We start from the raw sequence: 144179 nt of genomic DNA on the forward strand, positions 1-144179 counted from the left end.
AACACTTAAAGATAAGTCCTTGTATAATTAAATAACCCAAAATAAATAGAAGATTAACATGAATAAAACACCTTTAAACTGAAACTCTTTTGTGGGTCCATATCTTGTGTGTTTGAGCCCTTCTTCCAATTTTCTTAGGTATGTGGGCCTTCCTTGGTCGTGTGGGCTTAATCCCATCTTCTGTGGATCTATATCTTATGGGCTTGGGCCCATCTTCCTACACTCTTAGATATGTGGGTCTTCCTTGGTTGTGTGGGCTTGGGCCGATCTTCCAACACTCCCCCTCAAGTTGGGGGTGAGAGAACATCATGAACTCCCAATGCTGCAAATGATGTATAAAGTCTTTTTTATATAAAATGGCAGTCCTTCATATCTTCCAACACCCCCCCTCATGCTGGTGCTCTCGTTCATGAGGCCCAGCTGGCATAAGACAAGTCAGAGTAAAATCATTGTCGTATGACATTGCTCCATAATCTAGTCAAATAACTCATGCTGGATGTTCGACACACTCCTATTTTTTGTAGGTAGTGTCACTCCTATTAATGTAGGTAGTGGATCTATACACTTTTCTTAAGTGTAATAAAAAAAAATTCCTCCATCACCGTGTCCCTCCACGGGACAACGACTCTCAAGTAGTAGGAGTAATAAATGCCAATTCATGGGGGTATAACATAGAGTTAGTAATAAACTCTTTCATCATAGTGAAATAACATAGATGTTCTTACAGGTAGTGGATGTAGTAATAAGCCCCTCCGTCATGGTGATGTAACATATACTGAGGCCACCTCTTCTTTAATAATAATGTCTTATTCAAAGAGACAATAGTTGCAGCTGAAATGGGTTTGGGCCCATATAACACAACCATCTTCCTGCACATATAACATGAATTAGAATAATAAACCTTGTAAAATGACCCATGAAATACTCCAATACAAGTATTTGTACCAAATAATATACTGAACAAGAAATAAGCTGCCAATACTTCAAAAAATAACAATCTAGCCACAGAAAAAATACCGAGTCGTGGAAGAAATATGTATAAAACTTGGGCACATACACCGAAGTAGAATGTGAGTCTTAGGGGGGGTTAGTCAACAAAATGAAAATTTCATCTTCATCTTCATCTTCATCTTATATATCTACATGATCTTCATCTTCGAAATGGGTGTTAGTGTGGACAACTTCATCTTCGAAATCTTTGAAATAGGGTGTTAGTGTGGACAACTTCATCTTCATCTTCATATTCATCTTACAAATTTAAAATCATTGATTTTAATAATTAAAAATGAACTAATTAAACCAAAGTGTTTGAGTTAACAATATTTTAATTACCACTATTAAATCACTAATACAATAGAGTAAATAAAAAAATTTATGATTAATGAATAAAAAATATTATATTAATAACATAAGATAGATTTGTATTGTATTAATTAATAATATATTTTGACATAATTAATGATGATATATTAATCAAATGCATACTTTAATTATATTTTATTTACCAGAGACTTAAATATGAAGTTTAATATAGTTATAAAATAAAATAAAATAATAAATAAATACATATACAACTTTTAAAATAACCTAAAAAAAATTATTCAAATAACGAGTTCGTGCCTTTAATATTCTTACCAGAATATTCATCAGAATCCTTCACAACTGCTTCTATCCCCTTCACACTACGTGGAAGACTTTGAATTTCATGTGTCTAAGCAATGCCCTCACCTTTATCTTGAATCGAGTCTCCGATGTACTCACTCTCTGGAAAGCACGAAGACGATTCATTTCCCCGCACTGATTCAACCTCTTCAATCGCAGTTTCTTCCATGACTTCAAATGTGGTCTCAACTTGCATAGTTGGCCTACAGTGATTCTGAATTTCGGGTTCGACAACGTCAAATTCTTCAGGATGGCTAAGTTGTTCATCCTCGTTATTGATTTTTGGACCGCTATGGCTCTTTGCAGTCATAGAATCGACCGATTCAATCGGAACGATAAGATCCTCAATGGGTCAGTGTTCAGAACGAGGAGAGAGGATAATGAAAGATGGATCCTCTCTACAACTTAATTGAATCGAAAATCCATTATCCTCACCTGACTCCCAAACAGTGGTACCTTCCAAATGCATAGATGGATGATCATCCACAAGATCTTGCTCCGGTTGCTTAAGGGCACCTTTTTCATCTGTTTCCTCTGCCATTTTTTCTGTTCCCTCAGGAACTTTGTCTTCGGAAAAATCAGAAAGTAGTCAATTTTCTGCCATTTCAATTCTTTTCCTGATTTCATCGTCATCGACGTCTCTCAGGGAATCCGGTTTGGATGGATCCAAGTACTTTACATCATTAAAATCATCAGAATTATCAGCCTCTGTACTTTTTTCCTTGACCAAATTTCCTTTAGGCGCATAATCTAAAACATCCCAGGAAGGCTTCAACAGCAAATACGGCGAGTATAGTCCTTCATCTACGGTCGCACCACAACACGAACACTTTGCATCCTCGGTACCCAGTTGGCTGTTAGACGCCCCGTCTCCAGAAAGCAAAGAGAAAAATGTGATTCGTCGCTCCGCCCCACCCATTGAAGGCCACGAGGATGAGTAGTCGAAGACGAAGGACGAGATCAACGTCGGGGGCGCAGGGAGACGAAGGATGATATCAACGTCGGGGGCTCAGGGAGACGAAGGACGAGATCAACAACGGGGGCGCAGGGAGATGAGAGAGGGAAGGGAGTGCAGAAGAGAGGAAGAAAAAAGAAAAAATAAAAATGACGACGCGCGATGGGGGGTGCGAGGAGAAGAAGATCAAAAAGGGCCTTCTTCCACATGATTGAAATTAAACCGTGGAGATGCAGGACCCCTTCATCCCCTGCATCGAGATGAAGCTTCATCTACGCTCCACTAACAACTTCAAGTGTTGAAGGGCGTTATGTGGTTGAAGATCATCTCATCCTTCAAGTTGACTAACCCTCCCTTAGTTGACTCACTGAGTTGACCCGGACTGGGTCGACTCATTCCAAGTTGGTCCTACCCACTGGGTTAACCCGACAAACAAAAACCAGTCGCTCGGTAGAACCAGTGAGTCAATTAAATGTTTCCTAACTTAGGGAAACTTTAATTTTTCAATAGTACCATCATCCTCCTCTCGGCGCCGAACAAAGAAGCAATTCAAACTTGGTTTTTCTAGGATTCTGGACTCGCTATCTTGGCGGATTATACTCCAAAAACATTCCTCCATATTTACTACTTGCTTTCGAACAGCGCGGGACAACAAAAATTTGAGATAAACTCAGATTTATTAGCCAAATTAGCTCGGACTGTAATTTTGTGATACCAGATGTATCGGCAACTATTTCTATCCAACACTCTTAGATATGTGAACCTTCCTTGGTCGTGTGGGCTTGGGCCCATCTTCCAACAGGATTTATCCTTCATTAATTAAAGTAAGGTTATAGTAGAATAATCATCCACAAAACCACAAAAACTGTGAAATATTTGATACATTAGGTGGTCCCCAAATATCTGAATAAATTAAAGAAAACAAAGTAGAACCTACGTTATTTTGATGCTTCCCAAGCTAAAAAAAAACTCAAAATTTAACTAAGAAAGGGATTTAAGTGATGGAACCAATTTTTGTAAATTAGCTAATGAGAGATGACCAAGCCTATTATGCTATTCTTTTGCATGTGGATTAATTGTTGCTACAGTTGTCAGAATAGAAGAGTCCAAGAAGTAGAGATCTCCTTTCTCAAGACTGCCACCAATCACCCGTTGCATCTTGAAATCCTGGAATAACACAATGAGAAAGAAAAATATAACAAAACAATTAGTTTTTTTGGTAATTGACTGACTAATAGGAGGCTTAATGGAAATAGAAGAATAAACAAAAAAGTATTGACTGATAGAGAGAAGGATATATGAGAGGTACTATTACCTTGAACTTTAGTCTGCAACCCATCTGGAATAGATAGAAATTAGTATGTAAGACAAGGGGATAAGGAGGTCAAATTACCAACTTTGCTAGTGAGATATTTAGAGTCACTGGACTTAATACTCCAAGGTGTTGAACTAGAACATGAACCAAGAGAATAGATACTTGTGGTAGAAACTATCGTTGTATGTGGACTTGATGGAGAAACCATCAATATTTTGAGTTTCTTTAAGAAATCATAGTCATCTTCTATGAAAATCACTTGCTCTTTGGAGACGTCTAAAGTGACCTCTTTGCCAGTTTCTATGGCTAGTGATGATGCATGATTAGCTTTGTAAAAATCTGGTTTCCCATGTAAATCTTAACACTTATCAACTACAAGATTTTTTAGGCCACAAAAGGTACATTTCCTATTTTGAGAAGAATTTGGGATGGAATTACCACCTCTTCCTTGGCATCTACCACTAAAATTACCTCCTCTTCCTCTTCCTCTTCCTTGATTATAGTTTCCACTACCTCTACCATGGGAAAACATGACTGAATGGTCTAATTGCTCTGCCTGAGATGTAGGCTCTTCGCGTGGGATCCTAAGCATTGAAGCACAAATATCATCAAAAGAAGGTGTAGCAGAAGAGCTGAGTACCTGAGTTTTTGCCATCTTCAAGATGAGGCTTTAAGTTGGTAAGGCATATGGCATAAACTAGGGCTTCTATTTGTCTTTTTTGAGTTGTAACGTCAGTAGATTATGGTTGTGCAACTTCCCATTCTTGTAAGAGACCTCGAAATGTAGCAAAGTGCTCATGGAGATTATCACTTTGCTTTTGTTGAATTTATGGATAAGTGAAATATTTCATTGACATCAATAACTTGTTGTCATCAGAGTTTTATAATAGAGGAAGGTAATAGAGTCCAATTATAATAAAACTATCCTTGTTCCAATTACACCCAAACTCTAACACTTAAGGTAAGTCCTAATATAATTAGGTAACTTAATATTGAGAAAAGACAAATATAACTTAAACTAAAACTCTTCTTGGTCGTGACCCTAAGATAAAGATACTTTTGTGAGTCATTCTTGATCTTCCAACTGATGTGATAAGGATGTCAGCTCATGGTAATCATTGTGGGTCCTACTTCTTAAGGGCTTGGGCCCATCTTGTGGCTCTTCCTTGGTGATGTGGCCCATCTTATAATAATCTTAGATATGTGGGCCTTCCTTGGTCTTGTGGGCTTGAGCTTATCTTCCAACACTCCCCCTCAAGTTGGGGGTGAGAGAACAACATGAACTCCCAGCTTGTTGCAAATGATGTATAGAATATTTTTGCATAAAATGACACACCTTCCAATATGCCTTCATCATCCAATATTCCCCCTCATGTTGTTGTGTCCTTCCATGAGGCCCTGCGGCAATAGATAAGTGAGAGTAAAAATCACTCCTAGCCGGAAAGCCATTCCTTCATAATCTAGTCCTAATGCTGGATGTAGGGCACACTCCACTACTATCGGTAGTGTGTCTATCGGCATTGCTCTGAAGTATCCACCATTGTGCCCTCCGTAGGACAACGACTCTCAAGTGGTAGGAGACATAAAAGCCTTTGCTGAGAGATCCTAAATATGTTGCTCTGATACCATATTGAATTTATGGAAAAGTGAAATACTTCATTGACATCAATAATTTGTTGTAATCAGAGTACATGAACCTCTATTTATAATAGAGGAAGGTAGTAGAGTCCAATTACAATAAAACTACCCTTGTCCCAATTACACCCAAATTTTAACACTTAATGTAAGTCCTAACATAATTAGGTAACTCAATATTGATAAAAGACAAATATAACTTAAACTAAAACTCTGCTTGGTCGTGACCCTAAGATAAAGATACTTTTGTGAGTCCTTCTTAATCTTCCTACTAATGTGATAAGGATGTCAGCTCATGATAATCATTGTGGGTCCTACTTCTTATGGGTTTGGCCCATCTTGTGGGTCTTCCTTGGTGATGTGGCCCATCTTATAATAATCTTAGATATGTGGGTCTTCCTTGGTCGTGTGGGCTTGAGCTTATCTTCCAACAGCTTTTGTCATATAATCTCTTGGAAAATAACTTATCTTGTGAAGACTGTCATGTTTGAAATATAACTTAAAACAAGTCCGTCAAACATCTCTGGTTGTATCTCAATGACCAAAATTGTTAGCAATAGATTCATCCATGCTATTTATCAACCAATTGTTGACTATAGAATCTTCCTTCAACCACTTATGATAGGAAGAATCATCTTCTTCGAGAGGAGGTTGTGTCAAGTGTCTAGAAAGATCTATTGTTATAAGAAACCTTTTGACATATTGGGACAACGATGATTAATTACTTAACCCTTTAGTGGAATGGTAGTGCTTCTTAAAAAAGTCATGTTTGTTGAATTCAGCATAGGAAGACCTATAATTTTGTGAACCTTCAGCCATTAGACCAGCCACAAAAATTCTTTAATTACTCAGGAGGAAGAAGAATAACCCAATTGAGTGATAAAAAAAAAGGCAACTAAGGAAAGTATAAGTGCTGAAATCAACTAGATGAATGAAATTCCAGCACTTTAATGAAAGATCATGTGCACAAAAAAACACCATAGATGAGTTATATGATGAAAAACACAAGGAATGAAGCAAAAAACTTACTTCAATTACACCTTTGATGCCCAAAAATATTTTAGGACATGAGGTTTTGTTTAAACACTTGGAATAGAGCAACTTCTAGTTCAGCCATTAGCTTGAAACCCTAATTTAGGTTTTAATGACTTTGAGATTGTGAAACTCCTTCTAATTCTACCAACTTGTGATTAAAATTCATAGAAGAGTTTTTGAATTTTATAGAATGATTTTATGGCATCAATAACACTAATTTTTGAAGCCAAATAATCACAAAACAAAAAAAAACTTACTTCCTGTCCTCTTATAGCTATCAAAAATGATTTTTTTAGGGATTTCAACTCTTGATTTGAGAGATCAACAAGACTAAGATTAATGATTGGTACAATGTGGACCCACCATGGTGCTTGAGCTGGTGGGATCCACCATGAGGACATGGGAAACCAAGAAGAGTCCTCACCCAAGCAAGCACGAGTTAAGTAATTAAGAAGCACAAGCTGAATTGAATTAGAAGAGTAGAAAATCAAGTGGGACCCATAGATATCTCACGAGTTGTCAACCTTATCAAGATGAGCTGGAAGATCATGATGGACCCACAAGGATAAGGCCACGATCTGGCCTTCTCCCTTTTATTCACGTGAATGAAGAAAGAGTCCTAGTTCAACTCATATTAGTCTTCTAGTAGATTGGTTTGGATAGACTTATCTTATAGAGTTAGAGTTGGAATGTGATTAGGATTGAAAGACTAATTGTATAAGGACTCTACCTCCTCCTCTACTCTAAATAGAGGAGTTATAATTCTGAATTGATCAAGTTACACATCTCATTCTCGATTTACTTTCTCCCTCAATTTCTTTGCTTGGTGCAACCACTTTTTTCTCTTTTATTTTTTCTTCTCTCTACCCGAGAGCTCTTCTTCTCTTTTCTTCTTTTTATTTGTTCTTTCTCTTGCTCATAATTATGGAAAAAGGGTCCAAATTTTAACATGGTATCAGAGCATTATATTTAGGATCCCTCGTCAAAGGAATGCTCTAGAGAAGTGATGATCAACACCACTCAAAGAATGTTCTTTTATGAAGGAAGAACACAAGACGAGAGATAAGTATTCAAAATTATTTTTCTATTTTCATGTTATTGGTTTCCAAATTTAGAAGATGATTCAAGGATGAATATGTGAATGCTTTCATCTTATTATATTATGGATATGCATGCTTCTTTATCTAGAAGGAGCTATCAAAACAGTTTTGTTGGTTTGGAAATTATGTTTATCGAGACCAGTCCATGATCAGATTATTGGAATTTTTTTTCGTAGGATAAGTGTTCCCTGATATAGAAGATTATTATTGAGTCTCTTATGAGTGGTATTAGAAAAAAAATTAGAATAAAAATTTAGCATCAATGTTAAAATTCCCCATACATCGAGTTGATTGAAGAAGTACTACTTGGAGTTATTATTAGAATATTTTTTTGAAGAATGGCCTATCATGGCTGAAGAAAATATGAATATCAAAGGTGATATATTGAGAATCACCATCATACCCTTACATGGGGTATCAAATTTTATGAGTTGGTCCACATCGGTTCGGAGGTTCCTTATAACAAAAGACCTACTTGGTCACCTCACCACCCGAGGACCACCTATTGATGAAGATGATATTTTTTATATGAAATGGCTGAAAAAGATACTTTGGTAATTAGTTGGCTAATCGATAACTTGGAAGAACATGTCTCCAATAATGTTATTCATCTTGACACTGCTAAACAAATTTGGGAGACATGTGCTATATTGTACTCACGCCCGGATACTCTACATAGACCCTATGATATTCTCCAAATAATGTGGAATACTAAAGAAGGAGAAATTATCCATGAGTACTTGGCCCGCTTTATAGGCTTTCTTCAAGAGTGGAAGTTAGCTCAACCTTCAACCACTGATATTTCTATCCTAGACAAACAGAAGGAAGCCGTAATTACTATTATTTGTCTTGCAAATGTTAAACCTCATCTTGAGATTGCCAAGAGTCAACTTTTGAGTGCTTCTGTTGTCCCAAAGTTTGATGATGTGTGAGCAACACTACTTCGTACTCCAGACACCTCTTCCTCCACTACTGATGTATCATTCGCTATGTATACCGATCATAGAGGATCATCATCTGACTGCAGCCAAGGCCGAGGTAGAGAATATATAGGAGGCAGAGGAAGAGGTGGAAAGACTAGTGCTGGCTGAACAGATGAGAAAAATGTACTCATTGTAAAACATTTGGCCACACTATAGATCAGTACCGTTACAGGACATGCATTTACTGTGGACAATATGGCCATTACAAAGAAATATGCTATAAAGCCAATGGACAGTCATAATTGACAAGGGCAAATCAAGCCTTTCTAAGTGAAACAAAAGAAGAACATCCCACAAAATCAGCAGCACAGAAAAATATTACTGATGAAGAGTATGAGCAATTTAAGAAAATGAAGACACTGATAGGTTCTTCTCCTAGTTCCTCCACAACTACTACTACCACTACCACTTCAGGTATGCTATCTGCCTCATCTTCATCCTGGATAGTTGACTCAGGATCCTCCGAGCATCTTACAGGTAACAAAAAATTATTACATTCTCTATGTCCGAATCTTTCACACAAGTTTGTTACCATAGCTGATGGTTCTCAAACCAAAGTCCAAGGGAAAGGTTCCACTTCTGTCACCCCATCACTTCTGCTCACTGATATTCTTTTCGTTCCTACTTTCCCTTTGAATCTATTATCTGTTAGTCAGCTGAAAAAATATTTTAATTGCTCGATTACCTTCTCACCCACTTCGTGTGTCTTTCAGAATCTTATAATGAAGCAGGTGATTGGTGGCCACGAACAAGGGGAGTTTTACTACTTGAACGTGCAAAAAATAAATAAGGTTTCTACTATTGAAAATGAGACACGGTTATAGCACAATCGGTTGGGACATCCATTTGCACAGTCTCTTCATTATATGTTTCCATCACTTAAAGTAAGGTCAGAATTTCATTGTGAGTTTGTCAATTAAGTAAACATCAAAGGAGTACATACTCTCCTCGTCCAAAAGTCAAAAGTGTCACTCCATTTTCGTTAATTCATACTAATGTTTGAGGCCCCTTGAGTGTTTCCAATATTTCACAACCAAAATATTTTATTATATTTATTAATGATTATCTCGCACAACTTGGTTGTTTATCTTTAAGGAGCATTCTGAGATACCATTCATTTTTAAGTCATTTCATGCTATGGTACTTACACAATTTGGTCAGAAAATAAAAATTCTCCGGTTTGATAATGCCAAAGAATATGTTTCCAAAGACCATGACTCTTTTTATCAAGAAAATATCATTATACATTAAACATCATGCACCTACACTCCTCAATAAAATGGTGTAGCCGAACGAAAAATTCAACATATTCTTGAGGTAGCTCGAGGTTAATTACATGCCATGAAAATTCTATACTTTTATTGGCCTCATGCCGTCCTTACGGCTTGTTTTCTTATAAATCATCTACCTTCTACCGTTTTTTGTAATAAATCTCCTGACTCTAGATTATTACCGAATGATGATCCATTTTCATTACCTTTGAAAGTCTTCAAATGTCATTGTTTTGTTCATAATTCATTACCTAGACACAACAAACTTGATCCTAAATCCATCAAGTGTATCTTTTTGGGATACTCTCGCACACCAAAGGGTTATGTTTGTTATAGTCCTACTCTTCAACGTTCATTTGTGTCCAAGGATGTAACATTTTTTGAAGACTTCTCATTATATTCTAATAGCACTCCTCCTGGTTTGTCCTCAGTACCAGGTTCCCCTCGACTGGTGGTGCCTCGTTATAAGAAGATTATTCAACCCCAGAGCAAGTGGCCGACACCACACCTGCTGAGTTAACAAATCCACTAGTGGTAAGTCCTTTATCACCAGTTATTTTTGTTCCTCAATATGATACTCGTCCTATTACTATAAGGAAAGAACCTCGATCATGCACAAGACCTACTTCTCATCCCATTTCAAATTTTGTGTCTCATCATCGCCTCTCACCTTTATGTTGTCAGTTTCTTTCTTCTATTTACTCCATATCAGTTCCACAGTCATATCAGGAGGCTCTACTACATCCAGGGTGAAAGGCAGCAATGGATGAAGAAATGAAGGCTCTTAATGTCAATCATACATTATCACTGGTTTCTCTTCCCACAGGTAAAAACCCGTTGGTTGCAAGTGGGTTTATACTATCAAACATAATTCGGATGGGTCAATTGCACGACTAAAGGCTCGACTGGTAGCCAAAGGTTATACTCAGTGTTATGGAATTGATTATGAAGAAACCTTCTCTCCAATGGCAAAAATGAACTCAGTACGTATATTATTATCTCTGGCGGCCAATTCATCATGGCCAATATATCAACTTGATGTGAAAATGCATTTCTTAATGGTGATATTAAAGAAGAAATTTACATGCACAAACTACCTGGGTATGTGGTTGAGGGGGAGTCCGTATGCTGCCTTCAAAAATCTCTATATGGTCTAAAGCAGTCCCCTCGGGTATGGTTTGAGAAATTTAGTCAAGCCATCATACGGGCCGACTTTCACAAATGCTCTGCAGATCACTCAGTATTTATTGAAAATACATCGAGAGGTAAGGTGATTTTGGCTGTATATGTTGATGATATTATTTTAACTGGGAGTGATTCCAAGGGCATTCAGAAAACAAAGGAGAAAATATGTGTTGAATTCAAGACGAAGGATCTTGGACTAATCAAATATTTTTTGGGTATTGAAGTATTACAATCCAGACATGGGATTGTGTTATCCCAAAGGAAGTATGCCCTTGATTTACTATAAGAGACATGAATGATGGGATGCAAAACAGTAGACACTCCTATGGACTCAAATACAAAATTATGTGGAGGCACTGGAGAAGATGTAGATATTAGGAAATATCAAAGACTAGTGGGACAACTTATTTACCTGTTTGTAACAAGGTCGGATATTTCATACGCAATAAGTGTGGTAAGTCAATACATGCACAAGCCACCACTTAGTCATTGGCAAGCACTTGAAAGAATACTACGATATATAAAAGCAGCTTTAAGAAGGGGGATTCTCTATAAAAACCATGGTCACTTCAACATCAAAGGATTCTTAGATGTAGACTAGGCCGGATCCCCGGATGACAGAAAATCTACTTCGGGATTTTGTACGATGGTTGAAGGGAATTTGGTTACATGGAAAACCTAAAGGTAAAATGTAGTAGCACGATCGAGTGCAGAAGCAGAATACAGAGCCATGACACACACTGTTAGTGAACTCATATGGATAAGATCTCTTCTCACTGAATTGGGATTCTACAAAGAAGCTCCAATAGATCTATATTGTGACAATCAAGCAACAATACACATTACATCGAAGCTAGTCTTCTATGAAGGACAAAGCATATTGAAGTGGATTACCATTTTATACGAGAAAAGTTCCAAGTTGGTTTCTTATCTCTGAAGCATATATCATCACTAAGTCAAGTTCCAGATAATCTCACCAAGCTGGTCACTCACAAGATTATGTTTATCATATACAGCAAGTTGGGCATTTATGATGTCTTCTCACCCCCAACTTGAGGGGGAGTGTTACAATGTGGGACCCACCATGGTGCTCGAGCTAGTGGGACCCACCATGAGGAAGTGGGAAACCAAGAAGAGTCATCACCCAAGCAAGCATGAGTTAAGGAATTAAGAAGCACAAACTGAATTGAGTCAGAGGACTTGAAGATCAAGTGGGACCCACAAATATCTCACGAGTTGTCAACCTTATCAAGATGAGTTGGAAGATCATGAGGAACCCACAAGGATAAGTCCATGAGCTGGCCTTCTCCCTTATTTTCACATGAATGAAGAAAGAGACCTCGTTCAACTCATATTAGTCTCCTAGTAGATTGGTTTGGATAGACTTATCTTAAAGAGTTAGAGTTGGAATGTAATTAGGATTGAAAGACTAATTGTATAAGGACTCTACCTCCTCCTCTACTATAAATAGAGTTGTAATTCGAAAAAGTTACACATCTCATTCTCATGTTACTTTCTCCCTCTCTCTCTATGCTTGGCGCAACCTCTCTTTACTCTTTTATTTTTTCTTCTCTCTACCCGAGAGCTCTTCTTCCATTTTCTTCTTTTTCTTTCTTCTTTCTCTTGCTCGGAATTATGGAAAAGGGATCCTAAATTTAACAATGATTTTGAGAATAAAAAACATACAAGAGAAATATCTTAATAATTAAGCACATAGTTGCTTCAAAACTTGATGGAGGACAACCCCTTTCCTTACTCTTTTGCATAACTTTAGAGCAGCTTAACAAAACCCTAGAATCTCATTTTAGATTCTAGGATTTCATGATTAAAAAGTATTGGTTGAGGTGAAGAAGAGGATAGAAGAAGAAGAATAATAAGTAAAAAAAAAAAAAAAAAGAGAAAGAAGAGTTTAGAGGGAAAGCAATGAGAGAGCTCAAGTACGGTTTTGAACCACACAAATGGAGCTCAATTATGAGGTCCTCCTCCCCATTATGTCATATTTATGATGAAGAGCACTTCACCATTACCCAAAGGGTGGTTCCTCTTAATGGCGAACTGCCCTGGCGAGAAGCCACTCAACCTCGTAAGTACAAGATATGTCATTAAGTGTTTCTTCAACACAATTGTTGTCTTCCTCTTAATGGAAAACTGCCCATTGGGTAATGGAAAATTGCCCATTAAATATGGGCGGCCTAATGGTGAATTTTCCTTTGAGTAGGAGTTTCTTTCTCTTGAGAAGCCATAGAGTAATTTGAATTAGAATATATAAGATTTTAACTCTAATCGTTGCTCAAGAAACCTTGTTTGCAAAAATTCTCTAATATGCACTATTACTCAAGATTACAACAAAGATTGTAGCTCTTTTTAAGCCAAGTGTAATACCCAATTACACTTCCCAATCTCTTCCAAAGAGATTCTCATATAGCTAGATTCTAGTTCTAGTGGGTTTAGAGATTAAAGTCTCTAGAAATCCTTTTGAAGAAAGTTAAAAATACAAAAGGGAAACAAAAACATACACCTTATTTGGAGATGTAGACAATCCTAAAGTTTTTCCAAGCTTCCATCACTTTAAGAATGAATATGAATGTATTTGGACCCTTGAAGGAACTAGGAATTCCATGAAATGCAATAGATTTTGAATGAATTTGGCTAGAATTAGAGTTTTCTCTCAAAAAAATGGTAGGATTAGAAGTTTTCCCTTAAAAATACTTCTTAGATGCTTAGGTTTGCCAATAAAGATTCAATGAGTGCTTAAGGATGAGTTTGGATCCATATTTATAAGATTTTTTTATGAGACTGGTCGTTTTAGACCATTGTACAAAAAAGTACACATAAGGGTTGATTAATCATACCATTATTCGATTAATCGCCCTCCAATGACTATATATTAGAGTTCCTATTGCCTTAGGATAGAACATAGCATCGAGTAATGTGTTTTCTAAACATTCTTTAGCAGATAAATCATTCATGTTGCTATGGGTTGATAGATCATGTTTTATACATCATCCTGATAGGATTTTGGTTAATCGATCATGTCCACATAGATTGGTCAATCATGTGTATAACTTATGCCTGCAATATTCTATGTGATCAATCAAGGGGGTTGATGGATCATGTGTTATAAACCTCGCCATCAGCATGTGTTCTTGCTTTCAATATGATTGCTCATGCAGCTAAGTATACGATGGATCATGCTATTTTGTAGTATATACATTTAACCCCCAAGCATGATAATGGTCAAATTTACATGAATGAAGGATTCCAAAAAATTGAAGGAGCTTTGAACATATGGTTTTGGTAAGAGTTGAATGTCCTATGCTCCGAAACAAACTCATATCTAAGGTTTGGAATTTTGATGGTTGTCTTTTTTTACAATGCTAAAGTTCTTTAGATTTTATTTTTGACACTTCAAATCTAGGCCTTCGATCTTCTTTCTTGTTGAATGTGCTTCTTCAATATAACTTGATTCTTCATTTTGACACGAGGTCTTATGTTGGATTTGTTGATTCTTCCTCTTAGACCTTGTAAATGAGTCACTCGAAGGAAATGCATTTAAGATGAAATAAATTGACAATTATCGGTTACTTGCCTTAAGTTTGTTATCATCAAATTTTTGACATAAGTCAACCGAGGTCAATAGCAAAGAAAAATTAGACGTTTCAAATGCAGAAGTCAAATAATTTTGACGCATGACAAATCAATACATGGGCCAAAACAAAATAAACCCAAATCTATGTAGAATCCTAAAAGCACAAGGAAACAAGCATAAATAAATTGGAAAATGAACACCACTAAACCATCTCTGATCACTTCAAAAAATTAAACCAGCGGTTCCAGGAAATAAGCAAAGAAAATTAATTCAGCAACATGTAATCTCATGGTAGAAACTTAGTTTCATACCAATATTTGAATATTTTGATTTGATAATTGCCAAATAGTACCTTTTTACTAAATTTTAGACTCTCTGTCAAGAAAAGGGCATTATCCATAAATCTTCGTGTATCTACACCCCACAACAGCATGATGTGTTTAAAAAAAATAGATATCTATTTAAGGTTTCCGATAGAAAAATGGACATCTAGTTAAGGTTGGTAGGACAATCATGCTCTATATAAATGTCCCTTAGGTTTATTGGTTATATGTTGTTCTTACAACTTGTTTGTTAATTAATTGTAAGTCATCTAATGTCATACGTGATCAAAAACCTTTTTCAAAATTGTCTCCTGGTACAACACCATTTCCATTGCCACCACATGTGTTTGGATGCACCGTCTCCGTTCATTATATGGAGCCCCATCAAAACAGATTTTCTCCCTAGGCAATTAAGTATATCCTTTTGAGATACTCAAAAACTCAAAATGGATATACGTATTACTCTCTTGTTCTTAAGAAGACATTTGTTTCAGTTGATGTTACTTTTTATGAGGACCGGCTATACTTCTTGCGTAGTTTTCCCCTTGGTTTTTCACCCACTACAGGTATGCCCAAGCCAAATGTGCCTAATGATCATCACATTCATCATGAGGAGCAAACACATGAGATTCTTCTCTCCTCTTGTTGACCACTTGCCTATGCAGTCTCTGGATGCTCCTAAGGTAAGTTCTCCTTCATCTTCTCTAGTTGTGTTTGGCCCACCTTATGGTACTGGTCTTATCGCCCTTCATAAATAATTATGTACCACTACTCATCCACCATCCACTTTACATCCCACCTCTCATTTCGTTTCTACACATTGTTTGTCCTCCAACTATGTTACCTTTTTTTCTTCCATATCTTCTCAGGTTCCTAGATCCAAGATGGAAAGCTACCATGGATGAAGAGATTCATGTCATGTATCAAAATTCTACCTAAGAATTGGTTCCTCTTCCTGCCAGTAAGAAACCAGTCGGTTGCAAGTGGGGTTTTACACTTTAATATAATTTGGATGGGACTATTGCCAGATATAATGTACATTTGGTGGCTAAAAGTTATACTCAATCATATGGTGTTGATTATGATAAGATATTCTCACGAGTGGCCAAAATGAATTCTGCTTGGGTTCTTATTTCTCACGCGACCACTTTTAAGTGGGAACTACGTCAATTGGATGTCAAAAATGTTTTCTTAAATGGCGATCTTTCAGAGGAGGTATATATGGCTTAGCACCATGGGTATGTGGTTGAGAAGGAGCAGGTATATCAATTAAAAAAGCAATTTATGGGCTCAAACAAACCCCACGAGGCTAGTTTGATAAGTTTACCATGGTTGTCACTAAGTTGGGTTTAAGAGATATGAGAGCGATCACTCAATATTTCTCAAAAATACCACTCAAGGGAAGATTTTCATGGCAGTATATGTTGATGATATTGTTATCACTAGGAGTGACTACAATGGAATTTTGCAAGTCAAAGAAGACTTAAAAAGAATTTTTCAAACCAAAGACTTGGGGCTTCTTAATACTTCTTGGGCATAGAAGTTCTACAATCGAAATAGGACATAATTATGTCATAAAGAAAGTATGTTTTTGATCTATTACAATAAACCAAAATGCTCAAGTGCAATCCGACCGATACACCTATGGAGCCCAATGTTAAATTATGTGCTGAAGGTGGTAGTGATGTTGATATTGGACGGTTCCAACGATTGGTTGGGAAATTAATCTATCTCTCGGTTACAAAACCTGATATATCTTATTTAACCAGTTTATGCATTGTCCTCAACAAACTTATTGAGAAGCATTAGAAAGGATTCTTCGATACTCAAAGAAATATCCTGGTCAACGGTTATTATTCAAGAGTTGTGGACCTACATACATGGCAATCTTTATAGATGTAGACTAGACAGGTTCACCAAATGATAGAAAATTCACCTCTGCTTATTTTTTATGTACGCAATAACATTATTATTTTAATTTTTTTCTTTAATTTACTTTATTTTATTTTAGTTTTAGGCCATAGGGGTATTTTGGAATATTTCATTTATAGGGGTATTTTTGGAATATTTTATCTTAAACCCTATAAGGGTGAACCCTATTTAAGGGGTAAGAGTAATGAGAAAGGGAAGCATTGATTTTAGGTTAATTTTAGGTTAAATAGGCTTGGAGCTCTCCTTGACGAGTTCTAGGGTTTTCAAGCTTCCTTTTGGCTTGATCTTCGTCTTTCTCTTCTTCCTCCCTACGAATCCATGTGTCAGATCCAGTACCGTAACAACTGGTATCAGAGTGGGAACACAATAAATGATTCTTCATTCCAAGAATTATGACACAACGAATTGGAAGCCCTACTTGCATTGTATAGAGCATCTGACGAAAGATGGCGTGCATCTTCCATTGAACGTTCTACAATGGAGAAACTCACTGCAGCAAGGGAGAAACACGATGCTGCAGGAAAGAACACAATGAATGATTCTTCGTTCCAAGGATTATGTATTGCTATGCACAACGAATTGGAAGCCCTACTTGCATGGTATAGAGCATCTGACAAAAGATGGCGTGCATCTTCCATTGAACGCTCTTCAAGGGAGAAACTCGTTGTCGTAGAAAAGAAGGTCATACGACCTCAAATCTCCAAGCACGACATATGCACAGAAGCGGCAGCAGAAGCTATCTCGGACAGGTAGAAAGGCCAAGGGCCAGGAAATTTCAATATGTCTGAGCAGGGAACTCCAGCGATGGGACAAAATTGATTTTTGGATCATGGAAATCAGATGAGAGGGACCCTGCACATCAGAAATCGAAGTAGACATCAAATCCAAAATCGGCCTCGAAACTTCTGAAATCATACGACGGGAACTCAAATTTTGGGAAATCGGAAGGGTATTCTACCAAAACCTCGTCGGTAATGGCTGTTGTGGGTTCGACCTCAAAAAACACCTCCTCACGGCCAGCAGAATGTCTCCCAGAACAGGAGAAGGTAATATTTTCGACGATTCTTCCGGAAAGGATGTGTTTTCGAGAGCCCTCTGTCTCAGAAAATCCCCAAGCGGCGAAGCCCAAAAGGGCTACTCTTCGCCATCAGACACTGAGGAGGCTCCGTCGGTGCCATTGGTAACAAGTCCGGTGGGATTTGACTTCTGGCCACCATCTCTCAGTCTCAATCTAGCTCTCAGTAGTCCAGCAAGGAACCCACTTCAACGTATTTTGGGGTAAGCTTCTAAAATGCCATCGAATTTTATGTCTAAACGATTTTTCCATGGGAGTGAAGGGGCTCCAAGGGGCTGAGCGACGTTGCTCAAATTTTTGGCCTAGAGGTTCTCTGTTCCGTGACACAGAGAAACAATACCCAATTGAAGGTATTCGGGCTTGGGTGTATGAATTTCGAGATGAACTTTTTTCTGGGGATGTTGGGATTCATAGAAATAAGTTTATGGGGACTGCTGAAATTTTTTTTTTGGGGGGCTATGTTTTGTTGTTGATGAGCACAGTCACTGTGCGTGGGTTCGTTGATCAATTGACTCGGTGAGGCTGTTTAATCTTTCTAGTAACGAGACCACCAGCAGTGTAAATGTCCCGTCTTTGTTTGTGCTTAATGGGATGCTCCTGCATGATAAGCAGCAGATGTTGCTCAAGCTGTTGAGGGGCTTAATTTTTTGGGTCCCATGTCTGTAGTAATGAGAGACGGAGAGGGGAAATTCCAATATTTTGGATTTGTTAATTTTGAGAATGCAGCAGATGATGCTCTTACCGTTGAAGGGCTTCATGATATAAAAATTGAGGACAAGGAGTGGTATATTGGGAAGGCTCTAAAGAAATCAGAAAGGGAGATGGGATTGAAGGGATGGTTTGAACAGATTTATAAGGCGAATGTAGACAAGTTCCAATGGGTGAACCTGATTGACAGCATAGATGATGAGCAGGTGAACAAATTGTTTTTGAGTTTGGTCTAATTACTTCACGCAAGGTTTTTGTAGTGAACTTGATAAATGTGTTGAGTGGTATATATGCTATCATAACAGGTAGTTCTAAGGGGCTTGCTGTGATAGGAGATTCACAGGATAGTAAGTTAAATTTACCATTTCTTGGTTCTGCAAAGTATGGAGATAGATTTCTTCGTTCTGCACAGAAAGCTATTGCCAGTGGGGAAATGGTTTATGTGAACCTTGAGTGGACAAAAGTAGTGCCCCTCCCAGACGACCGGGTGGAGTATGAGTTGTGGACCAATAGCAATGATGAGCGTGGGCCTACGTGTGACATGCTGATGCAATTTAAGAAGAATGCAGCAATATGCATTAGTGCTGTATCTAATGGTAAGAATGCATTTATGCTGAATGATTATGCTATTCGTGCTGAAACTACTAATGAGTTTGCTGAGAAAGATGAATCAGTGTTGTATGTTTCTGCTATTAGCAGTGACTTAGTTGAGATTGAAGAAATAAAGTTTAGTTCTATTGAAGATGTCAAACCTGCAGTAGAACCTACAATTGAATTTGGCAATCTTTGTGTTGAGTTAGAATGCAAAGATGACGTTGCAAATGGTGAAAGTTTGTCGGTTCATTCTATTATTAAGGTGAAATCAAGGGTTGAAGTTTTGACAACAAAGCAGGCATGAAAATTTTCTACAGCAACAAAAGGAGAAACACTTGAAGCTACCATACGAAATGTCAAAGGAACTTTGACAGTGGTGCTGCCAGAAGAGCTGCATCAACAGCAGGTATTCCTGTTATTGATGCTGGGGATGGTCCAGGCCAGCACCCTCTATGGGTTTTGTTGGATGGGGATAGGATCAGAAGAGAGACAGGCAAATTGGATGGCATTCGTGTTGCCTTAGGATGGAAACCCAACGAGTTTGACAATGAATCTTCCTACACCATCATGTTGGGACCTGATAAATATGGGTCCAATAACAAGGTGCATTTCATCCTCAAGCATAAGAATCCCAAGTCTGGGGAGTTTGTGGAACATCACCTTAAATTTCCTTCTTCTGTTCCATCTGATAAGCTAGCCCATGTTTACAATGCAATATGGAAACCTGACAATAAATTGTGGTTTCTTGTGGATGGGGAGGGAAAGAAAAAGATCAATTTTCTATCTGCTACTGATTTTGAGCATTCACTTATCCCAACTACAACAATACAAGATCCAGATGAGAAGAAACCTGAGGATGGGGATGAGAGAGCTAAGATTCTAGATCCTGATGCTATAAAGCCTGGCGTTTGGGATGAAGTTGCCCCAATTGAAATTGAAGATGCGGAAGCAGCGCAACCAAATGGATGGTTGGATGGTGAACTACAGGAGATTGACAACACTGAAGCTAAGAAGCCCGAAGATTGGGATGCTGATGAGGATGGTGCATGGGAGGCACCGAAGATTGATAATCCTAAGTGTGAATCTGCTTCTGGCTGTGGTGAGTGGAAAAGACGTATGAAGAGAAACCCAGTTTATATGGAATGCCCCATTGATTGATAACCCTAACAATAAGGGTGTCTGGAAGCCCAAGCAGATTCCTAACCCTGAGTACTTTGAGCTTGGTAAACCTGACTTTGAGCCCATTGCAGCTATTGGAATTGAGATATGGACAATGCAGGATGGGGTACTTTTTGACAATATTTTGCTAGCTGGGGATGAGGAGACTGCAGAATCTGTCAGGGTGACTGCATGGAAGCCTAAGTTTGAATTGGAAAAGGAAATGCTGATTGTAGATATTCTTTTCTTAGCAGCATATAAGTTCAAGATTATTGTTGTCATTGAGATGGGAGGGAGTTAGCCTAACCTTACTATTGGCATTCTGGTTTCTGTGGTTGTTGTCATTGTAATAGTCATTTTTAGGGCTATCTTTGGTGGAAAGAAACGAGCTCTTGTTCGAGTACCGCTCAAGGAAAAGAAAAGCTCTGAAGCTAAAGGTGACAAACAAGGAACTAGTGGTGACAAGGAAGATAAAAATGAGAAGGAAGATATTGCTGCCCCACGACCAAGGAGGTCTAGAAGGAACACATAAAACTACAATGGGAGATCCAAAATTTTGAGGAGAGTTGGTTATGTAGTATTGATGTTAAAAAAAAAAAATTGCTGCTTTGGTTGGATGCTCTAGTTTTGTAGCTAGAGAGCTGACACAGATACCGCGGATGACACTTGAGAATGGATGGAGACATCGGCACGGGCAAGCAGACCTACCTTCGAGCTTGAGGACAATCTCGTCTTCCAGGGGGTGTAACGTTATGCACGCAATAATATTATTATTTTAATTATTTGTCTTTAATTTACTTTTATTTTATTTCTGTTTTAGGCCATAGGGGTATTTTTGTAATATTTCATTTATAGGGGGTATTTTTGTAATATTTTATCTTAAACCCACCCTGTAAGGATGAACCCTATTTAAGGGGTAAGAGTAATAAGAAAGGGAAGCATTGATTTTAGGTTAATTTTAGGTTAAACAGGCTTGGAGCTCTCCTCGACGAGTTCTAGTGTTTTCAAGCTTCCATTTGGCTTGATCTTCGTCTTTCTCTTCTTCCTCCCTACGAATCCCTACGAATCCATGTGTCGGATCCAGGATCGTGACATTATTGTACAACAGTTGGAGGTAATCTAGTTATCTAGAGAAGTAAAAAATAAAATGTGGTAGCAGGGTCGAGAGCAAAAGCCGAGTTTAGATCAATGACACATATAGTAAGTGAACTATATGGCTCAAATCCTTCATGACTGAGTTGGGGTTCCTAGTAAATAAACCAATGCAACTTCATTGTAATAATCAAGCAGCCATTCACATTACAACTAACTTAGTGTTTCATGAAAGAGCAAAACAAATCGAGAAAGACTATCATTTTGTTCGTGAAAAGCTGCAAGTTGGTGTTATATCTATGTAATATATTCGATCCAAGAATCAACTAGCATATATCTTCACAAAAGTCATTGTTGCAAAACCATTCTTAGGGACATGTTCCAAGTTAGGAATTCATGATGTTTTCTCACCAGCTTGAGGGAGGATGCTAAAGAAGATAGTGACACTTTATGTAATTTAGAGAGTGAGTGGCATGAGATGTAATTATATTAAACTCTTAGCTCTTTACTTTACTCATGTACTAGGGTTTTATGCCCTCAAGTCTATAAATAAAAGAGTAGGAGGAAAACAAACATAACATGGCCTCAACCCTAATTTCTTTCTTGCTCTCTCTTACTCGATCTCATTTCCTTTCTCTCTTTTTCTCTCTTCCCTTCTTCTCCCACGTTCTCTTTACAAACCATAAATTCTCTAAACATACAAACCTAGAATCTAACAATTTAGACCTCCTAATACTCTCATTTTGTGCTAGAGACTTGATTTGAATGCTTGCACACATAAATAGAATAAAATTTGAATAAAAATATTGAAGACAAAATTAAAATAAAAAATCTAATTTAAGCTTGATACAGACTTTATAGTAATGATACTCTAGAGTACATTGGATTGTTTCTTGGGAATGACCTTCGATGTAGTGACAACTAAACTATTAAGCGAACCACCAAAAAACATCTTACACTATTTTTAGCCATTTTTTGTAACTTGAATTTGTTGAACTATTGCTTGAATTCCATATACATGGTTTTCAATTATGCTTTACTCCAACCAAACCATTAAATTGTTTTGTATCTATCCAATTGTTTGATTACTAAAAAAATAAAAAAACTATAAATTTCAAGTAAAAAAAATTCATTTCAACATAAAACCAATTGTCTATGCAAGTACATTAAACTAAACTAAACAAAAGCCCAACCTAACAAAAAAATAAGTGTCTTTGAAAAAAAAATATTAGTGGCTATTGACCATTTAAATATAGAGGTGTTGCATTGTTGCATTCACCTTGAGTCAAGGATGAACTTGAAAGCAAAAAGAAAAGATATAACAATAATGTTTGATGAAGAGCTCTCAAGTCAGGAACTTAGTTAATAAATTTTTTCTCACCAAATGATGAAATTATGAGAGAAAAGAAAAGAAATAGAAACTTCAACGAAAATTAAATTATAAAATTTTCAAAATATTAATATTTTTTTTCATGTTCTACGTATATCAAAACAAGGAAAAACTATATTTCTCTTCTATTTTCTCTTTCATTTTCAATGGGCATCCAAATAAAAAAAATCTCTTTTATTTTATTTTATTTTTTCTTTTTCTTTCTCTTCTCTTTGTTTTATTCTCTTCACTTTTTTTCCAAACACAGTCGAAAAAGTTTGAATGGTACGAATTTAATGCTCCCAATGTATAGGGTAATGGGGGAGCTCTTACAAAAGTCTTGACATTGGAAACTCAAAAAATTGATATTTGAGGGGAATAAGTCATACTTTGACTATACGAATTGTTTTCCTCGATTCATTCAATTCATGTTGTGACATGCACCTAACAAGAGACAGGTGGATGCGTACACACTTGAAATCGAAGGTTAAAATGGTAACGCAAACCGATTCAACGTAAAATGGTAACGCAAACCGATTCAACGCATGCGTCAGTGGCCCCCAGGAAGCGCACCATGCACTCAATTAGGTGTTCTAAAGTGCCGGGCATCAGAATTCCCTCTTCGAGGAATGAATCATAATGCTGATGTTATTTTATTTGCGTGACGGTTTTGGGACCACCACGTAAACGTTAGTGGATTTGCACTTGTTGTCCAAACGTCGCAGATTGTGGGCCGATGTCTTCGAGTGTCTGAATAAAGCGGAATCGCATGATACTTGTCTAGAGGTGAGTGTTCCCTTTTCCTTCCTTGTCTGATTAATTATCAATCCATGTGATCTACCTTCCTCTTCCGACAGTAATTGGTTAACGCTACCGAACGAAACTTGAAATTGTGACTTTGGTTACACCGTTAGCCATTCGACACAAGCAAAGGGCCTTTTCCTTGTATGTTTTCAATTACTTTAATGAAAATATTGTATACTTGGCGCAATGGATGTCCTTTTAGTCGAGACAAACGAGGTGAAGGGGTCAGACCGGGACCTAACGAGTTTAATGTGAGCAAAACCTGACCCGATGAGGTGATCAGGTCTGATCACTTAATCATATTTAACAGTCACTTGAACAAGAATGACTTCAGTACTTTTTTAAGTAATAAAATCGATTACGCCTGCGCCAAATCTTGTCTCCACTAGATGACATGGCTAACCAGGTGGGGTCGGCCGGTCCGGTATTAAGACACTAGCAACAAACGAAATAGGGTGGTCCACCATTAAGCAATCGATGACATGGCGAGAGTAAGAACTCCCCTGTCAAAGAAATTCTCGCTCAAACAATAAAACTCACTCTTTTACCTCTCGTTTTTCTCGCTCCTCCTACCGCTCCGGGGACTCCGCTGGCCGGAACATTTACGGGGCTCTATTTCCTACCTCGGTAACCGATGCTTTTCGGTTCCTCTTGTAATTTGTTTTCCTTGTGGAGCTGCCTTTTCTTTATTTACACCTGCGATTAATAACTGTAGTACTCGACGTGTCTTATCCTTCCTACTTCTCTATTATCATTTGTCATTTGATGATGTGTGAGCGATCACCGACGTTTTCGTTTGTAAGTTTCTTCTGCGGAAGTATTAGCTTTTTGAGTGCTGCTTAATCCATCCATTTTTGACCGATAATCTGCCATTTTTCGCAGCTTTGTTGAGTTCTGGTGCTGCTTTGACGTTTCTATTATTCTTCTTTTTCTATTTTTTTGTATTCGTTTCCTTCATGATTTTCATGGATTAAAGCGCTTGAGTTACTTATTATTGCTTTTCGGTTTTCTGCTTGAACTCTATTGACTTTTTGAAACAAATACGGGTGATCATGTATTTTCAGTTATCTTCTCTCCATAAAAATTTTCTTATTGCTTGTTCTTTACCTTAATATATTGTCTGATTGCCAAAGGCATGTAGTTTAGAGAGCTCTACTTAATCTGCTTTGGTCAAAGTGTGTGTGCGTAATCGCAATTTCACTTGGTTACTTGTCTTTGCTGCAGGTGTAATCTTTGAGAGCTGTTGATAAGGTCAGGTGACTTGGGGGGTGATGAGTAGATAGGAAGCGAATCGGAGGAGACAGTTTCACAACATAAACCATCAGTTACGTTTGAAGGTAGGTAATGAAATGGTGTTATTGGCTCTTTAAATATGGAAATAACTTTTAGTAAAGCAAAATATTTTGGTTCATGATTGTTGGCTAGTATATCTAAACTGATTGATATGAACCACAAAAAAATCTCCTAATACATAAGAATAAATTACCCCACCACTTTGAGTGTGTGATTCTTCCTCCTACTACTGTTCTCGTCCAACAAGGGTGTATACTGGATGTCATTCCACCAAGATAGCTACACAATGCTTCTCTTATATCTTTAATACATTGTATTGGGCTTGGAATTATATCAGCAGTGAAGGCTTCTGTGTTGCTTTTCCATGTCGTTCTAAATACCGTGCTTCTTGAGCTTTTTTTTTTTTTGTTGGAACAATTGTTGAACACTTATATTGGATAGTTTTTGTTATGTAAGGAATATAACTGTGAGTCAAATAAATGAGTACTGGCTTGTAGGAAATATTATTGAGTTATGGAAAACTAAGTACCTTCTGAACATGAGGTTAGGATCTAAGTTGTTTGTTTAATTGATTGTAGTGATATCTGTTATTTTCAACACTAGAGCTGATGGCGTTGCATGCTTTTTCTTTGGTCTACCCTAGTACCTTAATTACACCAAAGTCAGAGTATTATTTACTCGAGTAGTCCATTTACGTGGTTTTTCTTAGCCTTGTTACTGTGCGTCACTGTGTAACATCAATTTGGATCTTATCATTCGTACAACTGTATTCTTTATTTCATCTGGTTGATGCCTCTGGTTCAATCTTCCTATAGTTGGGATAGTGCTCTTGGCTCATAACTGAGAGAAGAGGTTTTAGATGATGACTGAAAGTAGATAGAAAACTAAGTCAACATGATTCAAAAGCTCCATCTATAGAAATTGGATGATCGTGTTTGATTGTGAGAGAGAAAGGGCAAATTTGGAACTTTTTCTGATTTTGTTTTGACTAGCTTTGTGATGTCTGGTTTACCTCCATCTTGTATGACTTTAATTATCCTGGAGTGTGTACATGGTGTTGGAACCTGTGGTTCCTAGCTTCGAACACCATGCTAAGCTTTTTATTGTACAGCTGGTCCATGGAGAGAGGAACTTCTCATTAGGTCACCCTTTTGTACGAATGATTGCTAATGCTTGGACTTCTTGGTCATACAGATGGTCCACAGAGAGATGAACTTCTCATCAGGTCACCCTATATAAGAATGATTGCCAATGCTTGGACTTCATGACCTCTCCTGAACATTTTGAGCCTGTATAGGAAATGCCAAGAAAGTGGTGCTTTGCATTAGTTGCAAGTGCCTGTCTTTTGTCTGATTTTCTTGTGACCCTCCTGAGCAGTCAATATATGAATTATCTTGAAATGTCAAGTTACACATTTAGTGATAATTTCTTTCGTTGGTTATTGGCTTCTTTGTTATACCTGCTTTTTCAAACTACTTTGTTCTATTTGTTTCTGAGTCAGTAATATTTTATAAGATCTGCATTTCCTTCTTTTATGAATGATGGAATGAGATTTTATTGAAGGGGAGAAAAAGATCTCAATTCTTTTCTCTGTTTTGATTTCTTTTTAACTTGATTTTCTGCTATATACCAGATATTGAAGGTTTTTGAAACATTAATATTTTAGTTCTATGAAGATGTCCAAGCCTGAAGGCTCAGGAAGTCCTGGATGGTCTTCCTCCTACTGGATGCAAACAACCGAGGATGTTGCAAGAGCTGTTGCAGCTGCAGCTGCAGCTGCCACTACTCGCTCCCCACGTCCTTCTGTGGTCTTTTCATCCAAAGATGATAATGGTGATAGTCAACTTCAGAAGCTTCAGAGACATGTTGCTAGAGTATTGAAAGGGTTCTCACCTCCTCCAGAAGTGAAGAAAAAAGGAACATACAATCCAGAAGTTCTGACCACTCAAAAACGTCAATGGGCAAACTTCCAGTTGCAGTCTTTGGTAAGTTTTTCTGCTTAATCTATGTTAATCTCTGTGGACCATGAACCTGTGGTTCATTGGCCTTTTAGTGTCTGTGGTCCATCCTTTACTTTTTTAAAGGTATAAAGTGTTCAGTCACATCTTATACTATTTTTGAAGGGTTTCATTTCTATGTGTAGCAGCATGAACTGGTCATTGGCATTAAATCTTTACTACGAATCTCAGCAATAAAAAAATAGTAGTGTTGTTCATATGGAGTCTCACTAATACCTTTTTGTGGGCCTCCTTCCCCTTATTCTCACTTCTTGCCCTTCTTACTCTTCTCTTATATGTGCTTGAAGTTTTTGCCCCCATCTCTTATAGGTGTTTGTATTTTTGTTTAATAGAATCTCCTGTCATTCCAAAGGAAAGAATGGCGACCATAATCTATTCTGTTAATGCATATTTTGAATTGGTGGTGACAATTTTACTAATGAATAAAAATACATTAGTGAGGAAGAGGTCTCAATCCTCAAGGCAATGAGGAAGAGAACAGCTCAAAACATTAGGATGCAAAAAGGTATTGCTTACAATGACATGAAGGTCAGATACACCTTCCTTTGCTAGAGAATCTGAGGTACTGAATGGATCACACGCTGGCTTGTGATAGTTGATGATGAGTGAATGTCTACATTCTCATCAAATGGCCTAATCTCCAAGGGGACACCAATTGCTACGGCATGAAAGCATGGCCATAGGTGAATCTCCCATACATAACTAACTATCTGATGGGAGAATCATTGTGGAAAAATCTGAAACCAGTTAGGATGATGCAGATTCCACTTCTTTTGAAACATATGCACCTACTGGACCTGAGGAAACCAGTATGATGAAATACTCATGATCTCAATTATGTCTACCATCAAAGTTCAATTTTAGACTTCCCAAAGAGGGTGGTTTCCAAGGGACAGGGGGAGAATAATGCTCCATACAATTTTCAATTAATTATCGATGTATTCCCTTAGCCAGGATCTGCTTCTAGTGATTATTTTTTAGAATTATTGGGCAGCATAACAAAGTTGTGCATCCAGATTTTCTGTTGAGATCTAGGGAAGGTGAAAACCCCTGGAAGTAGTGAAGTACTTAGAGATGCGAAAAGGAAAATCACCAAATCAATCAAGTTAACCTAAATTGAAATGCATATGGTAACAAGTCGGGTTCTCGAGTAGAGGATGAGAAGGAGGAAAGGAAGAAGAAGAGGAGAATCAAGGAGAGGAAGAAAGAAGAAAAGACAGAAAGAGAGAGACGACTAGAGAGAGATGGAGCTCGAGAGAGTTTGAGAGAAGAGAGAAAGGCTAGGGACGAATTTGAGAGAAGAGGGGAGACTTATCTTTATCAAAATAAAATAAAATTATCTTCTCCTTACCTTGAGCCTCTATTTATAGTTTATAAAGGAAAGTTACAATGACTACAATGCCCTTAGGGCTATAAGTTTTCAAAAGGAAAAGACATAAGTAGACATACATCATTTTACTTAATTACACCATCTTTATGAGAATAGCACTTAATTACCCTTTGTGCCACCTCCTTGACTTGGGTAAGGTTATTAACTTAATGCCACTTAAGGTGTCTTCCAACAATCATGTAGGTTATGTCTAACTTTCATTGGTGTATCTACTAGTCTAGCTCCCAATAAGCCATAGTCATGTAACATATTTGTTATGTAACATATGTGTTATATACTTCCTTTGAGATAACACCAATCCTTCTTTTCTTCTTGCCACTTCGATCACCAAGAAATATTTCAAGGCCCCAACTCTTTAGTTTGAAAGAGAGTATCAAGTAGACTTTTAACTTCTTCAATTCTAAAGATATCACTACCAGATAATACAATGTCGTCCACATATACAAGTAGGACTATAAGCCCAGAGGACATCTTCATTGCAAATAACAAATGATTGCAGTGGCTTCTAGAGAAGCCCATAGAGATCACTACTTGGTTAAAATTTTCAAGCTAGGCACAAAGGCTTTGTTTCAGGCCATAGAATTTTTTTTTGAGCCTAGATACCTTGTACATCTCCCCTTGAGCAACATACCCTGGAGGTTGCTCCATGTATACTGCCTCTTCAAGGTCACCATACAATAAAACATTCTTGATGTCTAATTGGCATTAGGACCACTCCTGATTAACAACAATAGATACTAGAATACGTACTAAGGACAACGGAGCAACTGGGGAAAGTTTTAAAAACATCAACTCCATAAGTTTGCATGTATCCTCTTGCCACCAGACGAGGTTTATATCTCTCAACCGAGCCATCAGCTTGGTTGACTGTATACACCCATCTACATCTAACAACTATAGCAACTGAAGGTAAATCACATAACTGCTACCATTCGACATCCCTAGCTTGCTTCCACTGTGGGGAGGACATAGCATCCTGCACTGAAGAATGACCAGTGCACGCAGAAATAGACAATGCAAACTTTCTGTAGTTGTTGGACAAATGGTCATATGAAACAAAGTGACACAATGGATGACGAGTACCTTTTTGGACACCCTTAAAGCAATAGGTAGGTGTAGTTCACTTACCTCAGGATCCTGAGACAAAGTGGAGTCATGGCCTGGCATGAGAGAAGAAGCCGTAGGTTGAGAGGAAGACACTTGTCGACGTTGACACACATGCTCTGGTTTCTCAATAGTGGTACTTAGTGTAGGTCTAATACAATCATTGATTGGGAGTAGAATAACTGACTCGGGGTTTCTAGGAGATGGTACATCAATATAAATAGTAAACTCGAAGAAGGGAGTATCCTAAAAAAATGTATATCTGCAGATACAAATGCCCCTTTTGTGTGATAGAATACCCAAGGAAAACACACTTAATTGCTCGAGGAGACAACTTATCTTTGGATGATCCTAGAACATGAGTGAAACATACACATCCAAAGACACAAGGGAAAATAGAAAACAATGGAACAAAATGCAACAAAATCTGAATAGGAATTTTACCTTCAAGAACTGACGAAAGCATCCTATTGATCAAGAAACACATAGTAAGCACTGCATCACCCCAACATCAAAGTACACATGTGAAATGACCAAAATACCCCTGATTTCATACTCTCTGACAAACTTAATTGCACATGAATCATTGAATTGAACATCATCAATAAACAGCACACTCTTCCACACTGAAAGGAGAACAACGACCAATCTTTGAATCTGTCTCTTCCTCTTCCTTGACTACTCCCTCCTTCAGCAACTTTGTCCAGCCTTAACCTTACCTGATGATGACCTCAAACCTGACTTTGGCGGTGGCTCTCTGAATGTCTGCCTACTCTGAATTCATCACTCTGAAAATTCCAGTGATAGGGAAGATGGTTGAAATCCCTCACACTGTCACTTATCACTCCCTAGCACATGGCTTGAATTGATACTGAATTCACACTTCTTTTCTAATGAGCTTTGCCTATCTTTCTAGTGTAGTTTTCATCACCTTTAAAAGTGTGTATCAGTTTCTTAGTCTTATTTCTAGTGTATTGTTTCATCAACTTAAAAATTAAGTTTCAGTTTCCTGGTTTATTTCTTATATGTTGCAACTATATTCCTTCTTTCCCACTGCTAACCGTGAAAACATAATACTTAAGCTCAACTCATATCTCACTGTGCTTTGTCATCATCATTGTCATTATAGTCGTGTTCTTCTTGATCAACTTGATTATTATTTTCTTCCAAGTGGCAAAATTTTGAAGAGGAGGGAAAAGTGGGCGACCACCATCACCTTAGACTTGTCTGAATTTTGTTGGCTTTGCCTATATGAATCCTTTTCCTCCATTTTGATCTGTCACAACTTGCGTCACGGGTTAGCCAATTCATGACTACAGGCAGAAAGCCTCTTATTCTTCTTAGCCAAGATGTCTGCACATCATGATGTGCTTGAGAAGGAAATTGTTTCCCAGTCGAGTTAGTATACTTCTATGTTACCTCTATGTAGTGTATATTTAAGATACTCAAATTTCTGCCAGCTTGATAGTTTAGATAAACCAGCACTTGCTAGTTCAAATATGATATGTTGTTCCTGGACCAATGTAATTGGTCCAACAGTATTCTTTTTTCTGCTGTGTTTTGGGTTCATATATTGTGGAGGATAACTTTCCTGAATGCTTTTCTGGGTAATACGTCTCCAAATATTTTTAAAATCTGCAGGATCAAAGGTCAGTGAAAGAGCCATCCAGGCTTTATGAAAGCATAGTTGTTGTAGGTCTTCACCCAAACTGTGACATCAAGGTCCTTCAGAAGCAGATGTTTGAGAAAAACCTTGAAGGCTCAAAGACCTTACAAATTGCATCCAGTTTTCAGAATCAAGCAAATGGGAAACCAAATATTGAACCTCAGGTGCTGATACCTGAAACCTTCTTAGTGAAATACTTGTATTGGTTCAATAGTTTTCATTGCTTAGTGTTTACTAATGCTCATACCTATCATGTTATTAATGCAGTGCTATGTCTATGGATCCCGATTTCTGGTTTGCTTGTTTGATTATGTTTTTCACATGCCATTTCATGCAAAATATTTTTTATTTTTGTTTTTACAGGTTTTATTTGTCTATCCTCCTGAAAAGCAACTTCCACTCAAGTACAAGGATCTTTTGTCCTTCTGTTTTCCTGGTGGTTTGGAGGTTTGTGTCAACTTCCAAATTAATATAATTTAAAGTGCTTTTATGCAAATTAATGAAAATTTTATGTTATTTTATATGCCGCCAATAGTTCTTACGTTCAGTGAGTTAGTGCCAGGTTCATGCGGTGGAAAGAACTCCTTCAATGAGTGCATTGAATGAAATACTTCTTGGACAGGTATTGGCCTGTTTCCTGTACTTGGGCTTCCTTCCACAAGTCTCATATTAGAAGACAAAACCACGTGTGATGGTTTATTTGACTGGTTTATATGAGATATAGATGGTGACAGAAATTTTTTTATCATTTTATATTTTGCAGGAACACCTCAATCAGAGTGATTTATCTTTTGTATTTCGTTTACAGGTAACTTGTAAGTTACACTTTTCATTGTTTCCCCTTCTCTTCTTTTTATTACACAATTCTTTGGCTGATAAATTGGCAAAATTTGGAACCTCTCAGCAATCTCTCATTGTTTGGGAAGACTTCCCCTCGTGTAATCAGCTCGTTTGAGCTCTCATAATAAAATTTAGCATAATTTAAAAAAAAAAAGTGTGCTTCATATTGATTTTCTTCTTTTTCCCATTTAAAAAAATGATTTTCTTTTTAATGATTCTTTAGATTGAATTCTGCCAAAATTTGTTTTTTTTTATGTTTTTTTTTTTTTTTGAGAAAAGGTGCATTTTCATTAAGTCAAAAGGCAAACAGCAACTAACAAACAAAATCAAGGAGGGGACCCTTTACAATGAGGAATTGGAGGGAACCCCCTCTTTAGCTTGAGAATCATCAACAAAATTTACTAATCTAGGAATAGGAGATCAATTTACTAACAACTTTTTTTTTTTTTTTTTGGCAAATCTTGAATTTCTGAAAAACAGAATTAATGACTCCTAGGAGGGTTTTTGTTGCCCGAACCCCAAGAGATAACTGAGCGAGAATTGCCTTCAACATGGAAGGTCCCTTGAAAAATCTCATGGAAAATTTTCTGTCCATCCCTCAAAGCTGGAAGTTCAGTTGTTGTTGAATCAGGTTGGCTGTCTTGAGTCAATATTGTTGGAGTTAAAGACTCTTGATTGTAAAAGTTTAGTTTGCAGGTAAAGATATCTCTTGAAATAGATACTAAGAAGTAACCAAAGTTGTACAAGCCACCGGTCTTTTGAAAATGGAGCATGCCTAGTTTTAGTTCAGCCTTGTTTTACTGGGTTTGCCACTTGGTTGAACCAGAGTGACGTTCATAACTGATGTATATACTCTTGAATTTCATGGAGTAGGGGAGAGGACACTGCCTTCTGATACAAAGATTTATCAGTGCTTTAGGTGTAATTCTATCTAATTACTTATTCTTTACAAATTGAATCCTAAATACAAAGTGATTTTTATTTTTATTGTTTTTTTAGTTCTCTTTTGATAATACTGCTGACATGCTGGTGAGACAAGTGTCTATGGTGTCTGCTATTGGATTTTCCTAGCAGAAAGTATAAAGGGTTTGTTGTTGCTTTCCCTAGGTGGCTGATGACTCTACTCTATATGGATGCTGTGTGTTAGTTGAAGAAATTGTTCAGAAGGGTTCCGGGTTGATATCAATGATTTCTGAGGAAGAACCTCCCTGCTCATCTCTGGGTCGTCTTCTGATGACAACACCACGGTGTTACTGTATTCTCTCAAGGCTTCCTTTCTTTGATTTGCACTTTGGCGTGCTGAAAAGGTGCATAGTTTGATTTCTTTCTTGTTCAATTTTGTCATGTCACTTTGGATTATTTTGAAGAGGTGCATATTTTGATATTGGACGATTTTTTTCTTTCTGTTTTGTGGTTTCAGGTTTTCTTTTTAATCTTCCTTTTATTTTGGCCTTTTTGTTAGAGGCCTTCTTGGAATTTTTATTTTCTCTTCTTTCTTCTTTTAATGAAATCTCTTTATTCTAAAAAAACAAAAGGAGAAACAATTGGGATCATTTTTTTAATTTTTTATGTGAATCTGATGAGCTTTATTGATAGAATTAAAGAGAGAGACATTCCCGTTACAATAGGAGATTGCAGAGAAGCTCAATTTTTAGCAAGAGAGTCAGCTAAGGAATTGGCTGATTTCGGAACAAGAGACCACTGCGGGTAGGCTTACATTACTGAAATTCTGCTTGGCTGGCCTACCCAACTACCTCGTATCCTATATGTGCTGTCCGACCTCCGTATGCTCTATGATCGATGCCATCTAACAACGCTTTCTTTGGAAAGGTTCCGAGGACACTTTCAAATATCATCTTGTTAGTTGGAAAGAGGTTTCTCTCTAGGCCCCGAGGTGGGTTGGGTATTCGCCCCACAAAAGATATGAATTGCACCCTCCTCAAATGGATATGGAATTTCAATACAAAACACTGCTGCTTGTGGAGGAACATGGTGGGTTTCATGCTTCACATTCTGGCCATTGGTGGTAGGAGGGAGGCGCTCATCGCTGTCTATCCTCGATCTGAAAATCTATATATAAATTGCTCCCCATCTTCAAAACGCGACGTCCTTCTATGCCGGGAATGGGCGAACCCTCCTTTTCTGGAATGATGAGTGGTGCGGTCCATGTCCTTTCATTGAGGTGTTTCTGGGCTCTCTAGGATCTTCTCGTGGTTAACTAGCTTGGTGGCTGAAGCGTGGAGCAACCAATCTTGCAATTTGCACATTCGTCGGGGTTTAAATGACGAGGAAGCCGATGCCCTATGCTCGCTCTTATCCAACCTCAACAACATTATCTTGTGTGATTAGATCCATGATAAGTTGATTTGGAAGCTTAATGCAAATGGTATCTTCTCGGTTGCCTCCGCTTATTGCCACATTAGTGGAGGGGATTCACCACTCCCAATAGTACCTACGTCTCTGCGGCACTTGTGAGGATTCAATTCAACATGTTCTCCTCCACTGCAACTACTCTTAGGGTTTGGATGGCCATGTTTCAGAAAATTGGCATCCAATTGGGCCTGCACCAGAATCTCTTTGGCACCATTCAGAGGGTGCTAGGGACTAGTTTGCCTAAAATTGGCAAATTGCTTTTCTTTGCTTGCCTAGCTCACGTCCTTTAGTGTCTTTGGCTGGAGCGCAATAACCGATGCTTCAATTTGAAGTTCAGCAATATCGATAGCACCATATCTTCCATTGTGGGTCTTATCTCTAGTTGGCTGCACACCAGGAAGGAATTTCCCCCCATGCGAGAATTTCCCTTTTGATGGAATTGGCATCCTCTTGGCACATATGTCGGGTCCTCAAAAATCTCCTGCCATGGCTGAATGGACTCCTCCCAGTGATTGCATCAAGCTGAACTTTGAGGGCAGTGCCTTGGGGTGCTCGGGTCTGACAGGTGCCGAGGGTGTATTTAGAAATCACAGAGGCGAAGTCATCCTTTCCTATGCTGGTCCGGTCGGTATTGTGGATTCTAACACCGCTGAGGTGACTGCCCTTCATTATGGTGTTAAAGTTTTCAAGGATCTACTTCATGGAATGCTCCTTATTGAAAGGGATTTCCAGAGTTGTCATGAGTTGGTGCTTGAGTTCCCCTTCCCCTCCATGCCTTCATTGGCCCCCCTATCCTCTATCTCATACATTGTATCTACCATTTATTGTTCATGACATCAAGTATCTAGATCGGCCAATTCCTCAGCTGACAAATTAGCTAAGCTTGGGACCTCTCTGCAATCTCTCATTGTTGGGATGATCCCCCTAATGTGTAATTCAGCTATTTTAATATAATCAGCACAATTTAAAAAAAAAAAAACCGAGCCAAGGGCGTAAGACCAGGTAAGAATTGAGTGCGTAACTCTCACTAACACTCCCTACCGCACATTGAGCCCTCCTAAGGGTTTAAGTATTCCTCTACTTCCATATGATGCAAAAAAACACCAGAAATAGACATTTGCCATAATATCCTCCCTCTATAGAGAATGGACCAGAAATAAACTGAGAGATAAACTCAGCAATCACAAACGGGAAACAACTGTTCATTTTAAATCTTCTAAAAATAGAATGCCATACACTCCAGCTAAAAGGACAATGCAGCAGAAAATGAGCTACCGTTTCCTCCACATCGCCACACAATTTGCACAAACTAGCCAACACTGCTTGACCTCTTTGAACAAGTTTATCCCTGGTTAAAATTTTGCCTTGATCAGCATGCCGGATAAAATGAAGAACCTTTGGAGGAGCTTTGTACTTCTAGACTGCAGAGACCTTGGAATAGTTATTAGTGGCCGGGTAAGTCTTGTTGTTAAGGAATAGTCTCACCTGGATTAGTGAGATCAAAGATCTTGAGTTTATTAATTGGAAAAAAGGTTTTCTAAGTTGGCTAGTCATTTTGGGATGGGCCTTGGACCCAATTTAACATGGTATCAGAGCAAATACTCATATGTAGGCCTCCACCCAAATTATCCACGTGCCTACACGTGAGGGGCTCTACCCAAACTATCCACGTGCCTACACGTGAGGGGGAGTGTTAAAGAATTGTCCCACATGGATTAGTGAGATCAAAGATCTTGAGTTTATTAGTTGAAAAAGAGGTTTCCTAAGTTGGTTAGTCATTTTGGGATGGGCCTTGGACCCAATTTAACACTTGTAATAAGAAGTAGCAGTAAAGAAGCCTGCTGATTCTAGACACCAACTAGGTAAGACCTTGCCATGATCCTGAGTAAAAACCAAGTCTAGTTGTGGAAGCAATGGGCAGAACTCTTGGATTTCAGCATCAAGGAGAGCACGGTGAAAATTGAGGCACCAACCTCTTGATGCTGTATGTGCCACCAGTGAATGATAAAGAGAAATAACTGACCTTCCGTCATGAATTTAGTACGAGATGTGACACTAAAAAATCTCCTTGAGACGACAAACCGCCTTCCACTTTTTTTTTTTTTTGAAATGGTGCTGAATTTTATTAGAGAAGAAAAATATACATCAAGGGGGGGGATACCAAACAATGAGGGATCGGAGGGAGTTTTAGCAAGTTTATTGGCAAAAGGGTTCACCGATCGGTTTACATGAGTCCAAGAGAAAGATATTATGGAAACAATATCATAAATGGAGTGAAGAACATGCCAATGGCGCAAGGGGGGAGTGGCTGAGCCCGAACACCAACCAATGACAACACTGGAATCCCCTTCAATGAGTAGATGATCTGAGAGGTGATCCTTGAAAGTGATCAGCTCATGCAAAAGGGCCGGAAACTTTAGCAGAGGTTGAGTTAGCAACACCTAGAGGACCATCATAAGAGAGAATAATCTCCCCTGAGGAATTTCAAAAAACACCACCGAAACCAGCTGGCCTCGGACAACCGATGGCACTGCCATCGAAACTTAACCTGATGCTGCCATATGGGGGGGGGGGGGTTCTCTCTGCTTTGGCAGGAGGCTTGGAGGGACTGGACATAATGCACTAGGATGTTCCAGTGCATTTGAAGAGACATGCCTGTAAGGGAAGAGAATTCTTTTCTGGAGTGTAGCCAGCTGGAAATGAGGCCCACGACGGAGTTGATAGTGTTGTCCATGCTATTGAATTTTTGGTTGAATCGCCAGTTGTTGCACTCCGGCCAAATGCACTAAGGCACATGGGCAAGGCAGGCAGAAAGGAGGGTCTTACCAAGCTTTGGAAGGGGGGTTCCCATGACCATGGGGATGGTCCCATTGAGGTCGTGCTGAAGGCCGAGCTGGAGACCGATCTGTTGGAACATAGCCATCCAGATCCTCCACGAGAAATTGTAGTGAAGGAGCACGTGCTGGACAGACTCGTCACAGGAGCTGTAGAGGGGACAGATAATGTCCGGACTGGTGTGGCTGCATTTGTGAAGGTTGTCAACAGTAAGGATCTCGTCCCGGATGGCGGTCCAAATGAAATTTGATTTTGTTTGGGGCGGAGATTTTCCAGACAGTGGCTGCACTGTGCTCGGGAATATTGGGGGTTCATCCTCTGACATGGTTGTGTGCAGAAGCAACCAAGAAGAGACCACTGGCGTTGGGCTTCCAGATCATCTTGGATCTGCTCTCGAAGGACTATGCTACCAAGGGTGGACAAAAGAGTGCAGAGAGCATCAGTTTCATCCTCTCTCAAGCCGCACCTAAAGTGGAAATTCCATGATTGGTTTCCCCAAGCATCGGCCATAGTGATGTTCTGACGCATAGATATCCCGAATAAGGAGCTGAAATTGTCCACGAGAGGGCGACTGCCACACTAGGTGTCATGCCAGAAAAGGAGCTTCTGGCCATAGCTGGTGAAGAATGACATTGCTGATTTGAGTAAGGGAAGTAGAGGGCAGAGTGATTTCCAGATCAGGGACATGCGATGCTGGTTTCCTCTCTCCGTCCACCACAGACCCGGCCACTGTAGCTTGAAGGCAACCATATTTCTCCAAATAGTTCTGTGCTAGATGTTGAAATTCCAGACCTATTTGAGGAGAAAGGTGCGGTTCATCTCATTTGTGGAATGGATACCAAGGCCCCCCACCAGGCGTGGAAGACAAACATCCTTCCAATTCACAAGGTGCTATCTGAAAGCGTCGTCGGATCCACGCCATAGAAAGCGCTTTCTAATGGCATCGATTCTCTTGCAAACAAATGTTGGACAGCGCATAAAAGAGAGGTAATAGTTGGGTAGGCCAGCGTGGCTGGATTTCAAAAGAGTTAGTCTGCCTGCAGCGGAGAGAAGCTTGGAGTAGTCTAGGGAGCAGCCCAGGAAGTCCGCCATGTTTTGCAGGGTGTCATCATCAATGTGATAGTCAATGATAGTTTTATGCCAATTGATCTGGTGCCCTGAGGAATGTTCTAATAAACCAAGAAGTGCTCGGAATTTCCGGACATGGTCCATTGTACCCACACCAAAACAGATGGTATTGTCGGTGAATTGAAGGATTGGGATGTCAAAAGTGGCATTATCCGCAATGGGTAGAATCCTTCCCGAAGCTTTGGCTGAGTTAACCAAGGAGGAAAGGTACTCGACTATAATGTTGAACAAAAGTGGGGATAGGGGGTCTCCTTGTCTGATACCACGGGAACCCTTAAAGAACCCACAAATAGTGCAGTTGATGAAAATAGAGTAAGTAGCAAAGGAAACACATCTTTTGATCCAAAAGCGCCATTTCTGTCCAAACCCCATTTTGCCTAGAAGGATGTTAAGGAGCTTCCAATTGACCCTATCAAAGGCCTTTTCAAAATCTAGTTTGAGAGCGAATCGGAATTGTTTCAAAGTCCTGAAGTAATGAAAGAGTTCATGACCGGTCATTGTTGAATCAAGAATGTTGCACCCCTTGATGAAGGCACACTACCCATGGTGAATGACAAGGGGCAGCACAACTTTAAGCCTATTGGCTAGTAGGCGAGCAAGGATTTTGTAGGTGCTGGTGGTGAGGCTAATTGGACGGAAGTCTGAGGGTTGTTCCACATTGGACTTCTTTGGTATGAAGGGAATAAAAGAGGCTCCCAAGCTTCTGCATGTTATACCACGGTGGAAGAAATCCTGGACCATGGCGATGACATCTTCACTGATAATGGACCAGCAATGACGGTAAAATTCCCCATTATAATCGTCTGATCCGGGCTCACGGTCATGTGGCAGACCAAGGGTGGCCATTTCAATCTCATGAGTGGAGAATGGAAGCTTGATTAAATCGGCAGCAGCAGGCGGGATTTTAGAGAGATTAACATTCTGAATGTATGGGTGGGATGGGCAGCTTTCTATATACAGACATGAAAGAAAACCCACCAAGGGGTTAGTAGTGGAGGGCCGGTCCGATGTTACTTCGCCATCAACACATAGCGCAATAATTCGATTGGCCCAACACATAGCAAAGGCTACAACGTGATTTTTTTTGAATTGGTGTCACCCTCAAAGAGCTATTTAAAGCGGGCGCTTTGTTTCCAACGGACGAGCTCATTGTGAGCGAAAGTTTGGACTTGGTTTTGAATGGAAAAAAACGCTGAGAAATTTCATTGGGAGAGAGACACCTGAGTTCTTCCGCAACATCCAGGATAGAAAGCTGATTGAGGAGAGAATTCTTCTCAACAGATTGCATGGACTGACACCCCAAGGACCAAGTTTTGAGGTGCGTTTGAGCAATTTCAACTTCTGAGGGAGAGACCATTCTCTCAAGCCATTAAGAGCAAGGCCCTTCCAGACATGCATGAGAGCAGAATCGAAGGTGTTGTCATTGAGCCAGTAGTTGTCAAACCAAAAGGGTAAAGGGCCCCATCTTCCAAAATGGGTGTCGAGCAGGATTGGCCAGTGGTCAGAAACTGTGCACACAAGAACTTTGCCATTACATTGTCATAGAGACGCTTTCACTCATCATGCGCTAAGAAGCGATCCAGTTTAGATAGGATAGGGGGCTGGCGACCGTTGGACTAGGTGAAGGATTTTCTAGATAGTGCGATCTTCTCCAATTCACAGTAGCCGATGAAATAAACAAAGTGGTGCATGGAGGTAGAAATTCTAAGGGCTGGAGGGGTTTTCTCGTGGCAGAAACGAATGACGTTGAAGTCACCAACAAGGAGGGGAGTGGCGAATGTTGGTAAATAGTGAGGAGGTCATCCCAAAAGAGTTGCCTATCTCGATATTTAGTGCGGCCATAAACGCAGATGAGGCACCAGATATTGCCAGTGTTCTTGTCTTGTAGTTTGACGCCAATTGACTATGTTCCCAATATATTATGAATGACCTCAATGACTCCCGGGTCCCAAATGAGAAGGATGCCGCTAGACAGGCCAACTGCATCAACATTCAACCAGCCAAAATCCCGAGAAGGCTAGGGGTCCTTAACAGTTGCATTGGAGAGGGAAGAGACTTTTGTTTCTTCAAGAATGGCAATGCTGGCTTTAGTGGAAGAGAGAAGACTTCGAATGGTTGCCCAGTGCTAGGTAGAACCAACTCCGCGAGTATTCTAGGATACCCCTATCATTTATCATGCTTTTCCTGGACTTTGGACGAGTGCTGATCACCAGGTAGGGGCCAGAGTAGACTACCCCCATCAATTTAGCTAGTTCCATCATCTACAAGTTTTAGGATTGAACTTGTGCTTCTCATATTGAAGAGCTTCCACAAAGCACTGAGAGCATTCATCGGGTTTTGGAAAAATGAAGCCCCTTGTTTTTGGATTTCTAGGGTATCAATTTTGGACACTAGGCGCACTTTGTAGAATCTGTCTGGGTTGAGCTCGATTATGATGTTGGTAAGTGGCAATGATTGGGGGGGGGGGGGGGGGGTACTCTTCGGTGTTTGATTCGGAGTTGGAGTGGTATTGGAAGTTTGTAAGTTGGTGAGGGAGAGAAAGAGGAGGGGTGCCCATAATAGGAAGGAAAGCCGTTGGGGTAATTTCGTTGGAGTGATCGGAAGATATAGGGGGGCTGGATTTGCATTTGGGCGGCGTGTCAGGTGTGCTTGTGAATGGGGTTCACTTGCCAAGGGGGGATCCAAGTTGGCATTTGAACTCAGTGAGTTGGTGACTGGGCGAGGTGTTTGATGAGTTAACTCATCAGAGTCGCGGTTTGGCTTGTTGTTTTGCCGGAAATCTGCCATATCGTCAAAGGATACATTGATCTAGAACCTGGCATTATTGACAACAATGCAGAGGAATTGGTGACCGCTTTGAAGACAATGGGGGTTGATCAGGAGGCCTGCCTCGTCCAGACGATGTCATTGTTTGGTGTCTCGATCTAGGGATATGAGCATTCCAAAGATGGCAGTGATGCTCATGAAAACTTTGGATTACCATAGCTCGGCTGGGAGGCCATGTATGTTTATCCATTGACTGAAGGGGCTGTGGGGAGCCTTTAATTGATTCCGTGATGCTCGAGCCGAGGCAAGGGCTAAGGATTTATCTGAACTTGTGTAGAGGTGGACCAACCAATCTTGGGTGGCGAGGTGTGAGATGCGTGGAGTATAACTGAGTTGAAGTTGGTAGTGGTGATAATGATAGATTGACCAAGTGCAGAGCGGCCATCACACAGGATACTGGAAGGGAAAGAGATGGTAGCATTGGGTCGTGATTAGGGGTGGCTTCGAACCGAGCTGGCTTGCTAGTGGCTCGAGTTCGGCTCGGTTTGTTTCGTTATCTCTCGAGCTCGAGCCGAACTCGAGCTTCAAAATAAAAAAAACGAGCCGAGCTTGACCGAAGCCAGGTTTGGTTCGTGAGCCGGCTCAAGGTGAGTCAGGATCGGTATTAGGATCAGGATCGGGATCTGGAGTAGGGGAGCGGGAGCGTGAGCAAGAGCGGGGGGGGGGGGGGGGGGGGGGGGGAATTTTTTCCTCCCCTCATCACCATCGAGCCCCTCCTGTTGCCTATTGTCGCCGCCTCTAACGCCGTCGACAACTGCTTGCCGGCCGCCTCTGTGGTCGTCCGTTCGATTTCTTCCTCTCCTTGCCGTCGCCTCTGTTTTCGTCACTGCCACTTTCGTCACCGCCGCTGTTGTCGCCGTCGATGCCGCCGCTTTCGTCACCGCCGCTTCTTTCGTCACTGCCGCTTCCGTCGTTGCCGCCATCGCCGTCTTCCCCGACGACAGGTCCTCCCTGGCGCCGTAACCCCCTTCCCTCCGCTTCGTCTCGGCGGAAAACCAGAACTAGTAAGTTCAGGGGAGAAATTAGGGGAAAAATAATCTCCCCCCCTCCCACCCGCGAAGATGATTTCACACGTGCGAGATCATAAAGTAAAAATAAAAAAAAAACTTTTTCCTTAAACTCTCCTTCCTCATAGCTTTTGAACAAATTAAAAATACATTTTATAGAAATAAGTTTCGATGAACTATTAGTATCTCATGTTTTTTTTAAACATTTTTCTAATTGAAAATTCTTATTAAAAAATCATATAATTTTCTAAGTAAGATTTTCCTGCCAAGATGGGGTAGAAAATTGTATAGAAAATTTTTGAAAAAGTATTTAACAGTTGATGCTGTAATACTTTTAGCATGAAACAATTTTCATTGCAATTTTGTGTTTGACAATTTATTTGATTAAAAATTTATCGATAAGTATAATAATATATTAGATTGATTATTAATTTTTATTTATTTCCCTAGAAGAGGCAATAAGAGGTATATTTAACTTTCCTAAGAAAAATTTAAAATATTTCTTGTAATTTTCTAATAAGTCACTAATAGTAATAGGATTTTATTTAAAGGATTTATAGTTCTTACTTAGGTGATTGTAAATTGATATTGATATTTCATTTAATTTTGTTGTGTTTGATTATTGTATGGAGTTTATTCATAATGTTATGCAGGGTATGGAGTGTTTAGACTATTTTATGGAGTGTATAAACAACTTCATGGAGTGTTTATGGAATGTATAGACAATTTTATGGAGTGTTTATGAAGTGTTTACGGAGTATTTATGCAGGTATTATGTATATAGATTATACCCAATTTTAAGTAGAGGTCATGCCGAATTTTATATAGGTATTATATACATAGATTATGCTCAATTTTAAGTAGAGATCATGCCCAATATTATACATGTATTATATATATATGTTATGCCCAATTTTATGTAGAGGTCATGCCCAATTTTATGTAAAATGTATACATAATTTTATATACAATTTATTTTATATATATTTTTGGAAAAGTTTTATGTTGAAGCTCGAGTTCAGCTCGAACTCAGTTAAAATTTTTGGGCTTGAGCTCGATAACAATTTTAGGCTCGAGACGAGGTTCGGCTCGAAGCTTGGTTTGAAATATTTAAATCAAGCTCGGCTCGAACATAGGCAGGTTCGGGCTCGGCTCGATACCACCCCTAGTCGTGACAGTCCAAATTCAGGGGCTGGTAACTGTGCTGGAGGAACATGGGGCGTTGCTTGTTGTCTCAGAGTGGGTAGTGATTGTGAGTTCAAAGGGGATGGAAGTGGCTGGAAAATCAATGGAGGCAAAAAAGGATTTTGTGTATGGTTATGGGGGAGCGGGAGTGGTGGGGAAAGCAATGGTGGGTTTACCGGTGGTTATTTCTCTTGGAGTAGAGTCGAGGTTGGTGAAAGGCTAACCAGGCAGTCGTGAAGTGCTCTCTAGCTGAAGTTTGTGTTGGTTAGGTCCGCAACATAAATGCCATAATGAGGTTGTCACGGTGTTGGGCAATCTTACATTCTCTCTGACCACGAAAACTGATGACGGAAATGTAAAAGACGAAACAACTAATCCATAGTTCTAGAGTCTTGTTCGAGTAGTTCACTCCATGGTCATCCTCATTAGTTGCCAGCAGTGTACGGCTGTCGCAACGATTGAGATGTAGATGAAAGAGCGCTTGGTTCCATTAGCAATGGTAATGCGGACGACAATTCCAGAGGCACGATTAATCTTCTCCACCGTAGCAGTAGTATTTCTGTAAGCAAAATGGACAAAATCAGGCTTGTGCTGTGATTGTCTTCGCTTGGAAACAGTAATCCTGTCGTTGTGGTTGTCACCTTAGTCTTTTGTCCTTGGTGCATCGGTTGAGGTAGCACCGTGTCTTGTCTTCAGGATGCTATCTTGGTTACTGCAGGTTGAACTCGGGAGTTGTGGCTTCGCAACAGCCATAGGGTCGTCATGCTGGAGGCCAGCGCTTGCACTGACGACAAGTGAGGGGAGATTGTCGTCAGAATTGGCCACCATAGTGGTCGTGGTCGTTGCAGATGGAATCACCTCAGTCGCAAGGGCCATTGGGATGCCAATTATTCTTGTCAGCATCAAGCAACACAAGCCTTCCACAAATCTGAATAACGAGAAACACAAGAGTTTGAAGACAACCATGAAGAAGCATCATAGTTGTACTTTTTGCAGTAATCATCATCCACAGGGAATCTTTTCACACATAAAACACTATGACCACTTGCATAGAAATGACTTGTTAGTGAGTTCAACCTTTTGATCCCTAGGCTTCCATGCAAACTCTTCCCAACGTACTAAGGAATACTTTTTTTTTGAAATGTTGATAACTTTATTTTAAAGAGGAGGAGGATACATCAAGGGAGACCTCCCCTAACAACAAGAGATTGAAAGAAGGGGGTGGGGGGCAGTTTAGCACACAAATCAGTAGCCGAATTGGCTGATCTAAGTACATGAGACCAAGTACAAGAAATGGTGGAAACAATGTCCAAAATATCAAGAGAAATCTGCTAGTGATGCCATGGGTGAAGGATGAGGTGAAACACCATCTGATGTTGACTTTGGAGTCTCCCTGCACGATAAGAACACTGAAGCGGTCTTGAAAAATATCGCAAGCCGTGAAGGAGATGAGAGAGCTCAGCAGTGCTCGAGTCAGTAATACTGAGAGGGCCAAAGCAAGAGAGTATGTCAGTGCCTCCCGGATAAAAAATCACCCCTCCAAAACCAGCCAAACCCAGGTTCCTAAAGGCGCTGCCATCAAAGTTCATCTTATAATATCTGGTGGGAGGAGGTGCCCAAACAACAACTCGGTGGGAGGTAGAGGGGATGTCAAAGCATCTCTGATCAGAGACGGCCTGTAGCCGACCAATGCTGCAAGCAAAGTAGAACATAGAAGATAAGTACTCAACAATTATGTTGAAGAGGAACGGGGAGAGGGGGTCTCCCTGACAGATGAAGCCATAGACTGTGCCATTGAGGAACAAGGAGTACAAGGTCGAAGAGACACAACTGTGGATCCAAAACCTCCATTTGTCTCCGAACCCCATTCGCTACATAATGTTATCCAAGAGGGACCAACTAACCCGGTCGAATGCTTTCTCGAGGTCCAACTTGAGAACAAACCGTGGCTGACCCATCTTGGCAAAATGATCCACAATCTCATGCGTGGCCATAACTGAGTCTAGTATGTCACGGCCTCTGATAAAATCGCTCTGGTTTCAATGGATGATGGAAGGAAGAACAACTTTGAGACGATGAGCCAGAATGCGGGCGATGATCTTGTACGGACTTAAAATGAGACTGATCGGCCGGTAGTCCTGAGGGCGTTCCACACTAGCTTTCTTGAGGACTAGAGCAATAAGGGAAGCACCCACGCTCTTAAATATGATTCCACGATCATAGAAACTTCGGACCATGGAAATGATATCCTATCTCAAAAGAATACTTGAAATTATCTTCAGTCTCCCCACCTTAAAAATCTTCATTGGATTGTTTCTAACAATGCAACAAGCTTTGAGGACAAAGAAATAGGGACAAAAAATTACTAGGAGTTCCCTAGAGAATAGACCTTATCATTGTTGAATGGGAAAAAGTCTCAGCCAAAAAGTTTTAAGAAAAGTATTGGGTTATAAGATTGGGCAATAAGCCTCCAAAGTGGCTAGTCAAGGATGGAACTGGGCTTAGTCTAGTAGTGGTATCAGAGTAAGATGTGCACATGGGCCAAGGCTCAATTTGTGCTTACCAAGTTTTTTAAGTATTGTGTGCTCTGTAGGATTGGAGTTTCTATGGTGTGGGCTTTGTTGGAAGTTGTGTCCTCATCTCGAGCCATTATATGTAAGCCTCAACATGGGGTGGGGGGTGGGGGTGTTGATTCTTAAAAAGTCCCCTCGTTGAAAAGTATTAAGAAAATAACATCAGCTTATAGGTTGGGCAATAAGCTTCTTTAATGGCTAGTCATTTTGTGATGGAACTGGACTTAAAATAATAATAACAACTGCACAACTTGCCATGGAAAGGAACTTTCCTTTCCAGGAAGACAGCCTACGCTCCTCATACTCAATAATCCTGTTCTAGATACTAGTAGGAGGCTTGCCAAAAAAATAATGGGAGCCCATAATATGTCTTAGGAAGGGGAAGAGGGCTACATCTCAAAACAGACGCATAGCCAGAGACACTTTCTTCATCTGGATTCATACCAAATATACTGGTTTTACTCCAGTTCGCTGCTTGGCATGATAACACTGATTATATCAACAGTAAGTCCTTGACATTTCGTAAGTGGTTCAAGGACCCTTCACAGAAACAAATGACATTATCCACAAACTGAAGCAAATGGAGTACAAGTATTTGAACTCTCTATAGGAAAGCCCATCATTTGCCAACAGCCACAACATATTTTAAGATAGCCAAAAGACCTTCCCCAACTATATTAACAAGGAGAGGAGACAAGGGTTCTCCTTGACAAGCTCTCTGAGATCCCTCAAAATAACCTTTCACTGAGGCAGTCAATAATATTGAGTAAGAGACAGAAGAAAGATTACTATGTATCCAGGCTTCCCACTTAGAAGGGAATCCCATCTTAGACATAATGTTATCCAAAAAATTCCAGTTGACATGGTTAAATGCCATCTCCATGTCAAGCTTGATAAGGGGGACCTGCTTTACTCTCTTTCTTGCAATCGTGACAAGTAAGTTCATGAGCAATGGGAACAGAATCTAAAATTTTCCTACCCTTAATAAAATAGGTTTTGTGAAGGATTCTGTGGGTGTCATCAAAGCTTCTTTCTCTGGTCCAATTGGTATGTGTAATGCGATGGAAGCTTCTTTCTCTACACTCATTTCTTGGTGTTCTGGTGATTCCACTCCTGCTTGAACACGATGATGAGATAATGCATGTGTGTTCTGGTTTAACTGTTTCTTGTCATCATGTTTTAAAACAGCAACCGTGTTGCTGATTCTTTAGCTAAATCAGGTTTAACAAGGACTAGTTTATTAGTCAGAGAATCCTTCTGCGATGGGGTTTGAGGTTTTTCCTCTCCCCCTCCTTTGTAATTTCCTTGTCATGAATCACCTTGTTATTTAATGTGCTGTAAGCATCACTGATAACATGAGGGAGGACTTTGCAAGTCTTATAGAAAGTTACCAGGGCAATGATATTATAATTACTAGTAATGAGACTAATCGGCCTATAGTCAGCAGGCTTATTAGCCCCCTCTTTCTTCAGCACTAGCACTATAAAAAAAGCTGCCATATTGGATGAGATGACCCCATTATGATAAAAATCATGAAAAGTGGCCTGGACATCTTCCTTAATAAAGTGCCAACTGTCCTTATAGTATTCAGTGGTGAAACCGTTTGGTCCAATGACTTTGCTGTTCAACATCAGTTGGAAGGTTGCTTCAATTTCCTTCAACATGGAAGGGTGAATTAAAACATCAGCCATAGAACTGATGACAGTTGAGAAAAACAAATTAGCAGGAAAAGGCCTGTCCAGAAACATTAGTATAAAGATTCTGAGAGAAATTTAGTGAAGTGCTCATGATCACATCCCTATCAGTCTATCTATAGTCAAACAGGAAATGGTATTAACCCTCCTATGCGATGATGCTATCACATGAAACATCTCGTACTAGCGTCACTCTCTTTTATCCTTTTACACTAGGCTCTTTCCTTCTAGTATTACTTTTTTTTTTTTTTTTTGAAAAGATGCTGATTTTAATTAAGAGAGCTCAAATGAGCAGGTTACAAAGGGGCAAGCCTTCCTAAACAATGAGAGATTGCTGGGAGGTTCCAAATTTTGCCCATTTATCAGCCAAAGAATTGGCTGATCGAGGAATGAGGTTCCAATTACAATGAATAGATGACACAATGGTAGCAATACAATCGGTGATAGGCCACTGGCGCCAGGGGGGGGGGGGGAAGCTATCTTTGAGCACCAACTGATGACAGTCTTAAAATCTCCTTCAGTAAACAACTTGCCATGGAGATGCTCTTTGAGGATTTGAAGGTCGAATAGAAGAGCAATCACTTCAGCAATATTTGAACAGCAATGCCCACCGACCCTGCATAAGATAGAATAGGGTCTCAACAGTTGTCTCTGAAAACATCACCAGCTCCAGCCGGCCCAGGACAAACTAAATCACTGCAATCAAAATTGAGTTTGATGCAGTTGCAAGGGGGAGGATCCCAGGTGGCCATAATCGGAGTACTACACGGGCTTGCCATATGCGTTATCAAACCCCAATTTTCCAGAAGGGAAACACTCGATAGAGAGGCAAACTCCTTCCCGGGTTGTAACCAACTCGAGATAAGGCACATTGCATGAGAAGTCGTGTTTTCCGAGGTGCTAGTCTTGGAGTTGAATCTCCGGTTATTGCGCTTGAGCCATAGGCACCATGGGACATGCGCAAGGCATGCCAAGATAATTAGCTTTCCAACCTAGGAAGGTGGATCCCCATAACTATCTCATAGGTTCCAAAGAGGTCCTGATGTAGCCCCATTTGGAGTCCAATCTTCTGGAAGATCTTCATCCAGACATGCCAAGAGAAATCACAATGTAATAGAACATGCTGGATTGTTTCATCGTTCGTACCACAGAGGGGACAAGTACGATCGGGGGCTGTGTAGCCTCTGCTATGGAGGTTGTCAGAGGTGAGGATCTGTTCCCTTATGGCCGTCCACACGAAAAATTTGATTTTACTAAGCGCCGAGAGCTTCCATGCCAAGTTTGCCTTGTGCTTCTGCATACTGTAATCTTGCTTTCTGATATGAGAGTAGGCGGATGCAATTGTGAATCAACAATTAATACTGGGTTTCTATGTCAATTTATCAATTGCATGTTAATGGATAGTAATGCTGTTGAGTCTGGAGAGGAGAGAGCAAAATGTTAATCCCCGATGAAATGTTAGACTCCATGAGCGGTCTCTTCAAGAATTTTCCACTGAGCAGGAGAGTTCCCTCGCTACCCTAGAGAGCCCTGGGAAATCCTCAGAGAGGGGGTGGGGGCCGCACCATTCATCCAACCAAAAGAGGAGGGTCCTTCCATTGCCTGGGTGAAAAGAAGTTGTATATCTGAATATTGGGATGACTTTTGAATTGATTTCCATATCAGGGATAGGAGGCGAGTAACACCATCCTCCCTCCACTAGGCACCCAAAGGTTGAAGATAGAACCTGACCATATCTCTCCATAGGCTGTTATGCTTGATGTTGAAGTTCCAGATCCATTTGAGCATAAGGGCAGTGTTCATCTCCTTCGTAGGCCGGATGCCTAAACCACCCCGATTGCGGGGCATGCAAATATCCTTCCAACTCACCAAATGATATATGAAGGTGTCCCTCTGATCCTCTCCAGAGAAAACGCCGATGGATGACATCAATCCTGTAGTAAACGGAGGCCAGATAGTGTACGAAAGATAATAAATAGTTTGGTTGTCTTGCCAAACAAGACTTGAGGAGAGTGAGTCGCCTTACAGTAGATAAAAACTTGCCCCTCCAAGTAGCTAGTTTCTTTTCAAATTTCTCAATAAGGGGGGACCAAAGCGTCATCCTAGGCCGAGAATCCAAGAGAGGGAGTCCTAGATATGTATTTGGCAAATTTCCCAATGAGCACCCCAAATAGTCAGCCATACCTTGAAGCATAGATGAGTCGATGTGATAGCCTAAGAGAGTGGTTTTCTTCCAGTTAATGTTCTAACCAAAAACCAATTCAAATAGTCCCAATATAGGACACAGTTTTCGGATCTGATCCATAGTACCAATCCCAAAAAAATGGTATCGTCTTCAAATTGAAGGATTGACACATCAAAGGCTACAGAGATCGTCGTGGGGAGGTGCCATCCCAAGTTCTTGGCTGAATAGATCAATGAGGATAGATATTCCGCTACCACATTGAAGAGCATGATTCCCATGGATCCCTTAAAATATCCACAGACCATTCCGTTGAGAAGAACGGAGTAGCTTGCAGAGGAAATGCAACTTTGAATCCAGAAACACCATTTTTCCCCGAATCCCATCTTCCCTAGGAGAGTGTCCAGAAGCTTCCAATTAACTTTGTCAAAGGTTTTCTCGAAATCAAGCTTGAGGATGAATCTGGGGAGCTTTAAAGCCTTAAAATGGTGGATGAGCTCATGACATTCCTTGGTCGAATCTAATATATTCCTTCCCTTGATAAAAGCACTCTAGCCATGATGAATGGCAAAAGGGAGAGCCCCTCTGAGGCGATTGGCAAAGAGGCGTGCAAGCACCTTGTAGGCACTGGTGGTGAGACTGATCGGCCGGAAGTCAGATGGAAATTATGGCCCTTCCTTTTTAGGATGAGGGCAATAAATGAAGCTCTGATGCTTCTAAATCTGATGCCATGCTGATAAAATGAGTGAACTATGCAGGCAATGTCATCTCTAATAAAGGGCCAACATCGGCGATAGAATTCCCCGTTGAAACCATCCGGGCCCGGAGCGCGATCCGGAGGAAGATCCAGTGCTGCTTTTTCAATTTCCCTACTGGAGAAAGGGAGTTTGATGAGACTAGCTACAACCGAAGGAATAGCCTGGAAATGAACCCTTTCGAAGAAAGGGTGGACTGGCTGGCAATCAGAATATAAATATGCAAAAAAGTTCACCAGTGAGTCTGAAATAAGGGATCAATCCGAGGTAATCTCACCATTGATGCTGAGCGTGGTGATGCAGTTGGCTCTTCTCCGTGCAGAGGCGACTACATGGAAGAATTTAGTATTGACATCCCCATCGACGAGCTACTTAAATCTTCCACGTTGCTTCCAGTGCATGAGCTTAGTATGAGTGAAGGACTGCATTTGCCCTTGGAGGGCATATCTTTGGGTTATTTCCGAGGAAGAGAAGCTTCTAGATTCCTCCTCAGAGTCAAGAGTGGCAATCTGAGAAAGGACGGCAACAATGGTTTTAACATCTTGAGTTTGGCTAGGAAAGTACAACCGCTTGGGCCAACAATGGCCATCTTCTCCCAGAAGGACTGGATAGAGGGGATCGCCATCCAAGCATTGTTGAATATGACAGAGGAGGGGGGTGGGCGGGCAACTGTTGAAGTGGGAATCTACCATAATCAGCCAATGATCGAAAAACAACCCTATTGAGAACTTTGCCTGTGGCATTGCTATACAACTGGAGCCAGTCATTGTTGGCTAAGAAGCAATCAAGCTTGGAGAGGACGAGGGGCTTTTTGCCATTTGACCAAGTGAAGGTCTTCCCAGATAGAGTAATCTCATCAAGGTCCCAACTGCCAATAAAGTCTGCAAATAGCCTCATGGAGGTAGTGATTCTCTGGGAGGGTGGGGATTTCTCATGGCCGAAGCACCCGTAAGCATAAGAGGAATGGGCCACCTCTGACAAGTCCTCAAAAGGTCATCCTAGAAGAGATGTCTCTCACGGATAAGGCACCAAATATTCCCTGATCCTTTGTCTCTCAGCTTGATTCCAAGGGAGTGAGTGCCACAATAACGATTGAGCACCACAATGGTATTGGTGTCCCACACCATCAGAATGCCGCCAACCGATCCAATCACATCCATAGAAATCAATCCAAGTTCTTTAAGGGTCACAACTCGCGGATATATCCAAGGGGGTAGAGAAGTTGCCTTGGTTTCTTGAAGAATAGCAATTTTTGCCTTGGTTGAGACAAGGAGGTCCTGAACTGAAGCGTGACAATGCACAGATCCAATTCCACGAACTTTCCAACAGAGAATGATCATTGATCACTTGTCTTCTTCTTGGACTTCTCAGACAAGTGTTTATCTCCTCGGAGGGGTTCCGTGTAGATGATGCCCATCACCTTGGCAAGTTCCACTATCCGGGCCTAGGTTTTTGGGTAGAATTTTTGCTGTTCTGTCTGGAGAGCAGCCACATGATTTTGATCTCTTTCGCCCGGCTCTGAAAAGATGAAGTCCCCTATCTCTGGGTTGCAGGGGTATCTAGTAGTAACACTGGGACCTCCATGGGGAAGCTGTCTTGGTTGGCCTCTATTCCGGCACAGGTAGGTGACAAGGGGAGGAGGAGAAGGAATTTTGGGGTGAGGATTTCTCGGAGGTGAGGGAGGGGGAGAGTTCATTATCTGAGTGGTGGTGGCTTGAGGGGTGTGAGGACTGTGGGGGTGATTTATAGGAGGGTTTGCGGGGCTTTTGATTGGGGGGGAGATGGGGGTGTGGTTATTTCGGGGGATAAGACAGGAGGGTGTGGATGGTAGCAGTAGGTATCTGGGGGGGGGGGGGGGGGGGGGGGTATGGCAGGCCGTAGGAGGGAGGGACTATTGAGGAGGTAGCTGGAATAGCGTCAGTGCCAACTGTAAGATTGGCTGGGTGACGCATCTGCTGGAGAGAAGAGACCAGGGTTGCTACTCTCAATGTGTGGACAGGCTGTGAAGAATCTCTAGATTCAGCTGCAGGGCTCGAGGTCACACTTCTAAAGTCTTCCATATTTGCCAACTCAATGCGGATCCAGAATCGGGCATTATTCACCATAATGCATCGGAAGTAATGTCCTTCGCAAGGACGTATAGGATTGAAGAGGATCCGGGCCTCATCAAGGCGATGCCAGTGTTTAGTAAGAGGGTCCAGAGCAATTATGGAGCCAAACTCCGAGATGATGCCCATGAAGACTTTGTTGTGCCATAATTCCGCAGGGAGGTCGGTGACTGTAGCCCATTGCCCAAATTGACTAGAAGGAGTCGAGGGGAGCCATTCTGATATCCCAATGATGCCCAAGGGGGTGTGGGAGTGAGAGCAAGGGCCGCAGAAGACTCTAGTTGGGTTTCAAAATGAACAAGCTAGGATTGGGGGTTGAGGTAGGAAATTCTGGGTGTGTAGGGGAGGTGAAGCTCATCGATTAACCATTGAAGGATGCTGCATTTGACGATACTGGGGGAGGTGTGGAGTAGGATAGAGCGGGCCAAAGATTTTTGCCCTTTATGGAGCAAGTTGGGAGGGTTTTGGATGTTTCTAAGTGAATAAGGTGTGTTGGGACATGGTGGCCTGAAAAGAGGTTATGGATGGTTGGGTTAGGGGGTTTCGAAGGAAGGAGAGGTCGGCTCAGGGGGGTGTTTTGTGTCTGGTAGGGCTCGAAAATAAGGGGTGGTGGTGGTGGTGTCGCTAGAGCTGGATGCTCCCCTTGCCGGAGTCGGAGTCAGAGAGAGGCTTTGGATGGCTTTTGCGAATTCCTTCTAGCCGAATCCTGAGTTGGTGGCCTTGGGAATATAGATCCTGGCGAGCACTGTTGAGCCACGACGATGGACGACACGACACTCTCTTCGTTCCCGTAAGGAGCTCACCAACCGGAAGAAAATCGAATCCTGTGTCCAAAGTTCACAGGTTCGATTGGCTTCATTTGTGACTCTTTGGAATTGAAGAACAAAGCTTGAGATGACTTCCATCGGAACGCAAATGAAGGACATCTTCGATCCGACGGCAGAGGAGATGCGAATCACCAGTCCGGAGCTCTGGGCGACTATCTCCATTGTAACTCTGTTCTTTCCGTAGCTGAAACGGAAAGGATGGTTCCTCTTCTTTCGCCGGGAGATCCTCTTCCAGCTAGTGTCAAAACCTTTTGTCGGAGGTTCAGGAGTCTCGTCGGAGGGAAGCTCCGAGAAATCCGAGCGTTTGGAGTGATTTTTTGCTGGATCGGTGATTGTGTACCTTCTGTGTCTTCTCGGCGAGACGCCATCATTCCATCAATCGGTGTCAGAGAAGGTGGCTGAGTCCTTGCCGAAAGTCGGGCGTTGTGGGTTCTAGTCACCGGCCGTGGGGATGGTGACCGGTGAAGGGTCCCAACTCATTTCAAATAACGGCACACGTTAGCGCATACGAAATCGCCATGCTCTCGGCGCATGTTCTGTACCTCTTTGTTAAAGTTCTAGTATTACTTTTCTTGAGTACAACATTTGGGAAGTCCTCCTGAAGGAAACCTCTTGTCAATATTTCAACATTTGATAGAACTATATTTGTTTCTATTGTCAATATCCTGAATGCTTAGAAGAAGAAAATTCTTTTTGTCCATGAAACTAGATTTATATGTTTGCCTCCCACTCTTTGAATTTGCATTGGATGTCTTTCAATTTTCGGGAGAACCTTATAGCAGCTGAATCCTGAACACAACAACTCTTCCACCATTATTCCAGCACATGGCAGAAAGGACTTGTCTTTTAGCCACATCACCTCGAATCTAAATTGGAGGGGACCCCATGATTGAACATGAGATTCATATAGAATTAGGCAGTGATTTGATGCGGGTCGTGGAAGCACATGAGCTGCACCTAGGGGAAACTGATTAAGCCACTCCTGAGAGGTCAGAAAAGATCCAATTTAGACTGTGTATGTGAATTGTTGAGTCGAAAAAATCCCACATTGAAAAATGGGAAGATAATGTAATGGGTTATAAGGTTGAGCAATAGGCTTCCTAAGTGGCTACAAATTTTAGGATAGAACCGTGTTCAACCTAACACCCAACAGTGGTATAGAAGCTACTTGTTTGTATGGACCAAGGCCCAATTTGTGCTCCCTAGGTTATTTGTGTGTTGTGGGTTCCATGAGGTAAGGAGTTTGTGTTCTGGGCTCCATAAAGTAGGAGTTTGTATGCACTGTTGAGTGTTTGTCCCTACGTCTCAGGCCCGTTATGAGTTAGCCTGTGTTGAAGAGCAAATATGGAAGAGTCTTACATGACTCTCATAATAAGAAGTTTTATAGAGCCACAATTATTATGGAAGGAGGTCTCACAAAAGAGTTTTAGTTTCAAGGTGTTTTAGTTATGTGTCTTCTATTTATGTTGAGTTATTTAATTATGCTAGGACTTATCTTTAAGTGTTAGAGTTTGGGTGTAATTGGGACAAAGGTAGTTTAATTGTAATTGGACTCTACTACTTTCCTCTATTATAAATAGGGGTTCTTGTACTCTGATTACAACAAGTCAATGAAGTATTTATCTTTTCCATAAATTCAACATGGTATCAAAGCAGGTACTGTGAGTTGAATCGGTCAACCCATAGAGATAATGGGATCCTTTTCTGATCTATTATCTCTAGTAGTTTAGGTTCGTATTTATCTTTTTTTTCTCTTTTTAGTCCCTATACTTATTGTTTGCTTTGCGTTTTCACCTCTATACTGAGCGTTTTCATATTGCATATTATATTTTGATGGAAAGATATTTGAGTCTACTTTCCAACGAAAAACGAATTTTGGCAATCAGAGTTTTCTACAAAGAGAAATCAACATTTGAAGCAGCAAAGGTCAAATTGCAAAAGAAGTTCGAGCAGCAGCAGAAAACTTCAACTTCTGAGTTATTTTATGCTATTAAGAATGGGACTTTATATGGAGAATTATATATCAAAAGAAAGATTTGTAAGTCTGTTTTCTTACCTATTCAACCAATTCTTGATCTAAGTTTTTTATATGGAGATATTGATCTTGGAAGAGTCAATGGTTATGCTTGCAAAAGGAGAAATAGTACTTAGTTCTACCAGATTACAGAGACTAAAATCTATCAGATTATTTATCTCAAAAGAAGTATATTTTATGAAGCGAAGTTATACTTGGATGAAAGGTATTTAAGTCTAGTTTTAGAAGGAGAATATTTCATGTTAATCTGATATATATTTAAGAATATATTCGCATTGGATGAATCAAAGGTCGTGCTGGTATCCTGTTGCATTGAAAAATCCGAATTTAAGCCAATTTTTTGCATCACTTTTTGAGTTGCTGTTATCGATCAACAATATCAGGAAAATATCTCACTTATGCTTTCCTTGGTTATACGTGTTCGGGTCTCGAGTTCTATACATATTTCTTCTGCGACTTAGCTATATTGGTATGATATCTTACTCGGTTCTCTATCTCCGACTGGATTATTATTTTGGATTATTACTCGGTTCCAACATACTATTTGGTGCAACTTCCTTATTTACTGATGGACTCGTTGTGGACTATTTCATGTGTCCTTATTACTCTTAAGGACGTTCATTACTTACTAGTTATTTACTGCTATACTACTGCAAATTTGCTACATTTTATTTGGGTATTGACCCATTTCCGCTACTGCTATTGTGTCTCTTTGATTGAGATATTATTTCTGAAGAAGAACTCCTCAGTTGCTTGCCTTGGGTTCATTATTTGTTGACTATCGTTGGCATTGGTTTGTCTGATGCGAAATTTGAATTTTTTAGAAAAATAAAGCACATGAAGGCCTTAGCATCTTATCTCCCTCTTTACCCATTACCCATTGGTTGTTTGGCAGCCTTTTATCGCCATCTTGTGAATGACAGATATTACCCATTTATCACCCATTTCTACCTTTGAGAGTCGGTGCCGGGGGTGGGACATCGTGATTGAGGAGTTTATTACTTCATATATATTATTTGGTTCAAGCTGGGATCACTGCCATTATCTCCCAGCTTGAGGGGGAGAAGTAGAAGAAGAAGTACAAGAAAGAGGTATTTTATTCCATATGTTTTGGTAAGTTTTATGTAGCCAAAATATTCAAGACAGGGGGAGCACAAAAGATGAAGTTTTTGCATCTATGAAGAAAGTTTTGCAATAAAGAAAATTGAAGACCAAAAATCATTTTCATTGTAAGCTGAACTATAAACTCCACCTTGAGAGGGAGTGTTGGAGAGAAAATATGGAAGAGTCTTGCATGACTCTCACAATAAGAAGTTTTACAGGGCCACAATTATTATGGAAAGAGGTATCTCAGAAGAGTTTCAGTTTAAAGGTGTTTTGTTATGTTAGTCTTTTATTTATGTTGAGTTATTTAATTATGTTAGGACTTATCTTTAAGTGTTAGAGTTTGGGTATAATTGGAACAAGGGTAGTTTAATTGTAATTGGACTTTATTACTTTCCTCTATTATAAATAGAAGTTCATGTACATTGATTACAATAAGTCAATGAAGTATTTTTTTTTTCCATAAATTCAACAACCTGGATGTGAGGGAGAGTTTTGTGTGGGAAAAAATCCCATTGAGAAGTCAGAAGAAAAGTTAATCGGTTATAAGGTTGAGGCAATGTCTTTTAAGTGACTAGTTATTTTGGGATGGAAATGTAACACCCAACTTTTCAATGTAGGCCTTTTTTCCACTCAACATGAATGAACACTTATGCCTTTAAATTCAACATTAAAATATTTTTTGTTTTACTTAAGTTACTCTACTTTTTCAAATTCAGTTGTTATTTTGCTATTACTATAGTTCTTTTAGTGTTTCAATTCTTGACAACTGCACCCATTTTCTGTAGCATCTTCACTGAAGAAAGGTTGCAGAGATTGACCAAAGGTATTGATGTGTTGGCTTTGGCATCATCCGAGGAGCAGAATCTGGGGGAAGAGATGCGTGGATGCAATGAAACAATTTCGCCAAAACAGAGCTCTATGGACACTAGTAATGATACAATGGAAAGTTCCGAAAAGACTGTTGAAAATTCTTTCTGCAGGTGTGTCACTGATAACAATTATGAGCCCTATCATCAAACAAATGATGAGGAGGCTCTAGAGAAGAAGATTGCATTTCAAGATCAGTCTGAGACAGAAGAGGCGGAGGGTAAAAGGAAACCTGGAGTTGTCATGCAAAATTCTAATTGCTCCATGAAACGATCTAATGAAAAACGCTTACCTGAAGCTGTTTTACCTCTCTTGTGGCATTACCAGACTGAGAGCTCTGATTCTTCTGCCAGGTGATTCAGTATATGTTGAAGCCTGCCCCTCTATAACCTACCAAAAGAAAAAGAAGGCTCGCCAGGGCACTACTCTATGATATATAATATTGCATTGAGGAATGATTTTGGTTTGTTCTCTCATTTGTCCTGTAATCAGGGATGGACATATTCATCATTGCTCATTTTTTTCTTTTTTCCCTCTTTTACAGTATCCAGGGATCTCCCAGGGAGGACAGATATATTTGGAGTAATATGGAGGAAGGTGAGCAGGAGGAACCATCATCATCCGGTCACGAAGATTTCAACGACCATAATGACATTCTTGAATGGGCTAAGGTAGGCAATATTTTAATTTGAGTCTGCTTTGATAAAAATAGGTTACAGTTTGTTTTACGAGAAAAAATAAAGAAAAATTAGAAGAGAAATATGGATAGAGAAGGAGGCTTAAAATTGGAAATCAGATCTGCTCAAAATCAACCTTTTCAAAAGATGCTCCTACTTTCTGATGACTATGATTCTTTCTCAATATTGAATAAAATAATCTCTCAAGAATGTTTCTGAATTTAAACTCCAATACATAATACACTATTTGGACTTTTGTCCTTCTCACTCACAATTTATGTCTTGGACTTACAGCAGTATATATCTTAAACCGTTGCTTCCTCATATATGCTCTTTCTGGTGTTTAATTCTTGAACACTATTTGTCTTTTCTTTTTTTTTAAAAAAATCTGTTATTTATTTTTCAGGCAAACAATCATGGATCTTTGCAAATACTATGCGAATACTACCAGTTACGTTGCCCTGCTCGAGGTTCAACCTTAGTATTTTACCCCCTCGAACACCTTCATCCCTTGGAATTTCATAGAGCTGCAGAAACAGTGCTTCACACTGCAGGTTCAACCATTGACTTAAGATCGTGCTCTACAAGTTTGGAAGTGGCCGAGGTATTATCTTGCCATGATTCACCTCTTAGGGTTTTTTATTTTTATGTTTATGTTTATTTATTTTATGTATTTTATTTTTAAATGTTGATTTACATAAGCATACTATAGATATGAGACTTGAATGCAAAAGCTTACACTAGAAATTCAACTCTTACTAAAGCAGCTTTGTCAGGAATTCCAAATTATTATCTTTCTTTTTTGCCTTCTTGTACTAATTTTGCTAATAAAACGGAGGAGATCGTATGTTGTTTCCTTAATGGAAGAAGAGTGTCTCTTGTGCGCCCCTCTCCACACTAATTGGAAGGCGATTGTTCATATGTCCACTCCCTCTCCACCCCCCTGGGTGGCTATTTGGGCTCCCCCCTGCCTGTCATTTCTAACTCAACTTTGATTGCAGGGGTCTCGGGAATCCTGGGATGGCCGGTTTTGGCTGGGTGATATTTGACCCCTGCGGCACAGCTCTTATCTCCTACTCCGGGCCCCTTGGCATCACTGACTCGATCATGACGGAGCTCTCGGGTCTTCTCCGTGGCCTTTGTATTTTTCAGAATTATTTTAGTGGCCCATTCATTGTGGAGGGTGACTCCCAAGTGGTTATTGGATGATGCTCCTTCTCTACATTCCCTCTATGGCATCATTGGCAGTTATTTCTTGATATTATGGATCTCATCTCCTCTATCCCTTGTTCCTAATCTCATGTACTTAGATCAACCAATTCGGCTGTAGATTGTTGTGCTAAATTGGGTCCCTCCCTTCAATCCCTTGTTGTAAGGGGAGGCCTCATTTGATGTACTTTTTGCTTCTTCTTGAAATAAAATCATCACTGTATAAAAAAAAAAGAACTTTTGATCAGTTTCTTTACCATTTGGTGAACTGGCCAAAAGTTTGTCTTCCAAAGGATAAAAGTGGCTTTGGTAATCCCATTTACTTGATGAATCAAGCACTTTTGGTGTTATGCTGATGACAGAACTTCCCTTTGAGGTAGTTTCTTGACATGCTTCTGCCTTGTGGAAGGCCATCCTCAGGCTGAAGAATATGTTTCGGCAAGGAATTAGTATCATATCAGGTGGGGTAATAGGGTTAGATTGAATTTATGTAGCTTGGTCAATGACAAGTAAGTTTTGGTTGTGGATTCTTTTTGTCATGGTGCTTGTTGTTTGTATTTTAGAAGAAACTATAGGCAGACCAAATGTCTGGGGTGTCAACATTGCTGTTCACATTGGAGTCATGTTGGAGGGGGAAGGGGATGAAATAGTGTGGAAGTTGGGTTTGGAAGTGTCTAGTACTTGCTAAGGTTAAATGGTGAGTTCTCAAGGGTAAAACTTTTACAACATACGGATTGTAGCATTGAGCCAAGTGGTTCAAGGCAGTCAGGGCAAATCTGTCTTTGAGAAAATGAGTTTGTAGGAAGGACTCCTGAGGAATAGCTGGACCATGACTGCCTCGCTTTCAAATCCAAAACAGCTTCTTTTGGTGTTTGGAAGCCCCTTAAAGATGTGTGTTGAATTATATGTATGGGTATTTTGATTCTTTTACGTCACTCAATGTATTCCTCTAGACTAGGAAAGTGTTCTATTTCATGTAGTGGGTATAAGTTTCAATTTTCAGCTTTTTATTATATGTAATTAGGGAGATGTAAGGAGTTTAGTGTAAAGATGAATTTTTTATCCATGTGCCTTATTATTCACCTAAGTGATGTTTAACAGAAGAAAGGTCGACTTTTGACCTCCTAACAAGTGTTGGAAACTTCTGTACTCTTCATCCATCACTTGTGCTCTCCTTACTCTCTCCTTTTCTCTTTCTTTCTTCTTAATTTAATAGAAGAAAGGTGTCAAAGCATTAAGATCTACTTCCATAGAGTTTCCATCATTATTCTCTCCACTTTTTAAGCCTGCGACTTCTCCAGGAAAGGGGATTTTTTGATTTCTCTACTGATTGAAGTTCAAGTTTAGATATTTCCTATAACTTTTCTGCCATAGCCCAGGGGTTGATAGCTTGTGCTACTAATTGAGTAGTTTTATAAAGTTTTTGTTCTCCTAGAGCCATTTCTACCCTTTGTAGGTCTTCATACCTATTAATAGGAGAAAATTCGAATTTAAAACTTCCTCCATTGAAATCTTGTCTGATAACACTACGGGCCAAGTTTCTATCTGGCTCTTGACCCGAAAAGAATTCAGAAACCTCAGTAGCTCTAACCTCAAAGAAAATTGGCAGCTAGTCGCTGGGTTGTCTCAGCCTTCCTGCCCACCGATCATGGCTACCTGGGCCCCTCTACCAACGGGCCATTTCAAGCTAAACTTTGATGAAAGTGCTCTTGGTTGCCCGGGCCATACTAGTTATGGAGGGGTCATTCACGATGCAAATGGTTATCATCTTTTCTCCTTTGCGGGCTCTCTTGGCATCTCCGACTCCACAACTACAGAACTCTCTGGATTGCTAAACGGAATTAAAGTATTCACTAGCCGGCTCGCGGGCCCCCTCTGCATCGAAGGGGACTCAAAGACTGCCATTAACTGGTGTGCAAAATTTATTAGATCTCCGTGGCGTCATTGGGATATGTATTCAGAAATCTGTAATTTAATTTCTTCATTAAACTGTAATTGGAAGTACATTCCTTGCTCTGCCAATCATTTGGCAAACATTCAGGCTAAGACAGGTATTTCACTCCAACACCTTGTGGAGGAAGGCCCTCCTAGCTAGGTTTGTTTGTTGTTTTCCCTCTCTTTTATAGTATATACACCTCATTTAAAAAAAAAGGTCTCCCTACCTATGATTTTACTTCTCAACTTATCTATATGCTGACATCATCATTGCTATCAACTAATTTGGTTATTTTTGCATGGAATTTCAGCTATTAAGGAGTAAATTGAGTAGTGGGTTAGGTTTGAAGTTCTAGTTTCTGCCTCTATCCTACACAAGCCCCACCTTATCTATGTAGGCAAATTATTGTGTGATTATGTGCCGGTTGGTGTGTGAACTCATCTAAGTTGATTTATGTGTGGATTGGTTTTTTTGTGGTATGTCATGGTTGATTGAGGTGAAGTTATTACTCTTGTCAAGGATTCTGTAAATTTTGAAGGCAATACCATTCAATCACTACAAAAAAGTGGAATGGACAATTATTTGAGCTGGTTCAAATTTGTCCGCATGTATTTTAAAGATAAAGAAAGCCATGTATTTTAGGGAGCTGAGATAGTTGTGATTCGCATTGAGTTGTTTAGAGGCAATCTGTGGACATAGAAGGGATAGAGGAAGTATCAATCGAGAAACTTGTGGCTGTGGTGATGGTAGAAGTGATAGGAGATGTGTCCATTGTGCCACATTAATCACTTCTCAGATAAGTGTCGGGACAAGTTTGAAAAACACCCTTGGGCCAATTTTAGTGTTTGAGAAGGTGATGAAACTTCAGGAGGCTATTAGTATGTATTATTCTTGGTGCTCCAAATAACTTTAATAATCAACAAAGAGGATGTCAGACTTGACCTTGTCCACGACATTCATGATCCATAGTCATAACCACCTTGGCTATTTTTGGTATGTCTGCTTTTCACGCATCTCCTGCCATGTTGAGGGTGATTGATTCCTATTCATCTTCTCACATGTTAGGTATGTCTTCCATATTTACTTCTCTTAGTCAGTCATCCATTTTTAGACATGTTACCCTTGTTGATGGTTCCTCCTCACCTGTTAGTGGAATGGGCAAAGTTCAGCCTACTTCATCCTTACTTTATGAGTCAATTTTGTTTTTTCCTAAATTCCTTGTTAAGTTGTTTTTTTGCCAGATTATAAGATTTGATTGTTTGGTAACCTTCTTTCCTACTTATTATGTATTTCAGGACCTCGACGATTCCTTCAAGGCGTGAGAGAGGTCTCTACCACTTGGAAGGTTCACCAGTGCAGTCTTCTTTAACGCTTAAAGTAGATGCATCACTCTTCCAGTAGCACTTGCGATTAGGACATCTTTCTCTAATCGAGTTACTTCAGATGTTTCTAGCTTTGCCTTCTAGTTTGTCCATTCAGTGTGAATATTATCAACTTGGGAAGAGCCGTCACACATCTTTTCCGTCTAGTTAGAGTCATAACAATACTAGTTCACTTGAAATAGTCCATTCAGATGTATGGGCTATTAGGTACCTAGCATCTTTGTTTTTAGTATTTTGTTTCCTTCATTGGTGACTTTAGTAGGTTCACATGGGTGTATCTCTTATCAGAGAAATCTGAAGTGTTTGATAAATTTCACAATTTTTATAGTGAAATAAAAAACATTTTGGTGCATCTCTTAGTGTATTTTGTTTAGATAATGGGTTCGAGTTTTTTTTTTTTTTTTTTTTTTTTTTTTTTTAAGAAAGTGAAGTTTTATTCAGCAAACAAAGAAACGGCAAACAAGCTAGGGGAGTACTCCCTTTACAATAAGGGATTGGAGGGAAGCTCCTTGTTTAGCAAGCAAATGAACAACATAATTAGCAAACCTGGGAATGTGAGACCAATTACAAACAATATGGGGAACAATATCCATAATTTATTGAAGACATCCCAATGTTACCAAGGTGGTGTGTAGGAGGAGTCACACCAACCAATCACCACTTTGGAGTCACTCTCAGTATGAAGTGGGCTGCTAAGATGGTCATGAAAGACATTGAGGCCGTGATGGAGAGCCTGAAGCTTGATGGTGGTGGAGTCAACAATTCCCAAGGGTTCGAGTAAGTAATGAGTTGGATGCCTGCTGAATCACAAAGACTCCACCGTAGGCAGCCTTGCCAAGGTTATCAAGGGATCTTCCGTCAAAGTTAGGCTTGAGGAGGCCCGACTGAGGAGGTTGCCATTCCTGAATGATGGAAGGCCTGGAGGAGATGCTCATATGGGCCAAAGCTCTCTAGTTGTCTCGAAGATAGGAACCCGAAAAGGATACAAATTCTTTCCTTGTGTGAAGACAAGAAGAAATCTGACCAATGATGATGGAAGTAACCCTCTTAGGAGATTCGAGCTTTCTGTTGAACCTTTTGTTATTACTTTCCTTCAAAGTCCCCATGGAATAAAAACAGCGGAGGCTGAAATAAGCAGCTTGCCCATGTTGGGAATAGAGGTCCTTATGAGCGATCTGTTGTGCGTTTGACAAATAATGGTCTCAAGGTGGTAACTCCTTATGTAAAGTCTTCATACCAGTTGGGAGATATATTTACCAAGCCTTTGGAAGATGTGAACATGTATCCTTTAATGACAAGCTGGGATTGTTTGATATCTACTCTTCAGCTTGAGGGGGAGTGTTAAAATACATGTCCGGGGGTATTTTGGTCATTTTCATATTTTTCACATTACTTTTTTCTCTTATAGTATGACTATTAGATAGAGAAGGTCTTATTTTATCTCTAGTTAATTTTTCATTCAATTTAGATTTGTATTTTAGGAGATATGTAATTTTGAGTATTGAGTGGCATTTTTGTCCTTTAGTAAATTTTCACTTAAACCCTGATTATAAGAAGCTGGAAGAGCCTTTTTGGCTCGGATTCCAAGGCAAAAAAGTTGCCCCTCTTCTAGAACTCTTTTTTCCTCTTCTATTTTCTACAGATATTTTGGGCCCTCATTGAGCAAATGAGATACCCACTATTCACGTGGCTTCTTTAAATGTGTATGTGATCTTATTTTGGGATGCAACAAATGGGTTTAGTGATAATGGTCACATACTTTGGGGATTGCCTACCTGTTATTTAGGATTTTAAAGGCTCAATAAGAACAATTATCGTAAGTTTAACTATCATTTTTCCTAGTTTTAACTTGATTTAGAGAGATTCATGATTCTTAAATTCATCAGCTAGTGGATGCTTTATAGTATGACTTATGTCTTTTTTACAGGCACACAATGCACTCTTGGCAGAAGAGGAGGCAACTGCTTTATCTGTTTGGGCTGTTGCATGCATATGTGGCAACTTGCGCCTTGAAAATGTAAGTGGTAGTTGCACGATACATGGTTAAGAGAGTTGAGCTTTCATTACCCAAAAGGAGATTTATACTTCCCAAAGACCAATATAGATTCCAGAATTTTAGCTAAAAATGATCCATGTTTTTACCACCAAGCTACGTGTATAAATTTCAAATCAAACTATACAACAACTATGCCTGGTATGGAATACTAAAATTAGCAAAAAGTACAAACAAGAATGGATTTCTTTAAGGTTAGAGCTGTAGGCAACTGACGCTTCTTTTATTTAAATAATATTTGATTAAAAATAAAGCACAAAGATGTCCTTTGCAGAAGAACAAAATAGTAGCAAAAATATCTTAGATCTATTCCTTACGATAATATCTTAGATGAGTTTACATTTAAGTGCCCATTTTATATGGGATTTACTAAAACAAGCCTCTATGGGACTTCGACACTCTCATTCAAGCAGGAGAATAAATGTTAGTGTTCCCAGTTTGGAGCAAATTTTCTGTCTTAGATCATGACCAAGTGGCTGTATAAAAGTCGATAGATATTATTAAAGGGGCAATGTCCTAATTATATCTGTTTTAGAGAGTTCTTGATATAAAGATATTGACTGAAATACCCTTACTAAAAGAACTCTCCAAAACTGAAAATCACAAAGGGGTTGGAGCAGAAGAGTTTCAGGGGCAGAGAATTGCAAAGATAAATGAATTATTTGAATGTAAGCTAGCCAAATTTTGTGGAAGTCAACTCAGGACAGGTGGAAAGAAAAACCGGAGAACAGCATGAACAAAAATGAAAATAAAAGTAATCGGATGTCTTTTTTTATAATAAAACAGACTATTGTCTCGCCTTTATAAAAAATTGTATTCAAGGCTTCTTTTAAGATAAAAATGATTTAGCTTCATGATTCTGTTCACTCTTCCACCTAGTTGTGAAAAAAATATTGTATACGTATGTCTTCCTTTCTTTTTTCAGTAAATGTCTCCTTCCTTTTGTTGATTGGGACATTTAACATAAAGATCCTCTGGAATTTTCAGGTTTTAATGATGTTTGCAGGTGCACTTTTGGAGAAGCAAATCATGGTGGTTTGCTCTAATTTGGTACGAAGAAAAATGCTCTTAGGGAACTTCACCTGACTTTCAGAATATACTTTTATTTTTACAGAAGAAAAAAATTTGTATGTTTAACAATTTTGTTGTTGATTTGAATTTTTTTTTTTTTTTTGTTCTCCATAACCTATTGATTTCTAGTTTTTATCTAGAAAAGTTAGAAATTTGAATATGTGTGTCAGTTGCCTAGCTTTTAATAAATTCTTTTGCCTAGTTGTGATTGTTTTTAGGTTTATGGTATTTTTGGCCTTTTGGAAATACCTTTGGATTCAAGTGCAAGTCCTTGAATTTTTTTGTTTCTGCTGTCCATGTTTGCGGTTGCTTCCCTTTATGTCCTTTTTCCTCTTTTTTTTTGCTCTTTTTTTGAGAAAGAGATGATTTTATTAAAACACGTGACAACATGCTAAGGGAGCAAACCATTTACAACAAGGGATTGAAGGGAAGCTTCTTGCTTAGCAACTAAATCTACTACAGAATAAGCATATCTTGGAGTATGAGACCAAATACAATCAACGTGGGTAACAAAATCCGTAAACTCATGAAAGTCATCCCAACGACGCCAAGGAAGGGCGGAGACGGAGGCATACCAATCAATCACCACCTTGGAATCTCCCTCAAATGAAGAGAGCCGCTAAAGTGGTCACGAAAAATAATGAGCCCGTGGAGGAGAGCATGGAGCTTGACAATCGTGGAATTAGCAATCCCCAAGGGGCCGACGAAGGAAATGATTTGGGAGCTAGTAGAATCATGCAAGAGACAACCAAAGCCGGCCTTGCCAAGATTACCAAGAGAGCTTCCATCGAAGTTGAGCTTGAGGAGACACCGAGTTGAGGAGGCTGCTATTCCTGGATGATGGCCTAGCAGAAATGTGCATCTAGGCAGAGCTCACCAATTGTCACAGAGGGAGGGGCTCAAAAAAGGGGAAAGCTCCTTTTTGGTATGAAGCCAAGAGGAAATTTGGTCGGTGATAGTGCTAGAGACCCTCTCAATAGACTCAAAACTTTCCGTTGAAACATCTGCAGTTCCTTTCCTTCCAAAGGCCCCAGGGAATGAATGCAGTGCAAACAAAGATTGGCAACTTGCCCATCTTGGGAAAATGGAACTGCAGAGTTATCTGGGTTGTTCAATGGCCTGAAGCCGTTTCATCAGAGAATGGAAGGACCTTTATTTGTCGAAGGCGATTCACAAGTTGTTATCAGTTGGTGTAAGAAGACATGCAAACCCCCATGGCGGCATAGGAATCTTTTTGATGATATATGTACTTTAATTTCCCAAATACAATGCAAGTGGAATTATATTCCTAGATCTACAAATCACTTGGCGGATAGTCAGACTAAAACAGGTGTTTTTCTCCAACAGCTTGTTGTGAAGGAAGGTCCTGTTTAGTACGGTTTGTATTATTCTCTCTCAGTAATATATTCACACCTTTTTTAAAAAAAAAAAAAAAAAAAAAAAAAAAAAAAAGACTTGCCCATCTTGGGAAAGTAGTCCCATGGAGCATCCGGCTGGCCGAGGTGAAGTTATCAAGCATGTAGAGTTGAAGGCCAATGCGGCTGACGATGGACGTCCAAGCCTGCCAAGAGAAGGGGCATAGAAGGAGAAGGTGATTGCCCGTTTCATCCATAGTGCCTCAAAGAGGCAAGGAATGTCCACGGTGAGATTGCCTCGCCTTCTAAGATTGTCAGCCGTGAGAATTTTGTTGAAGTATCCACTCCAAAGGAAGAATTCGACCTTAGGAGGGGTGCTGAGGCACCAAATGAAGGCCACATCATGCTCTAAACTGGGGGGCTTCCAGCCTCTGAGGAAATAATAGGTGAAGGAGACTGAGAATGAGCCGCTTTTGTCTGCCTACCAAATCCATTTGTCACTTGACTGGGCACGAACCCTGGTCTGCTGAATGATCTCCAATAGGCGGGAGGCGTCGAAGGCCTTAGAAGCATCAAGACCTCTTCGGTGATGCAGATTCCAAGACCCATCATGCCAAGCCTCAGCCACAGTAAGTGCTGGCTGGCTGGAGACAAGAAAGAGGCTGTTGAAAGAATTCTTTGGCGACCTGCTGTCAGTCCACCAATCTGTCCAAAACCAGATAGTCTGATCATTACCCATGTGATACCCAATGGCCGAGCAAAAAGCCAGGAGGAGAAGAAATAAACCTCTAGATCGGGGATAAGCATCTCCTACGCCTTCCTGCAGTAAATTTGGTATGGCTGAGGGAGGGGGTTCTTCATGGCAACTGGATTGGGGTGGTTGGGAGTTAGTGTAAAGTGGTGGGTGAGATTCCTGGTTGTCAGCACGTGAGAACAGAGGAGTGGGGTCAACGAGGGAGGATGTTGAGGTTGGGAAGCAAAGGAGGGAGTCAACGGTTGGGGAGTGAATGATTTCACCTGAAGAGCTGAGTTGGGGTGATAGGTCTGACATGGGGCAGAGGGTGTTGGCAGCTTTGGTGGCAGCACTGGTAGCACCTTTGGCAGTTTTGGCAGAGGGGCAGCAGGTTTTTCTGAGTGGTTTAGAGATAGGGAATTTGAATTTGAGTCAGAGGTTGGTAGTGAGGTTGAAGAGTTCGAGGCAGCGAGTGGGGTGCCAACTTGAGGGCGAAGGCTCAGGCGAGCTTTAACTCGGCCATGGTACAGTAGGTAACTCAGTGGACATGAGCTTCCTTCCTGTCAGTGAGGCAATGGCCGAGAGTCAGCAGGAGCCATGACATAAAAGACGATTTTGGTCCAGAAGAAGTCATCACCCATTGTGATCTTGACGAGGGAATGGCTAGTCCGGTGCTTCGTCGGGGCGATGAAGAACTTGGCAACGTCGAGTCTGGTTCTCCGGGCGGTATCCTCAGCCATTTTTAGTGGTTGACCAAAGTAACAATCAATCAATGTGAGGGTGTTGTCATCCAAAGTTTCACCGGCAGACCCCAAATCAAAATCCATTGACCAAAGGGGTTGGTTGGGAGAGAAGGCCTCCATTCCAAAATCGATGACAGTGAGGGGTGTCCTTGCAGAGGGAGGTTCAACGCAGAAGTTGTCTTCAGGCGATTGGAAGAGGAGCCACTGGAGGGAGCACAGGTAAGATACCCTCGGCCAGCAATCAAGCTGGAGGTGAATGCTGAATCAGGAAGCGAGACTAGAGCAATCCCATTGGGGTGAGGACAATGTGACAACTACCAGCAAGGCGAGAGACTGTCGTCCCACCAGAAGGGAATTAGCAGGTAGGAGGATGGTGTGGTGGGGGTATCCTCCGTGAAAGTGGGTAGTGTGGAAGAGGGAACTGAGTTCGGCAGTGATTTGGAGTTTGGTAAAGGGGGAAGTGGGTCACCTAGTTGCCAAGAAAGTTTGGGTTTGGGGCGGGTGAAGGGTCGGCGGGGGGGGGGGGGGGGACGGGCATGCTGCTTGAGCTTGCAGAAATAATCCAGGAAAGAGATCCATCTGAAGGAAACACCAGTGTGTTCAGGGATATAAATCCTAGCCATGACAAGGTGACTGCAACACTGAATAATCTTGCATTCCTGAGTGTTCCTGTCTCTGAATACTAAGAAACAGAAGGTGACTGCCCCAACATTCAGCTCCTTCAGTCTGGGCGCCGAGACGTTCTCATTGGTGACAGCGTCAAATTGTTGAATGAAGGAGGTGCAGGCGGTCACAGGTGAAGCGAATGAAGGCTCCTGTCTGATCCTCCATCGGTTTCATTGTGAACTCAACACCACCATAGGTGTAACGATACTCCTGATGTGTCCCTTAATTCTGACGCCTATGCTTCTTAGTTCGAACCATTTCCCCTCCATGTTTGTCGATGTCCATCTGTTGATTGGTTCTCCCACTGTCGTCATGCTGCTGATGTGCAGAGAAGCTCCTCCCAGTAATCCATTGCTCGAGTGCAGACATCAGGGCAAGGTAAACCATTGCTCCCCACCTCCCGCTCATCCCTGATTTTCTTCCCCCGGGCTAGGTCCAATCTGTTTGAATCATCCCTGTCCCTATCCATTGTTTTCCTGCAGTTATCTTCTCCGACTCTCGACGTACACAGAGACCATCGCCATCCTTCTCCTTCTCCTTGGTTTCTGTCAGCTCTTGTCACCGACCAGTGACGCGGTCACCGATTACGAACTCCGTCGCCAACTTCGTCTCTCATTGACCCTCAGTTTTTTTTCCTCAACCTGTTTGGCGTTAATCTCTGCTTTCCAGCCTCTTTTTCTGGTCTGCTCTGTCACTTGCTTGGAATCCACCTTCCCAAGCTTATGCAATATGACACTCTTTTGGCTCTTGCTAATAGAATAATGCAAGGAGTCTATTGAAAGAGAGCATAGAGTTTGTTCTATATTTTATTGTTAGATATCAAGTTTTTTTCCTTTATTTATGAAATGAATTTTTGCCTTTCTTTTCCTGGTAGTTTGAAATGTTCTTTTTGAACTATTTTGTGTCATTTTAGAGAAGACTACTGCCCATCTTACATAGCCATTCATTTCAGAAACTATAATTGATTTTCATGTGGTTTTCCTTCCTTGCTAGTATATATGGTTCTAGTAATGCGATTTCTGTTTTTCAGGGAGTCTTATCTGCTTCAGTATTATCAATTATTCCACTAATCCGTCCCTACCAGTGGCAGAGTCTTTTAATGCCAGTATGTATATATACCTGTAACTTTTTGTGATTCATTGTTAACTTTTCCATAAAATTTGTCTCTACTTTATAGCAGGTCTAATAAATTGTACTTTTTTTTTGAAATACTAATAAATTGTATGTGTACATAGCAGAATGTGAGTTTATAGTTTAATTTGTTGTTTACTAGAGTTGTTTTTTTTTGTTTTATTGTTTTTAAGTTTTTTGTCATGTTGTCAATATCCTATGTCTTGTTCAGGTTTTGCCAAATGACATGCTGGACTTCTTGGATGCTCCTGTACCATATGTTGTGAGTTTTCTTAGCTGCTTATTTGCTTTTCTAGCCTTTATGCTAGTAGTGTTGCCCTAATTAGTGCATCTCTTGTTTTCCGTAGCTGCTTTCCATATTCTTTTTGTTATTCATGGATTAACATAACATAGTTTTTTTTTTTAAAGTCGAGTATAGACCATTCTAAAATGTCTAAACCAAATTAGAAGGTCATCTCCCAATTGATAACCATGAGATTTTTCTTAATACTTGTCTATGTAGGAATATTCCCGCTAACACCTTCTCACATCCATGCTTACACAAATGGACAACAGGTCTGAGACGTGGACAGTACAAATAGGTTTGGTTTCCTTCAACCATCAGAGGTTTAGTAAACCTTTGGGAATAATTTTGAACTCCCTCCAAAAGATCACAAATGTCAGCTTCCAAGGCATCTGCCTTACTAATAGGGCTTCAAAAAGCAAAATTCGCGGCACCATGATGGTCATGTAAGACGGCACCAATACCTGCGGAAGAATGAGCAAAACGCTCCTCAGTACATGCATCACTTAATACTGACTTTTAGACTCAATAGCTCTCTAACTTCTGACTTGAATTAACTATATCTAAACCAGAGTCACTTCTAGACTTATAAGTTACCTATTAATCACTTAAAAAAATAATTACACAAGAATGGCTAAAATTCACCTCATCAATGTGTCACTTAATGCTGAGTCTAGATTTAATAAATTTCTAACTTCTGACTTGAATTAACTACCAGAGACGAATAAGGGATGAATGAATTGATATGAAAGTACATAAATACCCCCACATCATATTTTTTAAGACTCCTCAAGTTGGAGCATATATAAGAGGTCTCAACTTACAAAATTTCACAAATTTATGTTCCCTAAGAGCCTATGTAAACACATCTTCAACCTGATACATTGACCCCATTTTAAGGGTAGCGATCTTTACTCTCATTACAACGTCTCAAAGAAAAGACTGTCCACTTCAATATAATTATTGTTTTCATGGAACACTAGATTAGTTGCTATGATTGTGTGATCGTCACACTTCATAACCATAGGATTATTATTTTCAAATCCAAACTCTTCAGGAATTCCTCTGGGATGAGTTTATGTATCCCAGCATTTATTTCTGAATTCCTTTCGCTATGTTCAGGGATGTGTCTTCCTGTGTGGGAAAGTTATGATGCAAGCTTGTTTAGTCTTCATACCTTGGCTGATCTAGTCTCAGTCTTCATACCTTGGCTGATCTAGTCTCAGAGGAATTATAGACATTTTCAGCAAGAATCTTCTTCATGGGAGTCTTTGGCTATGAAGTCTTTATCTCAGATTGTTGTTTGGGTGAAGTCTTTGGAGTGATTTAATGCCATTTCTAGGGACACGTTGAGAAATAGTTGGCTCAGATTGCTTTACATCATTTGATTTCTCTTCCTAGGGTGGTTGAATGGTCTCCGCTGATCTTTGGGGAACCCTAGACCTTCGAGTGTTGAAGGTATATTTAGGGATTTTTTTTCGGTCGAATCTTGACCTCTTTTTCGGTGCCTATTTGTATCTCTGACTCCTCTTCAGCAGAGCTGGGGTAGCTTCATGTTGAAGGAGATTCTAAAAGTGTGATGGCAAGAAATCTCCTCCTAGGCGGTATTGGCATACTCATGAGATTCAAGACTTAGCTAGTCTCTTTGTTTGTAAATGGAGTTTGATTCCTACATAACTAATAGCTTAGCTGATTCTATAGCTAAGGAGTGGGTCTCCCTTCAACGTCTCATTGTAAGAGATTCCCCTTCTTTATGTTTGTTTTCCTTCGTTGCCTTTTGGCTTTTTAATATAATTGCACCTATTCTAAAAAAAATCCAAATTCTTTATGTATTGAATTTACCCACATAAGTTCGCTGGTTGTGTGCATCATAACTCTATATGGAGCCTCTATACTAGACCAAGCTATAATATTTTGTTTTTTATATTTCCAACTCATCAAATTACCACACAACAACAATTACTTGTGGCCATCTTCCTGTCTGATTTTGATTCTGCATTATCAACATTCGAGTATCCCATGGTTTTCTCTGTCATAATTATTCAGAAAAAGGAAAAGCGGAGTGAAGAGAGCAATTTAGGAGATTTTTTTTGGTAAACGTGCGCTGATTGCGATTTCCCGTAACGTGCGCCATTAATGATTGTATCGTGTGCCGTTAGCGATCGTATCATGCGCCGATCATTTCAAAATTGCTAACGTGCGCCAAAACCCCAAAATGAGAGAGAGAGAGAGCTCCCTAGACGGTCATCGTCCCTACGGCTGGCGACCAGACCACTCTTGACGACCACCACCACTCAGGCAAGGCTACCGCAAGCATTTCCGACGCCGGTAGAAGACGGGATGCTACTGCAACGAGAAGAAACGAAAGAAATGTCTCTCCACGGCGAAGAAGAAAAACCCACAGAAGGTCGGATCCGTCCTACCACCGTTCCAGCGAGCTTTCTGAGGCTCCGATAGAGAACTATGAAGCTTGTTGGATGATGGTCTCTCGTCGAAAGAAGCGAAATAATCTTTTCCGCTTTAGCTACGGAAAATGCAGTGTTACTGTTGAGAGAGTCATCTGAAATTTGGTCCGGTGATCCGTATCTCCTCAACTGACGGATCAAAACTTTCATCATCTGCGTCCCAGTAGAAGCATTCCACAACTTCAGGCTTCAGTTCCAGAGAGCTACCACAGAAACTTAGAAATCCCGTGAACTCTGGTCACGGGACTCAATTTTCCTCTTCTCGGTGACTACCTTTCGTGGCCACCGGGAATGTCGGGTCACCCACAGAAGATGAACCTCTGTTTTGGCCAGATTGTTCATACCCGAGGCCACAAACTCGGGTTTTGGCTGAAATGAGCTAGCCGCTGCACTCCAAAGCCTCTCCTCGGTGCTAGACCCAGTAGAAGAGCCAATCCTTCCCGGTGATGCCAGAGTAAGATTCCCACCTCTCCTCTCCGCAACCCAATGCCATCAAATCACCCCACCCCCCGACATCCCCTCCTCGAAAATTCCTGATTTGCCCCAAGTACCTCAGTCCCCCCCTGCTCCCACAGAAACATAAAAAATCATCCAAATCCCACCAAACCTTCTCCATGATGGGCGCAGAATTTTGACTCGCTCCATTCTCGTCCAAACATCACCCGACGTCATGAAATCCAGCATTCTTCACTGGCTGATTGACGAACTTCACCTCCCTTATACTCTCCAGAATTTCCTATCTCAGTCCCCAAACTTGGCTTGTTCATTTCGGAACCCAGTCAGAGTCTTTTGCGGCTCTTGCCCTCATACACCTCTAGTTCAGGCATCATCGGGGTCTCAGAGTGGCTCCCCTCGACACCCTCCAGCCAGTACGGCTAATGGGTCACTATTACAAGGCTTCCTGTCGAGCTATGGCAGAATGCGGCTCGAGAGTCGTGTTTGAGTTTGGCTCTATCATTACTTTGGACCCACTCACGGAGCACTGGCACCGTCTAGATGAGGCCCGGATCCTCATCAATCCTCTTCACCCATGTGAAGGGCAATATTTCAGATGTGTTATGGTGGATAAAGCGCGGAACTGGATCCATATCAGCATCGTTGTGGTGGATGATTTTAGAGATGTGGTCCCCGAAAGCACAATCAAACCTCGAGAAATCACAGAGCCAGTCAATGCTCTGGGAATTGCACCTCTCGACTCTGCCCCCTTCTAGCTGATGCGATCCCTCCCAGGCAGCTTTATAGCTGGCACGGGACCTATTCTCGTTGACCCCCTGGCTTTCCCCCCCACTTATCCGACACATCACTCACCCACCCACTCACCCCAGTCCCCCACAAAAAATCCAGATGTTGTCCACCCCCTCCCCCCCCCCCCCCCCCCCCCCCCCCAAATGGAAACCCCTCATGCCCTCCTATAAATCGTCCCCATAGCCAGCCCCCACACTCCACAAACTTCCCCTCGGATATTGGAATCCCCCCTTCCTCACCCCCGAGAAATCTCCACCCTAAAAATTACCTCTATGACACAGAGTCCGGAAGTAGTGAGCGCGCTCCCCATGCTCACAAGCAAAACAATTCTCCTCCTCCCGTTGTCACCTACCAGCGCTGAGCTAGAGGTTAGCAGAGACAACTTCTACAAGGAGGACCCAGTGCCACCACTCGATACCCCTGCAACCCAGAGACAGGAGATTTCATCATTCCAGAGCTGGGTGAACGAGTCAAGTGTTTGTGGCAGCTCTCCAGTTAGAACAACACAAATACGACTCAAAAACCTAGGCTTTGATGGTGGAATTTGCCAAGGTGATGGGCACCGTCTTCACGGAGCCTCTCCCGAGAGATAACCACCCATTTGAGAAGTCAAAGAAGATGAATAATGATCAATGGTTATTCTGTCCTGGAATGTCCGTGGAATTGGGTCCTTGCATTGCTGCGCCTCCATTTGGGACCTTCTTGCCTCTACCAAGGCAAATGTTGTTGTTCTCCAAGAAACCAAGGCGACTTCTTTTTCCCTTGGATACATCTGCTAGTTGTGGCACCCGGCTGGGCTTCAATGGATGCAATGGGATCGGCTGGCGGTATCCTACTAATGTGGGACTCCAGTACTATTGAGGTGCTTGATCGTTGTTGTGGCTCTTGGTCCCTTGGCATCAAGCTGCGAGACAAAGGTTTGGGGAACATTGGTGCCTAGTTGGTGTCCACGGCTCTACCAGACATCATGAGCGCCACCTATTTTGGGAGGATCTATTGAGGACTTGTCAGATGTGGCCTATTCCTCTGATGCTTATGGGCGACTTCAATGTCACTTGCTTTTGCCATGAGAAATCCCCGCCGCTCGAAAAATCACAACCTTCATGAGGCTATTTTCTGACTTTATTGGCAGCTGGGACCAGGATGAGATTACCCTATCTGGGAAGACCTTCACTTGGTCAAATGGTAGGCATCCCGCCTGTCCTCTCAAAGCTAGACCGATTCTTAGCCAGCAATGATTGGCTTCTGCTCTATAGCAGTGTCTCCGGCAAAGTGCTCAATCGAGTCATCTCTGATCATTGCCTAATTATGCTTGATACCCATTTTAGCAGTAGCCACCCCCCCCTCTTTTAGATTCAACAATAATTGGATTGCGGACCCCTCTTTTGATCTCTCTCTCCAATCCTTCTGGGAGAATATGACTGTTGCTGGCCCGAGCGGGTGGACCTTCCCAATCAAGCTCAAGATGTTGAAACCGCTGTTGCGGTCCTGGCCCTTTGAAAAGAAGGCCTCTTCCTCGGCCTTGGGTTTGAGAGTCAATGCCCTTGCTCAAATAGCTGCTCTCGACTCTGAAGAGGAAGTCAAAGGTTTCTCTTCTCCGGAAGTCTCTCAGAGGTATGCCCTTCAAGGGCAATTGCAGTCTTTCGCCCATAGTGAGTTAGTGTACTAGAATCAACGTGCAAGATTCTAATGACTCCCCATCAGAACTCCGAGTATGGCCATCTGGGACCTCCCCCTTGCGACTACATTAAGCTGAATTTTGATGGTAGTACTATTGGATGTCCTGGGCCGGCTGGAGTAGGTGGTGTGTACAGAGGTCACAATGGAGACCCTATTCTTTCTTATGCTGGTCCGGTGGGCATTGCCGATTCTAATATTGCTGAAGTTAGTGCTCTACTGTTCGACGTCCAAATCTTCAGGGATTGTCTCCAGGGCAAGTTAATCATTGAAGGCGACTCGAAGATAGTTATTAGTTGGTGTTCCAAAGACAGCTTCCCCCCTTGGCGCCACTTCACTGATAGTATTACTGATATTGTATCTTCTATTCATTGTAATTGAAATCTCATTCCTAGATCAACCAACTATTTGGCTGATAAATTGGCAAAATTCGGAACTTCCCAACAATCTCTCATTGTTTGGGAAGACTTCCCAACAATCTCTCATTGTTTGGGAAGACTTCCCTCCTTTTTAAATTGCTCTTTTGAGCTTTTGTCTTAATAAAAATCAGCATCATTTAAAAAAAAAAAAAAAAATTTGAGTATCCCATAACATTCAGGTTACCATAAGTTTATACAACTCCTTTTCAGGTGTTTGTGTTCTTTTTTAGTATCTCAAAATTATCTATGTTACCTAAACGTGTACTTTCTGTGGGTTCTTCATAAATCGATTCACAATTCCTACTGCAAATGATTATCAGGACTCCTTACAATAGATGAACTTTCCAAGTAACCATGTACATTGAGTTCTGTCTTTAAGCTGAAAGCTCTTGTCATCATGAATATGCGGAGTCACCTCAATTGCTATCTCAGTTGGTTTTGCACCCAACAACCCATACTTTGTCACATACTTCCTTTGAGATTACACATCTTTTGTCTTACTTTTTTTTTTGAAATGATGCTGATTTTTATTAAGACAAAAGCTCAAAAGAGCAATTTAAAAAGGAGGGAAGCCTTCCCAAACAATGAGAGATTGCTGAGAAGTTCCGAATTTTGCCAATTTATTAGCAAAAGAGTTGGCTGATCTAGGAACTTTTGTCTTATTTTTAGTCACCTCAATACCAAGAAAGTATTTTACGCCAAATCTTTTTTTTGAAATTGACTTTTGAAATACACCTTTACCACCTAAGGCCGTGTGGTCTGATGGTATTCTCTTTACAACCAGGAGCGTTAGGTCGCGACTTCAAATCGCGCCACGCTCTCTAAAAAAAAATACACCTTTACCTCTTCAGTTCCTTTTGCACTCCTAGAAAGCACTATGTCATCCAAACAAAGTACCAAATAACCCCTATTAGCCTCTTTCGTACAATTATGGAATGGTTACAATGACTCCTGAGAAAAAGAAAATCATATTACCACTTTGTTGAACTTATAAAACTATGCGCTAGGACTTTGTTTTAACTAATAAATAGCCTTTTTCAACTTGCATATTTTCCTTGTGTTGGAAGATGGGCTCAAACCCTCATGACCAAGGCAGACTCACATATCCAAGTGTGTTGGAAGAAGGGCCCAAGCCTATAAGACCAAGGAAGAACCACATATCCAAGAGATGTAGAAGATGGGCGCAAGGCACATAGACCAAGGAGAAGGCCCACAAGCCCATACAATGATGGCAAGATGGTAAATAAAGAGTCATCTCATAGAGATTGCATTGATATAATTAGGTTAAAGTTTCAAGGGCATTATTGTAATATTATAGGATCATTAATCTATAAATTGAGCTTTAGGGGAAGGGTTAGGATATCAAGTCCATAACCTCTTCTTTTTCTTGTTTTCTCCCAATGGGTGTCCCTCTTTTTCTCCATGAGCTAAATCTATGGAGTCCTGAAAATCAACATGGTATCAGAGCATTGATTTTCAGGACTCGTAGCTATGGTTTTCAGGATTCCAAAAACTCATTTTGGTTCCTTTTTTCATAGTTATTAGAACTTCATTTTTATATTATTGCTCGTTTTCTTCTGCTGCCTGGCGATGTGGACGGCAGTAACCAGTGGGTCATTCTGATGATTCGAGGAAGACGGTTTTTCTGATGGCGCCTCATCTATATCTCTGACTGTTGCAGCAACCAAACCGTGCAACTTGAAGCCCTTTGAATGGCCTATGATGAAATCAAGAATGGCCTATGATGAATCATAGTGTTCTGATTTGAAGCTGTTTTTTTCCAGCCCCGAGACTTCTCATCGGTGCAGTTGCATCATTTTCCTCGCCTGAAGTGACGATTCATCACCGACAACTCGACTCTACCACTGGAATCTGGTCCAGCTCAAGGGCTGGTGCACTGAACAAGGAAAAGTGCTCGTCAGCTTGATGTAGTCATGCAAAGAAAAAAAACCACGAGAAGAGTTTTGGATATTATTCTGGGAAGTAAATCCTTATTGCTGCAAACTCGCCGTCCCCTGTTCAAGTTGCTGTATTGTAGTTCTTTTTCTGGAACCAGCACTTCACCATCTCTCTGGCATCTTCTACCGAGAAGAGGACAATGGCGTTAATACGAAGATAATCTACTTGAAGAATATTGCTGGAAAACGTATCCGAGCAAGTTTCCAAAACGGGTGCTCCATTGCCATTTACAGAGAGCTGTTTTTTGGGGAAACTCTTCTGCTGCTGCTGCTTATCCGGAATCTTTGATTCAGAGGCTGCTGATTTCCCATAATTCAGAGACTGGATTGATTAATTTGTCAGCAAGATTATCTTCGGAGATTTATCTAGAGATCCATACAATCTGCAACTGCTTCCAATATCTTAGGTTGATCTTAGTTTCCAAAAATATTTGATCTTCCTTTGTTTGGAAAGATCACGAATCTGTTCGGAAGCCAGCATCACACTAGAAGGCAACGACATTGTTTTTGTTCATCGACAGCTCCGTTGCTGTTGTTGGGGACGACAACACTAGATTCCGCCTAGTCATCTTGCCGTCACTACCTCTTTGCTGGTTAATAGTAGATTTCAAAGAATTCTTTTTTCCGGACTGGAAAGTTGCCTATTAATCTCCTTGTTCTAGACCGCCGGCTGGTTTATTTTGGGAAGTCTTTGACTAGCTGGAACTTGCTCTGTATTCCGTAATTTCCAACCAGCGTTTAAGTTATCGACGTCGTCAAAATCTTACCTTCGACGTTGTTGGGTTATCATGTTCATGATATCACGTTCTGCTTGATTCCCAGTGATGTTTCTTATTTCAAAAAGTTCTTTGGCTCCTCGGATATATTTTCCAATCTCTCTGCTTGGTTGCCGCCGGAGGACGAAGATGTCGTGATTGTCGTCGAAGACGATGACATTGTTGCCGAATTAAATTTTCCTAAGTCAGGACACTTTGTTTAATTAGGCGGCGATTCAGCTCAATCTAGACCGGGCCGAGTTAATCCAGCAACTCGAGGCTACTTACTGGTTCTGTTCATGACCGAGTCAACTTGACTCGGTCCGCTTGTTTTTTTTGCCTCGGTATATGGGTCTGGGTCCGGGTCCCAAGTTCTATGCCGATTCCTCCCGGGACTCGGCAATGTTGGTTGGATATTTGAGTCGGCTTGACTCGGTCCTCTGTCTTCGATTGGATTATTACTTTGAACTATTGGCAGCACATTCCTTGCTTAGCATATTATTTGGTGCTGATACTCGGATCAGATTATTTCATGGGTCCTTTTACAAGGATTTTTATTATTTGGTACGTGTTATTGGGTCCAGGCCCATTTTAGTTGCTGCTATTAAGTCTCTTTGGATGAGACATTATTATTGAAGGACTTCTCAATTGTTGATTTTTATCAGCATTGGCTATTCTGATGATGAAGAAAGGCAAGGTGGCCCCATAATATTATCTTGTAGGTAATTACCCGTTACCACCCTTAATTGGTATTTATTACTCCTAACATTTGAGAGTCGGTGTCTCGTGGAGGGACACGGTGATGGAGGAGTTTTATTACATTTCTGAACATTGTGTATAGACCCACTACCTACAGAAGATAGGAGTGTGCCCTACATCCAGCATGAGTTATTACTGGAGTATGGAGCGATGTCATACGACTTGGAGTGATATTACTCTCACTTATCTTATGCCAGTTGGGCCTCATGGAAGAGACCACCAGCGTGAAGGGGAGTGTTGGAAGATATGGAGGATTGCATTTTATACGAGAATATCATATACACCATTTGCAGCAAGCTCGGAGTTCATGATATTCTCTCACCCCCAGCTTGAGGGGGAGTGTTGGAGGATGGGCCCAAGCCTAACGACCAAGGTAGACCCACATATCCAAGTGTGTTGGAAGAAGGGCCCAAACCTGTAAGACCAAGGAAGGTCCACACATCCAAGAGATGTAGAAGATGGGCTCAAGGCCCATAGACCAAGGAGAAGGCTGACATGCCCATACGATGATGGCAGGACAGTTAATAAATAGTCATCTCATAGGGATGACATTGATGTAATTAAGTTAAAGTTTTAGGGGCATTATTGTAATATTTTAGGATCATTAATCTATAATTGAGCTTTAGGGGAAGGGTTAGGACATCAAACCTATAACTTCTTCTTCTTCCTATTTTCTCCCAATGGGTGTCCCTTTTTTTTTCTCCATGAGCTAAATCCATAGAGTCCTGAAAATCAACACCGTGTTTCTAGGGGTGTAAATGTTATATGGAAGAAACGAAATAACTTATTCCATATATTGTTTCATTTACCAACCATTGTTCCATTCCTTTTCAATTGATTATGAAATAAATGTGTAAAAAAAAAATTAAAATTAATAAAAAATTAATAAAAAAATTATAAAATTTGTTATAAATGAAAAATGTTTGCTTCCACAATTTCCCCCCTTTTGGAAGTGCCTTCTCTCTCCATCATTTATCGCTGAAAACCTTTTCTGCTTCTCCTTGTTGCGCTCCCAATATCTCTGCATTCATTGCTTTCCATCCTTCTCTCAACCTTGCTCTCTTTCCCGATCACGCCCTCGCTCGACCTCCTTCCATTGATTGTGCTCCCGCTCTCTCTTCTCACTGTCTCTCCTAGTCTCCAAAAAATTGATAGCCAGATCTCGATTATTTCATGTAGTTCTATCCATTCAATTTCAATGAGGTAATTTGAGTGGAATCAAAGTCCTTAGTACCCAAACTCTTTTGAGGACTTGGATTAATTACTTCTTTGAATCAGCTATAACCAGCAATCAGCAGCCCATACAAAAGCACCAAAAAAGGCAAATACTACTATAACAGTCAATTAACTTGCACTTACCACCTTTTGGCCCCACAACGCTACACCACCTAAGGTGTAAAAATCCAGATTTGGGTGAAGAGGAGAAAAGAGAAGAAGAAATTTCTAAAGAACTTGAAAGGCTTTGTTGGGAATTGTGCACGAATTCTCAGACTTCTTAAATAGGTGTTTTGAGTTACAAATTACAAAAATGCCCCTATATACTTTTTTTTTTTTTTAAAATGATGCTGAATTTTATTATGAAAGCTCAAACGAGCAGATTACACGAGGGGAAGCCTTCCCAAACAATGAGAGATTACTAGGAGGTTCCGGAATTTGCCAATTTATCAGCCAAAGAATTGGCTGATCTAGGAACGAGGTTCCAATTACAATAAACGAGGGATGGCACAATGTCAACAATACAATCAGTGATTGGCCAGTGGCACCAAGGAGGGGAACTTTCTTTTGAACACCAGCTGATGACAGTTTTTGAATCGCTTTCAATAATCAGCTTGCCATGGAGCCACTCTTTAAAGATTTGGAGGCTGAACAAAAGAACACTTACTTTAGCAGTATTTGAATCAGCAATACCCACCGGCCCTACATAGGATAGAATAGGGTCTCCACTGCTGTCTCTGAAAACACCACCAGCTCCAGCTGGCCCAGGACAGCCTAAAGTATTGCCATCAAAATTGAGTTTGATGCAGTCGTAAGGGGGAGGATCCCAGGTGGCCTTAACCGGATTCCTACGGGGGCCCGCCATGTGCGCTATCAAACCCCAATTTTCTCGAAGGGAGATGCCCGATAGAGAAGCAAACTCCTTCCTAGAATGTAGCCAGCTTGAGATAAGGCCCATTGCATGAGAAGCTATATTATCTGGGTTGCTAGCCTTGGAGTTGAATATCCGGTTGTTTCGCTCTAGCCATATACACCATGGGACTTGCGCAAGGCATGCCAAGAGAATTATCTTGCCCAGCTTAGGAAGGCGTATCCTCATAACCATCTCAAAGGTGCCAAAAAGGTCCTGATGTAGCCCCATTTGGAGACCAATCTTCTAAAATATCTTCATCCAGACCTGCCATTAAAAGCCCCTATATACTTTATAAACCTTAATCTCCTTTAAACACTGATATAATTTAATATGCAGAACAAAATTACATAAAAAACCACTGAAATGGTAAAATGACCAAAATACCCCTAGAGGGTAAAATGAAGAATATACCCCTGGATGTATTTTCTAACACTGCCCCCTCAAGATGGATTATATATATCCAGGAGTTCCAACTTATTGCAGAATGATATAAATTCTCACTTGCCAAGGGCATTGGTGAAGACATCTCCCAATTGATCTCCAGATCGAACAAATAGAGTCACTACCTCCTTTTTCATCACTGCATCTCAAATGAAGTGGCAATCCACTTCTATATGTTTAGTCCTCACATGGAAAACTGGGTTACTTGCAATAAAGATCACATCCTAATTATCACAAAACATGTTCATCGGCTCATCCTGGTTGAAACTCAATTCTCCTAAGATTGACCAAACCGACATTAACTCCCTCACTATGTGAGCCATTGTCCTATATTCAACTTCCACACTAGACCGGGCTACACCATTCTATTTTTTATTTCGCCAACAAACCAAATTCCCTCCTAGGACGACACAATATCCAAAGGTTGATTTTCTATCCAGTTTGGACCTTGCATAATCTGCATCAGAGAATGCCTCTATCTTCATATGATTGTTAGGTCTAAAGAAAAGACCTTTTCCTGGTGCTCCAAATTTCTCAAAATTCTTTGTGTAGCTTCTGAGTGTAATTTCTAAGGACGTTCCATAAATTGGCCCACTACACTTACTGCATAAAAAATGTCAAGTCTAGTAACTGTTTCATAAATTAACTTTCCCACTAACTTCCGATATTGTGTTTTGTTATTTAACTCATCACTTTGCTCATCATGGAGATCATGTCCCACTTTCATTGGGGTATCAACTAGCTTGGCTCCCCACAAACCATACTCTTGAAGCATATCTGTGACATACTTACGTTGTGTCATCACATCGCCCTCTTTACTTTTCGCCACTTCAATGCCCAAAAAGTATTTCAACGAGCCCGATTCTTTTGTTTGAAAATGTGCAGACAAATGAGACTTGGTATCCTCTATACCAGAAATATCACTCCTAGATAATATAATGTATCTACATAAACCAAAAGCACCACAATTCCAGGGAACCTCTTCATCACGAGCAAAGAGTGATCACAATGACTCCTCGAGAACCCCATAGATACCAAAACCTGGCTGAATATTTCAAACCAAGCATGTGGACTTTGCTTCAGCCATAAATCGTCTTTTTAAGTTTGCATACTTTATGTCTCTCCCTGAGCAACATATCCTGGAGGTTGCTCCATATATACTTCTTCTTCCAAATTACCATATAAGAAGGCTTTTTAATGTCCAGTTGATGAAGGGACCACCCCTGATTCACTGCAACTGAGAGCAAAATACAGACATACGACAAACAAGCAACAAACGAAAAGGTTTTAAATACATCAATACCAAAGGTTTGCGTTGTTAAGTTGTGGAGCCTAATTAACGCCTTAAGCTGAGTCAGTACGTGAATCACCCGGATATATTGACTACTGTTTCTTTAAGGGTAGTTTGGGGATTTCCCATTTGTAATTCGGTTGCCCTAATTTTTTCTTTATATTTGAGGACGCCGTTGTTAGGGTTTTATCACTTGGAGTATTATCATCACAGAGTAGGGTTATCAGTTGTAGCTGAGAGTGGTTAGAGAAACGATTTTTCTTGTAAACTATTTCATCTTTATAGTGGATTACTATAGCGGCAAAAGATAGGATGTAGTCTCATCTTGAGGTGAGCCTATATAAATCTTGTTGTATTTTCGTGCTTGCTTTTTTCTTCTTTCATGATTATTATTATTGCTCTCATTAGTTTGGAATTGGGACGTCTAATTCCTAACATGCGTATACCCCTTCGCAACCAACCGAGCTTTATACCGCTCAATAGAACCGTTTGCATTATATTTGATAGTATAAACCTAGCGGCAACCAACAACTTTTGCCTCAGATGGTAGATCACACAGTTGCCAAGTGTCCTTACCTATCAAAGCATCCATTTCAACATCCATAGCTTGCTTCCAATGAGGAGACGAGAAAACATCCTACACTAAAGAAGGGATAGTGTAGGTAGAAATAGACAAAGCAAAATTTTTATAGGAGTTAGATAAGGAACAAAAGACAAATACTGAGATAACAGGTACTGCATACCTTTACCTTTCCTAACACCCTTCCTGAGTGCAATAGGAAGATGTAGATCATTATTTCCAGGATCTTGAGACGAAGTAGAGTCATGGTCTGGTGAGAGAGTTAGTGGTGATACTTCTTTCTGGCGTTTATATACCTATAACGGTTTCTCGACAGTGACAACTTGTGATGGTCCAACGGGCTCCTCATCAATTGGTAAAGGGATAACTGGTGCCGGTTCAGGTGAGAAAACGAGATCAGAAGTTAAAGACACAGATGAAAAGAACAGTGCATCCTCAAAGAAAGTAATATCAGTAGATACAAATGTTTTTCTAGTGGATGGGCAAAAACATTTGTACCCCTTTTGCGTGCGTGAGTACCCCAAAAATACAAACTTAACTACTTGGGGAGACAACTTATCCCTAGAAGTCCCAAATACATGAGCAAAGTAGACACATCCAAACACGCAGGGAGAAATAGCAAATAATGCCACGGACGATAAAAGAACCTGCATAAGAATTTTTCCTTTTAACACAGACGAATGCATTCTATTAACCAAGAAACAGGTTGTAAGAATAGCATTACCCCAATAAGGCTTGGGCACATGCATATATATCATCATTGTACTAGCTACCTCCAGTAAATGGTGATTCTTACGTTCAGCTACGCCATTTTGCTAAGGTGTAAAAACACACAATGTCTGATGAATAATTCCTTGTTCTTGACAAAAGACTTGGAATTTATGAATGAACTTGAGGCCATTATCAGTACACAAGATATGAAACGAAATAGCAAACTGATTTTTTATTTCATGGAAGAAAATTTTGATTACATCAAAAACCTCAGATTTTTCCTTAAGAAGGTAAATCCAAGTATACCTACTAAAATCATCGATAAAAGAAATAAAATACCTGTGATCAAATTGACTAGTCACAGAACAAGGACCCCAAATGTTTGAGAGTACAATCTAAAATTGATGGATGGTTTTATGAGACAAGACTGGAAACGAACTCTGTGATGCTTGCCCAGTTGACACAACTTGCACTTAAAAGAAGAACTAGATAGAAAGTCTGGAAAGACTTGAGTCAGTTTTGTTGCAGACGGACCATTGTAAAGGAGAACATGCTATATGTAACGCCTGAATACTATTCTGTCGATGGTTCTCTGATGTATAATTTTAGTTACATCGGCTTTAATACCTCGCAAGCGTATGAATCGTTCATGTAATCTAGCAGTAAGCGAGGGTCATATCCACAGGGAGGATTGAATTTTGTGTATTCTTCAGTCAACTAGCCTAACCAAATATGATGAATTAATCTGAACTAAACACTAATTATATCCTACATTATCAAGCAATAATCTAATTAACTACTTGCACAACAGGAAATGTCAACTCTGGATTTTACCGTGATTCGTGCCTCTCTCGAGCGCTACTAAACCACGAATCCGGATTCTCAATCCTTGCGTCTAGCCCCTCTCGGGCGCCTAGAGTTAATGACAAAGAGCGGATTACAATAGAATGCAGAGAATCAATTTCCTATTGTGATGATGCTAAAATTATCAACTCTGGATTTTACCGTGATTCGTGCCTCTCTTGAGCGCCACGTAATCACGAATCCGATTTCTCAATCCTTGCATCTAGCCCCTCTCGGGCGCCTAGAGTTAATGACAAAGAGCGGATTACAATAGAATGCAGAGAATCAATTTCCTATTGTGATGATGCTAAAATTATCAACTCTGGATTTTACCGTGATTCGTGCCTCTCTCGAGCGCCACTAATCACGAATCCGATTTCTCAATCCTTGCGTCTAGCCCCTTTCAGGCGCATAGAGTGAAAGACAGAAATCGGATTAAAATACCAAAATCCAACCTCAATTATAATCCTACCCTAATTAGCTAATTTAGTCAAATATCCAGAAAACAAATATTCAATAAACATTAATTATCAAATCAGATTCAATTAACATTCAAAACCTAAGTTCAAAGTATATAAAAACTAAATTCAATAATGACGAATTACTCCCCTTCTTCCTCCTCTCGCTCGGGCAGCAACTCGTTCTCACGGGTGCTGCAATTTCCCGAAATTGGTGGTGTCGGGTAGCAATAGTGAGTGGCCGGAGGTAGAGACGACGCCGGCGACGAAGGTTGGAAGCCGACGGACAGAGGTAACGTCCGGCGAAGAACGAAACAGAGATGAAGTTCTCTAACAGGCTCTCTCGAGTCTCGGTCGGAATCGGAATCGCTCCGGGAATGGTCGGAAAGCGGAGTTGGCACTGGAGAAGCCCTCTCGGATCACTTCTCGGCTTGGCGAGCGACGACTGTCGAACTCACCTCGACGGAGACTCTCGAGCTCTCCTCGGGTTTGTTCTCGGTTGTTGGATGGCAGTGGACGACGGTGGTGCGGCGGAAGGTATTGGCCCGGCGAACGATGGTGGGGAACTCCTCTCGGGTCCTCCCCTGTTTCCGGTCAAAGTCCTCTGTTTTCTCTTCACGCTTCCCCCTCTCGGGTCTCCCCTCTCGGATTTTCCCTCCCGGGTCTCGCCTCTCGGGTCCTCCTTTCGACCTTCTCTTTCGACACCCCCCTTCTGCTTTAAATACCATCTTATTTATTTTAAAACGATTTGACCTAAAAATCATCTCCATTTCACTAAGGGCATTTTGGTAAATATCTCCTTCTCCACCATAATTCTCCTGAAATTCCATAATTAAATCTATAAAAAGCATTTCAGGAAGAAATAAACCTTAAAAACAATGAAATATAATTCAGGAGAGAAAAATATGCAATATCGACAGTGATTAATGCCAAATTCAATAAATGCTCATTTCATTTGAAAACCGATAAATAACCACCTATAACACAATTATAAAGGTTATTCTATTATAATTAACTTAGTTCTCATGTCAGAATATAGCATCTACCACACCCCCAAACCTAAATCTTTGCTAGTCCCTAGCAAAACAACAATCGAACCAAAATTAAGCCTAGGAAAATGAAATGCCACTTTCGTAGGGAGCACGAATGCATTTAGCGCATGCAACAAGCCGTTAAACCCCTACTCTGCAGTAGTGGACGAGTTATGTCTCGTGAGGGTTTGCATGGAATTTACCCACAAAATTCATATAAATCAATAATATAAAAAGGAAAAACTGAACAAAATTTACTCCTCATTAGCATATGACTAACACTTAGTATCGTAAAATATCTGAAAATCATATGAGATCTTGCGAAATTTGAAAACTTGTGTAAAATATAGCCTATTATCAATCCAAATACACTCATTGTTACTCCACCTGAACCAATGTGACCCATAAGCTATTACTTCAATAGAACAAAGAGGCAACAAATAACAATAAAATCCTGGTCACATCACAATTAAGAGAAAATAGTAGAGTAAACCTGTTGTCTGACAATCTCACCAAAAGAAATATACCAATTTCAATCTTGACTTGCAACTTCTTTCAAATTACAATTCATCATCAAAGTTAAGGAAACTCATTGCTTCCAGATTTAAAACCATTTTACGCTATTACCAGCGCACTTTGGCTATTACCAGCGTAATTTTTGTTTCACTGAATACATTTGGTATTACCACCATTTTGTATTCGTCTTCACTGCACATACACTTATTTTTAAGTAACCGACTGTTCCGGTGCATGTCCCTGGGTTTGCCCAGGCTGTTTCTGAAGTTATCTGTCTTTTGCAAGCAAGAACATTTCCATTTGCATTCATACATTACAACAAGGAATTTCACTGAGGTATAAAAAGGAATGAGTTCAAACAGGCATACAAGACTATTCAGACTAACATAGATCAACACTAGATTTACATGTTCTCTTTTGCAACTAAGTTCCAAGTCTAATGCAGTAGTAAGTTATCCCACTGAATTCTCATGGATCACAACAAATGATATCAGATTTCTAATAGGCATATTCTACACAATTTTACGAAAAATTTTGAAACACATTTAATCAACTTATTTTAACTCTACTAATGTTAACCACATACTAAGAGGAGTAATTTGAAAACTGGGAACAGAAATCAAAAGAAAATTATTGTTAAGACATAAAAGAGTCGTTCCCCCCCCCCCCCCCCAAACCTAAACCTGACATTGTCCTCAATGGGGAAAAGTTAAAACACTATAACGACTACAAAAAAAAATAAAAAAAAAAATAAAAAAAAAATAAAAAATAAAAAAATAAAAAAAATAACAGCTTAGCTAGTTATACTCCAACAGGGTGAGGGTTAAGCTCCCTCAGGGCTCCTAAATCCATAGGTGGGACCATATGTGTTTGGTCATCAACAATAATACCGAAAAGTCAATAAAGGCCCCAAGGAATGATACATAGTCTCCTTCGAAGAAGGTTTACTCGTATTAGCCGTACCCGTAGGTAATCATCCGTAGATGAAACCGCTATCCCACATCATACTTTGAAGAAATCTCCGTGTGACTGGCCACTGAAGGCAGCACGAATCACGCGCTGAACACAAGTCCTTAAGTTACTCACCATAAGGTTTTCATTCAATACTTCAAGATCGAACTGGTCAATCCCAGAACGGTTGTTTGAGTACAGACCTCTCAAACTAGGGACCAAAAGTCTGGTCATCGACTACCGGAACCATTTATGCTCTCAGCCGGCAAGAGAGTATGAATAAACCAAAAATAAAATAAAAAAAATAAAAAAAAACTGTAATGTACAAAGGGATAGAAACGTGGGGATTGCCCACAATGTGCTAAGTTTATAGTCGTAAGCAAGACTCTGACGCATTCAAGATGAATTCTCAAGATACGGTTTGAGCCTCTGACCGTTAACTTTGAAGACCGACCCGTCTCCGTGATTGCGGATCTCAATAGCGCCATGAGGAAACGTGTGTGACCTCAAATGGACCGGACCACCTGGATCTTAGCTTCCCTGCTGCAAGTAACTGTAATGGTTCACCCTGATTGGCCATGGTAGCTCCTACTTTGACTTCGGGTGTTTTCCTACAAATCTGTTCTACCTTTTCAACAAAGGGAGTTAATGGTCCACCTAGGGAACGGCACCCGTGCATAAAAACACAAAAAGAAACAAAACGAACTATCAAATTAAGCTAACAAACTCACTACTAAAAATATGAACTAACTAGAAGAAATAAAAATAATTCCATACAAAATAACCAAGCTAAAATTATGAAAAAAAAATAAAAAAATAAAATAAAATAAAAATAAATCTAACCTAAGACCATGGAGAACAAAGAAATACACTTAATACGTGCCTCCCCGGCAACGGCGCCAAAAACTTGATGTATAATTTTAGTTACATCGGCTTTAATACCTCGCAAGTGTACGAATCGTTCATGTAATCTAGCAGTAAGCGAGGGTTATATCCACAGGGAGGATTGAATTTTGTGTATTCTTCAGTCAACTAGCCTAATCAAATATGACGAATTAATCTGAACTAAACACTAATTATATCCTACATTATCAAACAATAATCTAATTAACTACTTGCACAACAGGAAATGTCAATTCTGGATTTTACCATGATTCGTGCCTCTCTCGAGCGCTACGAAACCACAAATCCGGATTCTCAATCCTTGCGTCTAGCCCCTCTCGGGTGCCTAGAGTTAATGACAAAGAGCGGATTACAATAGAATGCAGAGAATCAATTTCCTATTGTGATGATGCTAAAATTATCAACTCTGGATTTTACCGTGATTCGTGCCTCTCGAGCGCCACGTAATCATGAATCCGATTTCTGAATCCTTGCGTCTAGCCCCTCTCGGGCGCCTAGAGTTAATGACAAAGAGCGGATTAAAATAGAATGTAGAGAATCAATTTCCTATTGTGATGATGCTAAAATTAGCAACTCTGGATTTTATCGTGATTCGTGCCTCTCTCGAGCGCCACGTAATCACGAATCCGATTTCTCAATCCTTGCGTCTAGCCTCTCTCGGGCGCCTAGAGTTAATGACAAAGAGCGGATTAAAATAGAATGCAGAGAATCAATTTCCTATTGTGATGATGCTAAAATTAGCAACTCTGGATTTTACCGTGATTCGTGCCTCTCTCGAGCGCCACGTAATCACGAATCCGATTTCTCAATCCTTGCATCTAGCCCCTCTCAGGCGCATAGAGTGAAAGACAAAAATCGGATTAAAATACCAAAATCCAACCTCAATTATAATCCTACCCTAATTAGCTAATTTAGTCAAATATCTAGAAAACAAATATTCAATAAACATTAATTATCAAATCAGATTCAATTAACATTCAAAACCTAAGTTCAAACTATATAAAAACTAAATTCAATAATGACGAATTACTCCCCTTCTTCCTCCTCTCGCTCGGCCAGCAACTCGTTCTCACGGGTGCTGCAATTACCCGAAATTGGTGGTGTCGGGTAGCAATAGTGAGTGGCCGGAGGTAGAGACGACGCCGACGACGAAGGTTGGAAGCCGACGGATGGAGGTAACGTCCGGCGCAGAACAAAACAGAGTTGAAGTTCTCTAACCGGCTCTCTCGAGTCTCGGTCGGAATCGGAATCGCTCCGGGAATGGTCGGAAATACGTAACCGACGCCGGAGGATGGTCGGAAAGCGGAGTTGGCACCGTAGAAGCCCTCTCGGATCACTTCTCGGCTTGGCGAGCGACGATTGTCGAACTCACCTCGACGGAGACTCTCTCGAGCTCTCCTCAGGTTTGTTCTCGGTTGCTGGACGGCAGTGGACGACGGTGGACGACGGTGGCGCGGCGGAAAGTATTGGCCCGGCGAACGACGGTGGGGAACTCCTCTCTGGTACTCCCCTGTTTCCAGTCAAAGTCCTCTGTTTTCTCTTCACGCTTCCCCCTCTCGGGTCTCCCCTCTTGGGTTTTCCCTCCCGGGTCTCGCCTCTCCGGTCCTCCTTTCGACCTTCTCTTTCGATGCCCCCCTTCTGCTTTAAATACCATTTTATTTATTTTAAAACGATTTGACCTAAAAATCATCTCCATTTCACTAAGGGCATTTTGGTAAATATCTCCTTCTCCACCATAATTCTCCTGAAATTCCATAATTAAATCTATAAAAAGCATTTCAGGAAGAAATAAACCTTAAAAACAATGAAATATAATTCAGGAGAGAAAAATATGCAATATCGACAGTGATTAATGCCAAATTCAATAAATGCTCATTTCATTTGAAAACCGATAAATAACCACCTATAACACAATTATAAAGGTTATCATATTATAATTAACTTAGTTCTCATGTCAAAATATAGCATCTATCATTCTCCAAGTAGTATAGCCCATCTCTCTCACGAGTGGAACCAATCGTCTTCCTCATTGTGAGGTCCTGAAAAACACAATGAGTAGGATAAAATGTGAGGGAACAACTCATTGACTTGGCTAGATGACTAACCGACAACAAATTTAGAGGAAACTTGAGAACAAATGGTGTTGATTGAGGAGACAAAAAGGAAGCAGGAGTAAAATTGCCTACTCCTTGAATAGGAGAGATAGAACTTTGTGCAAGATTAACATGTTTGACACACAAAGACTCTTTTAAATTGGAAAACAACAACAACATACTTGACATGTGTCTGGAAGATCCTAATATTCAAATGAAAAAAAAAAAAGTGTCTGGAAGCTCCTAAATCAAGATCCCATGTTGGTGACGAGTGAACCTGATAAGCTGCCATACCTGAGTCAACATTGGTAGAACTAGGTACTGGGATAGAAGCATGGGCTACAAATGCTAAGGTTGAAGCAACAGAGATCTGGGTCATGCGTTGAGCAATCTGCTGCTGTTGTTGTATCAATTGCTGCAACTCATTTGGAGCATCCGGTGTAACCGACATAGAAGAATCTAAACTCTCACTTCCACTATTAGGAGTTGTATTATTAGCCCATGCAGGCTTCCCAAACTTAACCCAACATATCTCAAAGTAATGATTATTTTTGTCAACTTACCATCACCACGTCCTCTACCTCTGCCTGGCCCCCTCTCTACGTTGTCCTCTACCTCTACCTCTACCTCTAAAGGAATTTGTAGGGGCTGATGTAGTGTTGGAAGCATTAAGAACATTGACTTCCATTATCTTACCTCCTTTACCTGTTCCAGGTACAATAGTCTTCTCAACCCTCATAATATGATTAAAAGTGGTAGAGAGAGTAGGGATTTCATCTCAAGCTAACACATGGGCTTTAATAACATCAAATTTAAGCACCTAAACCATCAAATTTTTTTGCGACAATCAACTGATTTTGCTGTTTTCTCAACTCATTTTCATCCGTAGTACACGGATGATATACATTGTTCTCCTGCCATATACCAAGGAATGCACTATAATATTCTGTGACAGTTTGATTTCTTCTTTTCAACCAAAAAAACCTGTATACAGCTCATAAACTCGAGAGAGATTACTCTCCTATACATATAAAGATTCTAGAGACAACCATATAGCATTTGTTGTCTCACAGTTCATCACTTGATTTCTAAGAGTAGTATCCATACCATTGACAATCCAAGTCATAACCTAACTGTCCTCTGCCTCCCAATCATCATCTGGAGGCACTGGAGGATCATCTCAGATAAATTTCAACTTCTTTTTACCCTTAAAGATACATTTTGTCAGATTTAGCCCAATTAAAATAATTAGGCCCTGTATATTTTTACAAAGTAATCATGATGGTATCCTTTCTATCAGACCCAAAATTTACTCTAGTCGGGGTATAAACTTCTCGTGTCAGCCATATTACTGATATTTGATCACAAAATAACCAATTTAAACTTCTAGACAATTTCCAGATTTATCACCAAGGTGGGCCCACTCACAAAATTAGGATAAGGGCACAAAAACAGGATATACACACTTCAATAATCTAATAAACAGCAATTCACAGTTATTTTAACCAATATCATGCAAAAGTGGTATCAATGAGGGCTGACATCATCTATTGGGTGATGATGCAGGCATCCAACACTAGGTTGGGTGACGCAGATCTCAAAAAACCGAATTAGAAGTCCAATTAGGGTAATCAAAGTGTAGAGAATCCTTCAATGATTCATAAAGACCAGTAACCCTAAGGTTATGTAGAGAACAAAGAAAAACTTTGATGAATTAGCATCAAAATCCAGTATTTTTTTTCTCCTTTCAGCTGGTCGTCCTCTTAAAAAATGGTAAGAATCTATAGTAGAATGCTCCTTGCAACAATTTATCTGATACCATGTAAACATTCAAATTTGGGTGAAGGAAGAGGAGAAAATTGACAGAAAATGGAGAAAGGAGAACAAATTTTTGAAGAGCTAGAAAGGCTTCATGGGAATTGTGCACAAATTCCCAAACTTCTTAAATAGGTGGTTTGAGTTACAATTTACAAAAATGCCCCTATACACTTAATAAACCTTAATCTCCTTATATCTCCTTATCTTCACATGCTATGTACAATAAAATTTAACCACTGATATAATTTAACATGCAGAGTAAAATGACCAAAATACCCCTGGAGGGTAAAATAACCAAAATACCCCTGGATGTATTTTCTAACATAAGGAACAAGGTAAAATTATCTTCCAGCACCATAAACAATCAAGCAACACCAATTGAGAAAAAATGTACAAACAAAACACCAATATCTGCAATCTAGCATTGGGCATAGGCACTATAACAGACCTGGAGCTCTGCACAGTCACAGGTCTAGATTTAGACATCAAAGCAGCCCTTGGGGCAAATAAACATAGAATAAGTCCTTAGGTAGCCCCAAAAGCCTTCAAGCACTTGGTTATGGCATGAGAGAAAAGGAAAAATCTAGCCTTTAAAGTTGGTCGGCAGAAAATATTTAAACATTCCCTTATTGTAGAAGCTGCAAGTCTGGAAGATGATGAAAATGCCTTGAAACTCTCCCTTAGCTCGATCTCAATGCTCTATATCATGTAAAATCTCATATTCAAGAGGTTAGAAGATTGAAAATGAGAGAAGAAGAAGAGAAGAATTGTGCTACAGCCAAGCAGTTTCGTTAAAGATGATAGTTGACCCCTAACCCCTTTATTAATCACTTAAAAGAGAACTATACAAGAATTACTTAAATGCTCCCATTACATGTATCACTTAACACTGACTGCAAGATTCAATAGCATTCTAACTTCTGACTGAATTAATGTTGAAATATGTAGTCAGGGCATTATGGTCATTTCACTGTGTTACCCCTCTTAGGTGAAGGGATTTTATGTTTTTAGTACAGTTGAATTGGCCCATTATTAAAGCAAAATATGGTGTGTAATTATGGAGTTTAGTGTTTAGAGCAGAGGAGTATATTGGTCTTTTGCTGTAATGATGCTTGAGTGAGTAAAAAAAAGGAGTTAGAGATCAAGTTCTGACCCCCTAAGGAGTACTTCTCTTCTCACGGAGCCTTCTCCCAGACTTCCTGTCATCTCCTCTCTCTAACTCATTAATTCCTAAATTCTACAATTAACAATCTAAATCAGGGACACTTCTAGATGTATGAGGCACCAATTACATGACTAGAAATTACATAAATACATTACACATCATATTTTCTATCCATTCTCATTATTGGGAATGGCTCTAAATGTGTCAAACTCATCTATTGTTGCTCTATTAGCTTTATTGGTTTAAAATTCCGATTCACTTCAGGGGTACCTTGAATTTCTTGAAATGTTCATTAATTATGTAAATATTCTTAGTATATTACACTTCTTTCCCTCTTCCCTGATTTTGGAAATACCAATTATGATGATGAAGGTTGGTGTGAAGAACAAATCTGAAGTACAGTCAAAGTTAACAACAAATGTGATTATTGTTGATGTCAACAAAAACCAGGTTCTTGTGGCATCTCTTTCTCTCTCTCTCTCTCTCCCCTTCTCTCTCCACACACACACACACACAAACTAGTTTCAGTTTCTTATAGTCTATTATTTGTAGGTACGTTCAGCATCACTACCACCATTGCCACAACAAAAGGAGTTACTTTCATCTCTGAGTCCCTATCATGCAAAGCTTGTTGGAGAAAGCTATTTGGCCAAAAAAAGACCAGTCTATGAATGCACTGATGTCCAGGTGTGTTCTGCATTTCCTGCATGGTTCAGAGGTATTTGCATTAACATCTGAGACTGCATGATGTAGAATGTAATAGGTCCCATGCATGACTCTTTTCCTGCAACTTCTCTATCACTCCAGGTAATCTGTTGCTTGCAAGTAAGGTTGCAAGTACTTACATGCACACATGGCAGGAAAAGGGATTCCATTCTCCAACTACAGGGTTACTATTCTGCATTATGCTCTTGCGTCCTTGAGGAACTCATGTTTATTAGTTTCACATACAAGTTATTTCTCTTTTGTGCATTAATTTAGCTAGTGATTCCAATATATATATATAAGGGAATATGGCCTTAAGTTCATGTAAGCTTAGGTGCACCCAATTTTCAATTTAACCATTAAATTTAAATTAAATGAACTAAAAAATTATAAATATTTCCTCTTCTACACTTATTTTCATTTATTTTTTCTTATTTTTATCAAGTTTAAATGATAAAATGGAGATAATAACATTGCTGTGAATATAATGAAGCAAATGGCATTCTTGTAAAAAATAGTAATATTTTGAAGGAAGTAGAAGTTGGGAGTAGTTATGGTTGGCCAGCCTCCCTTCCCTCATATATATGTACAAATATATATATATATGAAAAAAAAGAGAATGGATTAAGTCCATCTAATAGGTGCACCCAATGTTTAGTATACATCTAATTTGGACCAAAAGACTTGAAACTTTTACTTTTCTTATTCTACTTTTATATCTTATCCCATGCATTCACGACTCATGGTTATTTTTTTATCTTTTTGTTATTTTTGTCATTTTTTAATGATAAAATGGTGATAATGACATTATTGTAAATATAATGTAGTAATTATTTTTGTAAATAATGTGAGTTTTCTACTGAGAAGCCATAAAAAAAATGCTTTCAACTAAATAAGGAAAAACAGGAGATGGACCCCCATTACTGGTCAAATATTTGAATCTAAGGTTTTCAGATTGTTTAATAATATAAAATGATGGTTTAGTTTCTGCCTGGGGAGTGAAGGGAACAAGAAAAAGTTTGTCCAACAAATAGGAGCACTAGCTTGCTTGCTTGGTTGAAGCTGAAAGATTGAAATAACGTCATAGGAAACTTCCATTTTTTTTTTTTTTTTTTGAAATGAAGATGTATAAACTATTAAGAGAGGGAAAAGAGTACAATACCTAACTAAAAAGGGTCTTCCACCACAACAAGGTGTTGGAGTGAAACACTCAACTTAGCTTGAGTATCAGCTAAATTGTTAGCTGACCTAGGAATGTGCTTCCAATTACAGTTCAGAAGAAAAATTAAAGTATATATATCAAAAAACATATCCCAATGCCGCCAGGATGGAGTGGTTGACTTTGCACACCAGTCAATGACTATTTTAGAGTCGCCTTCAATAAAAAGGGGTCCCACAAGATGGCGTTGGAAGATCTGAAGCCCTTTAAGCAATCCGGAGAGTTTTGCAGTTGTAGAATCGGAGATTCCAATTGGCCTAGCGAAAGTGAAAAGTAGACTATCATTACCATCATGTATTACTCTACCAAAACCTGCAGGTCCAGGGCAACCACATAGGAAACTTCCATTTTCAGCTGAAAGATTGAAATAATGTCATAGAAAACTTCCATTTGCTTAAGGACATAAAAACACTAGCAATTGCATGATAGTGCTCTTAAATATTAACTTTTAACATGTGATGAGTTTACATTTATGGAGAAATATTACTTACATGATTGTGTCTTTTGGTAACCGACCACAAAACAAAATTTTAAGAATTTTTTGCATGCTGAATACTTCTGTGTGGTACATTGAAAAAAAAAAAAAACAGTGAGCCTTCTATGTCGGTGCATATAATACTACAATGGTAGGGTTTGTATCTAAACCCGAATCCTCAATGCTATACGATTGTCAGTTGCATTATACTGTATTGACTTTTGAATATTGCAGCCTAGTACATGTACCTGTTATTAGTATGGGAAATCTGGTGCTGATGAGTCAATGCTTTCGATTAACCTTACTATTATTCATGCAGGACTCATCCTTATCATTTTGGATGAACCATTAGAATGGGTTATGTACAAGTGTACTTTAAGTTGGCAAGGCCACAAAATTTATTTCAAGTTCAATATAAAGAGTGACAAATACTATGGGGATCAATGCTTGAGTATTTCTTGATCTTTTTTTTTCTTTTTTTTATTGTACAGTTACAAGGGTTATGGAGAAAATAAAACATTGGTTTTAATTGACAATTTGTCCATGCATATTGCCATGCAGGATCACCATAGTGGGATGTGTATTTGCATCCTTTTATTAATCTCCTTTAGAAAGATGTTTTTCCATTACTTATGTCTTTTGTTCTTATATGTAGATTGAAGCTGCTAAAGGCTTCTTAGCGGTGTTGCGTTCGTACTTGGATTCTCTCTGCTCTAACTTGCGTTCTCATACCATAACAAATGTGCAATCCAATGATGACAAGGTCTGTATTATGTGCAAATGGGAAAAAGAACTGTTACATTTTGACTCGTGTAGTTAGTTTTATGAAGGAATTCCTGTTTTTATGTTGCTGCATGTTTTAGTTTTTAGAATGAGATAACACAAACACAGTATTATTAAAGTTGGGTCTAGGTCCACCCTAAAATGGCTTACTGAATTTAAAAAGGTATTTTTTTCCAACTAATAAGCTTATGATTTTTCTTGGCATTAACCTCTGTGAGCTTATTCTCACTGACACTCCTCACATTCAAGGTAAATGGACAATGGGCATGAGAAATGAACATGGGGGATACAAATTAAATGGAGCACAAAGTGTACTCAATAGAATAGATGCTTTGCTCTAATGTCATATTAACATTGGATCTATGTCCACGTCGAAATGGCTAGCTGAAGTATGGAGGTCTTTTCCCAACTAATAATTATATGATTATTTTTTCATTAGCATGTGTGGTGTTATTCCCACCAAGCACATTGACAGGGCGGGTTGGGGCCAAGTTGATAGAAACCCATGCCTGATCCGTGTCCCCGCCTCTTCACCCCATGCTCACCTTGTGTCCTTGCTTGCATCCCCTTCCCTACCTTGTCCCTACCTGACGTAGAAATAGAGGAGATGCTGCCAGACAAGTAGTGTTGTTGGAGCAGTGGTTGCCAACAAAGAGATACCCATAAAGCGTTGAGAAAAAGGAGGTACTGCGTATGAGCTATCATAGAACAGGGTTATGAAAGTTAGAACCTTACATAGAATAATGCCAAGTGGTTATTTGCTTGTAGATTACTGCTGTTATTTTCATGGGACCATCCAACAAACACCCACCTTGGAGGCCTGGCTGCCAAGCTCTGGTCAAGGATGGCAGAGAGGCAATGATCATGTGGGAAAATACAATCCATGTACAGCTTTGAATACAACATATGCAGTATGTGGGAAAATACAGTGTGTACAGCTGTGAATACAGCATGTGCAGTACGTGGGAAAATATAGTTCATATATAGCTGTGAATAATTGACTTTCTGTAGTGATTATAATTCGTGATTTGTAGGGATTAGATTTTTTATTTGATTCTGATTTGTATCTTCAGGAATAGGTAGTTACCTAATATACTGACACTGTTGTACATATAAATCATTGTAATCCGTTTCTCATTAAGTTTTCAATACAATTACCAAGTTCGACATATTTTGTCATGGTATCAGAGCTTTTAAGTTCATTTTCTGGTGAAGTCACCATCAAATCGTGAATTCCAGTATCCTTTTTTTTCTCTAAACCATGTCTTCATTCACTGAAACCAGCGACACTTCGGAAATTTCTTTGACCGACAACAACAAGTCTGCCACAATAGGAGAATTCCAGAATATTCAGGTAGCAAATACGTTGAACGGGAAAAATTATCTGAAGTGGTCTCAATTGGTCTGCACATTCTTGAAGAGAATAGGAAAACTGAGTCACCTGCTTGGTACCGGTCCGAAACAAAGTGAACCTAAATTTGATGCTTGGGATGAACATGATTCTTTGGTGATGTCTTGGTTATGGAACTCTATGTTACCAGAAATCAGTGATACATGTATGTTTTTTAGCACGACCAAGGAGATATGGGAAGCAATCAACTAGACCTATTCTAAATTTTGTGATGCTGCACTGATCTATGAGATCAAGACAAAAAATTTCAGTCACTAAACAGGTAAATCGGTCAGTCATAGAATATTCAAAAATTTTTAAGAACCTATGACAAGAGATGGATCATTATCAATGCATCCAAATGAAATACAGTGAAGATGCAGCTATCCTTGAGAGGTTTGTTGAAAAAAATAGAATTTATGCGTTTCTTGCCGGATTAAACATTGAGTTTGATGCCGTAAGAGTGCAAATACTTAGAAAAGAGGATTTGCCATCTTTGAATAAGGGAATAGCAATTGTTCTTGCTGAGGAAGTGGAAGGGGTGTTATGATTGAAACTCCCACTGTAGAGAGTTCGGCGTTAGTGTCCAAAAATTCTACTATGAAGAGTTATGGCTCTGAGCAGCATCTTGATAAAGGCAGTGGGCAAACAGATCTGTCAAGACCATCAAACAAAGACTCTTTGTGGTGTACATATTGCAATAAATCATGCCATACCAAGGAGAAGTGCTGGAAACTCCATGGCAAGCTTCAAACAATAGACAAAAGGTTCGAAAAGAGGGGATAAACAAGAGGACAGAGACAAGCACATATGGCAAACACACAACCAAGGAATGAAGAAAACTTCCCAACTACCAAATTCAACTGAGAGGAGATTGAAAAATTGAGGACTCTATTGGAGACATTAGAGAATCCGCCTACAATAGATACTTGTTCTTTGGTGTTATCAAGTATTTCTTCTCCCTCTTCTCATGTTTCCTCTGCTCATGTTTTTAATACCTCGAATAAGGGTTTAGGGAGGCTTCTCTCTAAAGCTGTATATACTCCCCCCTACTGGTCACTTCAAGCTCAACGTTAATGGCATCGCTCTCGGTAATCCTGGGATGGCGGGCTTTGGCGGTGTGATTTATGACCCTAGTGGCACCGCTCTTATTTCCTACTTTGGGCCTTTCAGCATAGCTGATTTGACTTTGGTGGAGCTTTCTGGTCTTCTCCAAGGGCTTCCTATCTTCCATGATCATTTTAACGGTCCACTCATTATTGAAGGGATTCCTGGGTGGTCATTGGATGGTGTTCCTCCTCCATTTTCCCGCCTTCTCGTCATTGGCAGCTAATCTTAATATTATGCATCTTGTCTCTTCTATCCCTTGTTTTTGGTCCCATGTACTTAGATCTGCCAATTCGATTGCGGATTCCTATTCTAAATTGGGTCCCTCCCTTCAATCTCTTGTTCTTTGTGGAGGTCTGCCTTCATGTACTCTTTTCTTTCTTGAAATAAAATCATCACTATTTAAAAAAAAAAAAAAACCTTGGATTAGGTCTCCTCGTACTCCTGGGTCATTGACGCAGGAGCTACAATTCACAGACCCATTCATCTAAAAAATTTGTTTCCTATACCCCTTGTCCCAACAATAAAAAAAAAAAAAAATCCATGGTTGATGGATTAGTGATAACTATGACTAGCCAAGGGGATGTCTTTTTGAGTGCTTGCCTTACACTTAAGATTGTCCTTCACGTCCAAAATTACGCACTAATCTGTGTCAAACCAAAAACTCACTGTTGATTCTAATTGCAGTGTATCCTTTTATCCCTCTCATTATGTGTTTCAGGAACAGGGCACGAAGAGGATTGGACGTGATAGGGAGAGAGACGGTCTTTACTATCTTGAAGAATTGAATGGACAACATAGAGTTGAGAGTTTATCACCATTATCATTCCTTTCTGAGTCATTTTTTTTTTTTTTTTTTTGCAATGTTTTAACTTCAAAGTTCTGAAGGGATCCGGTGCATTAGTGCTACTATTTCAAATCCAATAAAAACAAGATCTAGCTTCAACACCTTCATCTTGGTCACCCATCTTTTAATGTTCTCAAAATAATGTTTCCTTCACTGTTCAAAGGTTTAGCCGTTTACAACTTTCATTGTGATGTGTGTAAACTTGCAAAACACAAATGTGCTTTTTTCCCTATTAGCAATAAAAGAAAATCAGTTCCCTTTTCCTTGATTCGTAGTGATATTTGGAGAGCTTCCATTGTTGCTAATGTTTCTGGGGCATGATGATTTGTCTCATTCATTGAAGATTGTACTCATGTCTTAGATTTTTTGTTAAAAATTAAATCTGATGTGAGTGTGTTCTTTCCAACTTTTTATAATATGATTAGAACTCAGTTTGGTGTTGTGATAATGATTTTCGATCTACCAATGCTAAAGACTTTTTTAACCAATTTCTCTCTCTTTATTTTCAAGAAAAGGGTATCATACATTAGTCTTCTTGTGTGAACACACCCCAACAAAATGGAGTGGTCGAACGCAAGAATGGTCACCTTTTAGCCGTTAAAAGCACTTTCTTGTTTCAAAAAAATGTCCCAAAACAATACTGGGAGGAAGCAGTTTTAACTACTGCTCATCTCATCTATAAGTTCCCTACAAGAGTTCCGGATTTCAAAAGTCTAATCAGTGTTCTCCAGCATTTCTTTCCAGATTTTAATGCATTGCCTAATCTTGTCCCAAAAATATTTGGCTGCATTGCATTGATTCATGTGCATTCTCAAAATAGGGGAAAGCTTGACCCTCGAGCTCTTAAATGTGTCTTTGTTGGCTATTCCTCCACAAAAAAGGGCTACAAATGTTATCATCCTCCAACAAGGAAATTTTATGTGTTTGTTGACATTACTTTTGTTGAACAAGATCATTACTTTACTAGTCCTTATTTTCAAGTGGAGAAATTTTTCATAGAAGATAAAGACATGGATTTATTTCTCCTTGAGTTTCTAGCCGTTGTTTCCGAGCCAAACATTTTGCCAAACGCCACATCCGAGTCATACTTGAAGTTAGAAGTTGAGCTTCATACGTCCAAGTCTTAAGGAATATTACGTGGGACGCAAACTCAAGACTCTAATGGTCCATTGCATGTTTACTCGAGGAAAAGAGTACCAATCTCTCAACCTGTGTTGGCACAAACATTCGATTCTCCTTCTGGTCATGTCGAGGTAAGTACTCCGCTCGATCATAACATCCCTGGAACACTTGAACAACATGATTGTGATGTTCCTATTACTCGTAGAGGAGTAAGAGCTTGTACCAAACACCCTCTATTTTTGTTTAGATCCTATATGAATCTTTCTCCTAAACACAAGGCCTTTCTTACTAGCCTACATGAAGTTGCTATTCCTAAAACATTATCTGAGGAATTAGGAAATGAGAATTGGAAAAGTGATATGAAGATTGAGGTGAAAGCACTTGAGAAAAACAAGACTTGGGACTTGGTGAGGCTGCCAAGAGGGAAGAAACCAGTTGGATGTAGAAGGCTGTTCACAACTAAATACAATTCACATGGATCTTTGGAAAAGTATAAGGCAAGGTTAGTCTCCAAAAGGTATACTCAAAACTTACGACATAGATTATCTGGAGATTTTTGCTCCAGTGGCTAAGATGAATACAGTGACAATCTTACTATCAGTGGCTATAAATTTTGGGTGGAGATTACAACTATTTGATGTCAAGAACATGTTCTTACATGGGGATCTTGAAGAGGAGATCTATAAGGAGATTCCACTTGGGGTTGTATCCAATGAAGAAAAAGGAGTGGTATGTAAACTAAATTTTTTTTTGTACGGACTAAAACAATTCCCACGAGCTTGGTTTGGGAGATTTACCAAAATGATGGTGGGTATGGGCTATAAACAGAGCCAAGGTGATCATACCTTGTTTGTGAAGCACTCAACAATAGGGGGAGTGACGGTACTGCTGGTCTATGTAGACGATATTATAGTCATAAGGGATGACTTGGACAAAATGGAGAACTTGAAGAAACAAATGGTGATGAAGTTCGAAATTAAAGAGCTAGGAAAATTGAAGTACTTTCTTGGTATTGAAGTAGCCCACTCTTAGCAAGGGATTTTTATATCCTAACAAAAATATGTGTTAGACTTATTGGCTAATACATGCAAGTTGGGGTGTAAGCCGGTAGAGACACCCATTGAGTCAAACCACACCACAGACTTTGTCATGCTCTAAAGAACATGACGGTGGATAAAGGTTCTTATAAAAGACTTGTGGGGAAGCTAATTTATTTGTCACACACCAGGATTGATATAGCTTACACTATAAGTGTAGTGAGTCAATTTATGCACAAATAGAGAGAGTCACATCTCAAAGCAGTGCATAGAATCCTGTAGTACTTGAAGGGTACACCGGGCAGAGGAATTTTGTTTAAGAAAGCAAAAGGGATGACTTTTAAAGCCTATGCAGATGCGGATTATGCAAGATCCATAGTTGACAAAAGATCGACCTCAGGATATTGCACTTTCTTAGGAGGCAATCTGGTAACTTTGAGAAACGAAATGTCGTTGCAAGGTTTAACATAGAAGCTGAGTTTAGAGCAATGGCTTTTGGGATATTTGAACTACTATAGCTAAAGATAATCTTGGAGAATCTGAAAATCAAGTGGGAAGGTCCAATGAGGTTATATTGTGACAACAAATCAGCCATCAATATTGCACACAACCTAGTACCACACAACTTTACCAAACACATTGAAGTTGATAGACATTTTATTAAGGAAAAGTTGGATAGTGGCCTAATATGTACTCCTTTCGTTCCTACTAATGATCAACTTGCCGATGTATTTACCAAAGGATTGTCTAGTACTGTTTTTCAGAGAATAACAAGCAAGCTTGGAATGGATGATATCCATTCATCAGCTTGAGGGGGAGTGTGGGAAAAGACAGTCCGTGTACAACTGTGAATACATCTTGTACAACGTGGGAAAATATAGTCCATGTACAGCTGTGAATACAGTATTTGTAGCTTGTGGAAAAATACAGTTCATGTACATCTGTGAATATTTGACTTTCTCTAGTGATTGTAATTTCTGATTTATAGAGATTAGATTTTTTATTTGATTCTGATTTGTATCCCCAGGATTTGGTAGTTGCATAATATAGTGACACTGCTGTATATATAAATCATTGTAATTCCTTTCTCATTAAGTTTTCAATACAATTACCAAGTTCGACATATTTTGTCAGATCATATTCACAAACCTCGAACCATCAATAAAGCACCTGTTCTTCTATTTGATTTTAGTTTAAAAAATGTTCTCGGACTCTCATCTTCCTCATCTTAAAGATCATTGAGGCATGTAAGTTACTGGATCAAGGAGAAGAGGCACTCTTCAAATGAGACATTTAATGCTTTTGGAAAATGAGAAGAAGCATTAAATAATGATTGCATGTTTTAATGATTGAAATTATTTGAATAAAAAGTTTAAATGGTGGCTTGCTATTAACAACTAGTTTACGCTATTAAAATAGTATTCAAATCTATAATATAGATGAGCTGCCATCCTGTCATATGTTCTTTTAAAAAACAAAACTTCAAAAATGGGGACTTTTCATAGCTTCAGTCTTCTTGCTTTAAATATATCTTTGATTTGCATTTCATTAAATTTACAAAAAATAAAACTAATTCTTGAAATTTTGTACGATAGTATTATGGGTACTAAAGTGATGATAACCCGTGGATAGTATCACCAAAACCATTCCAACCCTGTCCCCATGCGGGTTTTTGTTGGTGACCATGAAACTGCCCCATGAGGTAAAATGTTCATCCACTCCCTGCTTTAAACTGGACAGGTTACGGCAGGTTCCCTATTTAACTTCTGGTGCCACCCTTCATTTTTGTTTTTTTTTTTTTTTTTTTTTTTTTTTTTTGGGAGAATAATGAAAATTTCAGTAAGGAAAGAGACAAGTACTCAACAAATTACACCAGGTCAACCAAAGCAGCGGTCCTTTATTCTCTCTAACAAACATCTTGTGGTTTTCTTTCTTTTACTACTGCCTTGGTCAGTCTTCTTTACTTAACTGATATGTTCTATGGATCAATTCTAAAGGTTAGGATCCTTCATGTAACTCAGATAGTGTTTGTAGTTCAATATGTCTTTTACTCTAAAGTGTGTGACATCCTAGAGTAAGATTATTTATGATTGGTTTCTATTAGAAAGGGAATGAACCGTGCACCTTGGAAAGTGGTTTTTTAAGCATTAGAGTACTAGAAAAAACAGTCAAGAGACAACCCCTGTTTATGTTGGGTTTTAACTGCTTTCTTGGATAACTTTTTCTCTGATGAACAGGTTTCTTTACTTCTAAAGGAGAGCTTCATTGATTCATTCCAAATCCGTGACCGGCCATTTATGAAGGTATGCTGCTAGCTGTATTTCCTTAGGTACTAGACCCCTTGACTTCGTATCATCTTGTTTTTTTTATAGTGTAATTTGGTTTCTGAAATTTTAAAAAGAGAAAACAGTGAGAAAATAAGGTTGATAATCAAGAAGAGAAGAAGAAGAGAAAGAAAAGAGGAGCCATTTGAATTGAAATGAAAGGACTGATAAGGAGCTGAAGAACACACCAATTTCTAATTTGAGTTTTTTTTTTTTTTTTTGATAAAAGTGATAATATATTAATCAACAGAAATATTACAAAATAAGAGAGCCTCCTGTTACAACCAGAGGAGGGAGGGAGGTCCCCTATTTAGCAAGTCCGTTAGCCAAAGAATTGGTAGAACGGGGAACATGAGACCATGTACAAGTAAGGTTGGCAGCAAGGTCTGAAACATGATGATAAATATGCTAGTGGCTCTAAGGAGGAGTAGCAACAACAGAGCGCCAGTGTATGATCATGCTGAAATCCCCTTCAGCAATGAGGGGGCCGCAGAGATGTTCGCTGAAGGTGGCTAGCCCATGGTATAAGGCTAGGAGCTCAGCAGCAGTAGAATCCGAATCACCCATCGGGCTAGCATGGGAGAATAGAACATTACCAAAGGCATCCCTGATAACCCCGCCAAACCCAGCCATGCCTGGGTTTCCCAGAGTAGTACCTTCAAAATTTAGTTTATAAACTCCTTGGGGAGAGGGGGACCAGGGTATGCAGGCTGGAGGGCACCGGCTTCCAGTCATTTGTGCAATGCACCACCAATTAGTTCTTAGAGAGGAGCCACTGAAAGTGTTGAAAGCATCCTTGGTGTTGGAATATATGATGTAATTATGGTGGCACTGATGTAATTAATTTACGTTTTCTGCCTCTTCTTCACTCTTATTAGGGTGAAGGGTATACTTGTAATATTGGTAGTTTTGAAATCTATAAATATACCTTATGGGAAAGGGTTTGGATCAAGTCCATAACTTTCATTTTTCTCCCAATGGTGTCTCTCTCATTTTTTTTTAAATGTTGATTTTCAGGACTCCATGATTTAGGTCATGGAGAAAAATGAGAGAGACACCATTGGGAGAAAACTGGAGGTTATGGACTTGATCCTAACCCTTTCCCTTAAGGTATATTTATAGATTTCAAAACTACCAATATTACAACTATACCCTTCACCCTAATAAGAGTGAAGAAGAGGCAGGAAACGTAAACTAATTACATCAATGCCACCATAATTATATCATATATTCCAACACTTGGTATGAAGCCACACAGAAATGTGTTCCACAATCAAATCAGTGATCACCTCGGTTGAGAGGGATTTTGAATTAAACCATCTATTGTTTCTTTCCTGCCATATCAGCCAAGGAATATACCCGAGGCAGGCAGAGGCCATCATATGACCAAACTTGGGCAGGGGGATGTGTTAGAGGAACTGACAAACATTTGATAAGTGTTGAGGCATACAAGACAAACATTTGATAAGTGCTGAGGCATACAAAAAGTAATGCCAACGTGTTGTAAAACCTGGGATCAGACTCTCCAAGAGAAATGGCAATGGAGCAGCAAGTGTTGGATAGTTTCATCTTCTTGGGAACACATGGAACAGAGTTTGCAGGGAGTGGCATTTCCTCTTCTTCTAAGATTGTCTACCGTGAAAATTCGGCCATGGAGAGCGCACCACAGAAAGAATTGAATCTTAGTAGGATCCAATATCTACCATGTGGTAGATCTGATGTGAGGATGTTGAGATTCAAGTCTGTCGGTGATGAGAAGATAACCGGAGGAGACCAAAAAAATTCCATTGGGGTCGGGTGTCCAGATGAGTTTGTCCAGGTGGTGGACCGGATGTCTACATCTTGCAAGTTAGATGAAAGTTGTGAGGCTAATATAGCCTCTGAATCATCTCCTGGGATCTTTGGCTAGAGCGCAATCAAAGAAGATTCAATGCCAAATTCAACACTCAAGATAGAATCATTGAAACTATCTCAGGCAATATTGCTACTTGGCTTCACTCTCAAAAAGTCTTCGCCCCTTTCTCGGGATCTTCCATCATAAATAATTGAAGTGCCTTGCCCAACTCTACACTTCTTCAAAGCCTCCTGTTATCTGTGAGTGGACTCCGCCACCTAATGGTGGCCTTAAGTTAAACTTTGACGGATCTTCTTTCGGTAACCTTGGCTTAGCGGGTGTCGGTGGCATGATTCGTGATTCTCTTGGGAACCAGATCGTCTCCTTTTCCGGCCCTCTTGGTATTGCGGACTCCACAACGGCCGAGCTTCAAAGCCTTCTTAATGGGCTCTATGTCTTTCGAGATTACTGCTCTGGGCCTATCCTGATTGAGGGAGACTCCAAGGTGGTGATGGGTTGGTGTGAGAATGCCTCTACGCCTCCGTGGCGACAATTGGATACGTTTTTTGAAATTTTGGATTTTGTCAATCTTTTTAACTGTTTTTGGTCTCTCATTCCGAGATCAGCAAATTCTGTGGCTGATGCTTTAGCCAAGCAAGGAGCTTCCTTGCAATCTCTTATTGTTAGGAGTTAGCTCCTCCTCTTTGCTCTCTTAATAAAATCACATTTCATAAAACAATAATAATAATAATATAGCCTCTGAATCAATGAGTCCGCGCCGAAAATGGAAATTCTAGCATCCAGGGGAGGCCCATAAATCAGCAACTGTGACATTCTGAGAGGAGCAAATGGGGAGCAAACGGGCAAAAGATCAGCAATCGGACGAGAAACAAATTGTTTCACTATTGCTAGCATAGAAGTTGATCCCGACACGAAAGGAACTGAGCAGGGGATAGAGGGAGCGCCAAAGAGGTGAGAGATGACGTTGGTCGCCACCAGTGATCCACCTTCTTCCATCTAAGCGAAGATTCATAGCCACCAGAGGTCTCCAAATCGTATTTGGATAGATTTTGAAATGCCAAAACCATTTTAGAAGGAAAGCCGAATTCATGTCTCTTGTTAGATGCAAACCGAGCCCGCCCAAAGCTTTGGTTTGATAGACATCCGCCCAATTTACTAGGTGGTACTTGAAGATATCACTGGTGCCATGCCAAAGGAACCTCCTACGGATTCAATCAATACAGTTGCATATTTCCACCGGACAACGGTAAAAAGAGAGGAAAAAAATAGGAATTCCATCAATAGCAGCCCGGTGGAGGGTGAGCCTCCCTACAGAAGAAAGAAAGCGGCCCCGCTATGTTGCCAACCGTTGTTTCAGTTTTTTTATTACTAGATTCTAGAGTTGCTTGATCGGTCTTCTAATGAAGAGGGGAAGTCCCTAGTACGAGGTGGGAAGAGTCCCAATCTGACATCCGAGAAGCTCAGCCATACTATGGAGGTTGCTCTCATGAATATTGAAGTCGAATAAAGATGTTTTACTCCAATTGATTTTGTAGGGGCTGGATGTAAGGCTGATAGGCCGATAATCTTTTGGATGTTCAAAAGATTGTTTCTTGGGGATTAGAGTTATGAAGGAGGCTCCAATGCTTGTGTAAGATAGACCATCAGAGAAGGAGTGAACCATCTCTGATATGTCATCTTTGATAATGGACCACCATAGCTCAAAAATTCGCCATTGAACCCGTCGAGACCAGGAGCTCGGTCCATGGCGAGACCCAAAGTAGCAAGCTCAATTTCCTTTTGTGATAATGGCCTTTCCAGTAGTGACACCAAGCCCGTAGGAAGGGTGGAGAAAGATATGCTGGATTATCAGGCGGGGGCACCGTTCTTCATGGTAGACATCTGCAAAAAAGCTCAAGAAAGTGTTAGCAATGGCTTCCTTGTCACTGGTGATCTCCCCATTGATTAACATCGAGGAGACCCAGTTAGAACGACGTTGGGCAAAAGCCACGGAATGGAAGAAACGAGTGTTTCCATTCCCCTTGCTAAGCCATTTGAATCACACTCTCTATTTCCAACGTGTAAGTTCCGAGTATGAGATGTCTTGAAGTTGGAATTGAAGAATGCTATGGGCATGGAATTCATTAGAGGTCAGGACACGGGTTTCCTCCAAATCATCCAAATCACTGAGCTGTGCGAGAATATTTGCCTTCGTGGTCTTGAGACCTGCATGATGAGAGGCAGCCCAAGTGCGGATATGCTGCTTAAGAAGCTTGAGTTTTTGTGGCAGGGCCCATCCAGGCATCCCAGTGGGTCGAAGGGAGGGCCAGATCTAGGAAGGAGGGATTTTTGGCCCCAACAACGAAGAGGCTTGGGGCCCCAGTTGTCCGTCCGGGTGTCAATCAAGATTGGCCAATGGTCAGAGCACAATCAATTAAGAATTTTTCCAGTGGCAAGGCGGTGCATTTGAAGCAAATCACTATTGGCCAGAAAACGGTCGAGCTTTGAGTGGATGGGGTTATGGCACTGTCCGTTGGTCCAGGTAAATGTCTTCCCGAATAAGTTGATATCATCTAGCTCATAACTGCCAATAAAATCAGTGAATTTCCTCATCGATGTGGAGATACGACACGAGGGGAGAGTTTTTTTGGAGTAGAAACGTGTTGCATTAAAGTCTCCAACTAGGAGCCATCCTCCTCCCCAACGAAGAGAAATGTCCAGCAGCTGATCCCAAAAAATTTTCGTAGGCTAGATTACGATGGGCTGTAAACTCCTATAATGGCACAAGAGCTGCTTGTGACTTGGTCTCGAATGTAGAGGCTAATCGAGTGCGTCCCTAGATGGTCATGTAGGATTTCCACAAAATTTTGGTTCCACATGGCAAGAATGCCTGCAGCCAAGCCAACAACGTTAATTGCAGACCATTTCACATGACGGTTGTTCCAGAGACCGCGGACAATTCAGCCAGACATAGAGGAAACTTTGGTTTCTTGGATAAACACAATCGACTCCTTACAAGTGGAAATTAAGTCTCTAATACAAGATTTTTTCCTACCAGAGCCAATTCTGCGGGGATTCCAGGATAGGATAATCATTTATCAGATCAATTATTGACTCTGAAGTTGCGGTTAACACTGGGTCAGGGGGGAGGGGGGTTGTCCCTAATCTCAGCTAATCGCACCATCTCATTCCACTTATGTTCATCGTACCTATGTTGTTCGGATTGAAGACCAGCAATGAAGTCGTCATCTGGTACGAATGTTCTTCTTTCAGCCTCTGGGATTGTTGGGTAAATTGTTGGCGGGACTCTAGGCAGTGTCTGGTTTGCTGGTTCATCCGGTCGTGCAGGAGTTTTGTTGCTGCGCTGATATGTGATTACTCTCGGTTGGGAAAAATTGCTCTCTAGAGTGGAGGTACTTGCACGATGAGGATTACAGAGAACTGGGGTGCAGCCACTCGATTCGGTGTCGGATTCTGGGTATAGGAGATAAGATGAAAGATTAAGAGTTGGTTGCTCTTCAGCTGGCATCAGAAGGGGAGGATGGGGTAGACATTTCTTGGGTGGTATGAAGTGAAACATGGCTGAGGTTTGGAACTGCATGGGAGGACCCGGGTTACTGGCTGTTTTCTTGGGGGTGGGGTTGTGGGCTTTGGCAGTGATAAGTGATACCCTGCCGGTTAGGTGGGGGTTGGTAGTTTGACTCGGGTGCCTGGTCAACCAGGAAAGTGATGGGGTTAATGTGATTTTGGAGGGCCTCGTGTCGAGGTGTTGGATGCAAGGCGTGATCAGGTGGGTGAAGAGTCGGATCCTTTTCAAAAAGACTGGAGTGGTGAGTACGAATGGTGGTGAAAATTTCTGGGTAGAGGTTCAGAAATTTTTTGGCAGTGATGGGGTCAGGGTCAGATTTCGAGGTATTTTGCCAGTGTATGTGAGCCATTAGAATTTTAATTTGAATCTATCTGTTGTCATCGATAGTCCCAACATGGATGGACAGGCTTGGGGGCAATGTAGGGTGGGGGGTTGCTGGTTCATCGCCGGATCGTCCACAAGCACTGGGGATGAGCTGAGGTCCGAGCCTATGAAGCAAACTCGAATCCAGAACACATGAAGATCGATGGTAATCTTGATGAGGGAGGATCCCAAGCATGGTTGTGTGGGAATGATGAAGAGGCATGCCATGTAAAGGCGAGCCAATCGGGAAGTGTCCTCATGCAGCATCACGAATTGCCCAAAACTTTCAGCAATCAGACAAAATATATCCACTTGTTAAAGCTCAGCTGGGAGGCCCAGGATGCAAATCCATTGGTTGAGTTGCAATTCTGGGAGAAAAGGAGTTCGGCAGCAGATTTTGAAAACGGGCGATTATGGGTGAGTGGAATAAACAGAGTCCACTTGGAGTGCGAAAATGAATCAATCAATTTTGATCATTTAAAAAAAGTGGTTAGGCTGGTATGTAATTTGGAGGGCATCAGTTAACCACGAGAGGGTCGGTGGGATATCAAAGGTGGGTTGGTGAGTGGGAGGATCCCAAGCATGGTTGTGTGGGAATGATGAAGAGGCATGCCATGTCAGGGCGAGCTAATCGGGAAGTGTCCTCATGCAGCATCACGAATTGCCCACAACTTTCAGCAATCAGACAAAAAATATCCACTTGTCAGAGCTCAGCGGGGAGGCCAAGGATGCAAATCCATTGGCCGAGTTGCAATTCTGGGTGAAAAGGAATTCAACAGCAGATTTTGAAAACGGGCGATTATGGGTGAGTGGAATACACAGTCCGCTCGGCGTCAATTTGATTGAGAAAATGAATCAACCAATTTTGATCATTTAAAAAAGAGTGGTTAGGTTGGTATGTAATTTGGAGGGCATCGGTTAACCACGAGAGGGTCGGTGGAATATCAAAGGTGTGTTGGTGAGTGGTGATGATGATTGAGTGAGAAAGTGGCTTGGTTCCCTTACTGACGTGGTGTGGGTCTAGTTGGAGGGAGAAAGGGTCAGTTGATTGGATGGTGATGGGTGCATTTGTGGCAGGAGGGGGGAGCTTGAAGGGGTCGGGGTGAGGTGTGCGAGCTGCGACCATTTGGGGTTTTCAAAGGCTGAGAAAAGTTACTTTGAGGTTTTTTGGGTTTTTTTGCTTTAGCTATACCGAACATTCGAGTAATCCATGATTTGAACTGATCCCAGCCAAAACCAGAATTCGATGATTCCGGACGTAGATTGTCCCCATTATCTGTCTGCCTCTGCATTGGGTGATCTTACGTTCCCGATTAACTTTATACTTATGCACGGAGAAGAGAAAGACAACATTTCCAGTCCAGAATTCCTACTACATTCCATGTTTATAACTTGAAAGAATCCTATATACCAGAATTTGATAATTATGGGATGTAGATTCTCCCCATTATCTGTCTGCCTCTGCATTAGGTGATCTTAGTTCCCGATTACCTTTATACTTATGCACGGAGAAGAGAAAGACAACATTTCCAGTCCAGAGTTCCTACTACATTCCATGTTTATAACTTTAAAGAATCCTATATCTGACTGCATGATGAAATGTAGGTCTATTTCGGTCAGAAATAAAATGTGTAAAAATATGAATTATAAGAGAAAAAAGTGAAGAAGAATTTCATAAAAAATAAAAATAAAAACAGAGAAAAAGTGAAGAAGTAGAGTAGAGAGAGAGGAGGAAGAAAGAGTGCCTTGATTTCAGCACACGTTAGTCTAAAAAATCAAGCCTTATATCTATTAAATACCACTTAAGTGAGATAGATACAAAATGACACATATGCCCTTCATCACATAAACCGTCATAACTCACTCAATACTATACAGAATTTAACCAAACTTGGATTATAGACTTCTAACATGATGTATAGTCTATTGCTCCTTCAAGATCAAAATATCAGCTAGTGGGAAATGACAAAAATGCCCTTGCATAGTTTCTACTACTTCCCCTCAAGCATGAACATATATATCAGGAAAAAAACTCCAAATTCTTTCTTAGCCAAGGCTTTAGTAAAAAGATCACCAATCTGATTAGAAGACCGAATATAAGGAGTAACCGCTATTCTATATGTTATTGTGTCTTGGATAAAATGACAATCAACTTCCACATGTTCCTGAGTTGCTAGCAATAAAGATTGCAGATTGATTATGACAAGACAATAGTCATGACCTCTTTATTGGGAAAATTCTACTCTTGTAGCACAAAATTGATCCACATAAGCTTACAGACTGTATGAGTCACTTCTGTGTATTCAGCTTCAGTACTTGAACGAGCCATCATATTTTATTTTTTACTTTTTCAACTGATTAAGTTTTCTCCAACAAAAACATAGTAACTAGTTGTGGACTTCCAATCTAGTTTTGATCTTGCGTAGTCTACATCTGAATATACCTCTTCAAGTGACCATGAGCCTTATGCACCAAACCTTTTCCTGGTGCTCCCTTTGCGTACCTTAATATTCTTTGGGCCACTTCCAGATGAGTCTTATGACGACACTCCATAATTTGGCTGACTATACTAACAACACACAAGATATCTGTGATGATAGCATAAATAAGTTTACCTACCAATAGCTTATACAGTCTTATCTCTCAATGTTCTACTATCATCTTCATAGAGATTGTGACTGGTTTTCACACAAAGTGTTTGGAAGTTTTGCTCCAAATACCCCATAGTCTTGGAACATATTTGTCACATATTCACGTTGAGTCAATACAACTCGCAATTTACTTCTAGCTACTTCAATTCTCAAAAAATATTTCAATACCCATAATCGTTTGTTTGGAAATGCTGAGCAAGATATGTTTTAACCTTGTCTATCCCTTGCAAATCACTACCAGATAAGACTATATCATCCATATAAACTAGAAGAATCAGAATCCCAATACGTTTTCTTTAAAGTGAACAACAAATGATCATAATGACTTCTAGAAAAACCTAAAGAAATAACAACTTTACTAAACTTGTCAAATCATGTCCGAGGACTCTACTTGAGACCATATGTTGCTTTGTTGATCTTATGTACCTTTTTTATCTCCCCTTGAGCTACATACATAGGAGGTTGCTCCATATACAACTCATACAAATCGCCATATGAAAACACATTTTTTATATCCAATTGATTTAATAGCTAACCTTGAGTCACTGCCACTGAAACAAGGACACGAACCGAAGATAATCTGGCTACAAGAGAGAATGTTTCAAACACATCAATGTTATAAGTCTCTGTTAATCTTTTGCAACCAGGTGGGTTTTATACCTCTCAATGGACCCATTAACATAATCTTCCTGCCTCTCGCATAACAAAAAGAAAATCGTAGCTTCTTCCTCCCTAGAGTGATAAAGACGCCACATCATGTTTTTGAATCTCAGTGGAGACTACCTATGAAAAGGGCAACTGAGTGTCAAAGTAAGAGAGCCATCATAAGGTGAAAAGGGGTTATGATCTAGAGTGAAAACCCTCATCGAGTGAGTCATTGATATGGAAGCATGGTTGATTGTTATAGTCCTATGGGACCCCCTATCTTTCCATGCAGCATTGGCTATCTACCTAACAAATTGCATGAGAACTAGAAGAACCTATACATTGTTGTATTGACTAAGAGGGAGTTAAGGGTAGAGGAGACTTAGATTTTTTCGTTTCTAGTAAAAAAACGCATCTATAGAGGTTGAATAAAGCAGTCTACCTTATGTGAAAAAGACCTTTTTTGTGATTCCAAAGCTTAATTTGAAACAAAATGATTTTACTGGCAGAAACAAAATGATTGCATGCTGAGCTGTTTGCTTGTTATTTCACTGTTGAGACTAGGTTCAGATGCTGATATTTCACTTGTGTTTTGCTATTCTGTGAGAGCAGCTGTTTGTGGATACCCAGCTTTTCTCTGTACATACGGATCTCGTCCTCTCCTTTTACCAAAAAGAGTAGTATTGTTGTTAAGTCCTCTTGCCAAAGTAGATAGTGGTAGTTGATAAAACTAAGCCCTGTAATATTGTAATATTCATTCCAACGATTTTGCTATGACTTTTGAGTATCAAAGTCGATCAATAGAAGGCCCTTCTATTTGTTTTTTCCTTCAATTTGACATCAGCAAATTCTATTTTGTGTGTAACAGCAGACAATGAGAAATGTTTATGGAGAATAATTTCGTTGTGTCATAAGGTCTGAAGTGGCGTTGAATACACACCAGGGTTATAAGCTTGCGTACTCTTGCAAAGTGAAAACTGGGAATCAACTTGAGAATGTTTTGCCTTGATTTTCTCTTTTAGAGCTCTTGATTTAGGGATCATTTAAGGTGTGTAAGTGTCTTTAGTAGGATACGTGTATAAGAGGAAAAAGTAAAGTTTTTCTAGATTAGCTGTCAAGAAAATTTCAGTTTGAAATTTTTTTAGTGCTCTACTCGGATTTTGTCTAGAAACGTATTAGTATTTTTCTTGTAGCTATTAATAAAAAAATCATGTTGTGGATCACCGAGATGGCTTGGATTTGGACTTGGAATAATATTTGTTGTGAGATCAACTTGATTAGATCCTCTTTCTTGCAAGGACTTTGCTGTCGTAGGGTATAAGACATGTCGAGGTTGAAAATTCACCCTATGGGTTGAAATAGGAACAACAAGGTAGTGGGGTAAGGCTTGATCCAATCCTGCTATCCCTATATCGGGACCTTAATCTTGATCGACTCCACTAACTTATTTTCTAACGCAAAACAAACCACGATTTAACCGTCGAGTCTTTGTATGATATAAAGTCTAATAAAGTTAAACCAACAATTTGTACTACCCGAGGCCAAATTTGAGTCAATTGAGATGATTTTTTCATCATTTTCTTGGAAGAACACTAGTATCTATTGTTAGGTCTCGTAAGGTTACTAACCTAGAGTGGTTGTGAAATAGGTTTGTATAGTCAAGTGTTAATTGTAAACTCTTTTTACTTAATCGTGTAATCTCTGCTCTTTGTATAAATTCATATTTGCAAGATTTTCAAATGAGCAATTTAGGCACAATGACAGGTTTGAAAAATGAGAAGAAAAGTTAATTGGTTACAAAGTTGAGCAATAAGTCTCCTAAATAGCTAGTCATTTTGGGATGAAATTGGATTCAACCCAAATATCTAAAAGAAATGAAGCCAAGCCTAAGTCTGCTTGAGTCAACTTAAAGAAGAACTTACAAGATGAAGAATGGAAGAGTAGAAGAAGACTAGATTCTAGTATTTTTATTTTATACATTGTTGAATTTAGGACCCTATTGTTAGAACCTTGAGAAAAGTAAGAGGGAGAGATTTAGAGAAGAAGAGGGAGAGAATAAGAGAAGGAACTCGGTAAAGAAGGGAGAAAGAGAGAAAAGGGAGAGCCTTCAGGCAAGAGAGCTTGGATAAATTGGGAAAAAGGGGGGAGTCATCCCTAGCCAAATGCCTCTATTTATAGTTTTTGATAGGAGGTTACAATGTCTATAATGTCCTTAGAGCTACAAGTTTTACATAAAAAAAACATAAGTAAACTTGTTCTCCTTGATTAATTACACCCTTGTGCCATCTTTATGAGATGACACCTTATTTATAATTATACCACCCCTCTTGGATCCATCTTCCAACAATTGATGTACATTAGAAATCTTGGTGCATGCTAAAACTATGCATTTTTTCCGCTACATGGGCGTGGCCTTGGGCATCATGATCTTGATGTATATTTTTCATGAGGCAACATGCTACTTTGAAGCTGCCAAGTCTTCCGAAGCCTTTTATATGATGTGAGACCAGAGGAAGAAAAATCTTGGAACATACTGCCTTCACAAAAGTTACTTCCGCTTTGTCCATGGAGCAGTGACGATTCTAGTGGACACAATAATCTTGTATTTTGGTACACAGCCATGGTTTTGGAAGATTTCTGAAGAGGTCCAACAAGAAAAGATGAAGCCAAAAAGCAAAAGCTCCTTGTTAAAGCACTTGAAGAGATATCAGATTAGGGATGAGTTATTAAACAGAGGGATGACAAAATTAAGGATAAATTACGTCTTGAAATGAGCTTCAAGTTGCAAAAGACACAATTTTGTAGTAATGCTGAAAAAGAATCCGAAGTTGGTAGACCAAAAGAAGAGGAAAACTTTTCGTTGGGAGAATTTCTAGAAGACAAATATTCTGGATGGAAGGGAGCAAAAACAAAGAAAACATGAAATAATGAAGAAAGAATGAACCTAAGAATAACAATTAAAGAATCGAAGAAATTGAGTAGAATCCCATTATCTTCATGAGTCAATTTACTCCTAGACCTAGAAGGCAACCCTCTTATACCATGTTCAAATTTGAAAGAGGAAAAATATGGAAAAGATTAGTTATGAACTAATCTCTTCTATTTATAACTCGAATAACATAAAAAATTTCTAATCATGTCCTTGTTTTCAATAAACGATAGGAGGCTAGATTCTCTCGGAAATGACTTTCTTAGAAATTATATCAGTTAAATAAACTCCAATTAAACTTTCTAATAGAGAATAGAAATTTTCTCAAGGTTAGCTTCTAAATATCTGTCCAAACTTCTTCATTGCACTCAATCCTGGTAGATTCAACCTCCATTCATCAAGTAATCATGCTTATGGTGTGGGAAGGTTACAATTTCACATGAAGTAGCTAACTTTCTCTCAATAAAAAATTGTAACATTTATATTTCTTTCTTGATGAGTTGAGTGTAAATGTTCATCTAGAACCTAGATCTGAATAGATTGGACATCTATTGAACTAAATCTAGAAGGGAAGAGCTTCTTAGAGTTAGAATCTAGATGTTTAAGAAATATTTTGATGGGACGTTTTAGGAACTCATGGAATTGGGGATTACACCAATTAGGGCCAATAGGAGCATTTGAATCAATTTACACTTATTTTCTAGTTGGATTAGTCATTTCCTGAGAAAAAGTTATTGGACAGTGAATACCACTAAAATAATACTGTTAACAAAACATTTCTTATATTCTTTGTGGTACATGCATTATTTTATTTACATTATCTATTTTTATTTAGATTATTAATTTATCCTAAATTTCCCCTATTATGAACCCAACTTCCTTCCCCTAACTCAACCCTCAACTTGGCCTCTAACTCAACCAAGGAAGGATTGGCCTTGTTGTGGAAGACTAGAAGATTGGAGCACAAGTTCAGCTATTTACCAAGTGGCTTCTCAAGATGGGGGTGAATTGAGAATTAAAAGTTTAAAATTCTTAAAGGCGTGGAAAGTAAAGTTATGCAAACATGCAAATAAAAATATAAACATTAACACACCACAATAGTTAGCGCAAGAGGTTTTGTTCTTGATGTTCCCCTATGGTATTTACTGCTTGGCAAATTCCACTAATCTAGCTCCAGTAGTTGAAATTTATATTAAAGAGATTCGACCTCTCTTTAAGCCACGCTTAATTCAAATGCATGATTTACAAATAATCTCCCAAAGAGATTGGTTAGATTCTAGCTCAAGCTAGACCCTTTTTATCTAGATTCAAATAGGTTCTAGATGAATCTTTCTCAAAAATAAAATATAAAAGAAAGGATAAAATCTTATACCTTTATCAAATGGAGAGACTAACCAATTTGGAAAGTAGCTTTTCTTTTAATTCAAAGGTCTTAGGCAACCTAAAGAAGTAGAGGAGGCCCTAGGCAACCTCAAGGAGATGGCGGTTCTTTCTTTCAGCAACACCATTTTGTTGAGGTGTGTAGGCACATAATGTTTGATGGATAAGGCCATTATCTTGACAGAAGGACTGAAACTCACTAGACAGGTACTCTTTAGTATTATTAGACCTAAGTACTTGAATTTTCTTGTCAAACTGGGTTAATACGATAACATGGAAGGCTTGAAAGATAGTAAATATTTTAGATTTGTCTTTAAATAGATATGACCAAGTAACCCGTGTAAAATCATCAACAATAGTAGCAAAATATTTCACTTGAGAAATATTTGCATCAAAGTGTACTAGAGAAAAAGGAACAACACTTCTATTGGTAGGGTGAGGAGAATATGTACTTCTTTGGTGTTTGCTTAATTAAAAAACCTCATAATTTAAAGTAGACAAAGACTTTAAAGAAGGAAATAAATGTTGAAGATAAGATATAGAAGGATGGCTGTTGGGAGATGGGCCCAAGTCCACATAGCCAAGGAAGGCCCACATATCTAAGAATGTTGGAAGATGGGCCCAAGCCCATAAGATATGGACCCACATAAGAGTTTTAGTTTAAAGGTGTTTTAGTCATGTTAATCTTCTATTTATATTGGGTTATTTATGTTGAATTTATGGAAAAGATAAATACTTCATTGACTTTATATAATCAGAGTAATTGAACATCTATTTATAATAGAGGAAAGTAGTAGAGTCCAATTACAATTAAACTACCCTTGTCCCAATTACACCCAAACTCTAACACTTAAAGATAAGTCCTATAATATTGAAATAACCCAATATAAATAGAAGATTAACGTGGCTGAAACACCTTTAAACTGAAACTCTTCTATGGGTCCATATCTTACGGGTTTGGGCCCATCTTCCAACATTCTTAGATATGTGGGCCTTCCTTGGTCGTGTGGACTTGAGCCCATCTTCCAACACTCCCCCTCAAGCTGGGGATGAGAGAACACCATGAACTCCCAGCTTGTTGCAAATGATGTATAGGATCTTCTTGTATAAAATGACAATCCTCCATACCTTCCAACACTCTACCTCACACTGGTGGCTCTTCCATGAGGCCTAGCTAGCATAAGATAAGTGATAGTAAGATCACTCCAAGCCGTATGACATTGATCCATACTCCAGTAGGGCACACTCCTATCTTCTGTAGGTAATGGGTCTATACGCAATGTTCAAAAGTGTAATAAAACTCCTCTATCACCGTGTCCCTTCACAGGACAACGACTCTCAAGTGGTAGGAGTAATAAATGCTAAATAAGGGGGTATAACATAGATGTAGTAATAAGTTCTTCCATCACGGTGTCCCAACTTGGGCACCGACTCTCACATGTAGAAATTAACGGGTAACATAGATGTAGTAATATGCTCCTCCATCCCAGTGTCCCAACCGTAGCAACACTCATAAGGTTACAATAAGGGTTGGTCCAAAGATATTTGTGAGAGTCAAATAAAGGATGGTATGAGAAAGAATACTGAGGCCACCACTTCTTCAATAATAATGTCTCATCCAAAGAGACACAATAGTTACAACTGAAATGGGTTTGGGCCCATATAACACGAACCAAAATATTAAACTTTGTAAAAGTCCCATGAAATAATTTGATGCAAGTATTTGTACCAAATAATATATTGACCAAGGAATAAGTTGTCAATACTTCAAAATAATAATCCAGCCAAAGAAAAAATACCAAGTCACGCCAAGTCAAATAGTAGACAAATATAGCCGAGTCGCAGGAGAAATATGTATAAAACTTGGGTCCTGGACATGTATACCAAGATAGAAAATAAGTGGGCCATGTCTGAGTTGACTCCCTGAGTTGACCCGGACCGGGTTGACTCGATCCGAGTTGGTCCAACCGATTGGATTAACCTAAGTGGACAGAATGAGTTTGGCGGGTCACTGGTTTGTTGGAAACTTGGCCAGTCCGGGTTGCTTGGCAGACACTCGACTTGGATTTAATAAGTTCCCTAACTTAGAAAAAGTGAAATTTTGCAAGATGTCATCGTCTCCAACAGTGCAAAGGAGTTGTCGTCTTCCAGAAATAGCCCAAAAAATCTTCAAGCCATAATTGAACCTCGGTATATTAAATGGCAAATTATGGGAGTAGCAATAGAGATAGCGATGCCAAAGTTACAGCTGGAGATCCTTCCGAATAAAGCATGATTGAATCACGATTGAAAATAATCAAATAACATAGAAGATGGATGTAGAGAGTTTTCCTCGAAGTCTCAGGCTATTTTTGCTACATAGTTGTCTTCTTCGACAACGGCTATAGGATAACTCAGCAGAGTTTGGTGTCATCGTCTTCGGCAATAGCAACGTCATCTTTGGAAAAACAAAACATCGGCAGAAACACAACCTCGGCATAACGGAAAAGTAGCATCTAAGTTGGCAATTTAATTCTGAAAAATCATTGTCTTCCTCCCCGATGCTGAACAGAGTAGAACAACTTTCAGAGTGGTTCCGTCCACTCTTGTAGGTGGTAGCTTTCCGCACCTAACAGATCGGTCTTTTGGGTGTATTGGCTAGCCGCTGTCATGGTATCAGAGCTGGGCACACCATGTCCTGAGTTTGAATCCCGTGAGAGGCGGTAGAGAATGGGCGGGGTGGGGTGTCAGAGTGGTTCCATCCACTCTTGTAGGCGGTAGCTTTTCGCACCTAACAGATCGGTCTTTTGGGTGTATTGGCTAGCCGTTGTCAACAACATCGAGAGGGATCATCGTGGCAGCTGGCGATGAACCATCAATCCTGGAGAAGCAGCAGCGAAATAACAGTAGAAACCAGAGAGTTTGATGAATCAATGTTTCCTTCCACACGGCGTCGAACAACTCAGGATAGCAGAGTTTTTCTATAGCCTGTGAGCCAATAGAGACATAGATCTTCCAAAATATCACTGAGCAACAGTAAAAATAGAGAAGAGGATCTCCTGGGAAATCAGCAACATGACAAAGCCTGAATAATAGAGATTAATCCAGCTATGGAGACATAAAAAAATTGCAATAGATATCTTCACACAATAGAGAATAATTCTAGAAATAATTCAATCAATAAGCTGAGAAATCAGTAGCGTCGGCAAATTTCTATTCGCATATTTATTCTTGGCAAAGGCAATAATGCAACAATGACAACAAGGATATCATTCTATAACTAGCCAGATCGGCAGTAATGAAGCAACAGTGCAGAGGTTATGACTAGGAAATAAGAAAAACCAGAGTTTCCCGATGGACAACAGCAGCGGAGATACGGTATAGAGGTGAAAAACATAAAACAACTAATGGGTGTAGGGACTAAAAAAAATAAACACGAACCTAAAATGCTAAAGATAATGGATCAGAAAAAATCACATTATCTCTATGGGTTAATAGAGTTAACTCACAGAACCTGCACTGATACCATGTTGAATTTATGGAAAATAAAAATACCTCATTGACTTTTTATAATCAGAGTACATAAACCTCTATTTATAAAGGAAAGTAGTAGAGTCCAATTACAATTAAACTACCCTTGTCCCAATTACACCCAAAATCTAACACTTAAAGATAAGTCCTAGAATAATAAAATAACCCAATATAAATTGAATATTAACATGACTAAAACACCTTTAAACTGAAACTCTTCTATGGGCCCATATCTTATGGGTTTGGGCCCATCTTCCAACAAAGGCCAAGCTAGTTGTGCCAAAGTTGTGCCTCAGATGAAGAGGATGAAAGTGCAGCTAACGGAGGCATGTCCAAGTAATACAAAGCCCCATTTTTCATGGCTTCCACCAATCACCTGCTTCGTTGTTAGATCCTAAAATACAGAAGAAGAGGGTGAGAAGGTGACAAAGCAATTTAGATATTTTGTGAGCTGACTTATCGAGAGTGAGTTTAAAGGGAATTGAGAAATAAATAAGACATCTCGAAGTGGGATAAAGGGTGTAATAAAAGATGATCCCTTGCCAAGTACTTTGGTTTGGGTACCATTAGCAGTAACAAACTTATCGAAAATACATAGAGATAAAAAAAAATTAGCTCATGTTTGTTATCTAAGAGATGTTCGGAGGCCCCAAAGTTTATTATCCAAGATAAAGAGGAGGAAGTGGAAGAAATCATACCTAAAGCAATAGTGGTAGCAGTCGTAGGTAAAGATGTAAGGACATACCCCATGAATGACTTAATTTTCTGAAATTTTTCATAGTTCATGAGTGAGAGTCATCTTCCTAGTTTTTGATTCAGCCTTTTCTTCCCGTTTATCATTAATAGAGGATGGAGTAGTCGTGGCCCATTCCGGTTTGCCATGAAGCTTCCAACAAGTTTCCACAAAGTGGTTTTGACCGCCACAATAAGTGCATATTCAAAGCTTCAAAGGTCCTTAAGCATCATTTGAACGTGGGAGTCCTAAATTCTTAGCTTTGATACTATGTAGAATTTAGTACTCCTTTATATTGATCTCGAGGCAAAGAGGGAGAGAAGAAGGAGAAGAAGGAGAGGAAGAAGATAAGAAGAGAGAAAGGAGAGAGAGTTTAGAGATCGACTTCCAAGAGAAGGGAGAGGAGAGTTTGGACGAGTTTGAGAAGGGAGGAGAGAACTTAATGCTCTACCTCTTAGCCAAGGGCCTCTATTTATATTTTTTTGAGTGTATGTTACAATGACTACAATGCCCTTAGGGCTAAAACCTTACAAGAGAAGAGACATAAATAGACAAGTAGTTACATCTTCAGGGCATCTTTATGAGAAATCTTCTTATTTACTAAGATGCCACCTCTTGGACGTGTGACCTTTCTTCCTTGGATGTGTGAGCTTGAGCCCATCATCTAACAAGTTTCCAGCAAGATTTGCTTGTATAACTTGTAGTTTTTGGCAAATATGCTTGATTGAAGGTGCCACCCTCCGAAAACTGTAATGGAAAACAATGCAGATAACTCTGAGGAAAACAAAGATAGCATATCAACGGCATACCAAGTAATAACTCACTAGAGATGATGACTTCTCACTGATATCATCTGTGAGGAACTCTCACTAGCCATTGGATGATGATTGGTCGGTTATCTTTGTTTTCCGATGAGTTATCTGTGTTGCTGTCCATTACAGTTTTCGACAGGTGGCACCTTCAATTAAGCATATATGCCAAAAATTGCAAATTATACGAGCAAATCTCATTGGCAGCTCCTCCATTATTGCCTGTTTTCTGCTATTATCAATTGGTCATCTTGCCAGTATTGCTCTCTGCTTCTCTAGCATTTACATATCGAGATACAGATCTTGTGAGTTTAATCCAGCCATATCAAACTTCTAGAAATAAATTTCATTCTCCGTTTGCTCATCAATCCAAAAAATAATTTCGAATTTATGACGATTACTAGTTCATCACTGCCATGTTGATGCTTGATTGTTGTCCAAAGTCGTTGTCTCTTGGTTAGTTCCGTCGAGATAATCTATTGGATCTTCAATTTCCAGAAGTTGTTGATAACAACCTGTTGCTGTTTTCGAAAGATTTGGGGTATATTCTAGTTGTCATTACATCCCGGTGTTGTCTTACCGTCATTCCAAGTTCTTCACTAAATTATTTTCTTTGTTGTAGTAGGTTTCTACTAAGAATACATTTGATCTTGTTGTTTTTCCTTTTTTGAAAAATTCTCTGGCTCATCTTCATCGCCAACTTGGTTGATGTGTCTGAAGGACGAAGACTATGTTGATAATCAAAGTCATATAACCATATTGTATTTAATCTATCAGGTTATCCAAATGAACAGGCAACCAAACTAATTCTATAATGCTCGGGTTAACCTGGGTCAACTTGCAATGAGTCAACTCAGACCGCCTCAACTCAGATTGGGTTAGATCAACTCAGTCCACTTGCTCTCTGCTTCTGTTATACTGGTCCGGGTCTCGAGTTTTATACCGATTCCTCCCATTACTAGGGGATATTGGTTTGATACCTGACTAGGCTCAATTCAATCGCTTGCCTCTGTTTGACTCGGTCCGTTGGCTCCGACCTAATTATTACCTTGGATTTTTGGCAGCTTATTACTCATTTCCATCTTATTATTTGGTGCACATCATCCTTATTCAAGGATGGACACGCTATAAATTATTTCATGTGTTCTTATTACTATTATTTGGTACGAGTTATTTGGGTGCTGGCCTATTTCCGCTACTTCTATTATGTCTCGTTGATTGAAACATTATTATTGAAGAGGAACTCCTCGGTTGCTTGCCTTGGGTTCATTATTTGCTGACTGTTATTGGCATTGGTTGATCAGTTGGAGACTTGATCTACTTAGGAAAATAAAACACATGGTGACCTCAGCTTCTACACCTTATCTTCATCATTACCCATTACCCTTTTTTTATTATTTGGCAGTCTTTCTCCGACCATCTTTATTTGACTCTTATTTTCCCCTTCGACCAACCCTTTTTGGATCGTTGCTTTGGTTGGTCCCTTCTATATATGGGTGTTTTTAGTGGTACCCTTGGGCTTTTTATTGTCATCTTGTAAATGACAAGAATTATCCATTTTACTGATTATTATCACTATATTTGTTCGAAATCATTTGAGGTTGTTTTCAACTTATATTTTATCACACATTTCTACCCTTTGAGAGTTTGTTCCCGGTGTTGTACTTATCTTTGGGACATCGTGATGGAGGACCTTATTACTACGTCTATGTTAATTGTTTCAAGTTGGAATCACTATCATTACCTCCCAACTTGAGGAGTGTTAGAAGATATAATGTAATTAGGGTGTCATTGATGTAATTAGTTTATGTTTCTTGTCTCTTCTTCACTCTTACTAGGGTGAAGGGTATAATTATAATATTATAATTTTTTTTCATTTATAAATAGAGCTCAAGGGGGAGGGTTTGGACACAAGTCCATAACATCATTCTTTCTCCCCTTTTTCCCCAATGTCTGTTATTCTTCTTATATCATCCAACACTTTCCTCCTTGATTTATTTAAGTAAGATAATCAAGTGGATAACACAGCCAATGGGAGATAAAAAACAATCGTGCAAAAAGACCAACAACTTTTTGAAGAAAAAAAAAACCCTCCTCTCGGTAACTAGAAAAATAGCCTTCATTGAGCTCTTTAGACAGTAAAACATATAACCAGCAACATAAACCAGTCTTGAATGAATTTAATCATGCTTTGATAATGATAATCTACATATGAAGCAAGAGGACAAGAAAATCTTCATCCATCATATATTTTTCTAGGAGTGAAAATAGAACTTATGATAAACCAACATATAGTTAAACCGAGCATTCTCTTGCATGAAAAATAAACCGAGCACAAGACATTATCATGCATGAGATGAAACACTTATCTTGCTTGCCGAGCTTTTGTTTTACCAACAATAATACATGAAGCTTGATGAAAACTTACTTAATGACCTTAATGTCGGTATCCTAAACCCATTACTTTGATGTCATGTTGAAATTTGGATCTCACGATAAAGTCATCGAGTAGAGGATGAGAAAGAGGAGAAAAAAGAGAGGAAGGAGGAAGAGGGAAGAAGAAAGAGAGAGGGACGGGTAAGGAGAGGAGAAAGGGAGAGACTTTGAGAGAAAAGTCAAAGGACGAATTTGAGAAAAAGGGAGACTTAATGATTTACCCGTTGCCGTGAGCCTCTATTTATAGTTTATGGAGGAAGGTTACAATGACTACAATGCCCTTAGGGTTATAAGATTTCACAAGGAAAAGGCATAACCAGACATACATCATCTTCTCTAGTTACACCATTGTGTCATTCTTATGAGAAGAGCATGTAATTACTCTTTCTGCCACATCATTGACGTGGGTAAGGTTATTACCTCAATGCCACTTGAGGTGTCTTCCAAAAATATTAAATGTTGCCGATATTTCATTTAGTTTATGAGTTGTGATTTATATTTCAGCTAGTACGATCTAAATTGAAAAGGTCAACATTTATCTAATGGACTGCAGTAGAGTTGAGTTGTGTTGACATTCCAAGTAGAGATAAACCATAGATTGTATATGGAATATTGTCAAGGGGTAGAGATGATTTATTGTAATTCATTTAATATGTAGACGATATAACTTGATTTAAATCTGAAATATTCTTACCTTTTGGGAGAAGTGAAGGTATCTAAGAATGGCTGGTACTATTTTGATACGTCGTTGCCAAGTTTAGACGTTAGGGTTATCAATGGTATAATTCTTTAAATGAACTTGGTAATGAGATATATCTTCACAAGAATGAATTGTAAATTACTAATATAAGATCTACATACCTTATATTTTCCTTGAGAGGAATCATCATGCCTAGTTCTGCATAAATCTTATAATCTCCACGTTACGAGAGTATGTAGGTATACCCATAAGTGCTAATGATAAAGGAATTCGAAAATGTGTAATGATTAGATTGTTGTTCTTGTGTTGGATAAGACCTTTGACTATTGTTTTATGATAAGAACTAAAAGTTATGGATTAGTAGTAAATCTTGTCTTGAAATATATGTCTTAGGTAATTATTATCGCAATATTCAAAACAGAGATGGGGCATAATTGTAATTATGTAAGCTGGTGTATGTCATCTTATATCTTTTTTTTTTATTTGAGTCATGTAGCCCTAAGGGCATTGTAGTCATTGTAAACACCTTCACACAACTATAAATACAACCTCAAGGCATGGGGTAGAGCAATCAAGTTTCTTCCTCTTGGTTCAAATTCGTCCATACACCTTTCTCTATTTTCCTCTTCCTTCTCTCCTTTCATTTCTTCTCTCCTCTCTCCCAAGAGCCAAAGTTCTTCTCTATTGAATTTAGGACCCCTTTTCTAATATTCTGAGCAAGGGAAGAGAGAAAGGAAAAGAAGAAAAGGGGATGAAGACTCTCGGGTAAAGAGAAGAGAAACAAAGTGTGCATCAAGCAAAGAGAGAGAGATTTACTCAAGAAAAAATTGTAGAACATTAATTCCGAGTTACAATGCCTCTATTTATAGTAGAGGTAGTGATAGAGTTCTTATACAATTAAGATTTAAGTCTCCTAATTATATTCCAACTCTAGCTCTCTAAGATAAGCCTATCATGAAAAGATAACACAATCTAATAGAGCTCTAATATAACTTGAACTCTAAATCTTCTTTAATCATGTGGATATGAGAGAGAAGATTGGCTCGTGGTCTTATCTTTGTGGGTCCCACATAATCTTCCTGCTCATGTTGATAAGGTTACCAACTCGTGGTATTTTTGTGAGTCCCACTTGATCTTCAAATCTTTTAACTTATTCCAGTTTGTGCTTTTTATCTCCTAACTCGTGCCAACTTGGGTGAGGACTCTTCTTGGCATCCCACGTCCTCATGGTGGGTCCCACCAGCTCGTGCAACCACAGTGAGCCCCGACAAGGGGGGGGGTGTTTAGTCAACAAAACAAAAATTTGAAGTTCATCTTTATCTCCTGATTCAAATTCATTTTATTCATCTACAAGAACTTCATCTTTGAACTTGGTGTTAGTGTGGACGACTTCATGTGCACTGGAAAACAGTTTCCAGTGTTAGTGCCCCAACATGAGATAAATATAAAAACAAGAGAATCCCTAAAGCCTAAAAGTATACTTAATTAAAACATAATCCTTAAACCCAAAATTAGGTAAAACATGCATTATTACTACACAAATAAGTAATTTAAAGTATAATTAAAATATATTAATATACTAATTAATTGAATTATATATTATATTATTTAATTATTGTATTTTATTGTAAATTAATACAGTAATTATGTGAGCCAATGAAATACATACATGATTAATTATAAAAAATAAATAAATAACATTATAAATAACATAAACGAATGTAATAAGTTAAGTTATTAATTTATTAATAAATTATGATATACTTTAACCTAAAAAGGAATGATTAAACAGAAAAAATTGATCTAATCATAACTTTAACACACTATATATTTGTACGTACTATTAATTAATAATATTTTTTGTTAAATTTAAAACCATTTATTTTATTAACTAAAAAATGAGTTAATTAAAGTAAAAAATTTGATCAAATGCTTGATTTATGTTGAATTTAGGATCCCTTTTCCATAATTCCGAGCAAGAGAAAGAAGAAAGAAAAAGAAGAAAAGGGAAGAAGAGCTCTTGGGTAGAGAGAATAAAAAACAAAAGAGCAAAGAGAGGTTGTGCCAAGCAAAGAGAGAGAGAGAAAGTAACTCGAGAATGAGATGTGTAACTTGATGAATTCTAAATTACAACTCCTCTATTTATAGTAGAGGAGGAGGTAGAGTCCTTATAGAATTAACCTTTCAATCCTAATTACATTCCAACTCTAACTCTCTAAGATAAGTCTATCCAAACCAATCTACTAGAAGACTAATATGAATTGAACTAGGACTCTTTCTTTATTCACGTACATATAAGGGAGAAGGCTAGCTCATGGCCTTATCCTTGTGGGTCCCTCATGATCTTCCAGCTTATCTTGATAAGGTTGACAACTCGTGAGATATTTGTGGGTCCCACTTGATCTTCAAGTCTTCTAACTCAATTCAGCTTGTGATTCTTAATTACTTAACTCGTGCTTGCTTGGGTTAGGACTCTTCCTGGTTTTCCACATCCTCATGGTGGATCCCACTAGCTCGAGCACCATGGTGGGTCCCACATTGTAACACTTCCCCTCAAGCTAGGGGTGAGAAGATATCATAAATGCACAGCTTGCTGCATATGGTAGACATAATCTTGTGAGTGACCGGCTTGGTGAGAATATCTGCAACTTGACTTCGTGATGATATATGCTTCAGAGATAAGAAACCAGCTAGGAACATTTCTTGTATAAAATTGCAATCTACTTCAATACGCTTTGTCCTTTCATGGAAGACTGGATTCAATGTAATGTGTATTGCTGCTTGATTGTCACAGTATAGATGTATTGGAGTTTCTTTGTACAATCTCAATTCAGTGAGAAGAGGTCTTATCCATATGAGTTCACTAACAGTATGTGTCATGGCTCTGTATTCTACTTCTGCACTCGACTGTGCTACTACATTTTGGTTTTTGCTTTTCCATGTCACCAAATTCCCTCCAACCATCGTACAAAATACACGAAGTAGATTTTTTGTCATCCGGGGATCCGACCCAGTCTGCATCTGAGAATCCTTCGATGTTGAAGTGACCAAGTCCCCTTCCTGGAGCTCCTTTCAGATATCTTAGTATTCTTTTAAGTGCTTGCCAATGACTAAGTTATAACTTATGCATGTATTGACTTACCACACTTACTCCGTATGAAATATCTGGTCTTTAATATTTGCCAATATCTACATCTTTTCCAGTGCCTCCACATAATTTTGTATTTACATCCATAGGAGTGTCCACTGGTTTGCATCTCATCATTCTTGTCTCTTCTAGTAGATTGTTGAATATATGGAAAAGTGAAATACTTCATTGACTTCAATAACTTCTTATAATCAGAGTACATGAACCTCTTTTTATAATAGAAGAAGGTAGTAGAGTCCAATTACAATAAAACTACCCTTGTCCCAATTACACCCAAACTTTAACACTTAAGGTAAGTCCTAACATAATTAGGTAACTCAATATTGATAAAAGACAAATATAACTTAAACTAAAACTCTTCTTGGTCATGACCCTAAGATAAAGATACTTTTGTGAGTCCTTGATCTTCCAACTGATGTGATAAGGATGTTAGCTCTTGGTAATCATTGTGGGTCCTAATTCTTATGGGCCTGGGCCCATCTTGTGGGCCTTCCTTGGTCATGTGGCCCATCTTATAATAATCTTACATATGTGGGCCTTCCTTGGTCATTTGGGCTTGATCTTATCTTCCAACACTCCCCCTCAAACTGGGGGTGAGGGAACATCATGAACTCCCAACTTGCTGCAAATGATGTATAAAATATTTTTGTATAAAATGGCACATCTTCCAATATGCCTTCATCTTCCAACATTCCCTCTCACGCTGTTGCGTCCTTCCTTGAGGCCCCACGACATTATAAGTGAGAGTAAAAATCATTCCTAGTCGGTAAGCCATTGCTTCATACTCCAGTCTTAATGCTGGATGTAGGGCACACTCCACTGCTATCGGTAGTGTGTCTATCGGCATTGCTCTAAAGTGTCCACCACCGTGTCCCTCCACTGGACAATGACTCTCAAGTGGTAGGAGACATAAAAGCCATTACAGAAGGGGTAGAGGGTTAACATAGATGTAATCATAAGTTCCTCCGTCATGGACTTCCAACCACAAATAATTTTCATCTTTTTGACAGGGATGAAGTTCCTCCGTCTCGGACTCCCAACCACAAATAATTTTCATCTTTTTTATGGGGATGAAGTTCCTCCGTCATGGACTTCCAACCACAAATAATTTTCATCTTTTTGACAGGGATGAAGTTCCTTCGTCATGGACTTCCAACCACAAATAATTTTCATCTTTTTTGACGGGGATGAAGTTCCTCCGTCTTGGATTCCCAACCATAAATAATTTTCATCTTTTTGACGGGGATGAAGTTCCTCTGTCATGGACTTCCAACCACAAATAATTTTCATCTTTTTGACGGGGATGAAGTTCCTCCGTCGTGGACTCCCAACCACAAATAATTTTATCTTTTTGATAGGGATGAAGTAAATGATGGCATGAGGTCACCTCTTATTCAATAATAATGTCCCCAAAGAGACATAATAGCAGCAGCTGAATATAACACGACCATCTTCCAACACATATAACACGAACCAAATAGTAAACTTTGTCAAAGAACCCATGAAATAATCCGATATAAAATTTTCTTCTTTGATGCACAAGCTTCATCTTTCGTGCTCCCCCTTTCTTGAATATTTTGGTCATATAAACTTATCCACAACATAAGGAATACAATACCTCTTTCTTGTTCTTAATCTACTTCTCCCCCTCAAGCTGGGAGGTCATGACAATGATCCCAGCTTGAACCAAATATCATAGAAGTAGCAATGATCCCAAATAACAGAGATTTGTAAATAAGCCCTCAAACCAGGGAGAAATGAGATATTTTCCTAATATATCAACCCAAATAGTGACGCAAAACAATCGGCATAAATTCGGATTTTTCAATACAACAGGATACCAGCATGACCTTTGATTCTTCCAATTCGAATATATCTTTCAATATAGATCAGATTGACATGAAATTTTTCCTCCTGAAACTAGAATTAAATAAATTTCATCCAAGTATAACATCTCTTCATAAAATATAATTATTAGAAGATAAATAATCTGATAGATTTCAGTCTCTGTCATATGGCCGAACTAAGTTTTGTTTCTCCCATTTTTCCAGAACTACCATTGACTCTTCCAAGATCAATATCACCTTATAAAAAAATCATACCGAGAATTGATTGAATAGGTAAGAAAATACACTTACAGATATTTCTTTTGATATATAATTCTTCATATAAAGTCTCTTTCTTGATAGCATAAAATATCTCTGAACTTGAGGCTTTCTACTGCAGCTCGAACCTCTTTTTAAATCTGACCTTTGCTGCTTCAAATATCAATTTCTATTTGTAAATAACTCAAATAAAAAATTGGTTGAATATTTAAAAAGAATAGACTTACAGATAATTCTTTATATATATATATATATATCTCCATATAAAGTTTAGTTCTTGATAGCAAAACATACCTCAGAACCTGGAGTTTTCTGCTACTGCTCGAACAAGTTTGCAATCTGACCTTCGCTCATTCAAACATCAATAACTCTTTGTATATAACTCTGATTGGAAAAAATAAGTTTTATTTGGAAAGTAGACTCAAATATATTTTCGTAAATATATAATTTGCAATATAAAAAACTACTTATAGATGGAAAAAATACAAATCAACCTACGAGTGTAGGGACTAAAAAAATAACTACTAACCTAGACCTAGGGTATAGGGTTTAGAGAAAGGGATCACATTACCTTTGTGAGTTGACCAAGTCAACTCACAGAACCTTCTCTAATACCATGTTTAATTTATGTAAATGTGAAATACTTCATTGACTTCAATAACTTATTGTAATCAGAGTACATGAACCTCTATTTATAATAGAGGAAGGTAGTAGAGTCCAATTACAATAAAACTACCCTTGTCCCAATTACACCCAAAATCTAACACTTAAGGTAAGTCCTAACATAATTAGGTAACTTAATATTGATAAAAGACAAATACAACTTAAACTAAAACTCTTCTTGGTCGTGACCCTAAGATAAAGATACTTTTATGAGTCCTTCTTGATCTTCCAACTGATGTAATGAGGATGCCAGCTCTTGGTAATCATTGTGGGTCCTACTTCTTATGGGCTTGGGCCCATCTTGTGGGTCTTCCTTGGTCGTGTGGCCCATCTTATAATAATCATAAATATATGTGGGCCTTCCTTGGTCATTTTGGCTTAATCTTATCTTCATGAAATATCCAGCCTTGTTACACACAGGTAAATAAGTCATCCCACTAGTCTTTGATATTTTCCAATATCTACATCTTTTCCAGTGCCTCCACATAATTTTGTGTTTGCATCCATAGGAGTGCCTGCTGGTTTGCATCCCACCATTCCTGTCTCTTCTAGTAGATCAAAGTCATACTTCCTTTGGGATAGCACAATCCCATGTCTGGATTGTAATATTTCAATACCCAAAAAATATTTGAGTAGTCCAAGATCTTTCGTCTTGAATTCAGCACATATTTTTTCCTTTGTTTTCTAAATGCCCTCGGAATCACTCCCGGTTAAAATAATATCATCCACATATACATTCAAAATCACCTTACCTCTTGGTGTATTTTCAATAAATACTAATTGATTTGTAGAACATCTGTGAAAGCCGGCCCGTATGATGGTTTGACTAAATTTCTCAAACCATGCCCGAGGGGACTGCTATAGACCATATAGAAATTTTTTAAGGTGGCATACGGACTCCCCATTAACCACATACCCAAGTGGTTGTAGCATGTAAATTTCTTCTTTAATATCACCATTAAGAAATTCATGTTTCACTTCAAGTTGATATATCGGCAGTGACGAATTGGCCGCCAAAGATAATAATATACGTATTGAGTTCATTTTTGCCGTTGGAGAGAAGGTTTCTTCATAATCAATTCCATAACACTGAGTATAACCTTTGAAAACCAATCGAACCTTCAGTCATGCAATTGACCCAACCTTTGATAGTATAAACCCACTTGCAACCAATGGGATTTTTACATGTGGGAAGAGGAACCAATGACCATGTATGATTGTCATTAAGAGCCTTCATTTCTACATCCATTGCTGCCTTCCATCCTGGATGTTGTAGAGTCTCCTCATATGACTGTGGAATAGATATGGAAGAAATAGAAGAAAGAAACTAACAACATAAAGCTGGGAGGCGATGATGAGACATAAAATTTAAAATGGGATGAGAAGTAGAAGGTCTAGTGCATGACCGAGGTTCTTTCCTTATAGCAATAGGACAAGTATCATATTGAGGACCAAAAATAATTGGTGATGAAGGACTTACCTCTGGTCGATCTATTAACTCAACAGGTGTGGTGTCGGCCACTTGCTCTGGGGGTTGAATAATTACTATATCACGAGGCAGAACTGGTCGTGGGGAACCTGGTAATTAGGACAGACCAAGAGAAGCGCTATCATAATAAAATGAGGAGTCTTCAAAAAATGTTACATCCCTGGACAGAAATAAACATTGAAGAGTAGGACTATAACAAACATAACCCTTTTGTGTGCGAGAGTATCCAAAAAAGATACACTTGATAGATTTAGGATCAAGTTTGCTATGTCTAGGTAATGAATTATGAACAAAACATTGACATCCGAAGACTTTCAAAGGTAATGAAAATGGATCATCATTCGGTAATAATCTAGAGTAAGGAGATTTATTACCAAGAACGGTAGATGGTAGATGATTTATAAGAAAGCAAGTCGTAAGGACGGTATGAGGCCAATAAAAGTATGGAACTTTTATGGCATATAATAAACCTTGAGCTACCTCAAGAATATGACAATTCTTCCATTCGGCTACACCATTTTTTTGAGGAGTGTAGGCGCATGATGTTTGATGGATAATGTCATTTTCTTGACAAAAAGAGTCAAGGTCTTTGGAAACATATTCTTTGGCATTATCAGACCAGAGAATTTTTATTCTCTGACCAAATTGTGTGAGTACCATAGCATGAAATGACTTAAAAATGAATGGTATCTCAGAGATCTCCTTAAAGATAGAAAACTAAGTTGTGCGAATGAAATCATCAATAAATGTAATAAAATATTTTATTTGAGAAATATTGGAAACACTCAAGGGCCCCCAAACATCAGTATGAATTAACGAAAATGGAGTGACACTTTTGACTTCTGGCCGAGGAGAGTATGTACTCCTTTGATGTATACTCAATTGACAAACCACACAATGAAATTCTGACCTTACTTTAATAGATGGAAACATATAACGAAGAGACTGAGCAGACGGATGTCCCAACCTATTGTGCCATAGTCGTATCTCATTTTCAGTAGTAGAAACCATATTTATTTTTGGCACATCCAAGTAGTAAAGCCCCTCTTGTTCATGGCCTCCACCAATCACCTGCTTTGTTATAAGATCCTGAAAGACACATGAAGTGGGTGAGAAGGTAACTGAGCAATTAAAATATTTTTCCAGTTGACTAACAGATAATAGATTCAAAGGGAAAGTAGGAATGAAAAGAATATCAATGAGCGGAAGTGATGGGGTGATAGAAGTGGAACCTTTTCCATTGGACTTTGGTTTGAGAACCGTCAGCTATGGTAACAAACTTGTGTGAAAGACTCGGAGATAGAGAATATAATAAATTTTTGTTACCTGTAAGATGCTCGGAGGCTCCTGAGTCAATTATCCAGGATGAAGATGAGGCAGATAGCATACCTGAAGTGGTAGTGGCAGCAGTGGTTGCAAAGGACCTAGGAGAAGAACCTAACATTGTCTTCATTTTCTAAAATAGCTCATACTCTTCATCAATAATATTTTTCTGTGCTGCTGATTTTGTGGGATGTTCTTCTTTTGTATCACTTATAAAGGCTTAATTAGCCCTTGTCAATTCTGACTACCCATTGGCTTTATAGCATATTTCTTTATAATGGCCATATTGTCCACAGTAAGTGCATGACCTGTAATGACACTGATCTATAGTGTGGCCAATTTTTTTACAATGAGTACAATCTTTCCCATTTGTTTTGTCAGCACCAATCCTTCCACCTTTTCCTCTGCCTCCTCTATAACCTCTACCTCGGCCTCGGCTGCGGTCAGATGATAATCCTCTATGATCGGAATACATAGCGGATGATACATCAGTAGTGGAGGAAGAAGTGTCTGGAATACAAAGTAGTGTTATGCACACATCATCAAACTTTGGGACAGTAGAAGCACTCAAAAGTTGACTCTTGGCAATCTCAAGAAGTGGTTTAACATTTGCAAGACAAATAGTAGTAATTAAGGCTTCCTTCTATTTGTCTTGGGTAGAACTATCAATGGCTGATGGCTGAGCTAACTTCCACTCTTGAAGAAAGCCTCTAAAGCGTGCCAAGTACTCATGGATATTTTTTCCTTGTTTAGTATTCAATATTCTTTGGTGAATATCAGAGGGTCAGTGTAGAGTATCCGGGCATGAGTACAGTTTAGCACATGTCTCCCAAATTTGTACAGAAGTGCCAAGATGAATAACATTATTGGTGACATGCTCTTCCATGCAATTGATTAGCCAACTAATTATGAAAATATCATTTTTTATCCTTCATATAAAAAATATAATCTTTATCAATAGGTGGCCTCGGGTGGTGAGGTGACCAAGTAGGTCTTTTGTTATAAGGAACCTCCGAACCGATGTGGACCAACTCATAAAATTTGATACCCCACGTAAGGGTATGGTGGTGATTCTCAATATATCACCTTTTATATTCATATTTTCTTCCGCCATGATAGGCCCTTCTTCAAAAAAAAATTTCTAATAATAACACCAAGTAGTACTTCTTCAATCAACTCGATGTATGGGGAATTTTAGCATAGATGCTAAATTATTATTCTAATTTTTTTCTCTAATACCACTCATAGAAGACTCAATAACAAAATTCTATATCAGGGAACTCTTATCCCAAAAAAAAATTCCAATAACCTGATCATGGACTTGTCTCAGTAAACAGAATTTCCAAACCAACAAAACTGTTTTGATAACTCCTTCTAGATAGAGAGCCATGCATATCTATAATATAATAAGATGAAAGAATTCACATATTTATCCTTGAATCATCTTCTAAATTCGGAAACCAGTAACATAAAAAGAAAAAAATAATTTTGAACACTTATCTCTCGGCTTGTGTTCTTCCTTCATAAAAGAGCCTTCTTTGGGTGGTGTTGATCATCACTTCTCTAGAGCATTCCTTTGATGAGGGATCCTAAATATAATGCTCTGATACCATGTTGAATTTAGGATCCCTTTTCCATAATTTTGAGCAAGAGAAAGAAGAAAAGGGAAGAAGAGCTCTTGGGTGGAGAGAAGAAAAAATAAAAGAGCAAAGAGAGGTTGCACCAAGAAAAGAGAGAGAGAGAGAGAAAGTAACTCGAGAATGAGAGGTGTAACTTGATGAATTCCGAATTACAACTCCTCTATTTATAATAGAGGAGGAGGTAGAGTCCTTATAAAATTAGCATTTCAATCCTAATTACATTCCAACTCTAACTCTCTAAGATAAGTCTATCCAAACCAATCTATTAGAAGACTAATATGAGTTGAACTAGGACTCTTTCTTCATTCACGTGAATATAAGGGAGAAGGCCAGCTCGTGGCCTTATCCTTGTGGGTCCCTCATGATCTTTCAACTTATCTTGATAAGGTTGGCAGCTCGTGAGATATTTGTGGCTCTCACTTGATCTTCAAGTCTTCTAACTCAATTCAGTTTGTGCTTGCTTGGGTGAGGACTCTTCTTGGTTTCCCATGTCCTCATGGTGGGTCCTACCAGCTCGAGCACCATGGTGGGTCCCATATTGTAACAATTTAACAATATCTTAATTACCACTATTAAATCACTAATATAATACAATAATTAAAAAATAAATATAATGAACAAATAAATAATTATTTTATTGATATAAAAAAATGGCTTTTTATGTGCTATTAATTAATAATATATTTCCACAAAATTTAAAATAATTAATTTATCAAATGCATATTGATCAGTCATGCTATGTCATAATTCAAACGCATATTAATAAAAAAGCCATATTTAAATGCATACTGATAAGCCTTGCAACGTCATATTAACCATATTGATAAGTCTTGCAACGTCATAATTCAAACATCATCATTAATACATAACAATCTTCCCAAGTAACCATTCTTAAAACACATTACAAATATTTTCTTGCGCAATATTTAAGCCACCCGACCTACTCTTCCACTGTCATCGCCGTAAACATGGCCTTCTTACTTGGCATATCCAACCAAAGCCATTTTTTCTTAAAGGGGGCAGCCTTGTTGTCTATACTTTTCAGCATCTCTATGCTCCTATAAGAATAACACATCCTTTAGACGACTTGGAATAGAGTTCTAGTAATGCGGAAAACATACAAAATATTTTACAGTACATCATGATTTAGTGACCTTTATGTAGTCTTGCCATACAGAATGACATGCGGTAACTCGTTGTGTGGTTGTATCCCTACCGAACCCACTAGTGTTGAGATAGTTTGTTACCGTATGATATATTTTCTTTCATGATCTTGTTCGATTCTAGAGCCACTCAACAGTTTTTTATTGAATGTGCCTTCATTGAACTTATTGACACAGTCCATATATACCTCACTCTTCCAAACCCCATTGGGCAACTTGTTCCCTATATTGACCTGCTCGACCAAGAGATTGAGCATTTTGCTGTCTTTTTCAAAGGTCCAAATGTCATATGATCAAGTAGTTGATTGTCTTCTTACAACCTTTTATAATCGAAATCCGAGATGGTCCTCATGGAAAAAACTTTATCAAACAACCATTACCCGTCACGGAAACAAAAACCACAAAAAAGAAAATACCAAGTGGTGGATATTTATAACACTTGAATCTCCTCACCACATGGCAAAATCCTTCAATAGCACCTGAAAGAATGCTCTTTATGTGGTAGATTGGGTCACTCTCGCAAAAGTTGTTATAAAGCTAATGAGAATAAGGCTAACCAAGCCTTAGTGAGTGATACAAAAGTAGAGCAGTCTACCACAATAACTGCAAAGAATACTTTTACTGATGAAGACTATTAACTATTCCAGAAAATGAAGACCATGATGGGGTCCTCCCCAAGTACTTCTTCACCAATCGCTACAACCACCGCTTTAGGTATGTTTTCTGCCTCCTCCTCATTCTGTATAATTGACTCGGGAGACTCTGAACATCTTATAGGTAAATAACATCTACTATACTAAGTTTCTCCATGTCTTTCACATAAATTTGTTATCATTGCTAACGGTTCACAAACTAAAGTTCAAGGGAAATGATCTACTTCTGCTACACATCACTTCTGCTCATTGATATCATTTTCGTTGCTACTTTCCCTTTGAAACTTTTTTCGGTTAGTCAGCTCACCAAACTTTTTAATTGCTCTATCACTTTTTCACCCACTTCATGTGTGTTTCAGGATCTTACAACGAAGTGGGTGATTGGTGGAGGCCGTGAACAAGGGAGGTTCTACTACTTGGATGTGCCACAAATAAATATTACATCCACATGTGACACTGAAACCAGGTTATGGCACAATCGGTTGGGACATCCATTCGCCCAATCTCTTCATCATATTTTTCCTAAAGCACAGTCAGACCTTCATAGTGAAGCATGTCAAATGAGTAAACATCAGAGGTCTACATACTCACCTCATCCATAAATTAAAAGTCTCTCCTTTTTCGTTAATTCATATTGATGTATGGGGACCCTTGAGTGCATCCAACATTTCTCAAGTGAAATATTTTATTACATTCATTGATGACTTCACTTGTACCTCTTGATTTTTTTTTTTTTTTGTTTAAAGAGCATTCTGAAATACCATTGATATTTAAATCTTTTCATGCAATGGTACTCACTTAGTTTGGGCATAAAATTAAAGTCCTTCGGTCGGATAATGCCAAATAATACACATCCAAAGATATTGATTTTTTTTGTCAAGAAAATGGTATAATTCATCATACATCATGTGCCTACACCCCCTCAAAAAAATGGTGTAGCCGAATGAAAGAATCGTCATATTCTTGAGGTAGCTTACGATTTATTATATGTCATGCAAGTTCCATACTTTTATTGGCCGCATGCAGTTCTTACTACATGTTTTTTATAAATCGGTTACCTTCTTCCGTTCTTGGTAAAACATTTCCCTACTCTCTATTATTACCTAATGATGATCCTTTTTCACTGCCTTTGAGAGTCTTCGGCTTCAATGTTTTGTCCATATTTCCTCCCCAAAACACAGTAAACTTGATCCCAAATATGTGAACTGTATCTTCTTAGGATACTCTCACACACAAAAGGGTTATGTCTGCTATAATCTCTCTCTTCAGCATTTACTTGTGTCTAGGGATGTCAATTTTTTTAAGACTCCATATTATTCTGATAATGCTCCTCCAGGTTTATCGTCAATACCAGGTTTGACTCGACCGGTTGTGCCCCATGCTACAGAAACTACTCAACCCCTAGAAACACTGGCTGACACCACACCTGCTGAGTTGTCGAATCCTACCGAGGTAAGTCCATCTTCTCTGATTATTTTTGGCCCAAAATATGATACTCGTCCTATTGCATTTAGGAAAGAGCCCAAATCATGCACCATGCCTCCTACTTCTCATCCCATAACTTACTTCGTGTCTCATCATCGTCTATCCCCTGTTTGTTGTCAATTTCTATCGGCTATTCCCTCTATACATGTACCACAGTCCTATCAGGAGTCTCTTAAACATCCAGGATGGAAAGCAGCTATGGATGAAGAAATGCAAGCCCTTTATGAAAATCAAACATGAGCTTTAGTCTCCCTTCCTTTAGATAAGAAACCCGTCGGTTGCAAATGGGTATTTATGGTGAAACACAATTCGGATAGGTCCGTGGTTCGATTAGAAGCTCACCTTATTCCTAAAGGCTATACACAATGTTAAGGCATTGATTATGAAGAAACCTTCTCTCTAGATGCTAAATTAAACTCTCTTCCTGGTAGGTCTATCAACTTGATATAAAAAATGTTTTTCTGAATGGGGATATAAAGGAGGACATTTATATGCAGCAACCACCTGGGTATGTGGTTGAGGGGGAGTCTGTATGTCGACTACAAAAATTCCTTTATGGTCTCAAACAGTCGCCTCATGCATATTTTGAAAATTTTAGCCAAGCATCCATACGGGCCGGACTTCAAGGATGCTCTGGAGATCACTCTGTCTTTATTAAAGATACACCGAAGGGCAAGATAATTCTAGCCGTATATGTTGACGACATTATTATAACTGGCAGTGGTCCCGAGGGCATCCAAAAGACAAAAGAAAGGATATGTGCTGAATTCAAAACAAAGGATCTCGGACTGCTCAAATATTTTTTGGGTATATAAGTACTACAATCTAGACATGGAATTATATTATCTCAAAGGAAGTATGTCCTTGACCTACTGGAGGAGACTGGACTGCTGGGATGTAGACCAACAGAAACTGCTATGGAAATACAAAATTATGTGCAGGTACTGGAGAAGAAGTAGATCATGGAAAATATCAAAGGTTGGTGGGAAGACTTATTTATCTCTACGTAATGAGGCCAGATATTTTATATGCAGTTAGTGTGGTAAGTCAATATATGCACAAACCACAACTCAATCATTGGCAAACACTAGAACGAATGTTATGATATCTTAAAGGAGCACTAGGAATAGGGATCCTCTATAAAAACCATGGACACTTCAACATCGAAGGATTCTTAGGTGCAGGTTGGGCTGGATCCCCAGATGACCAAAAATCTACTTTGGGGTATTGTACTATGGTTGGAGAAAGCTTGGTTACATGGAGGAGCAAGACATAGAATGTAGTTGCATGGTCTAGTGCAGAAGTAGAATACAGAGCCATGGCACATACAGTTAGTGAACTCCTATGGATCATATCTCGCCTCACTGAACTGGGTTTTTAAAAAGAAGCCCCTATGAACCTATATTGCGATACTCAGGTTGTAATTCACATCACATCAAATCCAGTCTTCCATTAGAAAACAAAGCATATAGAAATAGACTGCCACTTCATACCAAAAAAATTCACTATCAGCATCTTATCTCTCCAGCATGTATCTTCACAGAACCAAGTTGCAGACATTCTTACCAAATCAGTCACTCACAAAATTTGTTCCAACATCTGCAGTAAGTTGGGCATCTACGATGTTTTCTCACCCCAGCTTGGGTGGGTGTGTTATAATGTGGGACCCACCATGGCTACACAAGCTGGTGGGACGCACCATGAGCTCGAGAGGTGTCAACAAGAGTCCTCATACAAAGTGGCCCGAGTTAAGAGATAAGGAACATGTGCTGAAATAGAATAGAAAATTAGAAGATCAAGTGGGACCCATAAATATACCACAAGCTGGTATCTCTATCTACATGAGCTAGAAGATCATGTGGGACCCACAAGATAAGACCACAAGCTGGCTCTCTAGCTTCATTCACATACTTAAAGAAGGTGTTTGTAGTTGAGTTAAAGTAGTCTCTTAAATAGATAATGTAATCTTATCATAATAAGTTTATGTTAAAAAGTTCTAGTTGGAATGTAATTAGGAGTCCTAAGGTTAGTTGTACATGTACTCTATCACCTCCTCAACTATAAATAGGGGTTATTGTAACTTAGAAATATCAAGAAAGTTTTTTCTTTTTTTCCTTCTCTCTCGTGTAAAGTATTGTTTCTCTAATCTCCCTTATTTTCCTTCTCTTCTCCCTCTACCCGAGAGCTTTTCTCTTTTTCCCTTTTTTATTTATCTCTCCCCTTGCTCGAAGTATTATTCATGGGGTCCTAAATTCAACATTACTTCTCCATGTAACCAAATTCCCTCCAACCATCGTACAAAATCCTGAAGTAGATTTCCTATCATCCGGGGATCTAGCCCAATCTGCATCTGAGAATCCTTCGATGTTGAAGTGACCATGATTTTCATAGAGAAACCCTCTTCCTGGAGCTCCTGTCAAATATTGTAATATCCTTTCTAGTGTTTGCCAATGACTAAGTTATGGTTTGTGCATATATTGACTCACCACACTTACTGCATATGATATATTTGGCCTTGTTACGCCTAGGTAAATGAGTCTTCCCACTAGTCTTTGATATTTCCCGATATCTACATCTTCTCCAATACTTGCACATAATTTTTTATTTCAGTCCATAGGAGTTTCTACTGGTTTGCATCCCATCATTCCTATCTCATCCAGTAGATCAAGGGCATACTTCCTTTGGGATAGCACAATCCTATGTCTAGATTGTAATACTTCAATACCAGGAAAATATTTGAGTAGTCCTAGACCTTTGTGTTGAATTTAGCACATATTTTTTTCTTTTGTTTCCTGGATGCCCTCAGAATCACTACCAGTTAAAATGATATCATCAACATATACTGCCAGAATTACCTTGCCTCTAAGATAAGTCTACC

General features: G+C 39.4%; 1 protein-coding gene and 1 pseudogene across 7 annotated transcripts; both read left to right on the top strand.

Moving 5' to 3' along the window:
- The first annotated feature begins 18728 nt into the window (after positions 1-18728).
- Positions 18729-21052, top strand: LOC137955030 (calnexin homolog 1-like; annotated as a pseudogene).
- A 3310-nt stretch (positions 21053-24362) lies between these two features.
- Positions 24363-116217, top strand: LOC137955395 (uncharacterized). Of its 7 annotated transcripts, none has more exons than XM_068802318.1 (20): positions 24363-24412; positions 25010-25122; positions 26745-27063; positions 31232-31420; positions 31620-31703; positions 31819-31878; positions 32020-32064; positions 33204-33403; positions 57517-57951; positions 58143-58269; positions 58682-58879; positions 64730-64819; positions 65843-65905; positions 70454-70528; positions 70766-70816; positions 95417-95494; positions 95597-95731; positions 98099-98206; positions 105967-106032; positions 116004-116217. In XM_068802318.1, the coding sequence occupies exons 3-20, from the start codon at positions 26749-26751 to the stop codon at positions 116031-116033; spliced, it is 2349 nt and encodes a 782-aa protein (XP_068658419.1). In that variant the 5' UTR covers positions 24363-24412; positions 25010-25122; positions 26745-26748; the 3' UTR covers positions 116034-116217. The 7 variants fall into 7 exon arrangements, with proteins under 7 accessions (XP_068658419.1, XP_068658420.1, XP_068658416.1 ...); XM_068802319.1 differs by having other exon boundaries at positions 116007-116217; XM_068802315.1 differs by having other exon boundaries at positions 26712-27063; positions 115748-116216.
- The last annotated feature ends 27962 nt before the right edge of the window (positions 116218-144179 follow it).

This window comes from Aristolochia californica, unplaced genomic scaffold (assembly GCF_029961685.1).
Source record: "Aristolochia californica isolate CCGP_79_NKW_82.1479 unplaced genomic scaffold, dmAriCali1.0.hap1 SCAF_2, whole genome shotgun sequence".
In the NCBI taxonomy this organism is placed as follows: Eukaryota; Viridiplantae; Streptophyta; class Magnoliopsida; order Piperales; family Aristolochiaceae; genus Aristolochia; species Aristolochia californica.

What these genes read in the sequence shown, in the direction of transcription:
- LOC137955395 (XM_068802315.1), top strand. Translation starts at nt 26,749, where the DNA reads ATGAAGATGTCCAAGCCTGAAGGCTCAGGAAGTCCTGGATGGTCTTCC. An exon ending in ACTTCCAGTTGCAGTCTTTG is followed by an intron (nt 27,064 to 31,231) that starts GTAAGTTTTTCT and finishes TAAAATCTGCAG; the next exon opens with GATCAAAGGTCAGTGAAAGA. An exon ending in GTGACCGGCCATTTATGAAG is followed by an intron (nt 106,033 to 115,747) that starts GTATGCTGCTAG and finishes CTGTGAGAGCAG; the next exon opens with CTGTTTGTGGATACCCAGCT.